The 144,179-nt window shown below is 43.2% G+C and overlaps 2 protein-coding genes across 2 annotated transcripts; both read right to left on the bottom strand.

Annotated features, from left to right (window-relative positions):
* Positions 1-36,843: 36,843 nt before the first annotated feature.
* LOC311044765 (butyrophilin-like protein 1) lies at positions 36,844-57,253 on the bottom strand. Its single transcript, XM_084056539.1, has 4 exons — positions 57,129-57,253; positions 47,578-47,919; positions 46,776-47,051; positions 36,844-37,036 (listed from the first exon to the last, which is right to left on the bottom strand). The coding sequence occupies exons 1-4, from the start codon at positions 57,244-57,246 to the stop codon at positions 36,900-36,902; spliced, it is 873 nt and encodes a 290-aa protein (XP_083912665.1). The 5' UTR covers positions 57,247-57,253; the 3' UTR covers positions 36,844-36,899.
* A 17,433-nt stretch (positions 57,254-74,686) lies between these two features.
* LOC311044753 (uncharacterized protein) lies at positions 74,687-140,804 on the bottom strand. The gene is made up of 11 exons (XM_084056526.1): positions 140,686-140,804; positions 109,755-110,096; positions 108,797-109,078; positions 90,492-90,596; positions 89,927-89,956; positions 88,606-88,635; positions 85,492-86,097; positions 79,168-79,193; positions 78,839-78,947; positions 77,502-78,012; positions 74,687-76,642 (listed from the first exon to the last, which is right to left on the bottom strand). Exons 1-11 carry the CDS (start codon positions 140,750-140,752, stop codon positions 76,489-76,491), a joined length of 2,262 nt encoding a protein of 753 aa, XP_083912652.1. The 5' UTR covers positions 140,753-140,804; the 3' UTR covers positions 74,687-76,488.
* Between the last annotated feature and the right edge of the window lie 3,375 nt (positions 140,805-144,179).

Here is a 144,179-nt window from a genome sequence, read left to right as displayed (position 1 = left end):
CATATTTCTGTCCTGTTGACATCTAAATGAAACCCTTCTGCGTTTCGAAACTCACACACATTGCACACATGCACACACACACATACACTGTGTGCACTTTCATGTTGCCGTGGCCGTGTATTCAACTGACCTGCATCAGACAACTTTATAAACTATTTCTGTTAACCTTGATATCCCTCATTGTGTTTATATGATTGTGTATAGCCTACTTTAAGTATTACTTTACTATACAATTAATTGTTTTGTTTTGTTCATTTGCATATTGTCTGCTCTGCATCTATTACATGTCTGTACAGTATGTCTGTCTGTCTGTCTGTAGTAGAACATCTTGTAAATTCTGAAATTTAAGATCAGGCACTGCAATCAGCACAATTTTATGATAGGCCCATTCAGGGATCCATCTCTGAACACAGGTGCAGTTAATGAAATTAATAATGTGTGTGTCAGATTTTTAGGTGTGTGAATGTGCTATGATTGACTACTGTATATCTGGACACCGCTATATCTAATACACCCATTATTAATGTGATTAGCTGCACCTGTGTTGCTTACTAGCCTGCCATGTTCTAATCTGCTGTAGTTTTTAACCTGAACTGGAAAACAAACTAGCCTACTACATCGGCCTAATGTCATATGCCCTTAAACGTGGGCCTTTGAGACTGTGCCAGTAATTAAACACTGCAAATACACTTGACTTAAATTATTAATGAATTCATAACTCATTTAGGTTTCATCTCAACTTGATTGATTTATAGATATCATTAAAATGGTACCATGGAATAAACACAAAAAAATCAATAAACCTGGTCTAGATTGTCACCCACAGCGGGAGAGCATTGTAAGGAAACATGTTAAACGTTTAAAACCTGAATGATTATGTTCAAAATAAACGGTTGCATTTGTTTGTAACTTAGGTCATCATACAATTCATTGTACATGTTTAAACATATAAGCTCTTTGTGGTTAGGGGGAGACATGCATTGTAACTGTCAACCAAAAAGAAAAAGAAAAAAACAAGAAATATTATACCAGCTTTTGCCAAGCTAAAAGTCCTGAAAAGTACAGTAATGCCATCTTACTAAACATTAAAAAAGAAAATCAAAATATTAAACTGAAGAGTTTGTGACTTTCACATCTAAAGTTGACTTAAAAGGTCCAGAGCTAGAACCATCCTATAATACATTTCTAAACCCAAAACCCCCAAAAAAAACCTGCCACTGTGTGGGACTAAACACAAAAACAACATATCAATGTCACTAACAAGACACGCCACAACGTGCAGAATTACTACGCGCAGTCTGTAGGCCACTTCATACTGCTCAGCACACATCTGCCCCCTCGCAGCATAATTAATTGCGGCCAACACAAACTCACAACATTACAGTCGGCCATGTTGTTCCTTAGCGTCATCGCCGACCACCGCCCAACGAGACCCAAGTGAGGTCAGACAACACACTCCATATGTGGGCATAGCTCCATTGGGAACATCACCTATTATGGCTTTATATATTATAGAGACCAACAAACACAAAGCACCGCGCAGCGGATAGGGGGGAGGGGCGCGCAGCGCCCCGACCCTCTAGTTTGTTAAATTATTAGATCATTAGAAACTATGCAGCCTCACAAAACACACAAACCACAAAGTGAAAATAATCCAATCACACACACACACACACACACACACACACACACACACACACACACACACACACACACACACACACACACACACACACACACACACACACACACACACACACACAAACAAACACGCACACAAACACGCATCACCCGCTTCTCACAGTATATTACATAGTGCACAACAGCCAGTCGCAACTCGCAACATTATATTCCAAATCTTAACAAGCAAGATAGCACCCCATATCATCCATAATCGAGGGGAACTTGAAGGGCGGACGCTGTTGTGGAGTTTGCCCCTCCACCCTCCAATTTCTTTTTGGAATACTATTTGGGTGGGCCCATAACAGAAATGGGTGGACCCAGGCCTACCCAGGCCCACTCATAGCTACGCAGATGGTCTACAAGCTCAAAATACGTTACAGATTCAACGTGTTGTGAGCTTATAGACTAAACTACATAACAATGGCCCTGTCACTGCACTGTGGCATTGGGAGAGTTTTTATTAGGACGCTATAATAGGCCAATGTGAAAAGGGTACCATTTATACTTAGGCCTTTCACGGCAATCGGACACTGCGTTCATCATTTAAGGCATTTTGTTCCAAAAATGTGTTTTGCTAAATTAAACCTGCTGGTCGCAGGCCAATGAGAAAGGGGTGGCATTTCTTTCTCGGCCTTGTGGGAATGTGTGTGTAAAATTTCACAGAAATTGCAAGCTGCGTGCATAATTTGCGCCATTTTGTTCAAAATGGACCAATCCTGCAAACTTTGGAAGCCAACCTTAGCCAAAGAGGATGGAATATGGGAAATCGGACAGATCCGTGTAATGGTCTATACTGTAAACATTAGTTACTGATTCCTTTATGAACGTCATTATGCAATGATTATGGATGGCATGAGAATGTCCACGTCACGTTGTTATGTGTAATGTATTGACAGGTGTTCAGTGGGATGGGGTGAATTAAGGGGGAGATAAAGGCCAGACTTAGAAGCAGTAGGAATGAATGAGGAGATCTCCATTCATTTCAAAATAATGTTTTTGGCTTCTCTCTGCCATAGGAGTTACGGTACATGGGTGTAGACATCTGCAAGTGTCTCAAGAGGACTTGTCCTAGCCATGGCCACAGTATGCTGCATCTCTTACATGTATTTGAAGAGCTTTACTCAAAGGATGCAAGATGTCAACAACATTGTTAGTAACTTTCAAAAAACGTGCTAGCCTTCCACTCCTTTATCGTTTGAAGGCTTTTATTGCTGTTGGGCTGGTCTGGCGCATACATAGAATTGAATTGAAGGTTGCTGCACTCCTTGTTCACAAGTGTCATGACTTCTTTAACTACAAGTCCACGCATGCCAGGCACTGCCATGATATTTCTTGGTATTGCACTGAAGCAGCCCTCCGGCAAATTCATAGCAAATATCTTTGAGTAGTCTCGTGTCATGGTCACAGCCTCTGTCCCTCCATTCCCTTCTCCTAATTCCCCTATTCTCTGCCAATCTTCTCTCTCCTCTCCCTGAAGCCTATGAATCATGTCCTGTGTGTCGTCACCTGTGAGGACCAGCTGAGCTGGTTGGGTGATGAGCTCCTATTAAAACTCTGTCTGTGTGTTTGTTCAGTGCTGGATCTTGTGCTGGTTCCCTGTGTATTAGCTCAGGGGTCTTCGATGTTTCTTAGGCTAAGGACCCCTTAGCTGAGAGAGAGAGAGAGAGAGAGAGAGAGAGAGAGAGAGATAGGTGAAGCAGGAACCCCCACTACATGTATAAAACTAGTTGCATATTAAACTTTTTCATAGATTTCATATATAGCTTCATAGTTTGACAGCACCATCATCAGTGTTTATGCAGATATTTAACCACTTAAACCCTCGATACTTGGTAAACTTGACCTCTGACCTTTGGCTCACACATCAGTGCCTCTACGGCAATGCCCCCCCTTACCTCAAAGAACTCCTCGCCCCAAAACCTGCCTTAATCCAGTACCTAGCCTGGAGACCTGTTCGCAATTTGGTGTTGGGGGAATTTCTCACTTGAACTCAGTTAGTGGGTCCCTAGACATGAAAAATCACCGAGGTGCTTGTCCGCCATAGTGCCACGAATGGTGCAATGGCCAAATCAAAAATGGCCGCCATCGGCTATGATGAATATCCAACCTTTTTTTTTCTGAGTGTATATACACATGAAATATCTCCATTTCAACTAATGTTGGTGTGTGGAATTCATTTCTGATATTGTTTTGACCATTTGAGGTGATTTTGACCTTGAAAGGTCAAGGTCAAGGTCATTTTGCTATTCCGAAGACCGTGGCCATAACGTGGCCATTTATAGGAGGAAAAACAGGTGCAATAAGTCTATTTGAACTATTTCTGACATTTAAAATTCATTTCTGATATTGTTTTGACCATTAAGGATCATCCTGTCATTGAAATATCAATGACAATGTCATTTTTCAATAACTCCATTATGATTTTGTTCTTTACTGTCTCTTTTATTGTATTTTTTCATAATGTTTTGTTTTATTTACATAAACTAAAGACTTGGACATGTGAAAAATAACAATTATAAACATCCCCCTTTAACTTTTATTTTTAATTGGGTAATTAAAAATATAAGTAATTAATTAGTGCGGCATATGTGCCGAGTGATTCTGAATTATAAGCCCATTGCACAAAAGGCTCTGTCCATCACAGGACGCTGTGGTGCATCAGCAGGAGACCCTCTGATATGGGCCGCTGTGCACACCCTTTTATCATCTGCTGTGGTGCCGATGATGCGTGTTGGCTTCCTCCCTGTCATACCAAGACCCATAACTGAGCGTGCTACAGTCAGGCATTGCCTCACCAACTTCCAAAGTGTTCGCAAACAACTAAATCAGACATCAATGGCGATATGGTGCGATGAAGGCGTGTTTGCCCCAGCTTTAGATATTTACCTGCATGAGACAGAACAGTTCAAGGATCTTTTCCTCTGCATGGGCCCTTACCATTGGACCCGTGTTCTGCTCAGATGCCAGGGAAAATTGCTTCGAGGTTCTGGCCCGGATGACGCACTGGTTGAGTGTGCCGTGTTTGGACCTGGTGTGATAGAGTCGGTGTTAAACGGCAGCCATTATGTCCGGGCTCTCACTGGGATGCTGATTGTGGAGGATGTGATCAGGTCGCTCCAGTGGGAGATGTTCTGGCACCACAAGGACAAAGATGCATATCCAGTGCTAGCACAGGTAGAGGCACTGCACACTACGCTAGCTGCAAATCAAAGTTGCCCAGAGCAGTTTGAGGCTCTGATTGGACAAGTGGAGAAGTTGAATCAGGACTTTCTGGAGTTTGAGAAGGAGTGCGAAGCTAAGTCAGAGCTCTGCCAATTCTTTGGAGTTTGGCTGCAGTTGGTGGCCGTCATCAAGAATGCTGTAGTTTCCGAAAGAGAAGGAAACTGGAATCTACATGCGGCTACTGTCGAGGACTCTATGCCAATCTTTGCAGCATGTGACTGCATAAACTACCTGCGTCATGGTTCATGGTATCTTGAACAAATCAAGGTTCTAGAGTTCACACATCCTGAGCTCTACCGGCTCTTCTCTATAGGCCAGTGGGTTGTTCAGGATTGCCCAGCCTGGTTCTGCGCTGTAGGAGGTGACATGAAGGTCGAGCAGACCATTCAGCAAGTGTCGAAGGGTCCAGGAGGTCACTATGTAGTAGGAGCCACACGCAATGCAAATGCTGTAGCAGAGTTTGAGCTCTTGTTCCACGAGATTGGGTCAATCACCAATGTTCTCAACCTTCTCACCAACAACCACACCATGAAACACACAGAATGCCATCTCCAGCATGCATTGAGCACCACTCGTCGCGTTACATTCAACCGGAATGTGGCGAAGCTGCTGGACTTCGTGCTAGAGCGTCAGAATCCATATTCAATGATGGTTAATGTGCCTGTGCCACTGCACAATCTGCTCACAAAGCAAGCTGTTGACCGAGGGGTCGCTCCACGCTTGCTCAACTGTCTCAAAAATGGGGAGCGTGTCTACTGCTCATATAGACAGGAGAGGTTTGTTGAGAAGACCAAGAAAATGAGCACCACCATACCAAAGCGGAAGCTACCTCATTTCAACGAGCAACCGAAGAAGACACCAACAACCATTCTGAAGGAGCAGAAGTTAGTGTCATCCAAAGACATGGCCGAGGCACATAGGAGTATGGACATTGCTAAGGAGCGGGGCATGAACATCCGACAGATACTTACCCATGATGTGCTCTCAGCATCTCCCCTGTTTGATGGTGACCTTCCAGCTCATGTCAACAAGTCAAAACTTGTCAGTGAGATTGAGCCTGAACTTGACCTCAGCCTATGGAGTGCAAAGTCTACTCTTGCCACTCATGTTGTGGTAGACTTCATGTCGAAAATACGGCAGATGCCATTAGCACGATTCCCTACTTTCGGTGCTGTCATCAATACCATCATCAGCTCAACATTATCCCTCTGCCAAGAGCCAGAGTTCATCCATTTAATACTTGATTCCTACATTGAGATGTCTCTAAAGGAAGGGGAGCGCATGCGGCGCACAGACTCAAGAACAGGGATCGACATCATAGGCATGAACAGAGACACACCCATCCCTCAGCAACTTGACAAGTTCTGGGCGTCTGAGGAGAACAAGCGGAATCTACAGCTGCTAGTTCGGGATATTGTGTGCAGTCGAGCCTGTGGCAATACCACCATCATTGCAGCTCTGTTGTCTGTGATGATGAGGTGCTCCCAGCAAAGGCGGCTGGTGGTGAAGAGATCCCAGACCTCTTGAACTGGATTGAGGAGGCTGACACCAGATTGGTGGTGCATGTGGAGTGGGCTGTTCGTGTGAAACAGAGCAAGAGAGTTGTAATAGTCTCAAATGATACAGACACCTTTGCATTACTGCTACATTACACCCCGTACTTCCAAGCACTGGGGATGAAGGAGATCTGGCAGCAGTATGGCACTGGTGAGAAGCGACGCATGCTTCCACTGCATCAAGCAGTCTCTAATCTTGGAGCACCACTAGCCAAGACGGTGATCAAGGCGCATATCCTGACTGGAGAAGACTGCATGAGCAAGGTGGGGACTAAACATACAGCTATGGCTTCTGACCCAGTACAACATTTAACACACTTTGGAGAGGCAGACACCTTGTCAGAACAAGACGCAGCATTGGCAGAGAAGTACTTGGTACGTGTCTGGGCAGGGGCCAGGTCAAGTACAACTGCTGAGACGTTTGATGACCTCAGGGTAGAAAGCTACACCAGTGCCAGTGCTGGAATTGATGCTCTCCCTCCCACAAGTAGCGTGATCAGAGGTCACATCCAACGGGGTGCTTTTCTGGTGCATAGGGCTTGCCACCTGCTTGCAACAGCCAAGCCAAGCAAGACTAGAGCCAATGGAACATGGATGGGAGGAGCACTTTGGTACACTCCTGCCATCGAAATGTCTGAAGCCCTTACCACCGACTCTGCTCACTGTATGCAAGTGTGCAGGCAAGTGTGACACTCGGCGATGTGGCTGCCGTGCTGCTGGAGTTCCGTGCATCATATTTTGCCATGGAAAACAGGAAAATCCTTCATGCAAAAACCCATCACACTAACCTGCATGCACACATATACAGTATGTGCACTGTAAGAGAAAATGTAAAAAAAAAAAAAAAAAAAAGAACTTTACTCCTAACACGGTCTTAATATAATAGCAAAATGACCTTAACCATGACATTTCAAGGTCAAAATCACCTCAAATGGTCAAAACAATATCAGAAATGAACTCCACACACCAACATTAGTTGAAATGGAGATATTTCATGTGTATATACACTCAGAAACAAAAAAGTTGGATTTTCATCATAGCCGATGGCGGCCATTTTTGATTTGGCCATTGCACCATTCGTGGCACTATGGCGGACAAGCACCTCGGTGATTTTTCATGTCTAGGGACCCACTAACTCAGTTCAAGTGAGAAATTCCCCCAACACCAAATTGCGAACAGGTCTCCAGGCTAGGTACTGGATTACCTCCCGAAGCCTTCGCTCTTCCAACACCAACCTTCTCCTTGTCCCCAACACCAAGCTCCGCACCATGGGCGACCAGCCTTCTGCTATACAGCCCCATATCTGTGGATTTCCCCCCCGAACACCTGAGAGCACCACAGTCCACTGATGCTTTTAAAAATGGACTAAACACCTACCTTTTTAACAAAGCGTTTTCTTATTTCTTCTTGGGCCTTTTTCTTTCAATTTGACCCTTTAGTTAGTTACATAGTTGGGTCATGTAATTGTTTGGTTGCCTGATGCTGTTTTTATGCCATGCATATAACCCCTGTAGCACTCTGAGATTCGCAAGAGTGTAAAGTGATTTATAGATAAAATGCATTATTATTATTATTATTATTATTATTATTATTACTTGGTCTGCTCTTTTTTACTTCAACACCAAATCTGTTCGCTGAAAATAGCCGATCTACAAACTAACAACACGTTGTGCTGCGAGACGTTGTGAGCTTGTAGATCAGCTATTTTCCGTGAGTGTTACCCCCTAATGGTTAATAGTAAAGAATGAAATAAAAAATAGGGAGATTATTCGTCTGCCCCTAACACATACATACAGACTCACATGTTTTTGAAACTTTGCAGTAATGTAGAGGGTCATTCCAAATATCACTGAAACCAATCTTACTCCAATTGGCCAAAGGGGGGCGCTATAGCAGTGTTTGAAAATACTAACTTCAAACAGGCAGAAGTCATGCCTCGTTTGGCCGACAGACATGAAACTTGCTTACACATGTGCCTTAGACTGCCCTAGTGTGTCTGATATCATGTCTGGGCGGGTTCAAAATCTGCAGAGAAAACTTCCGCCGGATCCTATTGGTTCCCGATCTGTCCGTAAGCTCCGCCCTTAGATTTTCCGCCATATTGAGCAGTTTGAAAAACACTTAAACCCAGGATTTCTGAGCAATTTGCGTGAAACTGTGTCATCTGTTTGAGCTCCTTTTTCACAAGTGCAGGTCAGTTGGTCCAATGGCTTCTCGCTACAGTATCTGCTTCTGAATCACAGGGTCGCCGGTTCAAGCCTCACCTTATGCAGACTTCATTTAAATTGCATTGCACACAACATGATTGTATAAATTAATGCATGGGCAACTGTTAAAGATAACATGAAATGCTTATTTGAGAGTAGATATTTTCAATGTATGACATACTTTATTGTGAAAATAGCCAATCTACAATCTCACAACTTTTCAGATAGCAACGCTTTGTGAGCTTGTCGATCGGCTACTTTCACTAGTTTCGGTTCCGAGGAGACATACAATTTCTCTATTGGTAAATGGTTTGTGAACGAGTGATCTAGAGTAGTTAGCGAAACAGAGGCTTGGTCCATCACGGACGGAAAGACTTATATATATCAACAGACACTGCCAGGGTGGCCATATATCTAGCTCAATGAGAAGAGACCCCTATCCCCGACGCCGTGTTGAGGTGATCATGATTTGGCATTCTTAGGTTTACGCATAGTGTTTCTTGAGGTTAGAGGTATAGGCATAGTTTTACTGAGGTTAGGGTTAGTGAGGGTTTAAAATGCTCATGTTGAGCCGTTGAGCAAAGCAAATTTCCTTCGGGATTAATAAAGTATATATCTATCTATCTATCTATTTGTTAATTGCATGGTCTCTCAAGTTCAGTCTTCTATGTTTCTATGGCTTATTGTGCATGTTACTTATAGTCTTTTCTTTCTTTTTTCTCTCTGCAATCCTTGGCCGCATGTTATCGCTGCTTGCAGCTTTATGTTGTATATGTATTCTGTGTGCGGTTGTGTTTATTGTTATTTGTAAAGTAAAGTAAAGTGTTACACTATGTGATCCTTGTCTCCTGCGTTTGATGTTTGAGTTTTTGAGTTTTGAGTTCATGTGGGTCCTACACCTTCTGTTCCTGCAATGTTGTCTTTATGTGCAGAGCCAGAGCCACGTTTCACAGTCACCTGATTAAACATGTCAAAGACAGGACAAGATTGCTTAATATGTGTTCAATTTTGTAGCAAATCGCACTTTCTGCGTTTGATGCAGCTAAGCTACAATCGCTAGACCCATTGAAAGGGTTCAAGAAGAGTGGAGAGAGTTGTAAGCACATTACTCATACCTGGTGTCTTTGATGGTTTTTTATTAACTATACAAACATTACAAACATAATCTAGTCTAGAACTTAGTTACCAGTTAGCAACGGTTAGCACTTTAGGCACCGGTAGTTAGTGGTTAGGTAATAAAACCTGAGAGAGAGAATAAGCACATAACACACAGAGTATTAAGGATATGACTTCACATCAGACGTACACATCACAAGTACAAAATTACAATGTTACTCACTATTGGTCTCTCACTCTCTTGTAGGATCTCGGTAAGTTACTTAAAACCCATATTTCAGGTAACCCACGGCACTGTTCCTTCTGAATCTAAAATCCTGTGCTCAGGCAGCCTATTATATCAACCACACATAAGGTCCGCCTTTAGGGCAGATCTTTAAGCAACAGGAAGTTCTGGTTACCCACAAGGCTTTGCGCTTGGTCCTGTCTCTTGTTACACATCACACAAGGGCCGGCTAGCTCTGGCCCTGCTCAGTCAACCAAAGGCTCTTATCTCACAACCTTCCCCCGCTTGGTATGCGAGGGGCCCTTTGAAGCAGCTACCTCACCAGGGGGTCTAATCTGGCCTGCTAGACTCAACTTAAAGGGACATGTATTCTCCCACAGGACAGATGACAAAGTACATTACTATATCATTAATAATAATCCACGATTATCTTTCATAATCATAGATTATTTCCACACCTGCCACCTGTGTGTCTGATCTAGGATCCAGGACACACACAAAACATTCCTCGTGAGCTTTTTGGCTCTTTAGATAACGGCTCGGTAAAACAATTATTTAGTATGGCTCTCTGTAAACTGCTTTGATCCCATACTCATACAGGTTACATTTTCAACACACATTGTCTCTCAGTGGCTACAAACCCATACACTGAAACAATTAACAGTTCAACTTAATGTTCAATTTGTTTGAAATACTTTTTGGACATTGTGGCTAATATTTGATCTCAAATTGACTTTACTTCACAGTAAATCATGACCAATTTAATTTAGCAACAATTCTTTTGCACTAGTTTATCCCTGAGATTTTTCCTAAATCCCAGGACAAATTAACTTTAATTGTAGTTATTATCTATATTCAAGCATGAACCCTCCAAGGCCCATTTGTTTGACACCCACGTCTTGTCTTTTTTCTCTCCTCCCACTAAGTCAATGTCCTATTTTAGGGCATTTTGCCATGGTAACTGACATTGCAATTTGGGCAAAAGGGTTAAAAGATTATTAAAATAGTTGATCTACAATTACACCTTAAGAAGCCTTAACTTAAACTTCAAGCACACATACAAAAATGCTTTTAGACAATCAACAAATAATAATTCAAACAGGTCTGATTGCTCATACCATGAGTCAAATATCAGTAGAGAATAATTGTTGTTGTGCGGAAGAACCTCCCAACTTATGTTGCATGTTGTGCGGAAGAACCTCCCAACTTATGTTGCATGTTGAACTTAGTGGCATAGTTTTGGAAGTTACAAGTAGCTTAATACATTTCATTATGCGCTAAGTTTTTCTTCTGTGGTATATGCAAACCTAGAAATGATACATTCATTTACAAAATATATTTCGAAATTCCTATGTAAACAGTCGCTCAAATAAGACATTTCGATTTTTTAGACACCGCGCTGGCATCTTTTCGCTTCTCGTCCTCACTGCCCCCTTACTCTGAGGGTGGCAGCGCAAGTGTCAGTTCGTTCGCCAGGCTTTTCTTGGCCGCTGCCAAGAAAGAGCGTGGGGCTTTGCTCCCCTCCGCAGAGGGTGACGAAGGCTGATCTTTTATCTTCACCTTCTTTTTTCTAATTATTCCAGCCCCACCAGGACGAAGCATTCTCTCTGCCTGGATCCTGGCGGTAAGAACTGAAAGGACCTGTACGCCAGGCCACACCCACTCAGACTTCCTTCTGAGTGGTTTTGGGGGTGCTGGGTTGGCGCCCAGCCCCCTATTTCGGACAGACTCTGGTCTGCCTTTGGCTTGTCGCCTGCTCCCAGGCCTGCCACCTTTGTGACACGCGGATTTGGGGCAAACGCCGCCCTTCTTGAACGCCACCAGTCTGCTTTTAGCTGGTCGCCTGCCACCTTTGTGACACGCAGGCTTCAAAGGACCTCCCGGCTGACTGGCAATGGCTCTCCGCCCTGGCGTAGTGGTGTGCTTCCCCTCCATCTTGAGTGGGCTGGTGTCGACGTCCGTCGTAGCGGCGCCCTCTGGACGGTCCTCCATGACAGCTGTTGTGGCTGACACCTCCGACGGTGCCTCTCCTGGTGCAGCTTCTCCAGTAGCGACATCCAGTGGCTGGCACCCCTCTGCAGTGAATGGTTCGGTGGCGACGTCCTCTGATGCTCTCGCCGGCGCCTCTCCTGCGGCCTCTGGTGGATGGTATCCCTCTGCGTTGAGTGGGTCCTCCTCCGTGGCTGTCACGATTGACGCCTCTGCCTCGACCACCACGTCACCCGTGGCCTTGTCTCCAGGAGCTGGTTCGACCTCCGATGGCACTCCCTCCTCGGCCGCCGACTCCTCTGCGACGTTGACTCCCTCTGGAACCTTCTCAGCGTCGTCTTCTGGAGCAGTAGCAGCTTCTGGTTCAGCCGCTTGCACAGTGGGAGTAACTTTCTCACCTCCCTCTGCAGCGTAGAGTGGGGTCTCTGCGTTCGCAGCTTTGTCTGCAGGAACAGCAACGCCTGGTTCGACCTCTGATGCCACTCCCCCCGGATGGCCCTCTGGACGGACTTCCTTCTCAGCGTGGTCCCCTCCCTCTCCAGCGTAGAGTGGGACCCCCGGGGAGGACTCTGCGTTCCCCCCTGGAGTGGTGCCATCTGGGTTAACTCTGAGGGCTGCTGGCCCAGCTGAACCATCTATGGGTGTGACATTCCAGCCCCCCTTTTCAGCGACCGGCTTATCTGTAAGAGTGACATTCTCACCTCCTCCAGCTGCTCTGTCCTTTACGACCGGCTCATCTGTAGGACTGGTGTTTCCAACCTCCTCTCCAGGTACAACCGGCTTTGCAGCTATCTCTGTGGGGGAGGTCATTTGCTCTTCCCTCACAGCAGGGGGGAGTTCACTCACTTTGGGCTGTGTGAAGCGTGACCTCACCGTTTCAACCCTCACCATTTCAAACCAGACCTGCCTCAAGGTCTCGTCATACTCTTCACAACAGGCATCCTGTATACTGCAGATCTCAGATGAATCCTCGCCAACATCTTCTAGTATGGCGATAGAACTAGTAGCAATCTCAAGGAATCTATCTAAATCGGCTTTTAGCTCCAATACTGCTGTACCTACCTCTTTTATTGATAGATAACTAACACTGTAGACTAGGTACTCTGCTGCCATCTCAAATTCTGACTGTGCTGCCCTCACCTTTTTCACTAATTCAGCTAACTCTGCCATTTCCCCTTTTTACCTTGCCTTTTTGGCCAATAGGACTTTTAGGTAGGCTTTTTCAGTTAGTCTTAATTCAATAGGCTGTGAAAGCAATCGTCAGTTCTTTTAGCAAGTAGAGTGTTGTTCAGCCTTTAGCTAATAACAACAATAATTAATTAACACTGTGTTTAACCTGTAATAGCACCCACCCTGTAGCATTCTATGCAAGAAGCCTGTTAATGGTCTATTCACAGTTATTTTGTTAATTAATACTGGCAGGATTTATTTAGCTCTACCAAAGTAAATAATAGCATTTAACCCACAATGATGACTTAATCCACTGCTATCGTAACTAATCATGTAGTTGCTCACAGTTTTAGTCTATCATGAAGTCTGGTTGAACATGGTATTACACTAGTGGTAGAAAACCTCCCCCACCCCTTATCAGTAAACAATGGCCTTTAACTCCCCATTATAAGATCCCCTCCTAATCACTGTCATTTAGTCTAATTTTTAGCTATATTGCAGTGTCTGGTCTCTCATAAAGCCTAGTTAAACCATGAATACTATTTTAAAGTTTGTCTAATCAGCTTAAAGCAAGCATCTATGATTAGATTATTAACCAAACCTAACTACTTCTCCTCTCAAGGCGTGTTAGAATTTGGCGGTTAGCTTAGCACTGTCTTGTAAGTGAACAAAGACAAAGCTAATTTTCTCCCCCACCACCCAACAGTGGTAGTGGCAGTTAGCTAGCAGCTAGCACTTTATGCTAGACAATAGATCTGTTAGCACTGTGAGCTAGCGACACTAAGAGTAGCTCTCAGGACTGTTAGCTTTCTAAACCCCCTTATTGGTACGCTAATCAAACTTTTAACGGTAGCCTAGCTACATAACCTGTGGTTAGCTTCTAGCTTCTCCCTCAGCTCCTTATTCTTAGCACGCAGCGTTTCACAATCTACAGTCTCTTTTCTCCACGGTCTTCGCAGAACTGTGGGGCTTTGTTCATAGCAACCTGATAGCGAGTCTCTTCCCGGTGGTTCCTCGGGCCCGTACGGTATTACTGCCTCGGTCCTAGCGTCGTGTAGGCCGCCGGCTCCGTGTATCTCCCTTCGCCTCCGTGGACAGATGACTTCCTTCAGTTTGTGTTAGTTGAGGCCCTTTGTCCCCTTTGTTCACACAACTAGCACTGGTTCATTAAGCCAGCGTTAGTTCTGTGAGCCTATTTAAACCTGTCCCATACCAGGCCTTATAATTATTTTGTTGCAACTAACTCCTCATCTTAAAGAGACAGTATAGTCATACGTTCCGCTTCAAGCGCCTAATAGGCTACCACGGCTTTATCTGTGTCATATCTTTACAACAACACAGCATCACTCTATTATATCATCCGCTTCCAGGGCCTAATACTTCATAGGCTACCACGGGTTTATAATTGTTTAATTACTCTGTAACATTTAAACTCTGTTTAATGACTATGTAACCAATACACACAACTAGTTGTCCCTCTCAGACACACTAGTGGTTTAATTACTGTGTAACACTTAAACTTTGTTTAATGACTATGTAATTAATCGTCAAACTAGTTGTCCCTCTCAGACAAACTAGTGTTTTAATTACTGTGTTGTACCCCTGTATAACACGGCTAATCCACTTAAACTCATAGATGTCTCTCTTTAAGAGGCTCTATAGCTTAATATCTGCGTACTTTAACGCTTAAACTTAAAGAAGTCCCCTCCGGGGACTGCTAGAGTTTAATAACTTGTAATTAAACTTAAAACTGATAGATGTCTCTTATATAAGAGACTCTAAAGTTTAATAACCGCATAATTCAATGCTTATAACAAATATGCCTCCTCCGGAGGCATCAATAGTTTTATTACTTTAGTAATACACAACTCTGAAGGCCTTATTAAAGGCCAGCACAGTTTAATACTGTGTTATACCCTCTGTATAACACGGTTAATCTGCTTAATACTCTAGGTTGTCCCCTCCGGGGACACCAGTAGTTTTATTACTTTAGTAATACACAACTCTGAAGGCCTTATTAAAGGCCAGCACAGTTTAATACTGTGTTATACCCTCTGTATAACACGGTTAATCTGCTTAATACTCTAGGTTGTCCCCTCCGGGGACACCAGTAGTTTTATTACTGTTCAATTTTGTAGCAAATCGCACTTTCTGCGTTTGATGCAGCTAAGCTACAATCGCTAGACCCATTGAAAGGGTTCAAGAAGAGTGGAGAGAGTTGTAAGCACATTACTCATACCTGGTGTCTTTGATGGTTTTTTATTAACTATACAAACATTACAAACATAATCTAGTCTAGAACTTAGTTACCAGTTAGCAACGGTTAGCACTTTAGGCACCGGTAGTTAGTGGTTAGGTAATAAAACCTGAGAGAGAGAATAAGCACATAACACACAGAGTATTAAGGATATGACTTCACATCAGACGTACACATCACAAGTACAAAATTACAATGTTACTCACTATTGGTCTCTCACTCTCTTGTAGGATCTCGGTAAGTTACTTAAAACCCATATTTCAGGTAACCCACGGCACTGTTCCTTCTGAATCTAAAATCCTGTGCTCAGGCAGCCTATTATATCAACCACACATAAGGTCCGCCTTTAGGGCAGATCTTTAAGCAACAGGAAGTTCTGGTTACCCACAAGGCTTTGCGCTTGGTCCTGTCTCTTGTTACACATCACACAAGGGCCGGCTAGCTCTGGCCCTGCTCAGTCAACCAAAGGCTCTTATCTCACAACCTTCCCCCGCTTGGTATGCGAGGGGCCCTTTGAAGCAGCTACCTCACCAGGGGGTCTAATCTGGCCTGCTAGACTCAACTTAAAGGGACATGTATTCTCCCACAGGACAGATGACAAAGTACATTACTATATCATTAATAATAATCCACGATTATCTTTCATAATCATAGATTATTTCCACAATATGTATTGTGCAACTACAGCAGAGAAATGTAACCTAACCTGAACTGTCCCAGGTGATAGAGGTCTGATTTAAATGCATGACAAGCAGCAGTTGAGCTACATGTAGCCTTGATGCACCAATACTCTAAGTGTAGGCGCACCCACACATACGTATACGCACACACAAGCGCACAACTTCAATTTATAATTGAGGAAGTGTGTTTTCAATGAGTCTAAGGATAATTCCTTTTAACAGGTCGTTCATGAAAGTCCTTGCGGTCTTGTTTCCAATGAGAACCTGTGAGCAATTAGGGGTTAAGAGTCTTGCTCAGGGACAAATTTCATTTCATCGACGCATATGCTGGGATGGCCTGGAATCGAACCTGGGGCAACCAGGGCCTCTGGCTCCCTAGGCGGGCTCACTAACCGCCCACCTATGGCCACCCCATTCATTAGAAGCCAGAAGGAGAGGAGCAATATCAGTCACCAGAAGCAGGGGTTGGTGCTGTGAGGTTGAGTTATAGTGTCACCACAGGGTTGGTGCTGTGAGGTAGAGCTCTGCACTGGTCCAAAAAAAAAAATGTCCTGAACCGAAATGGAAATGTGAAATCTGATCCAATTCCGGCCCATTCCGATTTTTTTTCAAATAACAAAACCAAACCCGAGTTGACCCGTGAGAGTTTCATCCGATTCCGACCCGTAACGACTTTTTTTCCCCTTAAGGACCCGGACCCTAATTGGACTGGCGAAATTTGTTCCGAACCCCGATTATTTCCAAGATTTTACAGACCCGACCCTTCAGACACCCCTTCAAAAAGCGCATATGAAACAATACAAAAATAAATAAATATGCGCAGAGGTATTAATGTAATATGTGTGACAAAAGGTTTTCTTTATAAATAAATGTGGACTTTATGAAATAATAGCAGGCCTACTGACCAATGACCATGTTATGATTAAAGCATTGCTTTCACCTCGTTCACTGAGGACAACGGTGTCAGAGGAATCCATGATTGCATGTCAGTGTTTTCAAATCAGCCTGGTAGCTGGCTTGCCTTGCAGTACGGTGCGGTGCTCACACTGCATCGTGTCGTTGCATGAGTACTTTCTACTTTCTACTACTCTAAGTACATTTTGATACCATGCATTGCATGCATTGCGTAGCTCAACTTTTTTAAGCTACCAGTCTAAAACATCGCGCAAGATGCACATTCACATCGCTGCTGCACTAAACCTGATCCCAGGTCTGTCTAAAACATCACACACAAGTTAAACAGCACTTCATTGCGTTTCTCTCCTGATTAGTGCAGACGTGCGCACACGCAGCAGGCATACTACGGGTCTTCTCGGATCCACTCGGGTATTACACATAATGATGGACAGACCCGAGTTCCGAGGTAATACTGACCGATTCCGACCTGCCCCTGAGTGATTATGATAAAACACGGATCAGACCCGTACGGGTCTCGGGTCCTCTCGGGTATTTTCGGAATCGGGGGCCCCGTGAAGAAATCTACTGTGAAGATCTGTTGAAAATCAGGTATTGTCGATTTTCCATAGCTTGCTCCTGTGGAGGTGTCCTCTGTGTAGGAAGCTGGTCTGCATCTGGAAAATCTTCTTCCCAAAAAAAAGAAAATCACAGCTTGTACTCAAGTTCTTTACGTGTGGCCCGGTCACAGACAGTTGTCTGAAAAAGAAAGACCAAACCAATAAGCACGTCTGCCTGAAAACGCCATTATGTAGTATATTGTACAAGTGTGAAACATAGTTGGAGCCTGAGCCAGTCATTAATTGTACATGTCACAATGTTCTAACCTGGCTGGAATGTACTTCATGGCCTGTATTGCTCCAGACAGTGTGTGTGTGTGTGTGTGTGTGTGTGTGTGTGTGTGTGTGTGTGTGTGTGTGTGTGTGTGTGTGTGTGTGTGTGTGTGTGTGTGTGTGTGTGTGTGTGTGTGTGTGTGTGTGTGTGTGTGTGTGCGCGCGTGCATGCGTGTGTGTGTGTGTGTGTGTGTGTGTGTGTGTGTGTGTGTGTGTGTGTGTGTGTGTGTGTGTGTGTGTGTACTATGATAATGTGTTGTCAGATACCACACGTGTTTTCAATGAGTCTAAAATGGTTAAAATGGAGTTTAAAGTTGAATGGGTTTATATCTGAAGGGGGTCTGATACAAATATTATCAAATATCAAAATATTGAATCAAGCAACTTAAAAACTTTATGAGGTGCACACAGAAGCTAGAGTAGATGTTAAAATGACCCCATAAGTGTTTTAAAGTGAAATACCCCTTTTACATTGAGTGTGATGTGTTTATTAAAGGTTTCATGACATTCAGTTTTACAACACATTAAAAGTATTTATCATGGTCCTTCAAACGTGTATTAAAGGTTTTAACTGAAAAACCCACTCCAGTGATCCATGGCAGGATTTTTTCTCTCTGATTTCTAAAGGAATGGATAGGGCAGAGGAGGGGCGGAGAGGAGAGGGGGCGGGATTAATGGAATGTGACATCATGGTCCAGGGGCCAATCACAGATTACTTTTCAGCCTAATTATTCAGAAAACCCCAGACCACAGTTTTTTCGGGTCTAATTGAGGTCAAAAAACATTAAAAAAATAAAAAAGTTAAAATGAATGTCATAGAACCTTTAAAACATTTAATGCACTACAAGTGATGCGATGTGTTTATTAAAACATTTAATACACTGCAAGTGCTGTGAGGTGTAGTTTGATGTTTCATGTGATGTGTTTCAGTGTCAATGATGTGTGTTTTGATGTGAGGTGTAATGTGTTTCTTTCAGATGAAAGGTTGCATCAAGGTCCTGAAGGAACAACCTCCAAACAGTGTGGAGGGTCTGCTCAACGCTCTCAGGTTCAAACATACATCTTTATGTTCAAACACACATCTTACTGTTGATGTGTGTACGTAATGACTATGGTTCGGGTTGGGGATAGGTGTAAGAAAGGGTTAAAAATGAGCTCCTGGGACATTAGTTGACCAGGGCAACAAGAAGAAATCAAAGCCCATCAATGTTGTGTCGTGACTTTCATTATTTATTAAATAGGGCTATGTCGTTAATTGTCTCCGCCAGGCCGTAGGCATGGGGAGACTATGTTTTGGACCCTGTCCGTCTGTCCGTCCGTCCGTCCGTCCGTCCGTCCGTCCGTCCGTCCGTCTGTCCGTCTGTAATAGCGCCACCAGGTGGACGTTTTTTCTATACACATTTTTTGACAGTACTCCTACAGATTTTGTCCAAACATCACGCAAATCGGTACACAGTATCTCTATAGTCATTAAACGAAACAGGTGTTTCAGAGTGTTCATATTCCATCCTGATTTGCTTCCAAAGTTTGCAGGAGTACTCTGTTTTGAACAAAATGCCTCAAATCATGAACGCAGTGTGTGATTTCTGTGAAATTTTGCACGCACATTCCCACTAGGCCAAGGAAGAAATGCCACTTGAAAATGTTCAAATCAGCCTCATGGTGGCGCTATAACAGGCCGATTCACGTTTTTACCTATAACTGCACCGATCCGTGTAAAACTAAGTATGCGCACTCCCTAGAGGCCATAGAAATACGTTTGCCCTGCATTTTGCACATCTGCCTTTTATAGCACCACCAGGCCGACTTAAGTAAAACACAGTTTTTGATATTACTCCTTCAGATTATATCCAAATTTCACGCAAATCGGTACACATGATCTCTATAGTGATCAAGACGACTGTTTGATTTTTCATATTCCATCCTGATTGGCTAAGATTGACATCTAAAGTTTGCAGGAGTGACCCGTTTTAAACAAAATGCAGCAAATCATGAATCCAGCGTCCGATTGCGGTGAAACTTTGCACGCTGATTCGCACTACGCTATTATAGCGCCACCAGGACGATTTTTGCCCCCAAAAAATTGTATATTACTTCACAGAAATTGTGTCCAAATATCACGCAAATCGGTACACATTATCTCTATTGTCAAGTTATCAAGACGGATCCGTCCGATTTTTCAGATTCCATCCTGATTGGTCAATTCTGAACATTGCTGGCCCACAATAACCTACCTGACCTGTCGGAGACCTTTTTCTAGTTCATAATATATTTTTGTACCAAATCTGTTGGGTCTGGAGCTTAAACGTTTGGTAACCCCTGCACTATAGATCATTGTTACGGCCCTATGCGGCCTCATTTTGTGTTTTTAACCCCCTGAGTGATTTCAGTGCCCTATTTGGTAATGGAGGGTGGAGTGGAGATTGGAGGAGTGGCATGGTGTCTGGAGACACACCTGGGCCTCATTCTTCAATCAGCCCAGCCAGCATAAAAGCCTGGGAGAAGCTCTTCATCACCCCTTTTTGCCATCCATGTGCTGCTGAACCCTTTTCTGTTAGTTAGCTGTGTTTACTTCTGTAGGCTGTGTGCCTTACCTTTTCATGCTTAGTGCATAAAGGTAACTTTATTTACTGTGTGTTTAAAGTACAGACATTGTAATATCAGCCAGTCTTAGACAGGAAACGTTACTTAATTATATTCCAAACCTTTTCCTGAGTGCATTTGAACAGGTAAGCTGGTAGGGGTGTGCCGCCATGTATTTTGTTCCCCTTTTCTCCCTGTTTTTCTTAGTTAAGGAGTTTAGATTGTACTTTTTGTTTCGGTGTAGATTAGGCTGTTTTCTTTTCAGGTAGGGTTATTCTGGCTTTGGCCACCCTGACGTTTGTGCTTTCCCTATTTGTTTATCCCTTGTGAATGTAAGTTGATCCTATTAATAAATTGTACACTTTTTTGGTTGACCCTGGTTTGGTTTGAAATATGTTACTCCTTTATAACCTCTAGACCTTTAAAAGGTTGTAACAATCATATTGTCGCTGCCAGGCAGAAACCTCCTATATCCATATTTTAACGTTTTGTTTTTTCAGTAATTAATGTCCTACTTCGTCGTAGAGTGTCACACATATGTAGCAGACATAGCTGATCTACCAGCTACAAAACACACATTTGAATATATGCTCATTTTAAAATTGTAGATCGGCTATTTTTGCTGCTTTGAATTGAATCCTGAAAAGTAACAGTTTTGGACACATGAGGTTTCCACCCGACAGCAACGATAAGTTACTATAGGTGTTAGTTAAAACTAAGAGTATTCAAAGTCCTGACATCCTGATGTCTTCCTGTTTACACCCTAATTCACCTCACAGTGGCATCACTTAATGATGACTCTACTATTAATGACATGTGTGTTATTGTAGCTGTCAGTTGAGTTCATATTGTAATGATCTGTTTGCTCATTCAAAGAATCAGCCATGATAACGACTTTATAAGAAAACTTTATTTTGGCAAAAAAAAGCACACACATACACATCAAGTCAAAAACCGCTACAGAACATGAACACAGATACGCACGCACGCACGCACGCACAAAATCTAAATATAATAAAATAAACGTTTTCTTAATATGCTAATGTTAAGTAATGAGTTAATTTTCATCTGTAATCCCTGGCCAGGTTGTTAAAATGGATGTAAAAAAGAAAAACAGTATATGAGGGGGGGGGGGGGGGGGGCCCTGGGGCAAATCTACTCCCCAGCAGGGGGGGCCCCACCCGCCCCTAGCGTTGATACAAACCTTTTTACAGTCTGATTAAAAATGTTGTTGACAAAATGTAGTTAATTAATGTTTTTAAATACAGAAAACCTTGAAATTGTGGTTAAAAACTAAATTAAATTGAATTGAAAAGATCGTAGGCCAAAATCCCGAATCCTGAATCTAGTTAGGTAGCACGTACATGGCAATGGATGATTCAAAATGAGTATGCGGAAATATCTCAGCCGTGCCCGAAAGCGGCTAGAATAGAAGAGAAAAAAACTAAATATAGCAGTCCCCGCACAGGATGCAGTTAATATGGAAATGAATGCCGGGGAGGTGGGGGTGGACACCGGGCATGAAGACGCGGGCGCACCAGGCTTTTAGTTATCCTACGAGGCAGTCTGAGTGTTTAGGGGAGCCTAAACACTGCTATCCATGTAGCAGCGCCAGCATGTAGCCTAGAGCAGCAATTCAAAATGAATAAGTAGGCTACCATGACTTTCTTTACAGACTGTCTTGTGTTATGTCTAGACAGAGCAAAGATGTCACACAAGTTTCCTCATCAAATGTAAATACGGGAGCTGCTCACATCCTACCACTGAAAGAGCGACAGCTTGTGCGTTTTCCAATGTTGACATTGCTCTCATGATGTACAGTATCTCTCCCCTGTCTCAGTATTCGGGAAAGATCATTCTCCCCAGTCTATTTATGATCAAATTATCATAAATAGACTGGGGACTGCATCGATTCATGATGACAGACTGAACCATCTAACTTGTCCATTGAATCACCTGTTGCATCAATTGGATTTTTCGGACCTTATATAAGTACTTCGCCTTAAAAGAATGCACTAATCATTGGTAAGTCAAATATACAACATGCAGCGGTTAGCGTTTATTTATATATACCCTGTATGCTATGTTTGGCATTCATGTAATGTATGGTCATTGGGCAGCGCCGACTGCAGCACTGCTTTCTGAGAGAATGTGACAGCTGATGGTGTGTGGTGCAGAGGGCTTGCAATGATGATTAGCACTTTCCCTGTGATGACCGGCTCTAATAATAATAGGTTAATTGCAAAGCACTATAATGTCTAATAAACAATGTTGTTGTCTATCGATCCATACGCGCATTACGCACATTACGCATGCTGTCTGCTGTTTTTTTTAGACACGCACGTACAGTCACAGACACACTTTCCTTAGGAGATTAGAGGAAAGTTTGTACCTCAGTTTGGAGAAAACATATGAGCTCATTGGGCTGTAAAATACAAAATGCATTTACCTCACCGCACCCAGCAGCACTTCCATTACCATTTGCATAAGGGCCCCCCCTCCTTGCACGGGGGGGGGGGGGGGGACTGCCAGGGGTCCTAGAAAGGGTCCCAGGGGGTCCTTAGCTAAATTGTTGATAGTTTGGAACCAAATGGACCTTTAGAGATCTATAACTCTGAGACTGTAGGCCTACGGGTCCATTTGGTTCCATTTGTACTCTCTCAGAGTTTTGGGGGTCTGTGGCCTAATCGTGTAGGCTATAACAAACTGGGGGTCCTTAACATTTAAAAAGTTTGAGAACCAGTGTTTAATTTAGAGGACTTGACATTGTACTGTTTACATAGAAGTATTCATCCACTAGAGAGATGACACATCATCTTGACAATACTGACAATATTTTGCTATGTGTATAGCTGCTTAGCAGGCCATAAAGCAGGGTTCATTTTCTTACACACTTAAGACCTACAGTAAACTTTGTTGCACAAAAAAAAGTGAAAATAGCAGATCTACAAGCTCACAGATCTATATTACATGTCAACTGTAACTTTTAAGCAATAAAAAAGAGAGAAAAGTTTCCACCAGGCCTGCAACATTTGGAAGGCAGTCATAGCCAAATATGAAACATCTGACTCGTACATCTTGATCACATGACTCCAGAGATAATGCACAACATTTGTAGTAGCATACATTTTGATATTTAATTATGTATATGTATCTTTAGGTCTCAGATATAAAAATGTTCATCAACATTTGACTTTATCCATGACTAGAGTGGGATCCGTTCACTCTACAGATACATAGTACATAGAAACCAGGCTTTCCACAGGTACTGCGGGAAGCTTGGTAACACCAGGTTAATCACTTAAAACCTATAGCTATATAAAATTGCTGATCTAGAAGCTCACATTGTGACGTGTTGTGAGTTTGTAGGTCCACTAATATTGAACATTGTGAAAATGCTTTCCAGGTTGAAAGTGGTTAACCAGAACCTTCCCACAGTTCAATCTGAATCAAAATTGAACAGCAGGTTCTTCTTCAGAGTGTTGTGGATGATATCAGGGATCTGCTGCCCGCCATCTGTTGCCCTCTGGCTGACCTCCTTGATGGCATTATTGAGAATGATCTGGATTTCATAACCCCTGTGGCGCACACACACACACACACACACACACACACACACACACACACACACACACACACACACACACACACACACACACACACACACACACACACACACACACACACACACACACACACACACACACACACACACACACACAGTGAATAGATTGAACAGTGATGATGTAAACATGTCATTAGGCCTACAAACTTTAAAGTGAACCACATGAACCCTACTGTCTTTATTCTGGAGCTGAACATTAGGCAAACATGGTAGATCTGCAAGGTCACAACACATCACAATGCGCTGTGAGCTTGTAGATCTGCTATTTTCACATTTTAGCATGACTATTGTATGACAAAGTATGAAATAAAGTGGTTAATCAGACTAATCAATTTAGTCGATTTTACATTTATAAATGAATAGTTGCAGATTTAACATGCAGCAATGGAGGCATTTAAGTGGTCAGATGTAACATTATTGTGGACTGAGTTTGATTTAACATTCCTGAATAATATATTCATATATATGTTAATGTTGTGTTTCATATTCTTAATTATGTTGAGAGTTACCTGATAAAGCCTTCAGCAGGCTGTTTGCCCAAAGACAGTGTGAATAAGCTTCCATTACCGTCAATATATGAAACATATTCCTCCTTGTTTGCTATGGCGACCAGGAAATCATCTTCCATGGGATGTTCTTCAGGCAGATCTTCCCCCTCCAGGGCGACCTCTAATAAGAACACTTTGGGTTTGTTCTCCAGGTCAGGACAATTCTCTACATTAAAAGGTTTAGTTATGTCTTCAATGGAGAGGGTCTCCCCATCGGTCCCTTCAACACCACCCTCGTATCCGTGACTATTAATGTAACAAAAAAAGGCATCTGTGTGCTGTAGAGGTTCCTCTACACGCAGGGCAATGAACTTCCTGTACCTTCTGGACCATTCCTGTACATTGAGCTGCTGTAGTTCATTGATGTTCTTCAATGAAGAGATGCATTCCAGTGTTTTCTTCATTTGGCTTACTGTTTGGTCTTTACACATCAACACCCTGAAGCCCAGATAGTTGAATATCACTCCCATTTTATCTAAAAGGGAGGAAAACAAATACACCTTCACTCATTAATCACTTTCAACCTGGTGTCCCCATGTTCTGCATATTATAGGAAATGAATAAATAAACATAACAAAATCTGAAAATGTTTAAAACATATTGATAAATAAATAAATAATATACTGAAAATAACAGATCTACAAGCACAATGGGCGACCGAGCCTTCTGCTTGGCAGCACTGCGCCTGTGGAACAGCCTTAGGCTACTAACAACATAAGGGCACGACAGAACCTGGACTAATTTAAGACAGGTCTAAAAACCTTTTATTCAGGAAGTTTTTTTCGTTTTAAATTGTACAGTATGTTATTGTCAGCAATGTTATTTATGCTTGACACCATTTTTAACTATGTTTTTAATCCTTTGTGTTCCTTTTGTTTGATTATATGTTTTACTCTGTAGCATTGAGATTCCCTGTGAATGAAAAGTGCTATACAAATTAAATGCATTTATTATTATTATTATTATTATTACTATTATTATTATTACCCTTACCCTTATTATTATTATTACAAGCTCACAATGCATACAATTTTCAAGCTCATAGATTGGCTATTTTTACCTTTTAACACTGAAGTACTATTATAGAATAGTGCTTGGGTGCTTACGCTTCAAACACCAAACATCCATTTACAACATATTGTTCAGTTACATTGTTATGTCAAGTTGACACACTTGTCAAGAGCAATTAATGTCAGAGATAGAGTGATCTTCAATTTATAGATACATAACATTATAAACAACCACCAGTAAAGAGTATGAGGGTATTTGTCACAGTATCCATACAACATTCATACCTGCATCCCTGGTTGCCATAACCTGGAAACTGTTATTCTCAAACTTCTCATTGGCAATGATCAAACAGAGACCTCTAGGTTTGCTGTTCAACTCATACTGCTCCTCCTAAAAACAGAGACACATTTAGAGTTACAGTATTACTATGAATTAAACTAACAACTTATTACTACTATGTGTATACTAGAGTAGTTTTCTATAGTACTGTCACTTTACAATATATTTTTGTGTTTCACTACTTTACTTACATGTACTTTTACCTCCTTCAGTAGGCCTGTATCAGGTGAAAAAGGCAATTAAGAAATTACATTCTTGATGCCGTTTTTATAAAAGGTTTATTTGTAAAATTAAACTAAAATGTATAGACCACTGGTTCCTAAACAATGGGTTGTAAAATATCCCTTTTGTTTCGTTTCCTACATATTGTTTTTAACTATTACTATTTTAAAAAGATTTTCAAAAATATCAACAAAAAAGATGAATATTTTTCAAAATAATTTCATACATAAATAAATCAATCAAAGAATCATGAATATAAAAACTAGTGAAAATAGCTGATCTATATGCTATTTTCACAAGTTTGGGTCCCGGGGAGATTTCTCTTTTGGGTCTCGAGCTAAAAGGTTTGGGAACCAATGGAATAGAATGTTTTTGTAGGTTAACAAAGGAGTTTCCTCCATCATGGGTTCCTATTTGTACCAAATATTTACAATGGACATTTAGTATTGAGTTTTGGACACATTTAGACAATAATCTCTGTAGCAAACAAACAGCGTTCCGGTAAAGGATTCGGTGCCGGAACGCCGTTCTGTTAAGAAGAAGTCGAAGGTATCTGTCAAAATCCCATATTAAATAATCTGCCACAGGCCCATGGCCATGTTCAAGAAGAAAACATAATCTACTAACATCAGATTAACATACACAAGTGTTATTAGTTAAGTTTTCGAATAAAGTGATTTTTAATTGTTCCACTGTGTGTTTGTGTCAGCTTAATCTGTGCTATTTTTACAGTGTTTATTTATTCTACGGAGCTTGGAAGTGGCTCGCCTTCTCCAGCGAGTCACGTCAATGTGCGCATGCGTGCGCAACAAACATGCGACTGGGAATGGGATCAATTCACTTTGCAGCTAAGAGATCCGGTATAGAACGGATACGGAAGTGGCCTTTGTCCGTGCCTATGTGTTTGTGTGCAAATTACCGGATAAAGCAGGCAGGCTCTACGACAACTTAAACGTTGTTTTGAACGTTAAACGTTCAAAACATGTTTCTGATTGGCTGACAGACTAGCATAGTTCTGATTGGTTCAACACGTATTTTCTGGAAAACAATAAAATAAAAAGAAACACGAGGGGAAATATACAGGGTTTTGATGAAGAATGCAATTTAAAAAATAAATGAAGCACAATGCAACGAAAACTAACTGAGATGTTTAAGAGAAAAGAAGAGAGAGTTGAAGAAGCTGACAATGTGGTTAAAAACAAAGTTTGTAGAACAACGCCCAGGTACAGTGGTGGAAAAAGTACTCAATTACTTAAGTAAAAGTATCAATACTACAATGTATGTATGTAAAGCACTCTGTTACAAGTAAAAGTCCGTAATTGAAAATTTACTTGAGTAAAAGTACAAAAGTATTAGTATCAAAATGTACTTAAAGTACCAAAAGTACTAAAATGTTTGAAAATAGCAGATCTACAAGCTTGTGAGCTTGTACATCGGCCATTTTCAAATAGCCTAGGTATAAAATAGGGCCAAAGTGGTTAATTTCATAATGTAATCATTTATATCTGCAAAGTAACTAGTAACTTAAGTTTTCAAATAATTGTAGTGGAGTAAAAGTACAATATTTGCCTCTTAGATGTAGTGGAGTAAAAGTATAGACAATTGGAACTCCAGTAAAATAAAAGTACCTGAACATTGTTAAGATAAAGAGATTATTCTGTGGTAGGCTACTCTACACACTCAATTTTGTGTAAATAAACTATTTTCTATGCATGAGATCATGTGCTTGTCATTTCTACACCATACCATGATTAAGAAATTGATCTTCAGGGATGCATGAATGAGGAAAAAAGATATGAGGAAATGGAGGTTGGGGTACAGTTCTGGCAAGAACTTCAAGCCTATAGTTATACTATAACTTATGCAGTTTTCTATGCATTTTGGGGACCCCCCGAAAGCAATTCGGCTGCGCAACCCCGGCAGTTCCGGCAAGACCTTGTAGCCACTTTCACCCCTGAATTGACCCGCAAGGTCATTTGTACACAGAGATAATTAACACATCCTCACATCTAATCCTCACCTCCTCGCTAAAAGGCTGGACTAAGGCATGAGTGGAGGACGCAAGGATGGATGTTTTGGAATTTGGCTAATAACAGCTCTCTATGACAAGACCCTCCCACCAGTTACTCCTCCAATGACAGCTCCATTATGGTGTAACCATTTTGTCTTAGTTCAGAACACTCTTAACCTCAGATCTAATGCTTGGCTGCACTATGTGATGCCTTCATCAAATTCTGATGCTGGTAAGAGAAGTCTGTCTTATGCTGGGCCTTAGTCGTGAAACGACCTGCAGACCAGACTATACTTGACTTCCCTGATTCCTCTAAGGTGTTTTAAAAGGAATACAATGGATGTACTTACCAGTAACTCTTGCTTTGATGTATAGACAATTTTAAAAGGTTTTAAGTTTCATACTGGTGTGATTCTTGATCTGTTCTTGTTATATTTTAATTATATTTTTCTTGGTTATTCTCTCTGAGCTCTCTAGGTAGTCAGTGTGTTGTACGGATGCTATATGGTTGTCATTTGTTCTGTTCTCTACTGTCCTGCATTTTGTCATTCTGGCAATATTGTGAAATATCTATGAATATCTATATCTAATATCTATGCCTCTTTGCCAGTTCACACTCTTTTAGGACTTTGGGCCCTATTTGGCGCTGCGTCTTATGCCTTATGGCTAATCTTATTATGCACGTTTTATTATTTTGAAAATCATTTTAAATTTGTAAAAATAGCCGATCTACAAGCTCAGAACACCCCAGTGTAGAGCGGCTATTTTCACTATTTTAAAATGATTTTCAAAATAATACAAAATGCAGAATAAGATTAGTCATAATCGGGCTCTTTGTCTCAATGTGGTTTTATCCTTATTAAATAAAGGCTAAATAAAATAATAAATATAGCTGCAAGCAGCAATGAGCGGTTTCGAGAAAACTGGCAGAGTGGCAGACTGGCAGACTGGCAGACTGTGACAGAGTGGCAGACTGGCAGACTGTGACAGAGTGGCAGACTGGCAGACTGGAAGACTGTGACAGAGTGGCAGACTGGCAGACTGGCAGACTGTGACAGACTGTGGCAGACTGGCAGACTGGCAGACAGACAGACTGTGGCAGACTGGCAGACTGGCAGACAGACAGACAGACAGACAGACAGACAGACAGACAGACAGACAGACAGACAGACAGTGACAGAGTGGCAGACTGGCAGACTGTGACAGACTGGCAGACTGGCAGACTGTGACAGAGTGGCAGACTGTGACAGAGTGGCAGACTGGCAGACTGGCAGACTGTGACAGAGTGGCAGACTGGCAGACTGTGACAGAGTGGCAGACTGGCAGACAGACAGACTGTGACAGAGTGGCAGACTGGCAGACTGGCAGACAGACAGACAGTGACAGAGTGGCAGACTGGCAGACTGGCAGACTGTGACAGAGTGGCAGACTGGCAGACTGGCAGACAGACAGACTGTGGCAGACTGGCAGACAGACAGACAGTGACAGAGTGGCAGACTGGCAGACTGTGACAGAGTGGCAGACTGGCAGACTGTGACAGAGTGGCAGACTGGCAGACTGGCAGACTGTGACAGAGTGGCAGACAGACAGACAGACAGACAGACAGACAGACAGACAGACAGACAGACAGACAGACAGACAGACAGACAGACAGACAGACAGACAGACAGACAGACTGTGACAGAGTGGCAGAGTGGCAGACTGGCAGACAGACAGACTGTGACAGAGTGGCAGACTGGCAGACTGGCAGACTGTGACAGAGTGGCAGACTGGCAGACTGGCAGACAGACAGACTGTGGCAGACTGGCAGACTGGCAGACAGACAGACAGTGACAGAGTGGCAGACTGGCAGACAGACAGACTGTGACAGAGTGGCAGACTGGCAGACAGACAGACAGTGACAGAGTGGCAGACTGGCAGACAGACAGACAGTGACAGAGTGGCAGACTGGCAGACAGACAGACTGTGACAGAGTGACAGAGTGGCAGACTGGCAGACAGACAGACAGACAGACAGACAGTGACAGAGTGGCAGACAGACAGACAGTGACAGAGTGGCAGACAGTGACAGAGTGGCAGACTGGCAGACTGGCAGACAGACAGACAGTGACATAGTGGCAGACTGGCAGACAGACAGACAGTGACAGAGTGGCAGACTGGCAGACTGGCAGACAGACAGACAGACAGTGACAGAGTGGCAGACTGGCAGACTGGCAGACAGTGACAGAGTGGCAGATTGGCAGACAGACAGTGACAGAGTGAGAGAGAGGCAGACAGAAAGAGAGACAGGCTACCAGGAGTATGTTTGTAACAAAGTAAGAATTCCAAAAATGATCACCTCGATGCATTGTTGGGGACAGGGATCAAACCAGCGACCTATGGATTCAAAGGCTGCCTCTCTTCTTATTGAACTAGAAATATAGCCTCCCTGATGGTGTCTGTTGATATCTATAGGTTTTTCAGTCCGTTATGAACCAAGCCTCTGTTTTGCTAACTACTCTAGATTACTGGTTGACAAATATTTAGCAATAAAGTTTTGTTTTGTGTTCTTGGAATGGAAAGTAGTGAAAATAGTTGATCTACAAGCTGACAATGTGTTGCTATCTGAAAAGTTGTGAGATTGTAGATTGGCTATTTTCACAAGAAAGTATGTTGTACATAAAAAAACAAGTAATCTCAAAAAAGCATTTCATGTTATTGTTTAAAAGTTGCACATGTCTGAATTAACAGGGTCATGTTTTGTACAATGCAATTTAAATGTAAACTGTAATCAGTGGGATTTGAACCAGTGACCTTCGGCACATGAGGCTCACACATTACTGGTGGAGCTATTGAATCCACAGGATCAGACAGTGAGACAGGAGAATCTAACAAAACAAAACAAAAGGGCGAATGAAGTACGTCATGCATTAAAAATAACTACTTTCAAGTATACATTTCTCGTTATTTTTAACAATTGCACATGCATTTATTGATACAGTCATGTTGTGTGCAATGCAATTATAAGTCTACATGAGGTGGGATTCGAACCGGCGACCCTGTGGTTTCAAGGCAGATGATTAAGCGATCAAGCTATTGAACCAACACACCTGAACCTGTGAAAAAGGGCCTCAAACATTTATTTGACACAGTTTCACGCAAATTGCTCAGAAATCCTTGGTTTAAATGTTTTTCAAACTGCTCAATACATTTCGGAATGGAAACTAGTGAAAATAGTCGATCTACAAGCTCACAACGCGTTGCTATCTAAAAAGGTGTGAGATTGTAGATCAGCTATTTTCACAAGAAAGTATGTCATACATAAAAAACAACTACTCTCAAAAGCAATTCATGGTATTGTTTAAAAATTGCACATGTCTGAATTAACAGGGTCATGTTTTGTATAATGCAATTTAAATGTAAACTGTGACGAGTGGGGTTTGAACCGTGGACCTTTGGCACATGAGACTAACACTGTATTGATCAAGCTATTCAATCCACATCTCACTTGGTCAGTGAGAACGGAGAATCCAACAAAACAAAACAAAACAAAAGAGGGAATGAAGTACATCATACATTGAAAACAACTACTCTCAATAAGCGTTTCATTTAACAATTGCATGTTTATTCATTGATACAGTCATGTTGTGTGCAATGCAATTGAGTTGAGGTCTGCATGAGGTGAGATTTGAACCGGCGACCCTGTGGTATCAAGGCAGATGATTAAGCCATTGGGCTAACAGACCGAACTGACGAAAAGGGAGTTCACACACATGACACACTTTCACGCAAATTGCTCAGAAATGCTGGATTTAAATGTTTTTCAAACTGCTCAAAATTGCAGATAATCTAAGGGCGGAGCTTACTGGTCAAAGTGATAGATATGTTCCTCATTGATACAGTCATGTTGTGTGCAATGCAATTATAATGAAGTCTACCTGAGGTGGGATTCGAACCAGCAACCCTGTGGTTTCAAGGCAGATGATTAAGCTATCAAGCTATTGAACCTACACACCTGAACTAGTGAAAAGGGAGTTCACACACATGACACACTTTCACGCAAATTGCTCAGAAATCCTGGATTTAAATGTTTTTCAAACTGCTCAAAATTGCAGACAATCTAAGGGCAGAGCTTACTGGTCAAAGTGATACATGTGTTCCTCATGAGTCAAGGCACATGTGTAAGCAGGTTTAACGGCTGTCGGCCAAACGAGGCATGACTTTTGCCTGTTTAAAGTTTGCATTTTCAAAAAATTGCTATAGCGCCCCCCTTTGACCAATTGTAGTAAGATTGGTTTCAGTGATACTTGGAATGACCTTCTACAATATTGCAAAGTGTCAAACAAATGCGAGTCTGCATGTATGTTTTAGGGGCAGATGAATAATTGTCATAAAACTGCAATTTTCATTGGCTTATAAAAGCTTAACGTTTTCACTTATGGAAAATCCGCTTGCTCACGTCTGTCGGCATTGGTCCAAAGTTCATGTGTATACAGTTTCGTACAGATTGCTCAATCTGTACGAAGGAAGAGTCTTTTTTACTGCTTTTCATAGAATTCGAAATGGTGGGAGATCTAAAGGTCAGAGGTCAAAAGTCAGAGTGTGAAAGTTGTTAGGCATGAGGAGACGCATATGTGCATCGAAGTTTCATGGCTGTGGGTCAAACAGGGCATGAGTTGTACCTGTTCAAAGTTGGCATATTTCAATTGAGTGCTACAGCGCCACCCTTTGGCCAATGTTTGTGAGTTTCGGGTTTTCGCCGTTTGGCATAGCCCTCTACCATATTGCCGAATTTCATAAAAAGTGACCACGCGGTTAGGCCAGAACTGGCAAAACCGGCAGAAGAATAATGAACTCTTACAGATGTAATAAGGCTTCGAGCCTATTGGCCTCGAAACCTTAATAAAAGCAAAAAGGAATGGCTTCTTTTACTCACCTTGTTTCTTTGCTTCTTGGAACATCTCGTTGGTGTAGTAGCTTCCACCGTTCTGCTCCACCATCTTGTTGATTTTCTCCAGCAGCTCAGTGACCTGAGAGGGATCTTCAGTTTTGTTGTTGAAGACATGATAAAGACCACTATATTTGCTGAGTAATTCTTGTAGTTTTGGAGATTCATTCAAAAAATCCTCAACTGAACCTTCAAGCTGGTCACCACGAGTGAAGAGAATCATGGTGTATTCATTTGACTTTTGTCCAAATGCTTCCTGAGTATTTTCCAAACTTCTTCCCTCCTCATCTGTGAATCTTCCCATTTGGATCAAAACCAGGAACGCATGGGGACCAGGAGCAGCACGAGAAATACACTTTCTGATCTCTGTAAGGTTTTTGTCTTCGCTGAACCCGGTGTCAAAAAAGCCTGGAGTGTCAATAACAGAAATCTTTCTACCATCCACTTTACGACTGACCTTCTTACACCTCTTTGTCTGAGATTCTGCTGAAAACCTGGATTCAAACACTTTATCACCCAGGATGGTGTTTCCACTGGCACTCTTTCCAGCTCCAGTTTTCCCAACCATCACAATCCGAATTTCATCATCATCATCTAAGAAAGAAAGAAAGAAAGAAAGAAAGAAAGAAAGAAAGAAAGAAAGAAAGACAGACAATCAATGACAGCCTCAGTAATGTATGAATTAAAATTTAAAGTGTGTTGATCATGTTAAAAACAAATCTCTAAGTTATAGAAGGCTATCACTCTCTTATCTAATTATTATTGTATTTTGTAGGCTAATAATTTTACATCACTAACTACTGGCGTGATAGTAAGTAAGTACATTTTATCTATATAGCACTTCTCACAGAGAGATCTCACAAAGTGCTTTACATACAGTGAGATTAAAAACAAAACAAGGTATTTAAGCAGAAAAGGGCTGTACAATTCATCTAAAACAGGACAACAACACAAGCATGGAAATAAAATCATGTAACATCAGCAAACGCTTGTTCAAATAGTACCGTTTTAAGGTTGTTCAAAATGTCCACAGAGGCTGCATCTCTCAAAACTTGTGGAAGAGTATTCCAAAGTTTAGGAGCTACAGCCTGAAAGGCTTTGTCACCTTTAGTTTTTAGTTTAGTGTTATAGGAACATCTATAACAGACCCTGTTCAGACCTTATGGCCCTGCTGGGCACATAACGTGGGAGCAGGTCAGTTAAGCATCCCGGGGCCTGACCATACAGAGCTCTTTAAGTGAGCACCAGCGTCTCCATGTAACCTGAGTCACATGTTTGATCTTTGTCCTAAACTCAATACATTGGAGTGACTACTTCAATATTTTGTCAAACGTTTTGGGATTACATACAGACAAACCCCTTAATAGCGATATTTGGGGTCTCAAGCGGCTGTGCTCAGATAAACTCTTCACAATCAGATATACTAGCTTTCATATCCCTCTTGGCTAGACGTTGCATTATTTTTTTATGGAAATCCTCTAAGGTTCCATCTACCTCTATGTGGCTCAGGGATGTAATGTCTTATCTTAAATTAGAAAAGGGTAAGGCTGCAATCTTTTTTTATATTATATGGAATCCCTTTATAACATACCTTCACTCCCCCTCCTATCCTTCCCCTCTCATCCTCATCCTACTCTTTTTTCCTTCCTCTTCTCCCTTTTCCTTTTCCCCCTTTCCTCCTTTTTTTCAGTCACATTTTTAGTTATCCCAATTTCGAATCTGTTTTCACTTTCTTTATTTTTGACGGTGTGGACAATCCCCCTCAATTCTGCATTTTATACACATCTACCTGTGAGTACCCCCATATATAGCACAATTGGAATCTGCTACTCGAATATTACTTACTACACTGTTGTTGCTGTTGCCGTTTCTTTAGTTTTATTACAATTTTTAAAAACTATTTAAACTATTTTTATTTTAACATTTGTTGTTTGTCTTGTTTTACTTCCATGCATACAGACTACAGAGACTTTGGGGGGGGGGTATTGATAGGATATTTTGTGGCAAAGAAATGCATTATTTTTTTTTACAACATTATTTTACATAGACTAGAAAACGCTCCTGACTCTTAAATTTAATTTTAATTTTACTTAAAAAAATTGTTGTCTTATTTTGTTAATTTTTAGGAAATTGTGTGACCCTGCAAGTCAGACAATCAACCAATAAAGTCACACATCATTTGCATGTGAAAACATATAAACAATTAAGTTGGTTCTAAGTCGATTTGAATATCAGTTCATCCATAAAACAAAGGACCCACCTGTCAATGGTATCCTCTCTGAAACACAAGAGAGACATTTAATGTTTTATCAGGGACACATCATGACAAAAGCATTTGAGGTAAATCATTGTTAACAACTTCAGCTCTTTATACTTAAGTGTACGATGAATAACCGATATATAAGCTCACAACATGCTGCATTGTGAACTTGTTATTATTATTTTTCGCTATTTTAAATTATTAGTATTTTTAAATAATTTGATTTTTTATTTGTGGGGGGGTTGAACAATTTGAAAATGGTGTTCTATAATGACACGACCAATATAGGGATGCTAGTGTAGTGGAACGCAGTGAGCTGGGATTGAACCCGAGGCTCCCACTCGCCAGTCCGACGTGTTACCAGTCATGCCAATAGTGCTGAGCCCGATTGGCAGGTCTGTTGCACGCCCGTACTTGGCTAATTTGACTGTGGGGGCTACAATCACCCCCCCGATCTTTGGAGCGCGTCCTCGCGCTTCACGCCGCGGACCACCGTACACAACGTTCCTCATGTCCCTCACGCGAGGATATTACGCTCCTTGTCCTGCCGACTACGCCAGATTGTAGTGGAACGCAGTGAGCTGGGATTGAACCCGAGGCTCCCACGCGCCAGTCCGACGTGTTACCAGTCATGCCAATAGGGCTGAGCCCGATTGGCAGGTCTGTTGCACGCCGGTTCTTGGCTAATTTGACTGTGAGGGCTACACTAGGTTGAAAGTGGTTAAGGGATAGGGCAAAAAAAACGTTATAAAAATAATAATAACAATAACAATAATTATTCTTATTGTCATTATACTTCTGTTTTCATTATCTACTTTTATTTAACCTTAATTTAGCCAGAGCAAAATGACTGATGCAGAGCAGCACTTCATTGCAGGAACTCTGTATACATCTAGAACAGGGTCTTGCAACCTGCGGCTCTGGAGCCACATGTGGCTCTTTAACCCTTCCTTTGTGGCTCCCTGTAGAAAACATTATTGGAATTTAACAATGTTCTTCTTTTTTTTCACATGTAAAATTGTATTTATCGTTGCTATAATATGAGACATAGATTCTTACGTGCTCCAATACTGTAAAGATCTGTAGAATAAATAATACGTTTCAACATTTCTGTCAAATTTGCGTCAAAGCCTGAAACACATTTATTGGCGTGGCACCGGCATTAGTGGGCTAAAATAAGTTTTACGGCTCCAGACAGATTTTGTATTTATTTTTTGGTCCAAAATGGCTCTTTTGACTTTAAAGGCTGCAGACCCCTGATCTAGAACATCATTGATTGTATACATACACCACACTCACTCACTCACTCACTCACTCACTCACTCACTCACTCTCTCTCTCTCTCTCTCTCTCTCTCTCTCTCTCTCTCACCTAAATCGTTGATGTGTTTGCCTGGTTGTGTAACAATAAAGATGTGAGACAGAGGTTGGTCAGTGTGGGGACATTAATCATTGTTATCATTATAGATACATAGATGATAGTTAAACAGTTAAAGACTTACCAGTTTGTTTCTGATTTTTCCAGTAGAAATATCCCAGTATTGGTGCCAGCAAGATGATGATAATCACTGTAATCACAATCCCTGCCTTCCCTCCTGCAGTTAGTCCTCTCTCCTTCACTGTGTGAATAATTATATTACTATGATTAATTATAGTCATAACCTCTTAAACACAGTGAGTAATGACACTACTGTTGTCAACATTATACAATCAAATCAATCAAATCAACAGTAGTGTTCAAATGTATTAGTGTTAACATTAATACATGTTCATAAATGTACAGTTAATACATGAATAAAGGAACATGTATTCATGAATTAGTACATGTACAGAGTCCAGAGTAGAGGCAGCTTCACACATGGAGGAAGACTAGACTTTATGAACTACCTGATGTAGTCGCTGACATTGTAAGTTGTTTGTGATCTACAAGGTGTTCATAAGATAGATGAGTATAATAACATTATTTATGTTAGTGCAAGACAAAATAATGCAGATCCAATGTGATAATAAGGTACTGTATATACTGTAACTGCACTACTACTATAGTAAACAGAAGGGCTGGCAGATGTAAATGATATACTGTAGCTATCTCTGACACCATGGATGTATTGCACATGGCTCCTGTTATAAATACACACAGTAAAACGTGCCACAATTAAAACCATTGCATAGATTGTAACAATAATGAATAACGATACACCAGTGTTTACACTATATGCATGTAACAGTGGCGGGACGCTGTTAAGGTTTGATACCGCCGCTCCTTAATGTTTATGTAAATTATGTATCCATTCATTCATTTATTTATTAATTAACAAATATAAAACGGTTAAGCACCCGCTAAGCCAAATTGGTTTGGTATAGAGCGCACGCCTGCAATGGATGTCTGGAGTCGGCCAGGGCACACACAATGGCACAACATTCAACGTCTCACTCTCTCCTACTTCTCAACAAATCTCTGTGATTCTAATTTTCCTATAATCAGCAGAAGAGAGAGTGTCAATTCCGTGTGTCAATTGTGTTTATATAAGATGATAGTCTATTCAAAGAAGACAATGTGTGCGGCAAATGTTACAAACATATAACATTTTCTCTAATCAGTAACATATAGGTGATACGTATGTCTATCAAATGTGGTTATATTGAAAGGCAATCAAAGGCTAGAGCCTCTAAAGTAAACGTCGGGCATATGTGTCCAATGTAAAATCCCCTCAGTGCGGCTGCAGCGAGAGGAGGAGTGTTGCCAGAATTTGCATGAGGAATAAGCAACCAGCTCTATGAAAACAAGCCCAAAAAAAGCGACTATAATGGTCCACATGAGCTCTTCAAACCTATATATGTCGACCATTAAACAATGTGCATATTTATTTTGGCTATTTGAAAAGCTCACAACCAGAACTACCATTAATTACAAGCAACTTTACATAAAAACAAGCCCAACGTGGTTTATAATAAGCAGACCTAGCAACACTGGCAGAGGGAGAGAGGAGAGCAAAGATTGCATTGGGGATAATGGTTTGTGCAGTCTTCTCTTAAAGGCAATGGCATCTGGCACGGTGATTGGTTTTATCATTGCCAACGCCCAAACCACACCTATGCATAATGTAACGGGTAGCGCAGGTGTTTTAGGGATAAGGAAGGTGTCCCAAAATAGCAATTTTTGCACGGGAACGCCCCTTGCACACTCCTAAATCCTCAAATAGTGGGTTTAGCCAGTATTGGCGATTATAGGGCTCTCTGTGTATTCACCACTGAGAAACTCAATGGTGTTACTGGAATAGAAGTGAGAGTATTGTGATACTAGTTTGACAAAAGTTAGCATATCTAGTTCAATGCAGCATATTCGTCTTTTTTGTTGTTTATTTTCTCTGAAGTATTTAAAGTATGTATATTAAAGAAATAAGCCCCAGGAGGCTGTAGTGTACAGTTATCTTAGAAGAGATAAGACATGTTATTAGGAACAACATGGATCAGAGTGCCTAAACCCACTTAGATGGTCTAAAATAACCCAGGGCCTTGTGTGGCTTATTGCTTTTGTAAAATGTTTAAATCCCAGTTTAAACTTTTTAATAATTTCACTACAAGAATAATTTAAATGCCGGACTGCCTGAACAGAATGTTATAGGTATCCTATAACTGCATGGAGGATTCCCAAAATTGTAAACAAACTTTTAAACTAGACTTTTCATTGTGAAATGAATCAATATTGAGCAAATGCATGGCCAATCTTTTGCCTAACATTGTAGATTTGTTTTTGTAAATCTAATTTCAGAATAAAACCTGACCTTTGTTTGGTGCTGTAATACTGATGTAATGCAGTCACATGTGTGTGTGTGTTTACAGAGGTCTACACCGGCTTTGAACGCAGCTCAAGTCAATCTGGCTGGAACTATTCTTAAAATATACATCTTGAATACTGTCTTACGATATGACGGGGGAGTCTCTCAGGTCCCGCGGGACCTGGTGAGAAACTTGCAGGAGCAGCCAATTTGAAACACCTGCAAAATAACGCACCTGAAGCATGTCTGGGAGTGCTTTAGATTAGCTTGATAAACACTTTTATGGTTAAATTCAAAGAAATATTATGGTTAAAGCCAAAGAAGAAGGTAACATTGTTCCCGACAGATAGCCTATATATGTAAATAATGCATCTAGCGTGCATCATAAGAAAGTAATCGCATTTGCATCACTTCTAGCTCTCCGTCTTGTCTTTGTAAATTGAAAAGCGATAAAGCCCCCATCCTTTAAGCAGTGGATCAGTGAAGTGATGACTTAATTAAAGTTATAAAAAAACAGATACTCTGTGTCCAGAGCGGGAGAAGTTCTGCACAACCTGGTCTCCCTTCATAAGTTACGTAGAGACTCTGGCCCTCATTTATCAATGGAGCGTAAAAAACGGTGTATTTTTTTTTGCCTTAAATCTGTCCGTAAGCCAACGTCCAAGTGGCATTTATCACAGGATCCTATACAGCCAATCCTAGCGTAGCCTACATTTGGTCGGAGCTTTGATAAATATGACGGCTGAAACCGAGCGTCATTTAAATAACACACCCTTAAATATTCTCGAAACGCCCCGATTTTACGTCATGAAGAACCGGAATACGACCAAAAGATTTGCATGGAGAAGAGTTTCGGCCCGCCTCACTGCCTGTCAAGTCACACACATCACACACGCGCACGCACGCACGCACGCACGCACGCACGCACGCACGCACGCACGCACGCACGCACGCACACACACACACACACTTAGGCTACTTGCAAACCCAACTGTGTCTTTCGTGTCTTTCGTGTATTCCGTAACGGTACAATCTTTGTCAAGTTGGCAAGTAGCCTATACATGAATGACAGATTATGACATCTCATCGCCATCAATGGAATACGTTTGTATATTAAATTATTTAACCCATACCGAGCAGTGTTACACAAACACAATTGCATGAGGGAAGACAACAAGAACAACCAAAATAAATGATCACTATAGCTGCCTCAATTCTGTGAATATAGCAAAATGTGCTTTAAAAAAAAGGTTTTTGTTTTCTTTCTTTTTTAGGACAACGGATTTATGGAGTGTACAGTATGTGGTGTGGTCAGACAATGAAACAATCAAAGTCAACGGCATGCGGGGGACCACAGTGAAAAAATGGTGCAGGGAAAGAGCAAAAACAGAAGACATGCCATCTGTTCAGATTAGGGCTCATCACCATGCAAGCTTGTAATGGACATTTCCATCAATATAACATTTTTGCCACAGACATGCAAAACGAGTTATCAGTAATATTACCAGAATCACATAATAGGCCTAACCCTAAATATATAGTTATAGTGCCATAGACCAATTAATTGTTTACTAACATTGAGACTGGATGCGCAGGTGATTGTTTCACGCAATCAATTTCCAACCTGTTGTTTCGGGGTGCGCTAGTTTCAGCACATCCCAACCCCCTCTTGTGTGTTGGCTAGTGAGGCGCGTCCTACCGAGACCTGATAGAATGGGTTTCATTTAGCGCATACTGGTTGCACGCATACTGGTTCTTATCAGTGTGACGTCGTCTGTTAAGGGGTCTATAGTGTCAACTCTATTCCACAACGCTACACATTTTAAAACGAGCCACTTAAAACATTATTTATCAAATAAATAATGTTTTAAGTATTTGGTTGGGAAAGCCGATCTACAAGCTCACAACACATCACATGTTGTGCTTGTAGATCAGCAATTTTCTTTTCTTTTTATCCTATTGGGATATGCCCAAAATTGAAAATGGGGATGTCAGGGTTAAAGCGGTTAGCTATACTTTCGCAAACCTGCAGCTGGAGACTGGGAAGTTATCCACTGCACGTATAGACGAATCCTATAGAGCGCTGGCACTGCGCTGCCATAGCTGCGGTGTCGCTGAGCGGCAGCCGCTTGACACCGCAGTTATGAATGCCGTTCTGTGGATTCGTCTGTACTGGCATGAGGCAGTCCAGTGGCATGGTCCAAGAGTATATATTCCATGTTTGGGATTTCAATAATTGGGTCTTATCAGTTGTATCAGACAGTGCTTCCATCTTACATTGCAGGAGCTAAAGGGCCTTACTTGATTGATTGATTGATTGATTGAATACTTTATCAGAAGTTTGCAGAAAAAAGCACATGAAAGTACAGTTTAATACAAGGTCAGCTAATAGAATTTAAAACCCAAGAAAGCCTATGGCTTGTTTCCATTGGGGTCCTTTGTACTCAATTCATAGAGACAATTAAATGACAGACAGATATACACTACTCTGCAGAACATCATAAAAACTGTTTAAAAATACGGAAAACAAAAAATATGTATAAACAGTTCAGGGGGGAGGGGTCTATGGCTTTGACTTTTACAGGGGCCATTTTCAAATTGTGACTCCGTGAGCTAGAAGACGTATAGAGAGCAAACCAGAGGAGACACAAAAACACATGAGGTGATGAGTCTCCTGACCAGAGTCTCCATGAGCAAAAATAACTTAGCAAACAAGTCTATAGGGGTTCCCAACCTTTTCTGGATGAGAGCCCACAAGAACATCTCCGAAAGTGTTTGCGGCACCGCCCACCCATCTCACCACTTAACACGGCAGCCATTCTGCTGCTGTGTTAACCCATTAAGACCTGAGGCCGATTCTACAAAATGTCAGTTTTCTGAAAAACCTTATGTTGTTTCTATGAGTGGTTCTCAAACCTTTTCATGTCAAGGACCCCCAAAATGATATGTATTTGGCCCAGCGGACCCCCATTTAAAAATATTTTGTTCCAGTACAGGCTAAACAAATGTTATGGTCTGCATGTTATTAAAAAAAAGAAACATACAACTACGTTAATCAACTCGTTTCATCGGGTTGTTTGTGAACAGTAAGTTGTGAGATGATGATACTGTTGTAAAACCATACTACTTGCACTTTGACCTTGATGTTTCCTATTCCTCTTACAGTAAATGTTCCTATTCAATCAATAAATACATTTTAGTTATACAGTGCCAACAAGTTGTGTAAAGACCTTGCCTTTTCAAACCTTTATTTATTTAATGGTTGTGTATTTTGTCATTTGATACAGTATGTGATATGGACCTTGAGTCTGAAATAAAGACTGAATTCCATCTGGAACAATGTTTCCCAACCTTGGGTTGGCTAGCTTTCATCCACTGTCTGCCTGTTTGTCAATGAGACTTTTCATATAGCATTTATTTATTTTTGTGGTCATTTTCGAAAAAGATTAAAAAAATTGCGGAAATTATCGAACTACCTGCTCACAACGCATCGCAATGCCACACTTTTCCCCCGCTATACGTCGTATACGAGAAGTATGGCTTAAGTGGTGAGAAAAATACAAACGTGTGTGCCATCGTACGATCGTGCGTGCATGCCCCCGCGCACGTGTGGGGGGGTCTCAGTTTTTGTCAGAAGGGGGGGAGCTCTAAGAAAGAAAACCACTGATCTGGATGGTATCAAAACGGGGACATTGTGATTACGTGGTCAATGCACTAGCTGGTCAGCAAAGACCCTCCTGCAAACCTTTTGTAGAAGCACCTCAAATAAATTCACCAAACAATATGTCTCATCTTTGCTTAAAAGCATCACATCTTTGCTTGAAAGCGTCACATCTTTGCCTCTCTCCTTCAAACAAGTTGAATTATTGTACAATCTGCATTTAAAAGTGAAAGGCATGCGATTCAGACGGCCTGCTGTATGAGCCGTGTTCAAGAAAGGGGAACACACATCAGAGGAGATCAAGGAGATGACAAGACATGACAGAGGAGAAGTGATCAGAATGCACGGAGAAGCAGTGTAAGGTAAGTACAGTAAAATTTCAAGGTACAAGTACTTTTCTTTACTTGAGTATTTCCAATTCTTGATACTTTATACTAATACAAATAGTGTACTTTTTATTTAATTTATAATGATTTGACAGCGTTAGTTAGTTTGCAGATTAAGATTTTTACTCTACAATTATTTGACAGCTTTAGTTAGTTTGCAGATTTAGATTATTAATACAAAACATTCAGTATCCACTATTCAAAAATAGCCAATCGTTTTGAAAAAGTTTGGACATTTTTGGAAAATGTGAGTACTTTTACTCAAGTCCTTTAAACACAAGAGTTTTACTTGTAAGAGGGTGTTTCTATATTGCGGCATTACTTTTACTTAAGTAGTAGTAGTGGTAGTAGTAGAGTGGTTCTGTTGAAAGGTCTGAACAGTGATTCTGTGCTTAGACACGGCGGCCTGCTCAGCCAAAGACTGAATTATAAAATATTGCGAGATCAGAGCGTGAAATTGGTTTCTCTTACTCTTTCAGTCCCCCCCCTCTCTCTCTTTGTGGTTTACGCTTCCAATCTGTTTTTCTCTTTGCGAGTGTGGGCTCTTTTCACGCTTGGCTCCTAACATAAATGCCACGCATTCCTGTTTACACTGATCACGTCCTTGCACTGATCTAGGACAGTGCCCCCCCCCCCCCCCAATTCCGGGGGGGAATAGCAGATCTACAAGATTTTTTTTCTCTCTATTCTGTTAAAGTAGATGAATCAGAATCAGAATCAATTTCATTGTCACATCACAGCATTGTTACAGGTGTAAAGAAGTGAGTGAAAATTGTTTTTGTGCAAGTGCCATCATTCGTTGCTTTCAGGAAAGAAACAAAATGGGGGGGGGGGGGGGGGGGGGGGGGGGCAGAGAGAGGGAAAGCAAGGAGAAAACAGAAAAGAACCATGTCAAAGAAAGATATCTACAGTACATACGTACACGTAGCATAAACAAGCCTAAATTGCAGCAGGTATGTAGGCCTACATACGGTTAGACTTGGTGCCATCTGTTCAGATTAGGGCTCATCACCATGCAAGCTTGTAATGGACATTTCCATCAATATAACATTTTTGCCACAGACATGCAAAACGAGTTATCAGTAATATTACCAGAATCACATAATAGGCCTAGCCCTAAATATATAGTTATAGTGCCATAGACCAATTAATTGTTTACCAACATTGAGACTGGATGCGCAGGTGATTGTTTCACGCAATCAATTTCCAACCTGTTGTTTTGGGGTGCGCTAGTTTCAGCACATCCCAACCCCCTCTTGTGTGTTGGCTAGTGAGGCGCGTCCTAGCGAGACCTGATAGAATGGGTTTCATTTAGCGCATACTGGTTGCACGCATACTGGTTCTTATCAGTGTGACGTCGTCTGTTAAGGGGTCTATAGTGTCAACTCTATTCCACAACGCTACACATTTTAAAACGAGCCACTTAAAACATTATTTATCAAATAAATAATGTTTTAAGTATTTGGTTGGGAAAGCCGATCTACAAGCTCACAACACATCACATGTTGTGCTTGTAGATCAGCAATTTTCTTTTCTTTTTATCCTATTGGGATATGCCCAAAATTGAAAATGGGGATGTCAGGGTTAAAGTGGTTAACTATACTTTCGCAAACCTGCAGCTGGAGACTGGGAAGTTATCCACTGCACGTATAGACGAATCCTATAGAGCGCTGGCACTGCGCTGCCATAGCTGCGGTGTCGCTGAGCGGCAGCCGCTTGACACCGCAGTTATGAATGCCGTTCTGTGGATTCGTCTGTACTGGCATGAGGCAGTCCTGAGACAGGCATTAAATGTGGCATGGTCCAAGAGTATATTCCATGTTTGGGATTTCAATAATTGGGTCTTATCAGTTGTATCAGACAGTGCTTCCATCTTACATTGCAGGAGCTAAAGGGCCTTACTTGATTGATTGATTGATTGAATACTTTATCAGAAGTTTGCAGAGAAAAAGCACATGAAAGTACAGTTTAATACAAGGTCAGCTAATAGAATTTAAAACCCAAGAAAGCCTATGGCTTGTTTCCATTGGGGTCCTTTGTACTCAATTCATAGAGACAATTAAATGACAGACAGATATACACTACTCTGCAGAACATCATAAAAACTGTTTAAAAATATGGAAAACAAAAAATATGTATAAACAGTTCAGGGTGGAGGGGTCTATGGCTTTGACTTTTACAGGGGCCATTTTCAAATTGCAGCCACCTGTAGATACTCTTTTAGGGCGGTTTTAAAGGAGAGCAGGGTTTTACACTCCTTCGCGGCTTTTGGTAGGGCGTTCCACATTTTAGTGGCATAGCAGGAGAACAAATTCAACCCCTTGTCTGTGCCAAGTCTGGGTCACTTGAGGACAGGAAGAGATTAAGTTCTGCCAGCTAAACCATTTTTTTGTTAGTCAACTTGAAGTGGGGGTCTGGTTTCCATTAAGGTGAGGTTGATGAGAAAGTCTATATGCCGAATGGAACAATAGAAAATGACTTGAGAGTCAAAACAGGTAATTACAGTATGTACAGTACATGATGAGTGATTCATGAAGGGCATGGCAGGATTGAAAGGAATGCAGTGTCACAATAGTTTGATGCAAAGGCACCTAACTGTGATCAGAGGTGAGGAGGAGGTCTGATGGTGAGGCTGTGGGTCAAGGGTTTCCATGGATTATGATTGTGGAGTGTTATTATGGTTATTATTGGTATTACTGGACACTTTGAAACACTTTCTCTCAACTGACATCAAACAACATTACGTTTTGGCATTTTCAGGTAATCTTGTTGTCTTGTTGTCCTCATATGATGCATCATGTCCCGTACATGATTGCATCACAACATACAATCCCACAAATCTCCTGCAACTTAATGAGCATGTCATCCCGACACTTTATGAGTCACCAAAATAATTCAAACTCATGTTTTAAGATTCAATTGTGTATTTTAGAATATGTTTTTACATTATAATGAATAAGTATAGGCAAATTCTTACTTAAAAAAAACAAAAGAAAAACAAAAGAGCCATGGACATAGACAAGTCTTGCCATGGACGTTTGTCCATGTACGGACATGTTGATGACCCCTGCAGAAAGAGCTATTTGCTATCAGGGCAAAGGAGGGCAGAACTGGACAAGTGAAACTAGTTGTCGTACGTTGAGAGACAGTGTTTCAAAGTGTCCAATAATGACAATAACAACTATAATATCACTGCACAATCATAATCCATGGTAACTCTCCATCCACAGCCTGGGATCTTCTCCAACCTAAAAGTTAGCTCACGTCTGATCACAGTTAGGTGCCTTTGCATTAAACTATTGTGACACTGCATTCAATTAAAATACTGGCATGCCCTTCATTAATCACTCATCATGTATCATGTTTTTTTTTGTTTTTCTCTCTGTCTATGCTGTACGCCTTCTGTAATGCGAACATGGTGCTTAATAAACACAGCTATAAAAAAATATATCCAACGGGAGCGGCCAGGGAGCAGGATTAAGAAATCAGCGGGGGCTCTACTTCATTAAAGAGCAATGGAAACATTCATTACCTGGGATGTCATAGCGTGTCTCAACAGTGTGGTTGAAGCGTGGTAGATGAACTCTGCAGGTCACATGTCCTGCTCCTCTCACTGTCACATTGCTCTGGACAGCATAACAGTGTTGAGAAGGTCTGTCTGTCACTGAGGATTCAGCAGGGAGGTTGTTTCCCTCACTGTCCAGCCAAGACACCTCAGGTTGTGGAAACCAGCACCCAGAATCACATGTCAAAGACAAGTCATCGTCTTTTGAATCAATTACTGAGATCACTGGCTGAGACACAGACCCTGCAACAACAAATACATATGATTGATTATCTATCTATCTATCTATCTATCTATCTATCTATCTATCTATCTATCTATCTATCTATCTGTCTGTCTGTCTGTCTGTCTGTCTGTCTGTCTGTCTGTCTGTCTGTCTGTCGAGGAGGGTGGGGACTGGGGACTGTTGGATATGTTTGATATTTATGTTTGATCGTATCACACCTTGGCATCCCTATTTTGGGCAAATCTTCAAACATTTGCAAAATATATCCTTTTAAATTGCGAAAATAGCTGATCTACAAGCTCACAACGAGTCACGATGCATCACGTTGAGAACTTGTTTTTTACTATTCATTGTACACTGAAGTATAAGGTTTACTTTTGTTTGTTGTACAAATGGAACCCTGGCTACTGTAGCAGTTCAACAGTTCAACAGTTGAATTTGAAAAGTCTTGCTCAACAATCAGTTTTTACGTTTTTTAAAGCTATTGAGTCCTGTTCTTTCCTTCCTTGTTGTTTTAAATCCATATATTGACCATAATCTTACCAACAAGTAGCTGGATCAAACTGTAGCTGCGCAGGGTCGGACAAAAACACTTGAACTTCCCCTCGTCTGAGAGCTGCACCCTGGACAGCTTCAGTGAGATGTTTCCAGCAGAAAGCTCCCCATGGAACAGCGACGTCCTCTTTTTGTACAGCGGGTTCAGAACATCAGGTTGCACAACTCCATGTTGGAACATGTGCACATATTCTGGCTTCAGGTCAGGTCTGGTCCACTCCACTGTCCCCTTGGCCACATTGAAAGATGGTTCAATGTGACAAGGAAGGATCACATCATCTCCCAGTATGGCCAGCACAGGCTGAGAGGACCCGATCACCTGAGAGTCTCCTTAAAGAAAACAAAATGGTTTTTAGTTTAGTGATAGTGTGAGGTCTCCTTAAAATAAAACACATATGGTTTTAGTACTGTAATCAGGGGTCTTCACCTTTCCATCTTGTGGTGGGCATTTTCTCAAAATTAGATTTTTGCCAAGGACATACAAAATAAGTGGTCAACTAGAAAGATTGCTAAATTAGACCTGCTGTTGGCGCTATACCAGGCCAATGTGAAAACGGGGGCATTTCTTCCTCGGCCTAGTCGGTCAGTTTTGAACAAAATGCCTCAAAACATGAACGCAGTGTGCGATTTCCGTGAAATTTTGCATGCAGATCCCGAGATCTGCATGCAAAATTTCACGGAAATCGCAAACTGCGTTCATGTTTTGAGGCATTTTGTTCAAAACTGACCAATCCTGCAAACTTTGGAAGCCACTGTAAGCCAAATAGGATGGAATATGAAATATCGGACAGATCTGCAGAATCACATGACTATGGAGATACTTTGTACCAATTTGCGTGTTTTTAGGACAGAATTTGGAGGAATAATCTCCAAAAATGTATTTTACATTAGTCGGCCTCCTGGTGGCGCTGTAAAAAGCTAATGTAAAAAATGCAGTGCAGATGTTTTTCCTTGGCCTCTAGGGAGTGTGCATGCAAAGTTTCACGCAGATCGGTGCAGTTATAGTTTAAAATGCAAATCGGCCTGTTATAGCGCCACCATGAGGCTGATTTCAAGTGGCATTTCTTCCTCGGTGTAGTGGGAATGTGCGTGTGCAATTTCATGGAAATGGCAAGCTGCGTTCATGATTTGAGGCAGTTTGTTCAAAACGGACCAATCCTGCAAACTTTGGAAGCCAACCTTAGGCAATGTGGAAATGGGACAGATCCGGGTTGATCACATGACTATAGAGAAACTGGCCCTCATTTATCAACACAGCGTATAAACCGGCGCATATTTTTCCATATATTCGGCCGTACACCAACGTCGAAGTCACATTTATCAACGCATCCTACACAGCTGATCCGAGCGTACACTTGGTCCCAGCGTTGATAAATGTCATGGCTGAAACCGAGCGTCATTTAAATAACACGCCCTTAAATTTTCCAAAAAACGCCCCGATTTTACGACATGAAGACGAACCAGAATACGACCAAAGACATGAAAAGCCAATAAGAAATAGTTTCGCCTCGCCACACACGCACACGCACACGCCCCCCCCCCCTCTCTCGCTCTCTCTCGCTCTCTCTCGCTCTCTCGCTCTCTCTCTCTCTCTCTCTCTCTCACACACACACACACATGCGCCCGACCAACTTCGTCTTTCCGTAGCGTAGCGGTACATGAGACTCGGGCGTAATGCAGTGATTCCGTGCCGCCACGTTAATATTGGAGCGTCGGGTTTATATCCTTAACCCAGCCAGGTTGTGTAGCCTAACTCTCTATGACATAACTCCATAACATAGGACAAGCTACTGTAAGTTTGTAGACCTCACTGTCCATGAAAAGGTGCCGTCCCGACCGCGGGACTCCCGGCGCAAAAGCGCTCGTATATTTTTGAAAATAGCAGATCTACAAGCTCACAACGCCGCCGCGTCGCGATGCAACGCTGGCTTGTGAGCTTGTAGATCTGCTATTTTCAATACAGACAGATCTACAATCTTATCTGAATGACTGTTAAAGCAGTTTGTTTAAATTACTTTACAAAATGATATATTTTCACAGCGATTATTTATTAGTGTAGATATACACATTTAGGAGTGGATTATGTGTCTAGATGCCTGTCAGACAGTCAGACAATGCTGCTCCGCAGGTCTAGGATGGAATAAACGGGTGCAGCCAACGTCAACGACTGGTCTCGACCAGACGTGAGATCTCAGCGTACGGTAGGATGAAGCCCACGTCAGGATATATTGATAAATGCCGAAAGGTGCGGTGATTACGCCGTACGCTCATTATTTGGGCTGCACTGCGTTGATAAATGAGGGCCACTATGTACCGATTTGCATGACGCTTGGATAAAAGTTGTAGGAGTAATGGAAAAAACTGGGTTTTGCACAAATCGGCCTCCTGGTGGCGCTATGACAGGCCCATGTGAAAAACGTGGGCCAGAGGTTCTGAATTGGCATCCAGGGAGTGGGTGTGCACAGTTTCGCAGCGACCGGGCCAACGGTGACGGATATTAGCTGCTAACGGACACACACACACACCGGACGGACGGACAGGGGGCAAAACATACTCTCTCGCCATGCCTTTCAGCCTGGCGGAGACAATAATATTACCAGAAACCATAGGCAGAAGAGAATGGGGAAGGCTTATTTATCTATTTGGATACAGGATAGGTGGGCACTAGGGACATCTGGGCACCTGCATGTAAAATTGGTTATTTTGTCCAAAATGTTAAATAAAATATATATTTGGAAAATTTTGTTATGTAAAGTAAACATGATGTCAACCCATTGTCAAAAAAAGGAAAAACAGCGCCCTCTGCTTAGCACAGCTCTGAATCTGTTCTTGAGAGATTAACATGATGTGAACATGCACGGTACATCATTATCAGACTTAATTGTATTTTTATTTATTTTATTTAACCTTTATTTAACCAGTAAAATCACATTGAGACCAATGTCTCTTTTACGAGTGCGCACTGGCCAAGAGAAGAGGCAAATAAATGTTACACAGCTCTGCCAGTAACAACATAACAAGACATAACAAAGACAAACATGTCATCCATAATACCGAAAATCTACTACCAAAAGCACCAAATACAGACTAATTATTAAAAGGCTAATAACAACAATACATCTTAAAACTATTAAACTAATACAAAACTAAGATCACAGCATTTCCCAGCATATCCTTCAACTTATTCTTTATGCCCCAAAATGACTGGATATGAGGTCTTGTAACAATTTATAGCAATTGCAGAAAATGTTACCTTAATTGTCGAATGTTTAAGCATGTTCTAATCATGTACACTTTACTTAAAAACTTAAAAATAGCCAATTTAACAACGAGGTGCCCACTCTTCCTTGGTGCCCACCTATCCTGTTACCGTCTATTCCAGGGGTTTACCTGATTGTGGACCAGGGACCAACACCCTGACTAAGACTCAACCTGGGGACCACTGTTGTGTTGGGAGGGGATATAGTCTAAGACACTAACACTATGCATCCAGGTCTATAATATATTATGATCAGCTTATAACTCTGTATGATTAGAGTTCTAAGAACTAAATTACTCATAACCCTTTATAACACTGTTTCTCAACCACTTGTCCATGGACACATGTTCTTAAATAATGACTGTTAAGGGCTTGATATAATTCATTGCACAATACTACATGCAACACATTTAATCAAGCCCTTAATTAACTGTAAATGATTTAACTGACATATAATGCTATGTTTTCATCCAGCCTTCTATTAAACTCATGTTAACTAATGAGTGAGCGAGTGATTTCCTAATAATGATGACCTGCAGGCCACAATTCCACTTTTTGAGATTCCAGTTCCCTTTTCTGTGGAAGTTCCAGTAACTGCTGTCAACAACATTGACGTGTCATCTTAGGTCACCAGGCCACTGGGTGAACTGTTTCTCAACTAGTGGTCCATGGACCACTAGTGGTCCATGACATAATCACAGGTGGTCCATGTTTGTCTCTTCTTGGCTATTAGGAGTCTCATTTCTCATGTCATTTTCTGTCTCGAACCTTAACCTGTACATATTCTTCAGGTATGCCAGCATAAAAATATTACTGTCACAGAGATATGTACTGTAGTTACAAAAGGTCAAATACATTTTATTTTACTGCAAGCTCTGGGAATTGTGCCTGACAATTCATCCAGAACTTCACAAGGGACTGTGTTTCATACATGTGCCTCTTGACAGAGTCTGAGGGGACATGGCAATGAACTGATCCTCTTTAGTTAAGCTTTAGTTAAGTACTTTTGGAATTGAAGCATAAGCCTCCTCAAAGGACGATGATGATAATGATAATGTCTTTAATTCCTCTGTCCTCAAATACAAAGTTTCTCCAATATAAAAAAAATATGAAAATAATAACTAGAAAAAGTGCTCCTCGGAGCACAGGTCTCCGCCAGGTCAGGTGGGTTATTGTGGCCTCCTGGTGGCGCTATAATAGGCCAATGTTTAAAGGGTGCCATTTGTTCTTAGGCCTTGCACGGCAATCGGACACTGCATTCATGGTTTGAGGCATTTTGCGCAAAAAAATACGTTTTGCTAAATTAGACCTGCTGGTGGCGCTATAACAGGCCAATGTTAAAAGGGTGGCATTTGTTCCTCAACATAGTGTGAATGTGGGTGCAAAAAAAACAAAAAAAAACAAGCACTACTGCAAACTTTAGATGTCAATCTTAGCCAATGAGGATGGAATATGAGAAATCAAACACATCCGTCTTTATCACATGACTATGGAGATCATGTGTACCGATTTGCGGGAAATTTGGATAAAATTGGAAGGAGTAATATAAAGAAATGTGTTTTACATAAGTCGGCCTCCTGGTGGCGCTATGAAAGGCAGATGTAAAAAAATGCAGGGCAAAGGTTTTTTGGCATCCAGCAGGGAGTGTGTGTGCACAGTTTCGCTGTGATCAAGCCAACGGTGCCGGAGATTACCTGTCCCAGACAGATTGACACACGGACAGAAGGACGGATGGACAGGGTGCAAAACATACTCTCTCGCCATGCCTTTTGGCCTGGCGGAGACAATAAATGAAGACACTTAACACAGGACCACAGGCTTTTTGTGTAATCCTTTTAGCACCATTTGTATAATCGTGCACTGTACCATTTTGCTAATGATTAATGAAGACCGTCTAGTCTGGACGCCGAGATGAGAAGTCGCATGAAGACGCGCTCTCCGCGCTCCCGCATGGAGACGCGCTCTCATGGCAACATATTTGCCAGTTTTTCACTGGATATACTCTTCATTTTCATCCTTTTGTGGACGACGGATTCATTCCTTCAATATCCACAAAATCTACACCTGATGGAGACAGAAAAGGGTAATCCACGGGAAATGAAAAACGAAAAACACTCGGACTTCTACCTACTCGACGACACTACAGAAACAAAGCATCTGGGGTTCGCGGCTGGAGCTCTCCATATGCTCCTAGCCATGGACTCGACTAGAAAGTACGCGCCCCCGACAGGACGCATGGACTGAAGATTTTTAGTCATCCTTTTTCTTCTCCTGTCGGGTGATATCCACGTTAATCCAGGCCCAGTCACCACCAGACAAACTTCTGCCCTTCTGGCGAGAGAGGCAAACTTGGCCAACGAAGCTAGCGCTGCTAACGTTGCTATCGTTGCCAGCGACAACGTCGCACAACAACAACAACCCCACGCCGCTAGCTCTCGGTCCCAACAAGCCAACGCACCCTCGGACTACATCAACACCACAGCTGTACTCGCCGCACCACGACGCGTGACGGAGAGACGCTGCGCAACCGAAGGAACCTATCCACGGACACATCTGGCGGTTCCAGGCAGCACAAGGACAAGGATGGACCCCCGTGGACACAGACGAAGGCCCCCCTCAACCCCCCATCCCCCCATCCCCCAAGCCCCACAGCTGGTTGCTTACCACCAAGAACCAGACGATACCCAACCCCCCACCCCCCCCCCCAACCCCCACAGATGGCCGCGTACAGCGAAACAGAGGCTTTGATGGACGCTAACACCTCAACACCCACCCCCCCCCCCCCGATACTGCTCCTCTCTGTGGACTATCAGTGGACAAACATCTTTTCATTGAACAAATGAAAAAATCGTTTGGCGTTGGCCTTCACATGATACACCTCAATATGAATTCCCTTGTAGGAGACAAGCTAACACAAATCAAGCAGATGTTTTATGATGGTAAGGTTGACATTTTAACTTTCTCTGAAACTAAACTTGATCATACGATAGATGATACTGATATTGAGATTGAAAACTACAAACTTTTCAGAAAAGATAGGAACAGAAACGGGGGCGGCGTATGCATGTATGTACATAAAGACAATGTCTGCATCCTTCGAGAAGACCTGAATGATGCAGACATTGAAGCTGTGTGGGTCGAGATAATTTTTGAAAATGCTAAACCTGTGCTAGTCGGTACCATATACAGACCTCCTAACCAGACTGATTTCTATGATAGACTTGATGAATGTTTAGCTAAAGTGGACAATGAGGAGACAGTACTTCTTGGTGACTTTAACACTGACATGCTCCGTAAGGAAGCGTCAGTGTTTAAGTCATTCAGGGGGTTTTGTAATCGGCACTCACTCCACCAGCTGATCACTCAGCCCACAAGACTGTGTGTTTCCACTCAAACTATCATAGATCTCATTCTAACAACGGACAAGGACAAAATCCTCAATAGTGGTGTTTCTACCTGTGGCATATCTGATCATAACATGATCTTCTGCACCAGAAAGAAACGTAAACCTAAGACCGGTTACCACCAAACAGTCACGATCAGAGACCTCAAAAACTACAAGAGTGAGGACTTGGATCACAGACTAGATAAACAGGATTGGTCCGACGTACTAAACAGCACACAGGTAGACGAATCTTGGCTTGGTTTCAAAACCAAATTCATTCAAATTTTGGACAGTGTGGCTCCCATGAAAACCATCAGGGTCAAAACCCGCTCGGTTCCATGGATGAATTCGGATATCCTTACTACCATGAAAGTCAGAGACAAAAAGTGTTCTGACTATCATAAAAGTAGGATCAAACTTGCCAAAAGCTTCAACAAAGGTCTCGAATCCCACGTAGCGAAACTCAAAAAAGAGAAAAACATGCTAAGAAACAAGGTTAATGGCATGCTGTTGCTAGCAGAAAAAAGCTACCTCGATGGCAAAATTGAGGAAAATCAAAACAAACCACGTGAGCTCTGGAAGCTATTCAACAACCTACTAGGCTGCAGCAAGAAATTTAAAACCAGGTTTACAAACATAAACCTCAAGGTGAATGACACTCTCATTTCATCCAAACGGGAAGTGAGTAAAATCCTCAACATATTCTTCACGACCGTGGCCTCAGAGTTAGTTGAAAAACTACCCCCTCACTCTGGGAGTCATGGTGGAGAGTATGTTGATTCATTTTACGACAAACAGGGTGTACGCAAAGATGATTTTAAACTCTCCCCTGTGTCAACAGATGAGGTGTTTAAAAAATTGAGTGCACTCCAACAACACAGAGCCACAGGTCCCGACAACATCCCCGCTAAATTTCTAAAAGACTCAGCCACCTCCATTGCTCCAATCATTACCCACATAATAAACCTCTCCATCATACAGGGACGGGTCCCTAACGACTTCAAAAAAGCAAGAGTGACCCCTCTGTACAAAAAAGGAAACCAATTAGACCCTGGCAACTACCGCCCTATTTCTATTCTTAGCTCCATCTCGAAAGTCATGGAAAAAATAGTCTACGAACAGGTTGATAAGTACCTTGCCGAAAAAAATCTAATTTACGAATTCCAATCTGGTTTCAGAACAAACCACCCCACTGACACATGCCTTCTCTATTTGAACGACTCTATCAAACAAGATGTCGACAAGGGCAAATATTGCGGCATGGTCATGCTGGACCTCCAGAAGGCTTTTGACACTGTTAATCACCCAATTATGATCAATAAACTCAAAGCAATAGGCTTTGATGACACGTCGGTGAAATGGATGAGATCCTACCTGGAAGGGAGGGAGCAAGTGGTGGAAGTAAACGGCACCCAGTCCCCTCCCCTCCCAGTGACTTGTGGTGTTCCTCAAGGAAGCATACTAGGACCACTACTGTTCCTGATATATGTGAATGATATGTCTTCAGCTTGCGACTGCAAACTGTTCCTGTTCGCAGATGACTCGGCTCTGCTGGTCTCGGACAGGGACAGGCTGCAGGTTGAGAAAACTCTCAGCACTGAACTCAACAAGATCTGCATCTGGCTCTCCGACCACAAGCTCTCATTACACCTGGGTAAAACTGAATCCATCCTCTTTGGGTCCAACCCTAACCTTAGAAAGGCTGAGAGTTTCACGATCAAAGTGGGTGATAATGTTATCACAAGAAAGGAGGAAATTACCTACCTGGGTTCCATCTTGGAGGCAAACCTCTCAGGTGACAAAAACGCTGAAAAGACGATCAAAAAGGTCCACAAAATAACACAGAGGATGTGGAGGCTTGTTCGTAAAGTCAGTAAAAATACTCTGAAGATTCTTGTAGGGGCCCTCATACAAGGTCATTATGATTATGCATGCACTTCATGGTATCACAACACCTCCAAGGCCCTAAAAACAAGGCTCCAAACAACCCAAAACAAACTTGTAAGGCTACTTCTTGGCCTCAATTACAAAACCCATCTAACCCCTGATCATTTTGCTAGGATTGGATGGCTTAGGGTTGAGGACAGAGTACAGCAACTTGCTATGGGCCTGGTCTTCAAGATACACCACAACATTGGGATCCCCCTGTATTTGTCAAAATACTTCCAAAATGTTAATCAAGTCCATGATCATAACACCAGAGGCAGCTCCACAAACCATGTTCAACCCAGATTTGGCACAACAAAGGGAATGAACTCTTTCTCATGCTATTCATCTAAAATGTGGAATGCCCTACCAAAAGGAGTAAAGGAGTGTAAAACCCTACTCACTTTCAAAAATGCCCTAAAGATACACCTTCAGGAGGCTGCAATTCAAAAATGGCCCCTGTCCAAGTCCTAACCTACCCCATGTCCTAACCTAACCTACCCCCCCCCCCCCCCCCCCCCCCCTCTCTCTTTCTTTTTTTTTTTGTTGTACATATTTTTCACTCTTCATACCAGTAACCTGTAAACTGATTGTATGACATTCTGTATAGTAGTGTGTATATCTGTCTGTCTCTTATATGTCATCATGATTTGTGTGCGTGGGGATCTCATCTTAAACAAGCTACGTGCTTAACTGAGCTATCCAGTTTAGTAGACCTTGTATTGCGAATTTGTACTTCCATGTACTGTTATGTACTGTCATGTACTGTTCTCATGTCTTACTAAATAAAGTACATCAATCAATCAATCAAAGTATTCAATCAATCAAAGACTATTGGTTAAATAAAATATTTAAACAGATATCTTCCGTTCACTCCCTGTAGGCCTGCACAACACATGCTGCAGCTGCTCGCTTCCTCCCTAAACTCAGTTGTAACTTTTACAAGTTGTAGGTTACTATATAACTTACCTGTGACAGATGTGTTGTAACAGCTGGTCCATAATAGCAAGACAATGTGGAGATAAATCCACATCCATGAATTCACAGCACTGATACTGACTAGGAAGGAAAAAGACGAGGTCGCCATGATGACCTTCTCCTTTGTCGTATTGAGGAACGCAATGATTTGATCAAACTGGTTTACTGTGTGCCTTGCATGGTTTCCTATGTCGTGTGTGTGTGTGTGTGTGTGTGTGTGTGTGTGTGTGTGTGTGTGTGTGTGTGTGTGTGTGTGTGTGTGTGTGTGTGTGTGTGTGTGTGTGTGTGTGTGTGTGTGCGCGTGCGCGTGTGCGTGTGTGTGCGTGCGTGCGTGTGGCTGAGCATCTTACCCAACAGGAAGTGGACACTCTACGAACCAGCAGCAGAGGGTCTGTCAATGTGTCAAACAATGCCATTCACTCAGTGAGTTTCTATCAGTCAGTTTGTCAGGATGATATCCTGTGAGTACTTGAATTCATTTATTTGAGTTTTCTTAAACTTGATTACTGCTAAAAGGTTTAGCTCTTACTTGTCTTTTCAATTCTGTAGTATAAAATGAGGTTTAAGTATTACTTATATCCAGTATTATCATGTTGTTATATTGTTGTTACTGTCTGTGGAACATGAAACACCAACATTTAACTGCTTGTACTTGCATGAACCCTCGTTGTTATGACCATTTGTCTAGGAGGGTAAAAGGTTGATATAATAACTTAAAGTACAAAGGAATTTAAAATGGAACATATATATATTACAAAACAAAAAGTAAAAAAGACGTGGTTTGGGCTGCCAACCCTCTCCACCCGGGGTCGCCGTCTCTCCGGCCGTCCTCTGTCTCTCCAGATGAGAGATTTAGACAAAGACCAGACCCTCAATGTGGGACCCACATTTAGGGTAGACCGGATGCTGCGTTCATGATTTTTGCCATTTATTTGTACAATAGCCCCCTCCTGCAAACTTTGGAAGCCAATCATAATTAAGCAAAATGGAAAAATGAAAAACCTGAATGATTCATGTTTATCACATGACCCCAGAGATAATGTGTGAGTTGTGTTCACTTTGGACAAAACCTGTAGGAGTTGTAGCAAAAGCGAGAGATATGAAGAGTTGCATCATGATCCAGGGGAATTTTTTATTGTTTGATCTACACGCATCCTGGTATAGTGCTACCATGAGACCGATTTAGAAACATTGGGGTGGAGATTCTTCCTTGGCCTACTGGGAGTGTGCAATGTTTGATGGCTTTAGGTTTAGGGATTGGGGTTGGAGTTATTTGTCAAATTGTGAGCTTGTATATCAGCTATTTTTGGCTTTACGGTTAAGGTTAAAATTGGCAAAATAAATGTTTTAACGTCAAGTCATAAAATCGGCGTCCTGATGTACTGTAGTGCCTTGTGATGTCTAGTAAGTCCTCATAAGTATAGTATAACGGAAATGCATGTGTGTGTGTGTGTGTGTGTGTGTGTGTGTGTGTGTGTGTGTGTGTGTGTGTGTGTGTGTGTGTGTGTGTGTGTGTGTGTGTGTGTGTGTGTGTGTGTGTGTGTGTGTGTGTGTGAGTGTGTGTGTGTGTTGTGTTTTGTAGACAGATCCGGGTATATTGTCCATAAAGCTGGTTGTCTGGTAGATGTAGTTGCGATGATGAGTGTGCTGCTTCAGGCGTTGATGCTGTGGAAGTGTTTGCCAGTACAACTGCTGTTTGCCAGTGCATGTGAGGTGTTTTGTATGTCTGGGATATCAGGCGGTACTTGATCCTCCTACAGGTTTTAATGACACAACGTCTGGGATCCGTTAGGATTTTAACAATTCCGATTAGCGGTCCGATTCCTTAACGGTTCCCTTTAATGACTACAGGGGTTCCAAATGGACCCTTACAGGTCTGTAACTCTGAGAGTGCACAAATGGAACCAAATGGACCCTTACAGATCTGTAACTCAGAGAGGGTGCAAATGAAACCAAATGGACCCGTAAGGGTCCATTTGGTTTCATTTGCACCCTCTCAGAGTTATGGTGGTCCTTGAAATTAAAACCTTTGAGAACCACTGGTATAACAAACGGTTCCGGGAACGGTTCCAAATGTTATGGAAACGATTCCGGCTCTGCAATGTTTTTTTTTTTTTCCTTCTCATCTGTATGCCATGTCTAATTACGGGGCCAGAGCTCAGCTCTGGACCTGTTTTGTTATTGGCAGTATTCTGTTTTTTCTGCCACTTTTCGCAGTTCTGGCTGAACCGTGCAGTCGCTTTTTACGAAACTCGGCCATATGGTAGATGGTCATGAAAAACGATCAAGAAATAATTCCCACAATCTTTCGTCCAAAGGTGGCGCTATAGCACTCAATTGAAAATGGCAACTTTGAACAGGTACAACTCATGCCCTGTTTGACCTACAGCCATGAAACTTGGATACACATATGCGTCTCCTCATGCTGAACAACTATCACCCTCTGACTTTTGACCTCTGACCTTTAGATCTCCCACCATTTTGAATTATATGAAAAACAGTCATTGGCTCCTAACTTCTGCATTTTTTCACTTATGGAAAATCCGTTGGAAATTTTTGTAGGCAGTGGTCCAAAGTTCAAGTGTTAAACGTTTCGTGCAGATTGCTCAAAAATCCCAGGAGGAGATAGATTTTAACTATTACAGTTTTATGAAAATTATTCATCTGTGCCTAAAACATACATGCAGACTCACATTTCTTTAAAACTTTGCAGAAATGTACAGGGTCATTCCAAATATCACTGAAACCAATCTTACTCCAATTGGCCAAAAGGGGGCGCTATAGCAATTTTTTGAAAAGGCAGACTTTAAACAGGCAGAAGTCATGCCTCGTTTGGCCGAAAGTCGTGAAACTTGCTTACACATGTGCCTTGACTCATGAGGAACACACGTATCGATTTGACCATTAAGCTCCGCCCTTAGATTTTCCGCAATTTTGAGCAGTTTGAAAAATACTTGTTTTTGCCAGTTCTGGCTTAACCGTGCATACGCTTTTTACGAAACTCGGCCATATGGTAGATGCTCATGAAAAACTACCAAGAAATAATTCTCACACTCATTCGTCAAAGGGTGGCGCTATAGCACTCAATTGAAAGTGCCAACTTTGAACAGGTACAACTCATGCCCTGTTTGACCTACAACCATGAAACTTCGATACACACATGCGTCTCTTCATGCCCGACAACTTTTGTGATCTGACTTTTGACCTCTGACCTTTAGATCGCCCACCATTTTGAATTATATGTAAAACAGTCATTGGCTCCTAACTTCTGCATTTTTTCACTTATTTAAAATCCGTTGGAAATTTTTGTAGGCAGTGGTCCAAAGTTCAAGTGTTGCCTTGACTCATGAGGAACACACGTATCAATTTGACCATTAAGCTCCGCCCTTAGATTGTCCGCAATTTTGAGCAGTTTGAAAAACACTTAAACCCAGGATTTTTCAGCTATTTGCGTGAAACTGTATCATCTGTGTGATCTCCTTTTTCACAGTTACTTGTCTGTTGGGCCAATGGCGTCTCCCTTACAATCTCAAGGTCACCAGTTCAAGCCTCACTTGATGCAGACTTAATTTAAGTTGAATTGCAAACAACATGACTGTATCAATGAATACATGTGCAAATGGTAAAGATAACCTGAAATGCTTATTTGAGAGTACGTTTTTTCAACGTATGACATACTTTATCTGAAAATAGTTGATCTACAATCTCACAACTTTTCATGGTTTGTGAGCTTGTAGATCGGCTACTTTCACTAGTTTTGGTTCTGAGGAGATGTACAATTTCTTCATTGGTAAATGGTTTGTGAACGAGTGATCTTAGTGTTAGTGAAACAGGGGCTTGGTTCATGAAAGAAGGCAAGAGTTTATGATCATCAACAGACAATATCAGCCTGGACAAAGCTATAGCACTATAGGTAGTGTTGCAGCCTATTAGTCTGAAGGTTGAGAGTTCGAATCCTGTTAATGGCAGTAGGTTGAGATGTCCAATCAAACCATTATGTTTCCATCTCTCTCTCTCATCAATCTATTGTTTCCATGTCACTCTCTCTCTCTTCGATCTATTCCGTTTCCATGTCTCTCTCTCTCTCTATTCACTGGCCCCGTATTATCGCTGCTTGCAGCTATATTGTCTATTAATGTTTGATTTGTAATATATGTGCATATTCCACATTGATATAATTTTATCCTACAATGAATGTACAAAAAGTCCCGGAGAATGACACTTCTAAAGCCCCTGGGGGGTTTTTAGGCATTCTCCTTCACATGTTTTACTGATTCTTTGAGTATCATTTTTAAATTCTGTTGAAAGTGAAAATAATGGTAGTGCAGTTCCCATCATCAGTGATGCAACCACCCGACACTACAAATGAGTAGATCAAAAAACAGCAGATCTACAAGTTCACAACATTGAACTGGTTGCTCCACTGTACAGTCATGTCCTCACAGTCATGTGACGTGTACGTGCAGAGCTGTAAGAAGCATTTCTGCTTTTCAGTCTGCTGCGTGTGGCTGTTTGCATTTAAGACCGGGAACGCATGTATGTCATTTTTTGATTTCTTTGGCTAGAAATTAGGAATGCTAGCAACGACCTCACAAGTATAATTAAACCTTTCTGGTAACACTGGATGGTATACATTTTATATTGCATCAGACACTATGTCAACAATACGGTCATGGCAAGCAACAGTGGCGTTTGGTGGATTCTAACGTTGACCGGGCCAGAACCGCCTACACAGGGGCAAGCTGGGTCTACAGACCGGGCCATGGCCTTGTTGGCCCCAATGACGATACGCGCCTGGCAAGCAATGGACAAGTTTTTACTACATCAGTTTTTGTAATGGATTCTAGATGTTGCTCAGACTCAATGGTTTTAACAGAGCGGACTATGGACGTTAGGATAGCAGATTGACACATTGTACTTTGTTGGTAATACTTGCAGTCTTACTTTGATGGTGAATTTGAAAACATCCTCACCAATAGCAGAATGTTTGTACAGTACATGGAATGTGAAAGAGAGTGATCAGCAAAATCAACACAGGCCAACTTTCCCTGCAATGGAAGTCCTCACCAATGGTGTTTGGCCTCAGTCTGTGTCATAGCAAGAACCAAGAGCAAGAACCCATCTAGCTGTGTCTTTCTGTAGTCTAATGTCCCGTCCTGCTGGATGAGAGAAGCCTCTACAGACTCCTGTCTAGTGGCAGAGGTCATTGAGATGACACACACGGCCGGAAGCGGAAGGCCTACAAATTCACACCCACTTTTGAGATAGCGCCGCTACTTGAGGTCCGTTAGAACGACGAACTGCAGCTCTCAATGCATTCCCTATGAGAGGATATGAGAATTAGCCTACTTTTAAAATGATCCTGCATTAACTGGAGACGATATTGATTTAAATAAAAATATGTTTCCAAATGTATGGAGTGTCTTTGTCAACATATCTTCTTGTTTTCTTAATAGTTGATGTGTTTCACATTTAATTTGCCACTTTAACGAGTTACCCATAATGTTAACACAGCAGAGGGTAGACGGCAGACAGACAAGTTGTCGCATTTCAGTGACATCACTGTCTTTACGAGCTCCGAGCGCCGACCAGTGGTGTCGCCTGCCCAACTAAGATCTCGCCTCCCCTAAAAAAAAAAAAAAGAACCCGAAAATGTGTCATTGCGTGCTTAATGTCCTCAAAGTCACGCATCCAACAAGTTTTGAACTGAGCAGATTGGACCTTCTGTTCCAGAGATAATGACCAAAACATATTGAAAACGTCCACTTTCGCCAGTTTTCTGGGTATTGAAAACCTCAAGGGATGCGTCCGTGACGTATATTGTTCAATTTTCTAGCAAATCGCACTTTCTGCGTTTGATGCAGCTAAGCTACAATCGCTAGACCCATTGAAAGGGTTCGAGAGAGGTTGGTGTTCTAAGCTAATCACTCAAATCAGTTGTCTTTTAGATATTTATTCACTAAATCACACATAATACATAAATCGAATACATAAGTTACATGGTCAGTTACAGATAGACCTGGCGCTGGTTCATTAAGTCAGCGTCAGGCTAAGGTATAAACGGACGTTAGTTACATCACTTAGACAGACCGGTTAGTTAGGTTATTAAACCTGTAAGAAAACAAAACACAGGGAACAACAATATTAAATGACGTGAATCCTCATCCCATTATGAACACATCAGAGTTATAATCGTTACATAGTTAATTCTCACTTACTTTAGTCCATCCATTCTCTCGCCAAGTTGTTAGCAAAACTGTACCAGGTTCCATTCCCCTGGCACAGCAATCGAATCTAAAGGTCTAGTACCCAGACAGCCCATTATATCAACTTCACACATAAGGTCCGCCTTTAGGGCAGGCAGATCTTCTCCCATGAGGCATTGCTCTTGGTACTGTACTGTTCCTTGCCACACAAAGCCCTTTGTCCCTTATCTTCAACCTTCCCCCGCTTGGTATGCAAGGGGCTCTTTGAAGCTGCTACCTCAGGGGTCTACTGTGAGCTTGCTAGACTCACTTAAATGGGACATTGTCTTCTCCAACAGGACAGTTGAAACTAAGTACATTACTATATCATTAATAATAATCCACAATTATCTTTCATAATCATAGATTATTCCACACCTGCCACCTGTGTGTCTGATCTAGATCCAGGACACACACAGAACATTCCTCGTGAGCTTATGGCTCTCTGTAAACTGCTCTGATCTCATACTCATACAGATTACATTTCAACACACATTTCATAAGTGGCTCTAAACCCATATACTGAAACAATTAACAGTTCAACGTAATGTTCTCAATTTGTTTGAAATATTTTTTGGACATTGTGGCTAATATTTGATCTCAAATTGACTTTACTTCATAGTAAATCATGACCAATTTAATTTAGCAACAATTCTTTTCCACTAGTTTATCCCTGAGATTTTTCCTAAATCCCAGGACAAATTAACTTTAATTGTAGTTATTATCTATATTCAAGCATGAACCCTCCAAGGCCCATTTGTTTGACACCCAAAGATTATCAAAATAGTTGATCTACAATTTCACCTTAAGAAATTTTAACTTTAACCTCAAGCACACATTTTAAAATGCTTTTTAGACAATCAACAAATAATAATTCAAACAGGTCTGATGATTGCTCATACCATGAGTCAAACATCAGTAGAGAATAATTGTTGTTGTGCGGAAGAACCTCCCAACTTATGTTGCATTTTGAACTTAGTGGCATAGTTTTGGAAGTTACAAGTAGCTTAATACATTTCTTTATGCGTTAAGTTTTTCTTCTGTGGTATATTGCAAACCTAGAAATGATACATTCATTTACAAAATATATTTCGAAATTCCTATGTAAACAGTCGCTCAAATAAGACATTTCGATTTTTTAGACACCGCGCTGGCATCTTTTCGCTTCTCGTCCGCACTGCTCCCTTACTTTGAGGGTGGCAGCGCAAGTGTCAGTTCGTTCGCCAGTGTCACGTTGCTGGCACCACCAACCGCCAGTGGGACTGCTTTTCCAGCAGCACCCAGCTGCGGGCTTTTCTTGGCCGCTGCCAAGAAAGAGCGTGGGGCTTTGCCCCCCTCCGCAGAGGGTGAAGAAGGCTGATCTTTTATCTTCACCTTCTTTTTTCTAATTATTCCAGCCCCACCAGGACGAAGCATTCTCTTTGCCTGGATCCTGGCGGTAAGAACTGAAATGACCTGACGTAGCACCCCGCCCCTCTCTTTCCGAGCGGGCACTCGCATGTCAGGCCACACCCACTCAGACTTCCTTCTGAGTGGTTTTGGGGGTGCTGGGTTGGCACCCAGCCCCCGATCTCGGACAGACTCTGGTCTGCCTTTGGCTTGTCGCCTGCTCCCAGGCCTGCCACCTTTGTGACACGCGGATTTGGCTTGTCGCCTGCTCCCAGGCCTGCCGGGCTTGGGGTAAACGCCGCCCTTCTCGAACGCCACCAGTCTGCTTTTAGCTGCTCGCCTGCCACCTTTGTGACACGCAGGCTTGGGGCGAACGCCGCCCTTCTCGGATGCCACCAGGACGCTTTTAGCTGGTCGCCTGCCACCTTTGTTAGCCGCAGGCTCCAAAGGACCTCCCGGCTGACTGGCCATGGCTCTCCGCCCTGGCGTAGTGGTGTGCTTCCCCTCCATCTTGAGTGGGCTGGTGTCGACGTCCGTCGTAGCGGCGCCCTCTGGACGGTCCTCCATGACAGCTGTTGTGGCTGACACCTCCGACGGTGCCTCTCCTGGTGCAGCTTCTCCAGTAGCGACATCCAGTGGCTGGCACCCCTCTGCATTGAATGGTTCGGTGGCGACGTCCTCTGACGCCCTCGCCGGCGCCTCTCCTGCGGCCTCTGGTGGATGGTATCCCTCTGCGTTGAGTGGGTCCTCCTCCGTGGCTGTCACGATTGACGCCTCTGCCTCGACCGCCACGTCACCCGTGGCCTTGTCCCCAGGAGCAGTACCAACTGCGATCGCCAGTGGCACCTTCTCAGCGTGGTCCCCTGGAGCTGGTTCGACCTCCGATGGCACTCCCTCCGGATGGCCCTCTGGATGGTCTTCCTTCTCAACGTGGTCCCCTGGAGCTGGTTCGACCTCCGATGGCACTCCCTCCGCCGCGTTGTCCATCGAGACTGCTCTGCTGGCCGCCTGCTCATCTGCGATGTCGGCTCCTAGCACGGTTCCCCCCGGAACCTTCTCAGCGTCGTCTCCTGGTGCAGTAGTGGAAGCATCTCCCTCTGCAGCGTAGAATGGGACCCCCGGGCAGGACCCTGCGTTCCCCCCTGGAGTGGTGCCATCTGGGTTGGCTCTGAGGACTGCTGGCCCAGTTGATCCAGCTGTAGGTGTGACATTCCGACTCCCCTTTGCAGCGACCGGCTTATCTGTAGGACTGGTGACCTCGTCACCTCCTCCAGCTGCTCTGTCCTTTACGACCGGCTCATCTGTAGGACTGGTGATTCCAACCCCCTCTCCAGGTACAACCGGCTTTGCTGCTATCTCTGTGGGGGAGGTCATTTGCTCTTCCCTCACAGCAGGGGGGAGTTCACTCACTTTGGGCTGTGTGAAGCGTGACCTCACCGTTTCAACCCTCACCATTTCAAACCAGACCTGCCTCAAGGTCTCGTCATACTCTTCACAACAGGCATCCTGTATACTGCAGATCTCAGATGAATCCTCGCCAACATCTTCTAGTATGGCGATAGAACTAGTAGCAATCTCAAGGAATCTATCTAAATCGGCTTTTAGCACCAATACTTCTGTACCTACCTCTTTTATTGATAGATAACTAACACTGTAGACTAGGTACTCTGCTGCTATCTCAAATTCTGACTGTGCTGCCCTCACCTTTTTCACTAATTTAGCTAACTCTGCCATTTCCCCTTTTTACCTTGCCTTTTTGGCCAATAGGACTTTTAGGTAGGCTTTTTCAGTTAGTCTTAATAGGCTGTGAAAGCAATCGTCAGTTCTTTTAGCAAGTAGAGTGTTGTTCAGCCTTTAGCTAATAACAACAATAATTAATTAACACTGTGTGTAACCTGTAATAGCACCCACCCTCTAGCATTCTATGCAAGAAGCCTGTTAATGGTTCACTCACGTCCAGTTAATGTAGTTAATTAATTCTGGTAGGATTTATTTTGCTCTACCAAAGTAAACAATAGCATTTAACCCACAATGATGACTTAATCCACTGCTATTGGAACTAACCATCTAGTTGCTCACAGTTTTAGTCTATCATAAAGTCTGGTTAACCATGGTATTACACTAGTGGTAGAAAACCTCCCCCACCCCTTATCAGTAAACAATGGCCTTTTACTCCCAATTATAAGATCACCTCATAATCTGTCTCTTAGTCTAATTTTTAGCTATATTGCAGTGTCTGGTCTCTCATAAAGCCTAGTTAAACCATGAATACTATTTTAAAGTTTGTCTAATCAGCTTAAAGCAAGCATCTATGATTAGATTATTAACCAAACCTAACTACTTCTCCTCTCAAGGCGTGTTAGAATTTGGCGGTTAGCTTAGCACTGTCTTGTAAGTGAACAAAGACAATGCTAATTTTCTCCCCCACCACTCAACAGTGGCAGTGGCAGTTAGCTAGCAGCTAGCACTTTATGCTAGACAATAGATCTGTTAGCACTGTGAGCTAGCGACACTAAGAGTAGCTCTCAGGACTGTTAGCTTTCTAAACCCCCTTCTTGGTACGCTAATCAAACTTTTAACGGTAGCCTAGCTACATAACCTGTGGTTAGCTTCTAGCTTCTCCCTCAGCTCCTTATTCTTAGCACGCAGCGTTTCACAATCTACAGTCTCTTTTCTCCACGGTTTTCACAAACTGTGGGGCTTTGTTTCATTCATAGCAACCTGATAGTGATAGTCTCTCTCCCGGAGGTTCCTCGTAGGCACGTACGGTCTCAATGCCTCGGTCCTCTTTGTAGGCCGCAAGCTGCTCCGTTTGTCCCCTTCGCCTCCGTGGATCTGACGACTCCCTTCAGTTGCTGATTTTCACTCTACCACTAGTTCATTACTCCAGTGTTAGTGCTATTAACCTATTTTAACCTGTCCCATAACCAGGCTAATAAGTATTTTATTATTACAACTCACGTCTCATCTTAAAGAGACCGTGCGTCTTCATTCCTATGGCTATAGGAGTTTGTTATTCTTTATATAACATGCATAACATCCGCTTCCAAGGCCTCTCTCTTTCCTAGAATTACAGAAGCTACCACGGGACCTTTTCTCAAGGTTCATCCGCTTCTATGGCCAAATACTTTCTTAGAGTTTACCAAGGCTACCACGGGTTTATAATTGTTTAATTACTCTGTAACATTTAATCTCTGTTTAATGACTATGTAACCAATACACACAACTAGTTGTCCCTCTCAGACACACTAGTGGTTGATTACTGTGTAACACTTAAACTTTGTTAATGACTTTGTAATTATACTTATACCTAGTTGTCCCTCTCAGACAAACTAGTACTGTGTTATACCTCTGTATAACACAAAGGCCTTATTAAAGGCCGCTTAAACTTAGTAGAAAAGTCCCCTCCGGAGACTACTAAAGTTTAATAACTTGTAATTAAACTTAAAACTGATAGATGTCTCTTATATAAGAGACTCTAAAGTTTAATAACTGTTCAATTTTCTAGCAAATCGCACTTTCTGCGTTTGATGCAGCTAAGCTACAATCGCTAGACCCATTGAAAGGGTTCGAGAGAGGTTGGTGTTCTAAGCTAATCACTCAAATCAGTTGTCTTTTAGATATTTATTCACTAAATCACACATAATACATAAATCGAATACATAAGTTACATGGTCAGTTACAGATAGACCTGGCGCTGGTTCATTAAGTCAGCGTCAGGCTAAGGTATAAACGGACGTTAGTTACATCACTTAGACAGACCGGTTAGTTAGGTTATTAAACCTGTAAGAAAACAAAACACAGGGAACAACAATATTAAATGACGTGAATCCTCATCCCATTATGAACACATCAGAGTTATAATCGTTACATAGTTAATTCTCACTTACTTTAGTCCATCCATTCTCTCGCCAAGTTGTTAGCAAAACTGTACCAGGTTCCATTCCCCTGGCACAGCAATCGAATCTAAAGGTCTAGTACCCAGACAGCCCATTATATCAACTTCACACATAAGGTCCGCCTTTAGGGCAGGCAGATCTTCTCCCATGAGGCATTGCTCTTGGTACTGTACTGTTCCTTGCCACACAAAGCCCTTTGTCCCTTATCTTCAACCTTCCCCCGCTTGGTATGCAAGGGGCTCTTTGAAGCTGCTACCTCACCAGGGGTCTACTGTGAGCTTGCTAGACTCACTTAAATGGGACATTGTCTTCTCCAACAGGACAGTTGAAACTAAGTACATTACTATATCATTAATAATAATCCACAATTATCTTTCATAATCATAGATTATTCCACATATATACCATGCGACCACTTAAAGTCTAGATCTCCGATGCTAGCGGTTTTGACATACTGATGGAGTATATTATAGTATATTGTGGGTAGTATATCGAGATGACAGATATGGGACATTAAAAAGGACAAATCAAACAAATGGGACACTTTATTAGAACACCAAAAAAGTCGCTACAGCCTCAGTAGTTAACTAGAAAAAGTGCTCCTCGGAGCACAGGTCTCCGCCAGGTCAGGTAGGTTATTGTGGCCTCCTGGTGGCGCTATAGTAGGCCAATGTGAAAAGGGTGGCATTTCTTCTTAGGCCTTTCAATGGGATGACACTGCATTCATGATTTGAGGCATTTTGTTCCAAAAATGTGTTTTGCTAAATTAGACCTGCTGGCAGAGATGCTCGTAGGCCTGCGTCCTGCGTCGCTGACGCACCATATTGCGAAAGGACGCATTCATGACAACTCTAGTGCGTCCATGGGACGCAGCTCCGATTAGCTCCGATAATATATAATATTTGTCAGCTGTGATCTACATGGACTCTCTCGGTTAGGCACCGTTGGTGGAGAAGTATAACTCTCCGGTTAGACACCGTTGTACTGGAGAAGTATAACTCGGTTAAACGGCGTTGTGTGGCAGAAGCAGCAGCACAGCCCCTCGCTGTTAGTCTACGCTACTCACACACAGAGAGAGAGAGAGACGGCATGAGGACCTGCTCTTAAACGTGTTAAAACGTCTTGGATAGACCACTGTCTGGAATAATAACTGATCATCATACATACAGGTCTACTACTAATCTCTGTTGCTGTTGTCATCTTAAATTGACCAGCCAAAGTAAAATCCCCGATTTTAGAGTGTTCTCCCACTTGCTTGGAGATCAGAGTGATGTATGTGGTGGATTAATGCATGTTGCCAATCAGCTGTGTAACATTAGCAGGTTAACGATGGCTCGTTGATCCTATGCATTTGACCCTGATTTGACCACAAAGGCAAACAAAAGCACTAATTAATGGCAGCTGTAAGTAACCGGTTGTCTATCGTCTGTGTCTTGTGTATGTTTAATAGGCAACTGGATGTTTTCTGTAGCTTAGAGATATCATAACAATTAATTCCCTGAAGAGGGTAGACCTTCTCCCTCATGCTAAACTTAAAGTGACTTATAAGGTTCCACTTCTCCTCAAAAAGACAACTTTATTTTCCTTTCTCAATGACAAGCCTAATAGTATTATTGCATGTTGACTATGTGCAATAACTGCAAGCCAATGTTCATAGGCATTGTCAGTATTTGTCTTCATTATTTCTTGAATTCCTATTTCTTTATTTGCCAATACTTCCACTGTAAGCCAGTGTTTTCAGTCTACACAATAAATAGTAAAAATAAATTCTACATTCATAAATAATACAAAATAAAATAATAATAATGATTAAAAGGTTCTATGATTAAATGTATTCTATTGGTCAAAGGTATGTTAAATCCACCTGTTGCCCACTACTAGTATTTCTTACCATAAGGTGTGCTAATACTACAGAATCATATACATTTGAAAAAATATATTTATGATTTTTTAATATATGTATATATATCGGTATCGGTCTTGAAAAGCAGGAACGGGTCGCACTGATCTAGATCTGCTATTTTCACAATATGTATCTGTGGAACTGAATCAAACTAAATTAAGTGCCTCAACTCCTAATTCCTCAGGGTGGGGGGTCCCCAGTTAAAATATGATTATTTTGGGGGGTCGCTGCCTGAAAAGGTTGAGATCCACTGCATCAGGATATAATGTACACAGTCACACACGCATAGAAGATATGGAGATTGGAGATCAAAGAAAACGATAGGGGGGGGGACGTGTAATTGGGGACCCATAAAATGTCCCTGGGACCCATCTAAAAGACCACCCTTGCATCCCAGGACCCATTACATTGAAAACCTAGCAACGCTGGTGGCGCTATAAAGGCCAATGTGAATGTGAAAAGGGGGGCATTTCTTCCTCGGCCAAGTGGGAATCTGCATGCAAACTTTCACGGAAATTGCACACTGCATTCATGTTTTGAGGCATTTTGTTTAAAACTGACCAATCCTGCAAACTTTGGAAGCCACTGTAAGCCAAATAGGATGGAATATGAAATATCGGACAGATCCATCAGAATCACATGACTATGGAGATGCAGTGTACCAATTTGCGTGTTTTTTGGACATAATCTGAAGGAATAATCTCCAAAAATGTATTTTACATAAATCGGCCTCCTGGTGGCGCTGTAAAAAGCAGATGTGAAAAATGCAGTCCAATGTTTTTCCTTGGCCTCTAGGGAGTGTGCGTGCAAAGTTTCACGCAGATCGGTGCAGTTATAGTTAAAAATGCAAATCGGACAGTTATAGCGCCACCATGAGGCTGATTTGAAAATGTTCAAGTGGCATTTCTTCCTCGGCCTAGTGGGAATGTGCGTGTGCAATTTTATGGAAATGGCAAGCTGCGTTCATGATTGGAGGCAGTTTGTTCAAAACGGACCAATCCTGCAAACTTTGGAAGCCAACCTTAGCCAATGAGGATGCAATATGGGAAATCAGACAGATCCGGGTTGATCACATGAATATAGAGATACTGTGTACCGATTTGCATGACGTTTGGTTAAAAGCTGTAGGTGTAATGAGAAAAAATGGGTTTTGCACAAATCGGCCTCCTGGTGGCGCTATAACAGGCCCATGTGAAAAATGTGGGGCAGAGGTTCTGAATTGGCATCCAGGGAGTGGGTGTGCACAGTTTCGCAGCGACCGGGCTAACGGTGCCGGAGATTAGCTGTTAACACACAGACAGGACACACACACACACACACACACGGACGGACGGACGGACGGAGGGTAAAACATACTCTCTCGCCATGCCTTTCGGCCTGGCGGAGACAACCAGTGAAATGACGGTATTTTACAATGCCTGTCATAACAACCCGATTGCCAGAGGAAACGTTCTCATTGAACGTTTTTCAACGTTTCTCAAAATCCGTGCATAGACTACTGGAAAACCACAAATTCCGTGCAAAGCCGCCTCGCATCTCCCCCATTGTGACTAAACCATTTCGGAGCCGCGCAGTCTCAAGGGAATTGTCGCCGTGTGAAGGACCACCGAGCGCGCTAAAGCGCGCAAGTTGCTGTCCTGAACATTGCGACATTCCCTTGAGCCTACTCAGCGGCGTTTGAGTTACGTACCGATAGGCACAGAATCGTACATTTTGTTGTGGGGACTGCTCTACTTCCTGGTTTTTCCGGGTTGCGACTGGTTACGCCCACCGTGGGAATCCCCGTACATATGCACAGAATTTGGGGTTTTCTAGGCGACCATGCACGGAATGACGTGCACAAATCCGTGCAATGTATACTAATTCTCTGGCGATCAGGCTGGTCATAAAGATTGCATTGAGAGCTGCAGTTCATCTTTCTAACGGACCCCGAGTAGCAGCGCTGTCTCAAAAGTGGGCGTGAATTTGTAGGCCTTCCGTTTCCGCCCATGTGTCTCTATGTGGCCAATCAACAACACATGCACGCATGTGTGCACACACACACACACACACACGCACACACACACACACACACACACACACACACACACACACACACACACACGTATGCACGCACGCGTGTGCACACACGGAAGATACAGAGAGAGGCACAGAGGGACACAGACACAGAGAGAAACAGTAGATAGAGACAGACAGACAGACAGACAGTGTGACATAACAAGCTCACAACACGTTGCTACTGTATATCATGCAGCATGTTGTGAGCTTGTAGATTTACCAATAGCGGAATAAGTGGTTAGATGGGTGGGCCGCGAAGGCTTTTTGAGATTTTCAAGTGGGCCCTGATCCAGAAAAGGTTGGGAACAGCTGATCTTGTACATGTATTCACATGAGAGGAAAGGAATCAATGAGTGTGTTGCATATGATATTGGTGTTACAGAACGTAACAGTGGCCACCATGTTTTTCACCAGACCTCTGTGAAGTTGGCATCCCATATGGCACAAATTAGAGCAGAAGAAGCACAAAAGAATGAGACCACTTTGGATCGATTTGGAGTAACTAAATGTGGGGTGCAAAGCTCAGCAAAGCTCATAAACATATAACTTAAAATATCTCAAAAATGATACCAGCACAACTTATAACATTTATGGCACAACGTAACACAAATCCATCACTAAAGAATGACACCATTTTTATTCATGTTTTTATCATATTTGGTGCTAACTTCACAGAGGTTTTCACCAGCGCTGATGTAGGAAGTAAAAATACCATTTATTTATCCATAGATGTTTCAGAAAACCCTTTTATAAAGAGTTTTAAGCTTGGAATGAAGCCAACCAGAGATGTGATGATTCATGGCCATAAAACATTTCATTCTGTTTATAAAAATAATCGGAAAACACAAAAAGGCAAAGATAGGCAAGACTGTGTACATACTGTATTAAGACTGAAGGAACTACTTCTCCCACAAACCATTGGGCATGTGTTTCCATTTCTTCAACCAAAATCATTGTTTAGCTCGCTTTTTTCAACTTTAATGGTCTTTATTATAGTATTTATAATGTTATTAGTGTTGTAAAATATAGTAGTTGATTGGTAGCAGTGCATGTCATTTCTGGGGGAGAGGGGGAAGCTTTGTATGACATCAGTCTAGAGTCACAAGGTGAAACACAGCACTGCCACATCTTGAGATGGCCTACCTGTTGTTTTACAGTAAGGTTCATTTAAAAGTGCTACAAATCACTAAAATTAATGAAATGTTATAACAAAAAAGAAAAGGTGCCCAATTAGTCTAAAGTAAGTATCTGCTAAGAGTGGCACTGAACCAGTTCATCTACTATCAGTTTTCCTCTTTAAACTCTGAAAACAAAACATGAAGCCAAGACATCAGTCATACAAGGCATAAAGATTCACAAACGTTCACATTTTCTTACACATATAATAAATAATGTAAATAGCTGATCTACAAGCTCACAAAACGTTGCATCACAACTTTCACTATTTTTTATCAAATAGGGCTTATGTGGTTAATTCATAATATTTGTGTAAGTTTGGGTACAGATATTGTACTGTATCTGTTGGGGGTGGAGCTAACAGTTTGGTAACCTCTGTACTATATCATATTGTCTCTGCCGGGCAGAAACATCTTATGTCCATGTTTTAACTTTTTTTTTCCAGAAATTAATGCCCTACATAGTAGTGTCACACACATGTTAGCAAAATAGCTGATCTACAATCTCAAAACGCGCCGCGATATTTGAATTCATTCATTTGAAATCGTAGATCTGCTATTTTTGCTGCTTTGAATTGAATCCTGAAAAGTAACAGTTTTGGACATATGAGGTTTCCACCCGACAGGAACGATATGTTAATATAGCTGTTAGTGATAGAGTAGGATATTACACTATTAAAACTAAGAGTATTTAAAGTCCTGACATCCTGATATCTTCCTGTTTACACCCTAATTACACCTCACTGTGACATCACTTAATGATGACTCACTATTAATGACATGTGTGTTATTATAGCTGTCAGTTCATATTGTAATGATCTGTTTGTTCATTCAAAGAATCAGCCATGACAACCACTTTATAAGACTTTATTTCGGCAAAAAAAAGCACACACATACACACCAAGTCACAACCACTACAGAACATGAATTAACATGAATACATACACATATAAATGAATAGATGAATGAAACTACATTTATCCACATAATACAATCCTACTGTGTGTGTGCAGGGCCGTGTTTAAGCACAGGCAATCTAGGCACATGCCTATGTCTTGTCGGGGGGGCGGGGGCGAAAAATGCACGAATAAAACAAATTTAAAACGTTTTTTTTGTTTGTTTTTCTAAATTAAATAACATAAGCCTAACCTAACCCTAACCCTAAAACCGAAATAAAGTAACAAAGAAACGCCCAAAAACGGCCACAATCCGCGAAATAACCGCAAAACTTTGCGCGCGCATTGGTCGCGCACATGCACGCGCACATGCACGCGCGTGCATGTGCGCTTGGGTGGGGGGGGCCCGAAAATTGTCCGTTGCCTATTGCGCATTTTGACATTAACACGGCCCTGTGTGTGTGTGTGTGTGTGTGTGTGTGTGTGTGTGTGTGCGCGCGCACGCACGCAACATAAAACCAAGGGTTGCAAAGGGAATTAATACGATAAGTACATACAAATATAATCAAATGCGTAAAATAAAGGTTTTCTTAATATGCTGACATTAAGTAATGAGTTAATTTTCATCTGTAATCCCTTGCGAGGTTGTTGGATGGATGTAAAAATGGATGTAAAAAAGAAAAACAATTATATATACAGTATATGGGGTGGAAAAAGTACCCTGGGTCAAATCTACTCCATCCTCTAAAAGCCCGGGACGCTACGGGTACTAAGAATACTTTTACTCCAAGGAAATAAGAAAAGCTTTTAGAGTAGTGGTTCTCAAATTCCGGGGACCCCCAGGGGTCCTGGAAAGGGTTCCAGGGGGTCCTCAGCTAAATTGTTGATCGTTTGGAACCGAATGGACCTTTAGAGATCTGTAAGATCTCTGAGTGTACTGAGAGTGTACAAATGGAACCAAATGGACCAGTAAGGGTCCATTTGGTTCGATTTGTACACTCATTGCTATGGGGAATTTGTGGCCTAATCATGTATAAGAAACTGGGGGTCCTTGAAATACATTTTGAAAGTGTACTGTTTACATAGAAGTAACATTCATCCACTAGAGAGATGACACTAATAATACCTTTATACTTAAACATAAAGCAGGGTTCCATTTTCTTACACACTTAAGCCCAAGCCTAAAGTATACTTTGTTGTACCAAAAAAAAGCAAGATCTACAAGCAGATCTACAAGCTCAGAGATCTATATTACGTGTTAACTGTAACTTTTAAGCAATACAAAAATAAAGAAAAGTGCGCCCCTCAGAGCACAAGTCTCCACCAGGCCTGCAAGATCTGGAAGGCAGTCGTAGCCAAATGTACATGTACATGACTCCAGAGATAATACATTTTGATATTAAATGTATCTTTAGGTCTGAGATATAAAAATGTTCATCAACATTTAACTTTATCCATGACTAGAGTGGATCCGTTCACTCTACAGGTGTGTCTGTGTGTGTGTGTGTGTGTGTGTGTCTGTGTGTGTGTGTGTGCGTGTGTGTGCGTGTGTGTGCGTGTGCGTGTGCGCGCGTGTGTGTGTATGAATGACTGGATCTGAACAGTAAATAGAAACCAGGCTTTCCACAGGTACTGAGGGAAGCTTGGTAACAACAGGTTTAATCATATACGTAGTTCATCACAACGAAGAGCGAAAATAGCTGTAACCAGAACATTCAATATGACCCTATAATGCTTTGTGTGTTGAGTGTGAATGCAGTCAGTGTGTTGAGTTTTTTTGAATCAATCAGGAATGAGTTGGAATATTAAATCTGAACACCAGGTTCTTCTTCAGAGTGTTGATGATGACATCAGGGATCTGTGGCTCCTGGTGCTCTGGCATACACCTCTGGCTGACCTCTTTGATGACATTATTGAGAATGTTCTGGATTTCATCACCCCTGTAACACACGCACGCACGCACGCACGCACGCACGCACGCACGCACGCACGCACGCACGCACGCACGCACGCACGCACGCACGCACGCACGCACGCACGCACGCACGCACGCACACACACACACACACACACACACACACACACACACACACACACACACACACACACACACACACACACACACACACACACACACACACACACACACACAGTGAATAGATTGAACAGTGGTGATGTAAACATGGCATCAGGCCTACATACAGTAGGAGTGCAGAGTGAACCACATGAACCCTACTGTCTCTATTCTGGAGCTGAACATTAGGCAAAAATAACAGATCTACAAGCTCATTGTGAACTTCCACATCCTTTGAGCAGCTATTTTCAGCAAAAAGATTTGGTGTAGAGGGAGAAAAGGAGCAGACCTCGGGAACCCCGGTCAACAAAGTATATATATATGGTTTCCATTTAATTGTTTATGACAAATATATCGATTTTAATCAAATAATACATTTTCAAAAGTAGTGAAAATAGCAGATCTACAAGCTCACAATACACCACAATGCGCTGTGAACTTGATTTTTCACTATTTTAGCGTGACACCATTGTGTGACAAAGTATAAAATAATGTTTGAGTGATTGATCAGACTAATCAATTAAGTTGATTATAAATATCAATTGGAATGTTTCATGTTGATTTGAATGGATAGTTACAGATCTAACATGCAGCAATGGAGGCATGTAAGTGTCAGATGTAAACATATTGTTCACCAAGTTTGCCTTAGCATTCCTTAATAACATATTCATATATTAGTTTATATTTATGTTTTGTTTCATATTCTTAATTATGTTGAGAGTTACCTGTAACAGCCTTCAGGCAGCTCTCTGCACACAGACTGTGTGAAAAAGCCTCCATTACGGTCTGCATATGTATCATAACGCTCCTTGTTTGCTATGGCGACCAGGAAATCTTCTTCCATGGAATGTTCTTCAGGCAGATCTTCCTCCTCCAGGCCAACCTCTAATAAGAACACTTTGGGTTTGTTCTCCAGGTCAGGACAGTTCTCTACATTAAAAGGTGTAGTTATGTCTTTAATGGAGAGGATCTCCTCATCAGTCCCTTTAACACCACCCTTGGCTCCAGAACTATGAATGTAGCAAACAAAGGCATCTGTGTGCTGTAGAGGTTCCTCTACATGAAGGTCAGTGAACTTCTGGTCCTTGCTGGACCATTCCTGTACATTGAGCTCCTGTAGTTCAGTGATGTTCTTCAAAGAGATGCATTCGAGTGTTTTCTTCATTTGACTTCCTGTTTGGTTTTTACACATCAACACCCTGAAGCCCCGCCAGCTGAATAAACATCCCACTTTCTCTGCAGGAGGAAAACAAACACACCTTCACTCATTAATCACTTTCAACTTGGTGTCCCTGTTTTCTACATGATATTATAGGCAATTAATGAATAAATAAACATTTAACCCATTAAAAACAGGATAGCATCTGTTTCATTTTCGATTTTTGCGTTGGCTATTCAAAAATAGCAGATCTACAAGCTCAGTGCCGCGCCGTGAGCTTGTAGATCTGCTATTTTTCCGTGGCCATATACATACAGGTACATATCAATTTGGGGGTCCATGGCATGAAAACGTTTGAGAACTACTGATTTAGAAGGCATTTGTAGAATGGGCCTGAATGGGTTAAGACAGGCCTAAAAACCTTTTTATTCAGGAAGGCTGTTATTGTCAGCAATATTCTTTATGATTGACACCATTTTTGACCCTGTTTTTAATCCTTTGTGTTCCTTTTGTTTGATTATATATTTAACTCTGTAGCACTCTGAGATTCCCTGTGAATTCAAATTGCTACAAATAAAATGCGTTTATTATTTTTATTATTATAAGCTCACAATACATCATGATGCAAAGCTTTTCGAGCTCATAGATTGGACATTTTTACCATTCGACACTGAAGTACTAATTATAAAATAGTGCTTAAGCTTCAAACACCAAACATACATTTACAGCAGTGTTTAATTTTCATGTTTACATTGATATGTCAAGTTGACACTCTCCTCAAGAGCATTTAATGACAGAGATAGAGTGATCTTCAATTTATAGATAAACAACATTATAAACGACCAACAGTAGAGAGAGAGGGTATTTGTCATAGTATCCACACAATATTCATACGAATCATACCAGTATCTTTGAATCTCCAAAGTCGTATACTTTCTTCCTCCCTTGAGTTCTCATTGAAAATGATCAAACAGAGACCTCCAGATTCGCTGTTCAGTTCGTACTGCTCCTCCTTAAAACATGAGAAACACATTTAGAGTTTGAAACAAATACACAATAATACACTACAATGTCTGCTGCTCAACTAATCACAACACACTGCATGTAGCCTACAATATTACTCTGAGCTGTTATAGAAACTAACAACGTTCTACTCTCTATGAAGCAGGAGTTTTTTATTGTACTGTTACAATTCAAAATATTTTTGTGAATGTTTCACTACTTTTACTTACATGTACATATACCTCCTTCAGTAGGCCTGTATCGGGTGAAAAGGGTGATAAAGAAAATGACATTCTTGATGACATTAATAAAAGGTTTATTTGTCAAATGTGTTTTAAAACTAAAATGTATGGAATAGAGCACTGGTTCCCAAACAATGGGTTGGGACCCATTTATGGGCCGCAGACCCATTTTTATGGGTCATAAGTAAAATATCCCCTTTGTTTCGTTTCCTACATTTAGTTTTTAACTATTATTATTTTAAAAGGATTTTAAAACATTTCAACCAAAAACGTCAACATTATTCAGGAAAAATAAATCTAATATTTAAAAAAGAAATCATACATGAATAAATAAATCAAAGAAATTCAGTGATTTTAAAAACAACTTTTAAAAAGTAGTGAAGGAGTTACCTCCATCATGGGTTCTATTTGTAGGCTACCAAAGATTTCCAATGGACATTTTGCAAATGTGTTCCTCATGAGTAGAGGCGTATGTGTGCCAAATGAGTGTGTTATTTAGCATGACCATGTCTCATTACCAGCCTCTTCTCTCTCTGAAGAGAAAAGCCTGGTAACAACCTAATGCAGAGTGTGTCTAATAGACTTACATTGTATGTACTTCCCCTGGTCTATTGTGGGTTTCTTGACTTAGATATATATAATTTAAGCTTTGCCATTCATTGGGTAATGCAGTGTGACACACCTCCAACTGTACAGCAAAATCATCAGTGTTCATTTATCCATTTGTAACTGTTTAGAGCGTACACATAAACAAATGGACCTGCAAGGTTATTTGTACACTCTCAGAGTTTTTTAATACTTCCTTGAATCTAATCCTCACCGCCTCGCTAAAATGCTGGACCAAGGCACGAATGGAGGACGTGAGTGGAGGACGTGAGCGGCGCACGCAAGGATGCATGTTCAAGTATTGGAATTTGGCTATTAACAGCTCCCTATGACAAGATGACAAGACCTTCCCACCAGTTACTCCTCCAATGACTGCTCCGTTAATGGTGTAACCATTTTAACCTCAGATCCAATGCTTGGCTGCGCTAGCCGCTATGTTGTGTCTTCATCAAAATCTAAGGCTGGTAGGAGAAGTCTTTCTTATGTTGGGCCTTGGTCAGGAAACAATCTGCAGACCAGACTAAAGTTGACTTCCCTGATTCCTCTAAGGAGTTTTAAAAGGAATACCATGGATGTACTTGTTTTGATGTGTAGCCAATTTTAAAACATGTTTTTAGTTTCATGCTGGTGTCTGTGTTCTGTTCTTGTTATATTTGTCTCTGCCAGGCCGAAAGGCATGTCGAGAGAGTATGTTTTGCATCCTTTCCGTCCGTCCGTCCGTCTGTCCGTCCGTCTGTGTGTCCGTCCGTCCGTGTGTCCTTCTGTCTGTGGACAGCTAATCTCTGACCCCGTTGGCTTGATCACAGTGAAACTGTGCACACACACACTCCCTGGATGCCAATTCAGAACCTCTGCCCCAATTCTTTTACATGGGCCAGGCCTGTCATAGTGCCACCAGGAGGCCGCTTTTTGCAAAACAAATCTTTTGACAGTACTCCTACAGATTTTCCCACAGTATCTCTATAGTCCTTAACGAAACAGGTCTTTCAGATTTTTCATATTCCATCGTGATTGGCAATGAATAGCTTCCAAATTTTGCAGGAGTGCTCCGTTTTGAACAAAATGCCTCAAATCATGAACACAGCGTGACATTTCCATAGCATTTTGCATGCACATTCTCACTATAGGCAGAGGAAGAAATGCCACTTGAAATTTCTCAAATCAGCCTCATGGTGGCGCTCTAACAGGCCGATCAAGTTTTTACCTATAACTACACCGATCTGAGTAAAACTTTGTATGTGCACTCCCTAGAGGCCAAGGAAAAACCTATGCCCTGCATTTTTCACATCTGCCTTTTATAGCGCCACCAGGAGGCAGACTTAACACATTTTTGGATATTACTCCTTCAGATTTCATCCAAATTTCACACAAATCGGTACACATGATTTTTCATATTCCATCCTGATTGGCTAAGATTGACATCTAAAGTTTGCATGAGTGGTCCCTTTTGAACAAAATGCCGCAAATCATGAACGCAGCGTCCGATTGCGGTGAAACTTTACACGCACTTTCGCACTACGTTGAGGAACACATGCCACCCTTTTAACATTGCCCTATTAAAGCGCCACCAGGAGGCCGATTTTTGCAAGCAGGGGTCAAAACTATGGCAGCTTGTGATGGACATTTTAATTGTGATGGTCATTTTTGCCACGGACATGCAAAATAATCATCTTACCAAAAACACAGTGGACTAGCCCTAAATGTATACTACTGGACTCCTAATGTGTCATAGGGTCTATTCCAATGTGCTGCACATTTTAAAACAATAGTAGTCTGCATTACTGAGCCAATAAACGACCAAAAGATGAAATCCCAATTATTTTGGATAATAATAATTGAGTCTCTTCAGTATACTGTCGCCCGGAGGGCAGTTGTTTGCATGAATCGAGATCCGCGGCTGACAGAAGCCGAACAAGTAGCTTATGTGGTACCGACACCTCAGGGGCCTTCAGATGGCGCTATGCCCCATAACAGTGAAGGAGGGCCCAGCTCAGCGGCTCAGGGGCCCTCAGAAGGCGCTATGCCCCGTAACAGAGCAAGGCCAACTCTGCAGCTCAGGGGCCTTCAGAAATGACCCTAAGAGATGAGGAGATATTAGGAAATGTGTTGGCCACCATAAATGGTGGACTAGCAATCGCCTCTCATAATGCGGAAAGAGCAAATGTAGAGAGAAATATCGAGGAACTAGGAGAAACAATGAGAGAGAGAGAGAGCGTCAGAGGGTAGTGATAGAAATCAGCGATGATGAAGACAGGATGGAAGCAGACGCTAGGAACAGAGATGCTGTGATCGTGTTAAGCAGTGATGAGGAGAGTGACATAGAGGAGTTGCAGCGGGGGAGTGAGGAGCACAGGGAGGTGGAGTTAGAACAGGGTCCAGAGGCGACAACCCAACAGCAGCAGCTGATAAGGTTGATGACCACACGACCACAATCACCAGGCCGCATCATCACCAGGTTGCATCATTCCCTGGTCTACGTGCCTTCCACTCCAGGAAGGGGGAATTCACCTACCCCTCCATCATCACCGGACAGTCCATAAGAGAATCAGTGGCGATGAGGGAGATCAGAGCGATCCTCCACCATATTGTTTCATAATTCATTGTATGGATGCCTTATGCCTAAACTGTGTTAATTTGATGAACTGAGTACTGAGGAGGGTACTTAAATTATTTTTCTGTTTCAAGCTTGAATGCAAGGGGTTAAAATTAAGATGTGAGAAAAGACAGGGCCATTACAGTGTGTGTGAGAATGACGAAATAGGTTAGTGGTAAGAAACAGCTAGAAAAGAGGAACTTCTAGTGGAGGACAGGAAACCATGAAAGCTGGGCGAGGAGCCAAAAAGCAGAGAGAGTGTGACTTTGAGAAGAAAGAGTAGAAATACTCTACTATTTTTACTCTACTCTCTATAAGAATAAAAATACTTAAAGACAGTAAAAGGTAAATTAAATAAGAAGAGATGGAGTAACACAATAATGATGAAGTGTGGTAATGCTTACTATATTCTTAAAGATTGTGTTAATCACTAGAAGAAGTGGTAAGGATGAAGTAATCACTGAAAGAAGTGTTAGGGAGGAAAGTATAAAGATAGAAGGTAACATAGTATTACAGGGGGGGAGGAAAGGCCTTACTAGACAGACTGGGTGTAGCACAGTAATACACTGATTAGGCGATAGTGGGGTGAAGAGTTATTGCTTTATACTTAAATAAGAGTTTATTTGGGTTAGTTAGCTGACGATAAGTAAACTGAGATAAATAGTATAGATAGGAAAACAATGGTCACGACTAGTGTATAGGGTAATAGTTACTGAGACTATGGAAACATAATTTCACTAAGGGTATTGCATATGGTGAAATAGTGTGTAAGAATAGGGAAGAGGTGATTATGTCCCAGACATAGATTAAAAGGGTCATGACGCATCAAGCAGTCACGCTGACCATGGGGTAATAAACGGGATATGGTCAAGAGAGCGTGGGTGGTAGGAAAAATAGGATGGGCCAAAATGCCCGTGCGCACACACACACACACGCACACACACACGCACACGCACACGCACACACACACACACACACACACACACACACACACACACACACACAGCAGAGGAGAAGTGATAAAGAGTTGTGGCTGTAGAATATAGGCGATAGTCAATGTATGTGTGTTGGACTTCATAGACCTGTTTGTCGAAAAGCCTGGCAGCCAAACAGATCTAAAAAACGACGGGACGATATGAACCGGGACTATTTGGTTTCATACATGGACCGCGGACCTGTGTGGATCATGGAATGTATGTTGTAGTCAGACTACCTTAAATGGGGGTGCGGATGGTTGGACGAACTCAAGACGACAGCCAACAGGTAGGAAACTCCCATTAAATCTACTGCAGCTGATGCTTAAATCCAAACCAAACAGGGCTGTTACTGTGAAAGCGGTTTATTTGACTGACCACTTGTGTTAATGTGGACATGAAGTATTATGAGGAGTCTCTCGCGAATGTGTCTGTTGAAAAGCAACTGAAATCTGTCTCTGTCTGTCTCTGTCTCTCTCTCTCTTTCTCTCTGTCTGTCTGTCTCTCTCTCTTTCTCTCTCTCTCTCTCTCTCTCTCTCTCTCTCTATGTCTCTCGCTCCGTGTCTCTCTCTCTCTCGGAGGCGAAGGAGAGAGCATAGTTGAGTGACCATCTGTTTGTATTGAGAGAGAGAGAGCATGAGGAGGCGTATGTGAGTAGACGGTACAGGCACGGTTTTCCAACGTGGAGTAGTGTTACCTCGTCCGCATGTTGTAAGCGATTTGTACGCGACTTTGAGCGAGCAGGAACGGAGGCAAATGTGTCGTCCGGAGGGAAATTCACAGAGCCGATTGCGTGTTTCTCTCGCGCGAAACCTGGCAATCCTGACTGAGAGGCGAATCGGTCGTCGTAGAGGCTGCGTTTAGACGCTGGCGTGGGTAGTAATGTTTTGTTTTGGATGTGAATGGGCCGAAAATGAGGGACATATTAGCGTGAGTGTGGTGTGATTAGGGACATTACCTAAGTGAAAGCAATAGTGGGGGTCGAAGGGCTCGTCACTTGTTTTTGTTATGGAGATGGAGACATTTCAATGGCCGCCGCTTCGTTTTCGCTCGGCTGCAATCGCCTCGGGACCCGACACATGAACGGCACAGACACACGAACGGTGCTAAAGGGTCTCCCCTTCCGGTGTGTCGACAAATTTAATTATGGTCCGAGGAGGCAAATGTGTGTTGCGCAATGAAAAGTGGACGAAACAATGCGTAAATGAATTGCACACGTTGTGGCTAGTGTTGTAGTGACATGTGCTGTTGTCATTGTTTCGCTGAAACAAAACCAGTATACAGTGGATAACTTCCCAGTCTCCAGGTTTTAGAGAGCGGCTAACCACTTTAACCCTGACATCCCAATTTTGAGCATGTCATTATATAGGCTAAAAAGATAATGAAAACATGCTGTGATGTGTTTTGAGCTTGTAGATGGTCTTTACCCCCAAAATGAATAATTGTTTTATTTATTTGATAAGTGGCTTGTTTTAAAATGTGTAGCGCTGTGGCATAGAATAGACAATATGGCACATGAGGAGTCCATTATTATATATTTAGAGCTAGGCCTATGTGATTCTGGTAATATTACCTTTTTTAAAGCACATTTTGCTATTTTCACAGCCTGATTGGCGAATTCCAAACATTGATGGTCCACACCTGACCTGGCGGAGACCTGTGCTCCGAGGAGCACTTATTCTAGTTTAATAATATTTTTCTCCTTTTATTCACTCTGAGCTGTGCGTTGTACGGATGATACTGTATATGGTCGTCATTTGTCCTGTACTGTCCTGTATTTTGTCATTCTGCCAATGTTGAGAAATATCTATGGTTCTTGGCCAGTTCACACTTTTTTAGGACTTTGGGCCCCGATTTTGCATGGCGTCTTATGCCTATTATGACTATTCTTATAAGGGATGTTTTATTATTTTGAGAAACATTTTAAAATTGTAAAAAAAAATAGACGATATACAAGCTCTCAATGCGTCGCTGTAGATCGGCTATTTTCACTATTTTAAAATGATTTTCAAAATTAAAAAAATGCCCAATAAGATTAGTCATAATCGGGCCCTGTGTCTCAATGTGGTTTTATCCTGGTTAAATAAAGGCTACATAAAATAATAATCAAAGCAAAGAGGAATGGCTTCTTTCTCTCACCTTGTTTCTTTGCTTTTTGGAACATCTCGTTGGTGTAGTAGCTTCCACCGTTCTTCTCCACCATCTTGTTGATTTTCTCCAGCAGCTCAGTGACCTGAGAGGGATCTTCAGTTTTGTTGTTAAAGACATGATAAAAACCACTATACTTTCTGATTAATTCTTGTAGTTCTGGAGATTCATTCACATAATCCTCAACTGAAACATCAAGGTCGTCACCACGAGTGAAGAGAATCATGGTATATTCATCTGACATTCGTCCAAATGCTTCCTGAGTACTTTTCAAACTTTTCTCCTCCTCATCTGTGAATCTCCCGATCTGGATCACAGCCAGGAATGCATGGGGACCGGGAGCCGCACAAAAAATACAGTGTCTGATCTTTTTCATGGTCTCATGCTCGCTGAGGCCAGTGTCAAAAAAGCCTGGAGTGTCAAAAACAGAAATCTTTCTACCATCTACTTTAACACTTTCCTTCTTACAGCGCTTTGTCTGAGATTGAGTTGAACACTTTGTTACAAACACTTTAGAACCCAGGATGGTGTTTCCACTGGCACTCTTTCCAGCTCCAGTCTTCCCAACCATCACAATCCGAATTTCATCATCATCAGCTATGAATGAAGAAAGAAAGACAGACAGACAGACAGACAGACAGACAGATAGACATCAATGTCAGCATCCATAATGTATGAATTCATAATTTGAAGTATGCTGATCATGTTAAGGTAGCTCTCCATCGTCATCGCACCGACGTCGGCGGCGCTAAGCGTTGGAAAGCGTCTGTTGCCAAAAATCTGCCTTGGATGGTGGGTACTGGGTACACTGTCACGTCGGAAGTTGGAGGGAAGCGTTGAAAGTGTGGATAACTGTTAGGTATCAGTCATGTCTGTTGTGGAAGGATGAGTGTGTGTGTGTGTGTGTGTGTGTGCGTGTGTGTGTGTGTGTGTGTGTGTGTGTGTGTGTGTGTGTGTGTGTGTGTGTGTGTGTGTGTGTGTGTGTGTGTGTGTGTGCGTGCGTGCATAAAAAGTAAATGCCGGAGGAACTCTGAGCAGCTCAGTGGAGAAGAGAGAGAGTTACTTAAAAGGAAATAGGCAGCTTCTCAATCATCAGGTGATGCAAGTGGGCTGAAGACCTGCCTCACTCATCACAAAATCACTGCACTCACGTCTATAGAATGGGCCACCCTGCTACAAAACTGTAAAGTAGGCCTATGTAGTATAAAGGATGGAAGTTCTGCACGCTTGCATCAATGCTAGTTTCGTTAATCCTGGCTTATTTGGATAAATCTGGTAAATAAGTGAGAGACCTGGTCCATTACTGTGGCTTATTGCAATGGTTCTCAAACTTTTGGACTCCCAAATTGACATGTATTTGGTCGCGGACCCCCCATCTGAAAATGTTTTGCCAGGGACCCCCAGCAGAGAAGATTAATGTTAAAGAATATATCAAACGTATTCATAATTTTCTATATTTTTCAAAGATTTTCAAACAGAACAGACGTACAAGCTCAGACTTTACAGGAAAAAAATCAGGAAAACTTGAGAGAAGTGTTAAGATGTCAGATGTCATGTCTGTATGCTTTGTTGATAAAGTCCAACATGTCCTGGTTGGTCTGTCTGGTATGGGAAGGTCATGGAAGACAGGAGCTATCAGGCTATCCTCCTCTTCGGTTGCAGGAGGATTACTTGTCTCTTCCTATTGAATCAAGTGGGACACTTTGACTGTATCAGACACAGTGGTGTAATGGTGATTTATTTTCCCCAGGGGAACAGTATTTTAATGACATCACATGCACGCGCGTGCACGCTCACCGCCACCGGTAAACCTGTTAAGCAAAGTAGCCATTTGGGTACTTGGCTCGTGAATCTAGGGGGGTGAAAACTTTCCAGTGGAACGCTGTGGTGTTCTGTGTAGCGACCAAAACACCACTGATGAGACAACTGACAGTTTGTGACAGTTCCTCTCAGTAATGACTTGTACACACTGTACGACTTCGAAAGTGAAAAGATCGCTAAGTAGTTCACACACTACACAACTCTGTTATTTGAAATCGGCTGTCCTAAATCATGGTTTCCACGCTGTATGACTGCACAAATACAGGGGATCACACACTGCATGATTTCACCAGGATGTGATATACAGACGCAATATACAAACCTGAAATATAGCCTTATTGTTTTTTTTTATCATATAGGCCTATTTATTGCTTATTGTCTTTCATGTTTGTTTTACTTGTTGACGGCAACTTTCATTTCCCTCTGGGATAAATACATTAGGCCTATTTCTATTCTCTCCGCATCTCCAATGTCACGAAAACACTTAAGATTAGAAATGATGTGATATCATGCATGTGTGAGACAGGACACTACAGATGTTTTTCTTAATTTATAATGAATAATTCTCTCTCTCTCTCTCTCTCTCTCTCTGTGCTGATTGGCTGTAGCACGTCTCTGCTCTCAGTGCTGGTCACAACCCAGTTCATACTATATGATTTCCTGTCTGCAACAGCGTCAGATATGAAACTGGACAGATATCTAGAAACGGTCGGGGAGGCTTTGAACTGTTCATACACAACGAGGAAAACCTCCGGGAGTACATTTCAGTCCATTCACCAATCGACCTTTACAATAAATGTGTTTACATTATTAAAAGTCGAGCATGTACAATTTTTGCAGGCGTTTTTTGCTGGAAATAAAATAAATAGTCAATACTATTCCACTAATCTCTTTAATTCTGAAATAAAACATGTTTCACTCTTGACTCTTATCATTTTCAGTTCAGTCAATCATTATTTTATGTTTCCTATATTTTACTTCTTTGATTGATTGATTGATTGATTGATTGATTGATTGATTGATGTACTTTATTTAGTAAGACATGAGAACAGTACATGACAGTACATAACAGTACTAATATATACAAATATAAAAAAATATGTCTTGGCAATCTTCTTTTACTTATTTGTCTTATTTTGTTATTTTTAGGAAATAGTGTGACCTTACAAGTCAGACAATCAACCAATAAAGTCACACATCATTTGCATGTGAAAACATGTAAAACAAATAAGTTGGTTCTAAATCAATTTGAATATCAGTTCATCCATAAAACAAAGGACCCACCTGGAGAGACTGGATTCAATGGCATCTCCTCTGAAACACAAGAGAGACATTTAATGTTTAGGGACTTCATTATCAAAGCATTTAAGTAAATCATTGCTTTAACAACTTCAGCTCTTTATACTTAATTGTACGATGATTAGGCGATCTATAAGCTCACAACATGTTGCGTTGTGAACTTATTATTATTATTTTTCGCTATTAGTATTATTATTACTAGACCATACCCGGTCGGCGCAGCGCATCCGTGGGGGGATATGCGCACATGATCTGGCAACCCGGAAGGCAGTTCGTCCCATAGCTGGGCAGCCCCGTAACCATGGCGACAGTGTTTGACACAGAAACGCTAATAAGAAGCTGAGATTTGATGAAATTGAAAAACGGGCTTCACAGTTGCGTTCAGATGGTAATGGTCAATGGCTGTGTGCAAAATCAGAGCATTTGGTCCAGCCAGTGAGGAGAACCGGGTATCTTCACTCACGTACTCACATACTCACCTACTCACCACTACAGACGGACAGAGGTTACTAGAATTATAGTAGGATTTTTTTAATTATTTGATTTTTGTTCGTGGAGGGGGGGGGGGGGGGGGGGGGGGGTTAATTGGACAATTTGAAAATGGTGTTCTATAGACCAATTATTTGTTTACTAACATTGAGCCTGGACGCACAGGTGATTGTTTCACGCAATCAATTCCCAACCTGTTTCGGGGTGCACTGGTTTCAGCACACCCCAACCCCCTCTTGTGTGTGTTGGCTAGTGAGACGCGTCCTAACGAGACCTGATATAATGGGTTTCGTTGCGCGCATACTGGCTGCACGCAGCCAGTATGACGTCGTCTATTAAGGGGTCTATAATGACACGACCAATAAAGGGATGCTAGGTTGAAAGTGGTTAAGGGACAGGGCAAAAAAACAATAACAATAACAATAACAACAACAACAACAACAACAACAATAACAATAATTATTCTCATTATACTTCTGCTTTCATTATCTACTTTTATTTAACTTTAATTTAACCAGAGCAAAATGACTGATGCAGAGCAGCACTTCATTACAGGGGAACTCTCTTGACTCTTGACTCTTATCATTTTCAGTTCAGTCAATCATTATTTTATGTTTCCTATATTTTACTTCTTTGTCTTGGAAATCTTCTTTTACTTATTTGTCTTATTTTGTTATTTTTAGGAAATAGTGTGACCTTACAAGTCAGACAATCAACCATTAAAGTCACACATCATTTGCATGTGAAAACATGTAAACAAATATGTTGGTTCTAAATCAATTTGAATATCAGTTCATCCATAAAACAAAGGACCCACCTGGAGAGACTGGATTCAATGGTGTCCCCTCTGAAACACAAGAGAGACATTTAATGTTTACTTGAGGGACTTCTTTATCAAAGCATATAAGTAAATCATTGCTTTAACAACTTCAGCTCTTTATACTTAATTGTACGATGATTAGGCAATCTATAAGCTCACAACATGTTGCGTTGTGAACTTATTATTATTATTTTTCCCTATTAGTATTATTTTCTTTTTTTTAATTATTCGATTTTTGTTCGTGGAGGGGGGGGTTAATTGGACAATTTGAAAATGGTGTTCTATAATGACACGACCAATAAAGGGATGCTAGGTTGAAAGTGGTTAAGGGACAGGGCAAAAAAACAATAACAGTAACAATAACAATAACAATAACAATAACAACAATAACAATAATTATTCTCATTATACTTCTGCTTTCATTCTCTCTCTCTCTCTCTCTCTCTCTCTTTGCCTGGTTGTGTAACAATAAAGATGTGAGACAGAGGTTGGTCAGTGTGGAGACATTAATCATTGTTATCATTATAGATACATAGATGATATTAAACATTTATAGACTTACGTTTCTGTTTTTCCCAGTAGAAATATCCCAGTATTGATGCCAGCAAGATGATAATCACTGTAATCACAATCCCTGCCGTCCCTCCTGCAGTTAGTCCTCTCTTCACTGTGTGAATAATAATATTACTATGATTAATTATAGTCATAACCTCTTAAACACAGTGAGTAATGACACAACTGTTGTCCGCATTCTACAATCAAATCAACAGTAGTGTTAAAATGTATTAGTGTTAACATTGTAGTATATTGAAACACACTTAAGGACTTATAGAGCCCAATTTGAACACACACACAGGGACTTAAGTTTGGATACTGAGTGGTCTACAGCACATTCCAGAGAACACTAGATGTCCAGTTCAAAGGATGCTTCCCAGAGGGCATCTGACCTTAGCTGACCTCTAGCATCTTGGGGTGTTGTTCTTCTGCACAATAGACACACACACACACACACAAACAAGAGGATGTAGCACACACACCTAGCTCCGTGCACATCCAATGTATGCAAGTACATACACACACATGTGAAGTCTGCCTATAAATACTGTGAGGACAAAGAAACCGTCCCTTCTGGTCCCTTCCCTTCTTGCCCCTTGCCCCCTTGCCTTGGCCCTTGCCTTCGCCTTCTTCTTCTTGCTCTGTTCTGTTCCGGCCACACCATGTAGCAGCAAGGCTGACATGTGCTCTGGTGCTCTGTACTCTGTTTTGTCCAATAAATCGACTTGAGGAACATTACTGGTCTGGACCTTTCTACTTCCTACTAAATACTACATTTGGCGAGCTAGCCAGGAGGTGTAAAATGGTTTGGTCTACTTCAGACTACAGTGCTGGACACTGAGTGTCTGTGACCGTTCCACACGAGAAGAACTGGAGAAGTTGAGTACAAGCTGTGATTTTCTTTTTGGGAGGAAGATTTTTTGAAAGCTCATCCGGACCGGATGCAGACCATCTTCCTACACAGATGCAGATCCACCAGAGGAGCAGGCTATGGAAAATTGACAAGACCTGATTTTCAACAGATCTACGATGGAACCTCACCGCACCAACCCTGTGATGACACTAGAACTCAGCCTCACAGCATCAAACCCTGTGACGACATGAAAGAAAAAGAAGAGGGGAAAAAGAAGTAAAAAGAGGGTTACAGGAAAACTTCAGAGTAGTATGGACAGAGGACAGCAGCAAGGATGCAACCATGGAACAGCACTCAGCACTGAGGGGCACAGATGGCCCCCACCCATTCTTTGCCTATGCCACAGGATCCATCTCTCCTCCGTGTGACTGGACTTTGAGTTTGTGGACACGATGGAAGGTTTAACATGTTTCAATGTTTGTCTGTCTTTTCAACAGATTGTTTGTTGATGTTATATGTTTGTTGATATTTAGCTGACTAAATTAACATGAGGAGTATTAGAGGAAAGTTGACATGTGGAATAAAAAGAGTCAACGAGGTATTTGCCACGAATGTGAAGATTATTTGTTTTTATGGCCTAACCTCTGGCATTTTAACATTTCAATTGAGCGGGTCCGACAGAGGTTCGGAACCTCTTGGCCTTGGAAAACAGAGATTTAAAGTACAAACAGATGTATTATCTTACATATCCTAAATTTGAAGATTGGGGAGAGTTTTTACACACAAACCAGCAGATCTACTATTCTGTAAGTGAGTGACGACGAAGCTGTATCAACTAGTGTTTTGTTGAATGTATGTTGGTTATATGTTTGTGATAATGGTGATTTAAACTGCGGAGTGTTTGGCTGCCGTTTTATTGCAGTGTTGTAAAGGATTATGTTTCACTCTCTGGTCTCTTGTATCAAATGTGGAGTTTTTTATTTTCGTTGTTGAGTTGAGAGTACATATGGACATGGTGACTAGAGAGGGTAGAAAGTCCCTAGAGAGCACATGGTTCATTGTGATGTTGTGAATATGTTTAACATTTTTTCCTAGAGTTTAAGGAACAGAGAGACCTGCACACTGATTGGAAGGGGAATGCATTTTGATGCGACGTGAGCATCCTATGTATTTTCTGTGAATACGATTTTCTGAGTTGTTTTATTTTTAAGCTTGTTTTATTGGGAAATAAGTTCCAGTGTTGCCGGTTATCGTCAGACGAGCGTCATGTGATCCATGGCTACGCAGTGATCGTAAGCCGACACGTTTCTAAATACTGATATTCTTGCATGATTTGTGGAACAGTTTGTCTATTTTTATTTTGAAATTGAATGTGAATCACCTTATGACAATACTGTGTAATCTTAATGCCTGTTTTATGTTGGTCTGATTGTGTCCCTGTACTTTGTCTATCAAGGGGGGCAAATGAGATGTTGTGGTGTGATGAGTTCTGTCTTTTGAGGTGTATGTTTTTGAATTATGGTTTTCTTACTTGTGTTTGATTTTCTTCATTGTACCCTTGTTTACGAAGGACCAATAGGGCCCTCCGTAGGGGGGAATGTAGTATACTGAAACACACTTAAGGACTTATAGAGCCCAATTTGAACACGCACACAGGGACTTAAGTTTGGATACTGAGTGGTCTACAGCACATTCCAGAGAACACTAGATGTCCAGTTCAAAGGATGCTTCCCAGAGGGCATCTGACCTTAGCTGACCTCTAGCATCTTGGGGTGTTGTTCTTCTGCACAATGGACACACACACACACAAACAAGAGGATGTAGCACACACACCTAGCTCCGTGCACATCCAATGTATGCAAGTACATACACACACACATGTGAAGTCTGCCTATAAATACTGTGAGGACAAAGAAACCGTCCCTTCTGGTCCCTTCCCTTCTTGCCCCTTGCCCCCTTGCCTTGGCCCTTGCCTTCGCCTTCTTCTTCTTGCTCTGTTCTGTTCCGGCCACACCATGTAGCAGCAAGGCTGACATGTGCTCTGTACTCTGTTTTGTCCAATAAATCGACTTGAGGAACATTACTGGTCTGGACCTTTCTACTTCCTACTAAATACTACAACATTAATACATGTTCATGTATATTACTAATGGATTTATAAATGTACAGTTGTTATTTCGTATCTCTCAGTGAGATACTCACTATGGGATATCATCGCCCTCTAGCGATGCTACAGAGCAAACACAGAACTCCCGGATTCCAATTCTCATTGGAGTAGGGTTAGTGTGACGTAAAACACCGGCGCCCGGTGGTGGTATAAATACCACTGCGTCACCTAAGCTCGACCTCTTCTTCCACCTGCATTCGCGACTGCGCACGGAGCTGAACTACAACACGGAGAAACTTAACAAAATCCAACACAACCCAAAGCTTGGGCACTCACTGTGTTCCTCCACGGGTGCTTTCGTAGAAATAAGTTTCAGTTTTCTAAAACTCTCCCGAGTTTCCACAACTTTATTACTTTCTTTCCTGTCCTCTCCGTTTTCTCGCCACGAGGCGCAGAGCTGAGCTAGCTAACGAGCTAACGCTAGCAGCGCGGTTACGGCTAGGCTAACTAGCCCTTTGTCTACACCTCGTGTTCGACGGAGAAACAAGATGGAGGCGCCTCGTGCCTGCGGGATGGAGGGATGCGAATTCCTCATCGTCGCGGACGACGACCACAGCCTCTGTCTGTCCTGCCTGGGGCTCGCCCACGCCTGGGTCGCCCAAAACCGAGTCGGCGCGGACCAAGGGTCAGTGGAGCTATCTCCAAGATCCGGAATGAGGAGGCCTTGAGGGCCGCATCCGCATCTCCGGACCTGGACGTTGCTGCCGAGGCCATCGGGCCGTCCCAAGACAGCGACGACCTCCTCGTCTTCTCGCCCACCACCTCCATCGTCGCCTGGGGAGACACCGCCCTTCCGGAGGGCAGTGATTTCGACGGCGACATCGAGGAGGACGACGTCCTCATCCTGAGGGCCGAGGACGAGGAGTCACAGGAGGTAACGATGACCAGTCCGGGTCCTTCTGTACCGGACCCAGAGCCGGTGGTCTCCCCGGAGGTGCCCAGCCAGGCACGGGCGCCCGAGGAGGCCGTCTCCGCGGTACTCAAACGGGCTGTGGCCAGATGCGGCCTGGCACAGCCCATGGAGCCTGCGAAGACATCAGTGGGGGTCCCCATACCGGGGTTCCAGGGTTTGGCAACCGTCCCCCCTCGAGTGATCGAGTCCAAGATGCTGCCAGAGGCCTGCGGCGTCAGGGACGCGGTGCAGTACTCGTGGGCGGTCAGGAGAGAGCCGGCTTCGTCTCCGACATCTTGACGGGGGTCGACCTGGGGGTCGCGGGCCTCCCGCCGATGGACGTGGACCTCGCCACCGCCATAGAGAAGGCCAAGTCGGGGTCGGTGAGGTTAAGCCAAACCAGCGGCCCCATCTTCACCAACCATGGCAAGAAAACCGCCACCGCAGCACACGCCGCTCTCTCGTCGCTGTAGGCCACAGCGACGGCTGTCAAGGCCTTGAACGTGAGCTCGCTGCTCCAGGGCTCGGCCGCGGTTAAGCTTAAGGAGCAACTAGCCCGGCCGCTACTGGAGACGTACACGGCCGAGTTCCTGCACTCCACTTCGATCGACGATGCGGTGGAGTTAGCGAGGCTGGTCCAGCTCGCGATCTTGTGCACCTGCAACGCACTGATGTGGTCGGTCCGAGCCATGGCTCTAACGGCGGACCTTGAGAGGCTTCAGTGGCTCGACCTGGCTTCGGAGTCAAAGGCCATCCTGACCAAGGGTCTCAGAGGCCTTCCACTCAGGGCCGACAACTTGTTTCCAACCGCAGCCGACCTGATCACCAGGACCCAGGCGGCGGAGAAACAACTGGAGGAGACAGCCGCAGGCCTCCTCTCACCACCCACCGCCCCCACTACGACTAGGTCGACACAGCAAGGGGCTGCGGGTGGCAAGCGCACGTCCGGACGCAAACGAGGAGCGTCCAGGGCGTCCAGCACCAGAGCCAGCTCCTGGGAGTGTCCTCAAGGCTCCTTCGGTGCTCAGGACGTCAGGCACAAGGACGAGAAGCGCGCTCAACCTCCTCCCCCACCTTCGCCCAAACCCCAGCGCAAGGACAGCAGCGGGTCGGCTCGCAGAGGGAGGCAGGCGAAATGACATGCGTCGCCCGTCATTGCCGGGCGTTCAGCTGGTTCCCCGTCTCGGACGGGATCAGCTTCCCCAAAAAATAACTGCCGCTTTCCTTGCCCAAACGGACAGAGTCAAGGACCAGTCCACCGGTGCAAAGAGACTAAGAAAGACGTTAAAAATGATAATGAATACGGTTCAGAGTCGTGTGTGTCCTTTTTCAAAATCGATGCCTGTGCAAAATGTGCTGCCTGTGTGTGGAATAAATCTATTGCCAAAAACACAAATGCCCATTTTTTCCCATGCCATGATAAATCGAGGCAGCATGTTTCCCGGTGGGAAACACTGTCCTCAACAAAATGTCATGAGCCCTCAGTGTTCGCCATGCCACCTGAAAGGTCAGGGCGGCATTCCAAACATTGTAGGGACAAATACTGTGCATGCTGCAAACATGATGAATCAAACGCAGGTAGAGAAACCTTTGCTAATGTTTCAAATGTCTCAAATGCTTTGTGTAGAACAGGGGTTCAATGTAGACAAAACTGTATTTCCAGCTGCGCCATTGCGGTACCTTCTTCCGTCCGGCAGAGGCCGGCAAAACGCCTCTGGGGATCGGAAGAAGCACGAAATGGCCGCCTCTCACTGTCGCCTCAAGATGGCGGAGGAGAGGCGGAAGTTTATGTCTCAGAGAACCCCGGTGTTACACCAGCGAAGTTCCCCAGGGGGAACAAGAACTCACACACCACACAGATGTCCGTTACCCTCGACTTTTCCAACATGGCGGACAAAGTGAGACGGAACTCGCCTCAACAAACCCCGGTGCTACTCCATCAACGCTCCCCGAGGGGTGCCGCGATTCGGGTAGGTTCCGCTGCCTCGTCACGCAGAGCGACAGCGTCGCGCGCTCCCATGGAGACGGACGCTCGCTCTATGACGAAACCAACATTAGCCCAGCTAGCACTAGCAAGCAAAGCTACGAGGCGGATGTCGACGGTGAGGGGGATTCCCCGTCTACGTCACGGGATTCCCCCACCATCGAGCGGTCGGAACCCGACGGGGCAGATGACGTCAGAAGCCCCCACCTTCCCCGTGAATCCTCTCGCTCAATGCTTTTCCAAATGGAAAGCTTGCAAACCGACACCTTGGGTGCTGCGCACCGTGTTACAAGGATACAGGTTGCAATTCTCGAGCACACCTCCACTCACCCAAAGTAGTGTTCTCCCGAGGGGGGGGGGGGGGGGGGGGTGTGAGACCTATTCTGAACCCCAAGGGTCTGAACAGGTATCTGAAAACTTTCAAATTTCGAATGCTGACAACGGCAACGTTATTGCAAACGATACGCCAAGGGGATTGGTGGACGAGTATAGATCTCAAAGATGCTTACTTTCACGTCCCAATCTACCCACCGCACCGCAAGTTCCTGCGCTTTGGCTACGAGGGCAAAGTGTACGAATACACGGTGCTCCCGTTTGGCATGTCACTGAGCCCCAGGGCTCTAGCGCACGTTTGGCCGAGCGGTCTACTGTACGCCTTTCCGCCCCTGGAGCTGATCCGTCCAACAGTGGAGAGGATCAGGACCCAGGGGGGGAGGGTACTGCTGGTAGTACCAGCATGGGGCACGTGGAGGTCGGAGATAACTCCTCTCCTCTACGACGAGCCGTGGCCTATCCCCCTGCTCAGAGGCCTTCTGAGGCAAGGTGGGAACGAGATTTTCCACGAGAACCCCGAAGACCTAGACCTAGTTTACCCCGTGAAAGGTTGAGTCTGAGCTCACAGGGCCTGCACCCTGCAGTGGTAGCCACTATCCAGGGGGCCAGGGCGGATTCTACCAGACATCAGTACGACGTCCGGTGGAATATGTTCGAGACTTGGTGTCTGGAGCAATCACCTCAGGTGGAAGCTTCCCAGGCCTCGGTAGTCAGCATTCTGACCTACCTGCAGGACAGGTTGGATCAGGGTTTGGCTTTTCCTACCATTAAGGTGTACCTGGCAGCCATATCCGCCTGCCATCACGGGTTTGATGGCGAGTCGGTGGGCATGCACTCACTGGTGCGACGGTTTATGACCGGCGCTAAACGTGCCAGGCCAGTGAACAGACCTTTGTTTCCAAGGTGGGACTTGACCTTTGAGCCCCTCGAAACTTCCAGTCTGAAGATTGTGAGTTTCAAGACGGTGCTCCTGCTGGCCCTTTGCACAGCAAAACCAGCAGAGCCTTGAAGCTTTATTGCCAGATGACGGCGGCTGGCCGTGAGTCACCTCAGCTTTTCGTCTCCTTTGGCCGAGGCCAGAGGAAGGAGGTAGCTAAACCGACTCTATCCAGATGGATCGTGGAGGCGATTCGGTTGGCCTATGTGAGTAGGGGTGCCACTGTCCCTGAGGGACTGAGGGCCCACTCTACTCGGGGTGTAGCTGAATCTTAGGCCCTTTACAAAGGGGTGTCTATGCAGGACATATGCTCTGCGGCTAACTGGTCGTCTCCCTTGACATTTGTGGCCTTCTACAGCCTGGACGTGGCGGCATCAGAAATGGCGCACACGGTCCTGGGCGTGGTGGCTGGCTCCAGTTAGGTTGTATTAGAGTGCCTGGAAGGCATGTAATTCTTCCTACACTGGAGTAGCAGTCAGTTTCAGGTCAAGAGGTGCGTGACTTGCCTGGGGGCATGTTCTTTCTCTTTGCCTGGCTGGCCGTCCAAAGCCCTCTCAGGACTTGCTAGGCAATGTCTAGAGAGGAGGAGGCCTTGGTGTCCCTGTCATGGACCGGGAACTTATGTCTGTCAGGGTCGTACCATACTTCCTTTTGCCTGAAGGCCATGGTCATGCCGGGGGCATGACCTATGACCTTGGCTGGCATTTGGGTGGGGTTGGTTAAATATGGGCTCCCCCGGGGGACGTGTATGTGTCCCATAGTGAGTATCTCACTGAGAGATACGAAATAACAACCCTAGGTTACGAATGTAACCCAGGTTTTATTAGTATCGAAAGTGAGATACTCACGTTTTTAACCCCCTCTGTGCGCAGTGCAGCGTGCAGAGTGGAAGGTTTCCGAGGTCGAGCTTAGGTGACGCAGTGGTATTTATACCACCACCGGGCGCCGGGGTTTTGCGTCACACTAACCCTACTCCAATGAGAATTGAAATCCGGGAGTTCTGTGTTTGCTCTGTAGCATCGCTAGAGGACGATGATATCCCATAGTGAGTATCTCACTTTCGATACTAATAAAACCTGGGTTACATTCGTAACCTAGGGTTGTTAATACATGAATAAATACACATGTATTCATACATTAGTACATGTACAGAGAGAGTCCAGAGTAGAGGCATCTTCACACATGGAGGAAGACTAGACTTTATGAACTTACCTGATGTAGTCGCTGACATTGTAAGTTGTTTGTGATCTACAATGTATTGGTAAGATAGCTACATAGCTTAGGACCGAGGTCCAATGTACAACGTTTTGGTAAATGCTTTATTAGTTGATATTTGTGAGTATAATAATATTATTTCTGTTAGTGCAAGACAAAATAATACAGAACCAAAAATAATAAGGTACTGTATTTAACTGCACTACCACTAAAGTAACCAAAAGGGCTGGCAGATGTAAATTATATATACTGTAGCTATCTCTGACCCAATGGATGTATTGCACATGGCTCCTGTTATAAATACACACAGTAAAACATGCCACAATTAAAACCATTGATTATAACAGTAATGAATAACAATACACAGTGTTTACCCTATATGCATGTAACAGTGGCGGGCCGCTGCTACAAGGTGTGATACCGCCGCTCCTTATTTTTTTTGTAAATTATTCATTCATTCATTCATTTATTTATTATTTAACCCCGGCTCGGGGTCTGTCTATTTCCAGAAAGCCATATCGCTTCATATTCAGGTCAATTCACTTTGCGTTTACCAGATCATCTCAGCATATTAAATCAAGTTACAAGAGGCATCGGGTAGAAGTCAACTTTGAAGCAAACCAATGTTGATCAGGAGGATTATGATTTACTGAATAAAAAAGAAAAACTTAACTCCATTACATAAAGTGCTGACTGCATCACCTCCCAAAAATAACAGATTTGGAAGTCATCGCGTCACAATGCAAGGTGTGTGGATACCTTGTACTGTACATTTCTTTGTTTTGTTAAGAAAGCAACACCGTTGCACATGGAGTATAAATTGAGCTTAACATTACAACAAACATAATTATTTGATTGGAATGTGCATGGAAACATCTGTGAAATAAACATTTGAAGATCATCTTAATAATGGGCAAAAAAGTGTTGGCCACGTGTGAGAGATTAATATTCAGCGCCACAGTTACAACTTCATCCTAAGGGAAACACTATACACTGATAATCACAGTGAACATCCTGAAGCATTAAATAACTACCAACAACTACAAACAATACATAATGTCTAAAAATACTAATATTGTGCTTCATTAAAGTCGACATACTTCCTGTTGTCAGACAGTGTTACTGACACTGTGTGTGTGTGTGTGTGTGTGTGTGTGTGTGTGTGTGTGTGTGTGTGTGTGTGTGTGTGTGTGTGTGTGTGTGTGTGTGTGTGTATTCACCACTGAGAAACTCAATGGTGTTATTGGAGAAGAAGAGAGAATATTATGATACTAGTTAGACAAAAGTTAGTATACTGTATCTACTTTAATGCAGGATAGTAGTCTTGTTTGTTGTTTATTTTCTCTGTATTTAAAATATGTATATTAAAGAAGCCCCAGGAGGCAGTGGTTTGCAGTTATCTTAGATGAGCTAAGAGGTGTTATTAGGAACAACACAAATCAGAGTGCCTAAAACCCATTTAGGGTCTAAAATAAACCAGGGCCTCGTGTGGCTTATTACTTTGGTAACAATGTTTATATCCCAGTTAAAACATTTTAATAACAATTTCACTACAAGAATAATTTAAACTTAGAACCCGACTGCCAGAACAAACAGAATGTTATAGGTATCCTATAACTGCATGGAGGATCCCCAATATTGTAAACAAACTTTTAAACTAGCCCTTTTCAATGTAAAATGAATCAATATTGATCAAATGCATGGCTAATTTTTTCCTAACATTGTAGAAATTGCTTTATCTAAATTCTGAATAAAACCTGACATTTTGAGACAATTTGATGGGTGCTGTAATACGGCAGTCATAGGTGTGTGTTCATAGAGGTCTGCGCTTTACCATGGCTTTGAACGCAGCTCAGCCAATCTTATTGAATGGCTGGAGCTATTCTTGAAATATATATATCTTGAATATAGTCTGACAATATGACGGAGGAGTCTCGCAGGTCCTGCAGGACCAGACGCAAAACTTGCGGGAGCAGCTAGTTTTTAAACACCTGTAGGCTTCTGCAATCTTCTGTACCTGAGGCATGCCTGGGAGTGCTTTAGATTAGCTTGATTAACACTTTTATATTATGGTTAAATTCAAAGAAGAACGTAAATTCAAAACATTGTTCCCTAATCCCTACAGGTACATTATGTACATAATGCATCTATGAATAAGGTACAGTCAACAGTGTTGGGAAGTAACTAAAGTAATATGTAACTTAAAGTAATATTATTACCTTTTCCCAGTAACTAGTAACGTAACTAATTACTTTCACGTTTTGAGTAATAATATTACCTTTACTTTTTTTCAAAAAGTAACTTATTACTTTTTTTCACGAGCCTCGGTGGTACTCTGGGTTTGAATGTGTTTATTTGATCCTGTGTTGTTTTTGGTCCATTGATATAATGGTAGACTAGTTGGGATCGAGTTGCTATGCAGGCTGCTTGCTGATCCGGTCTAGAGCGGATACGGAAACGTTGCACACTTGTCTGTGTGAATTATTATCAGCTGCGGAAGGGCGGGCCGCCCTTAAACCGGATCAAACAGTGTTGCCATGTCTGCTTATTATAAGCGACTTGTTAACCGATGAAGACGCGCCGTAAGCTTGTAGGTCGGCTATTTTCTATATATATCCTACTATAATTCTAGTAACCTCTGTGCGTTTGTAGTGGTGGTGGTGGTGGTGAAGCTACCCGGTTCTCCCCACTGGCTGGACCAATTGCTCTGATTTTGCACACAGCCATTGACCATTACCATCTGAACTTAACTGTGAAGCCCGTTTTTCAATTTCATCAAATCTCAGCTTCTTATTAGCGTTTTTGTGTCAAAGAATGTCGTCCCATAGCTGCGGCTGCCCAGCTATGGGACAAACTGCCTCCCGGGTTGCCAGATCATGTGCGCATATCCCCCCACGGATGCGCTGCGCCGACCGGGTATGGTCTAGTATATATAATATAGGTCACTGACTGTGGCATGTAAATATATATACACACACACACACACACACACACACACACACACACACAGTATATATATATATATTGTGGAGTATCGCCACAATGCCGCCTGTCAGGTAAGCACCACACCAGGGAGAGGCCATGGGACAGAGACAGAGGGAGACCTCGCAGGGAGCGCACCAGCCTGGGCAGCGTCATAGAAGGGCGTTACCTGCCACTCACCATCATGAATCAGCCCCAACTGAGCGCAGCTGCGACGACAGGTTAGGTGTGGCACCAATCTACAAAAGTGGCTACTCTGTCTCAGTCTGGCATTGGCTCTCCTGGTGAATGGACGGGTGCTACAGGCGGTAAGGCAATTCTCCACTATTCCTGCACATTACTGAATGTTTATGAATTGTAGTGTTAAAGGACGCTCTCTGTTTACTCCTAGGCAACCTGTGGGAGTTAATCACACATACCTGAGCACAATGCATGGATACTGAGCGATGACACTGTGGCGCACGGATCCAAACAAAGAGACATTGTGATGCATGAAAATACCCCGACCCGGGGTGAATTTTGAGTTGGACTTTATTATTTGAAGTTACATGAAAAGTAATACCAAGGGCCTGCGGGTCATATATCTGAAAAGGTGTCAAATAAATACCCTTAAGTGGGCTTGTACCCTGCATTTTGTGTTTGGCTTTGATCAGTTCCCCACATTTGGTGGAGAATACGGGTAATCTGATCCACGCCAAACCCCAAAAAAAAAAAAACATGGAGCAGGCCAACGCACTTACGGCCCTGTTGAGGAGCCAAACAGATTTGCAGACAGCGGTACAAAAATTAATTGACAGAATTAGCCGTGATGTGGCTAGCACACGCGCCCCTAGAGAAGTACTCACTAAATTGACACCAGAAGATGATATTGAAGCGTACCTGGAGGTGTTTGAGCGCACCGCAGCCCGAGAGAGGTGGCCAGTCGGAGACTGGGCCTCACTCTTGGCCCCATTCCTCACCGGCGAGGCCCAGCGTGTGTGCCGGGACTTAACCCTCGCCGATGCCAGAGATTACAGGAAACTGAAGGACGCCATCCTCGCCACCCAGGGCTACAGCCTCCCAGCTCGAGCGCAGCGCTACCACAGCTGGGCCTACAACTTGGCCTTTCCACCCCGACCGCAGGTGGCGGCTCTACTGCGCAGCGCCCATAGCTGGCTTACCACCGGGGGAGATCCACCTATCATCGACCGCTTAGTGATCGACCGATGCATACGTTCGTTGCCGCCTGACGCCCGCAGATACGCCTCCCAAGTGAGTCCGAGTTCACTGGAGGCACTCGTGGCCCTCTTGGAGAACCACCAAGTGAGCGTGGACATGATGAGGACCACGCGCACCGAAGCCGCCAAGGGCCCTGGAGAGGAGAAGCCCGGCCGCGACCGTCGAAGATCGACGCCACCGAACCCACCTGCCGCCCGGACCGAGGCCGCGGTGGCCGAAGGGCCCACCCGAGGCCCACATCAACGCCGCTGCTATGTATGTGGACAGGCGGACCACATATCCTGGTCGTGTCCCGAGAGAGAGCGCGACGTTTCCATGGGGACAGCAGCCAGCTCCGACAGCGCGCGGCCCTGTCTGCACACCGGTACCAGCCCTCACCGCCAGACGCGCCTGCCCGTGAAGATAGGCCGAACCGACACGCACGCCCTGCTCGATTCCGGCAGCGCGGTGACTCTCGTACGAGCAGACCTGGCCGGAAAGCTCAGCTCCACCACCGTTCCAGTAACCTGTGTCCATGGCGATGTGCGTCACTATCCGGTGACACAGCTCCGCGTCCAGACGCCCCGGGGGGACGCAGTGGTGCCAGCCGGGGTCGTGCCCAACCTGCCCGTGCCACTGCTGATCGGCGCCGACTGCGTCCTCTTCGCCCGGTACTGGGACCCCGGCCTACTACGCGGCACAGCCCGCCACCGTCGCCGACGCGCCCCGCGCCCGGCGCCTCCAGGCGCGCTCCACGCCTGCCCCGCGTTCCGCGCCGCCACGCCGGCCGGCCTGAGTGACAGCTCCCCGGCAGGGGATGGGGGAGACGAGAGAGACGCGAGAGATGAGAGAGACGAGAGAGGTGAGAGAGACGAGAGAGATGAGAGGAGAGGAAAAGACCAGAGACGGGAGGTGGAGGGCACACAGGCCACGTCAAGCCAGGGGGCCGCGGGCCCCGCTGATGTTGCGGACCCCTTCGCCGAATTCCCCGGCGTCGAAGCTCTCGAACCACCCCGGGCTGGGGGGTTCGCCACGGCGCAGTGGACCGACCCGAATCTGGACATGGCGCGCCGGAACGTGGCCGCCATCGACGGAAAGAAATGTGAGGGGGTGAGTGCATTGAATCCCCCATTCTTCCTTGTAAAAAAAGACTTGTTATATCGGGGTGTGTTGGACAAGGGGGGGGACCTAGTCGAGCAACTACTGGTACCAAGAGAATATGTGTCACGGGTGTTATATTTAGGACACACGCACCAACTAGGAGCGCACTTAGGAATACAGAAGACATACGAGCGCATATTGGCCCGCTTCTACTGGCCCGGGGTTAAGCGGGCAGTAGAAGACTTTTGCAAGGGTTGCCCTGAATGTCAAAAGACCGCTCCACGGCCCACGTTTCATAATCCTCTGGTACCAATGCCGATAATCGAAGTGCCATTTTCACGCCTTGCCATGGACATTGTGGGCCCATTGCCAAAATCCAGTCGCGGTCACCGCTATATCTTAGTGATACTAGACTATGCCACTCGATATCCCGAGGCCATTCCCCTGCGGGCGGCCTCGGCTAAAGCGGTGGCCCACGAGTTGTTGATGCTATTTAGTCGGGTGGGCATAGCAGAGGAAGTACTAACGGATCAAGGCACCTGTTTCATGTCCCGAGTAATGTCACAACTGTATAAATGGCTGAAAGTGAAGCGCATTCGCACCTCCGTCTACCACCCACAGACGGACGGTTTAGTCGAGAGGTTTAATCAAACTTTAAAAAAAATGCTGAAAAAACTAACTGATGTGGACGGGAAAGACTGGGACCAGTTGATTCCGTATGTGCTTTTTGCCATCAGAGAGGTACCACAATCGTCCACGGGGTTCTCACCATTTGAGCTGGTGTATGGCCGGAGGCCCCGTGGCCTATTGGACATCGCCAAGGAAGCCTGGGAGCGCCAGCCTTCTCCCCACCGCAGTGTGGTGGAACACGTGGAGCGTCTCCAGGCCCGGGCGAAGACCATATGGCCCCTGGTACGAGAGCATATGGAAAAAGCGCAACGGGACCAGGCTCGCATATACAATCGAGGCGCCACGCTCCGCGAGTTCCAGGTGGGAGAGAAGGTCCTGGTGTTGGTCCCCAGCTCGGAGTGCAAATTCCTGGCGAAGTGGCAGGGACCATACGAGGTCGTGGAGAAGATGGGGCCCGTGGACTATCGGGTGAGCCAGCCCGGCAGACGAAAAGGCTACCAAATCTACCATGTCAACATCTTGAAGAAGTGGATCTCAGCCCCCCGACTACCGCTGCCCGCGCTGATGACCACCGTGCCCGCGCAGACGTTGCCCCCGGTGCCCATAGGAGAAGACCTCGTCCCAGCCCAGACACAGGACATCAAGGACCTGCTGGGGCGGAACCGGGACATCTTCTCCGAACTCCCCGGCCGAACCACGCTCATCAGGCACGATATACGCACGGACCCTGGGAAAATAGTGCGCCAGCGGCCGTATCGAATCCCTGAAGCCAGACGAATTGCCATTAAAGAAGAGGTGGCCAAGATGTTAGAGTTGGGAGTTATCGAGGAGTCCTACAGTCCATGGTCCAGCCCGATCGTGATAGTGCCGAAGCCAGACGGGACGCTGCGCTTCTGTAATGACTTTCGAAAATTGAATGAAGTCTCCGCCTTTGACGCATACCCGATGCCCCGAGTGGATGAACTGATCGAGCGCCTGGGCCCGGCCCGGTTCGTCAGCACGCTGGACCTGACCAAGGGCTACTGGCAGGTGCCGCTGACGGACCGGGCCAAGGCGAAGACAGCGTTCTCCACGCCCGACGGGCTGTTCCAATACACGGTGCTGCCGTTCGGAGTCCATGGCGCGCCCGCCACTTTCCAACGGCTGATGGACCGTGTACTCCGCCCCCACCGAGACTACGCTGCCGCTTACCTGGACGACATCGTGATCCACAGCCCGAGCTGGAGCCTCCATCTGCAGCACCTCCACGCCATCCTCGGGGCGCTCAGACGAGCCGGGCTGACGGCCAACGCCAAAAAGTGCCGCATCGGCCTGACGGAGACCGACTACTTGGGTTTCACGATCGGACGAGGGTGTGTGCGGCCCCAGACGCGTAAAGTGGAGCGGATTCGGGAATGGCCCCAGCCCAGGACAAAAAAGCAAGTAAAATCATTCCTTGGCCTCATGGCTTATTATCAAAAATTTGTAAAAAACTACTCTACTATTGCAGCCCCACTGTATGATCTGACATGTCAAAAGCGCCCCAACCACATTGTCTGGACGGCCGAGACGGAGGCCGCGTTCCAGACCTTGAAGAGCGCGCTCTGTGAGGAGCCAGTGTTAAAAGCCCCCGACTTCAGCCGGCCCTTCGTCCTCCACACAGACGCGTCGGGCACCGGGTTGGGGGCGGTCCTCGCACAGGTATTTGATGGCGAGGAGCATCCAATTACCTACGTGAGCAGAAAGTTACTAGACCATGAGAAAAATTATGCAACAGTAGAAAAAGAGTGTTTAGCGGTGAAATGGGCTATTCACCACCTACGTTATTACCTGTGGGGCCGTACCTTTACCCTCATTACAGATCATGCACCCCTAAAATGGATGGCCACCAACAAGGACCGGAACGCCAGAGTGACGCGGTGGTTTCTGGAGCTACAAGACTATTGTTTCAAGGTGGAGCACCGGCCCGGGAAGGACATTCCACACGCAGACGCCCTGTCCCGCATGTATGAAGTAGAGGAGCTGGAAGCCCCCGGACCAAGCGGCGGGCTTAGGGGGGGGATATGTGGAGTATCGCCACAATGCCGCCTGTCAGGTAAGCACCACACCAGGGAGAGGCCATGGGACAGAGACAGAGGGAGACCTCGCAGGGAGCGCACCAGCCTGGGCAGCGTCATAGAAGGGCGTTACCTGCCACTCACCATCATGAATCAGCCCCAACTGAGCGCAGCTGCGACGACAGGTTAGGTGTGGCACCAATCTACAAAAGTGGCTACTCTGTCTCAGTCTGGCATTGGCTCTCCTGGTGAATGGACGGGTGCTACAGGCGGTAAGGCAATTCTCCACTATTCCTGCACATTACTGAATGTTTATGAATTGTAGTGTTAAAGGACGCTCTCTGTTTACTCCTAGGCCACCTGTGGGAGTTAATCACACATACCTGAGCACAATGCATGGATACTGAGCGATGACACTGTGGCGCACGGATCCAAACAAAGAGACATTGTGATGCATGAAAATACCCCGACCCGGGGTGAATTTTGAGTTGGACTTTATTATTTGAAGTTACATGAAAAGTAATACCAAGGGCCTGCGGGTCATATATCTGAAAAGGTGTCAAATAAATACCCTTAAGTGGGCTTGTACCCTGCATTTTGTGTTTGGCTTTGATCAGTTCCCCACAATATATATATATATATAGGTCACTGTGGCCTGTGTCTCATGATAAGTCATTATCTGTTTGAGCCCAGGTGTTTGAACTTGAATATTTTATTAGGCAAAAAATACATTAAAGGGCAAGACCACTTTGTTAGAGGTTTGGGTTGTGTAGTTACCTTGCCATTATGTAACTCCAAAGGTGGACAAGAAATCAAAAATAATTGCTCCATTGATTAGAAATTGAACATTCAAAATATGCTCCTCATTGACTCACATTGTACGCTGAAACAGCTCTCAAAGTCACTCTTTTAGCACGTAAACGGACGCAAACAAAGTTGATTCAGACAATATAGAACATCACCAAACCCAGTACTGTTTTTTTTTTTAATAAAAATGTTAACTTCCTGTTGATTTTGCTATTTTTATTTAGAAGAAAACACGGACTGGATCTGCGGATCCGGATCCAGTTCTTCAAATAGTAAAATCAACAGGAATTTGACATTTTTATTTAAAAAAAAAAATCAGTAGTGGGTTTGGTGATGTTCTATATGCTCTGAATCAGCTTTGTTTTTGTGTTTGTTTATGTGCTAAAAGAGTGACTTTGAGAGCTGTTTCACCGTACAATGTAAGTCAATGAGGAGCATATTTTGAATTATCAATTTCTAATCAATGGAGCAATTATTTTTGATTTGTTGTCCACCTTTGGAGTTACACCATGGCAAGGTAAATACACAACCCAAACCTCTACCAAAGTGGTCTTGCCCTTTAATCCATTGAGGTCCTCAAATCGTCAAATGGTTTTCATTTAGTCTGTAAGTTATGAATTCATACACAGTAAAAGTCTTAGTGTTAATATAATTCAAATGAGTGTACAATGAGGATTTTACAATGTAGGCTGCAGAAAAGAGAAAAAAAAACAACTACTAATGTTGAAAATACAAAGACTGACTTTTGGGGAGAAAGGATGCAATTACTGGGGGCGAGAAAAAAAAGTAACTAAAGTAATAAGTAACTAAGTACTTTTGGCAGGGAGTAATAAGTAAAGTAACTACATTACTTTTTAAACAAGTAATATGTAATAAGTAATATATTACTATGTTTTAGTAACTATCCCAACACTGACAGTCAAGCAGTGAGTCCAACCCAGCCCACTGTGTCTCTGTGGTGCTGTAATGGCTGTAGCTAGTTCTGTCTCTCTTGTATAAACTTGATTATTAGCCTACCTGTTAGCCTACCCCTGCAAGTTGCCCACTGTTATTACGTGTATGGCGCGAGCATCACGCACGACTGCACATACAATGCTCCAGCAGTTCCTTTGATTGATCTAAGTAATCGGCGGGGGCTCTACTTCAGGGCATTAAAGAGCAATGGAAACATTCATTACCTTTTATGTCATAGTCATAGCGTGTCTCAACAGTGTGGTTGAAGCGTGGTAGATGAACTCTGCAGGTCACACGTCCTGTTCCTCTCACTGTCACATCAGTCCGGACAGCATAACAGTGATGAGAAGGTGTGTTTGTCACTGGGGATTCAGCAGGGAGGTCGTTTCCCTCACTGTCCAGCCAAGACACCTCAGGTTGTGGATACCAGCACCCAGAATCACATGTCAAAGACAAGTCATCGTCTTTTGATCCAATTACAGAGATCACTGGCTGAGACACAGCCCCTGTAACAACAAATAAACATGATTGATTATCTATCTGTCTGTCTGTCTGTCTGTCTGTCTGTCTGTCTGTCTGTCTGTCTGGTGAGGAGGGTGGGGGGTGGGACTGTCGTATATGTTTGATATTTATGTTTGATCATATCATAATTTAACAATTACATTTAAAACGTATGTTAACCACATTGACCCTGGCATCCATATTTATGTTATATATGTTTATTTATTTGATATATATATATATATATATATATATATATATATATTAGTGCTGTCAAACGATAAATAAATGAAAAATAAAAATCGCGATTAATCACATGCTTTGTCATAGTTCGCAAATAAGTCATCAGTTTTTTATCTGTTCATGAGCTATCTCCAGTTTAAAATTGCAAAAATAGCTGATCTACAAGCTCAGTAATGTGTCACGATGCATCACGTTGTGAGCTTGTATATTGGCTATTTTTGCTATTCATTGTACACTGAATATATAAGGCTTAAGTTATTAAGAAAGTGTTGTTTTCATGTATTATTATTTTTTACAACCCTGGCTACTGTAGCAGTTCAGCAGTTCAGGAGTTGAATTTGAAAAGTCTTGCTCAACAATCAGTTTTTAATTAAAGCTATTCTGTCCTGCTCTTTCCTTCCTTGTTGTTTTACATCCATGTTTTGAACATAATCTTACCAACAAGTAGCTGGATCAAACTGCTGTTGCGCAGGGTTTGAACAAAACACTTGAACTTTCCCTCGTCTGAGAGCTGCACCCTGGACAGCTTCAGTGAGATGTTTCCATCCCGAAGCTCGTCGTGGAACAGGGACGTCCTCTTTTTATACAGCGGGTTCAGAACATCAGGTTGCACAACTCCATTTTGGAGTACGTGCACAAATTCTGGATTCAGGTCAGGTCTGGACCACTCCACTGTCCCCTTGGCCACATTGACAGAAGGTTCAGTGTGACAAGGAAGGATCACATCATCTCCCACTATGGCCAGCACAGGCAGAGAGGACCCGATCACCTGAGGTTGTCCTTAAAACAAAACACAATGTTTTAGTTTAGTGATAGTGCGAGGTCTCCTTAAAACAAAACACATGTTTTAGTATAGTGATAGTGTGAGTGAGAGGTATCATTAAAACAACACCTGATTCGGATGCTATCAATGCATTGAATGGGAGATTATCACGTTTTATCAGACCATTGAATGGGCGAAGTAGGCGACCTACTTACCTACCCGCGACTTATCAGACCATTCATTGGGTGTTATCAAGACATACTGACCTACCGACGGAGATGACTGAAATAGTTCAGTTTCGGTTTTGGTTTTGGTTGTTTTGGTTTCGGACCATGACGGAGGCGCGCAGTCTCAGGCGAGCTGGAGCCCCACGGAAGGACCACCGAGGGAGCTAAAGCGACCGAGTTGCCGTCCTGAGCGGTGCGACGCTCGCCTGAGCCTACTCAGCGCCGTTGGAGTTATGTACCGATAGGCACAGAATCGTAAATATTGTTGTGGGGACTGCTCCGCCTCCAAAGTAGGTCAGTAACTCCTGATTACGCCCAATGAATGGTCTGACAAATCGCGGTAGGTCCGTGTATCGCCTACTCCTCACCTACTCGCCCCATTCAATGGTCTGATAAAACGTGATAATCTCCCATTCAGTGCGTTGATAGCATTCGAAGCCGGTGTAAAACAATACAACATGGTTTTAGTATAGTGATAGTGTGAGATCCCCTTAAATTAAAGGGGTATGGGGGGTGTGGGGGGGGTGATGAGGGTGGGTGGGGGGGTGATGAGGGTGGGTGGGTGGCTGGGATGGGGGGTATAGAGTGGGGTGGACATATGGTGGTGCATTTTATGGTGTGGGTATGGGTCTGTTCAAGTTAGATTGTAATTTTCAGGCCTGTTGAAAACTCTCAAGGTTCTCAAACATTTTCAAGAACCCCCTATGTAGGCTATTTGGCTGCGAACATTTTCACATTTCTGAATTATTCCACATTTTCAAGATGTATCCAAAATAAATGTTTTGAAAATAGCCGATCTACAAGCTTAGAGCTTGTAGATATGCTATTTTTGAATAGCCAAAGTATAAAACCACTGCACCTGAAGTCTTAGGATTCATGTCCACAGAAAGTGTTTTGCTTGTGATAAAGACGGTATTTGTTTTATTTCATCTTAATAGATTTTTTTACTTTGGCAGTTGTTGGAGAGCTGTTATTTACGACCTGCACATTTGATGCACATATTTGACAATTACATATTTACATATCATGACCTTTCAATCATATATTTAATATATATTTTTTTTCTGTTCCCTTCTGATTTCCTCTTGTATTTATGTAGCCTACCTAACCCTATTTATTTATTTATTCATGTATTTATGTACACTTATTCATTCATGTATTTATTGTGTTTTCTTAGTAATGAATTAGCCAAAACATCATGACTGTAAGGTTAATTTATTAGACGTCAGATCATTTGTCATCATTAGCCCATAGCCTATCGTAAACCAGGGGTGCCTACACCTTTTTGACTTGAGAACTAGGCTACTTTTAAAATGACCAACTCAACAAGATCTACCAACCCAAAAACGTATTATCCCATTGCTGAAAATACTTTGAAAATGTACCTGAGGAATAGCAGTGCTGGCGTTACATATAAGACAAACACACTTGGAATGGGATATAGAGGGGTACATTTTGAATTGGTAGGTTTTTTTAAATGTAACTTTGTAATGCTACTGACGTTTGCACTAACACACCCGAAAACAAAGTATTACATTGTGGGTTGGCCTGCTATAGAGCCGTGAAGTGAGCTGACAGGCCCTCCTTGATGTCAATCAAGTCAGTCACCTTAATTCATGTGGCAGATGGCAAAAATAGTTTTTCAATATTAGATTGTTTTTATTTTTAGGGTCATGTGGTCTACCTGCACAGCTTTTGTGATCTACTGGTCTACCTTTTGGGCTCCCCTGTGTAAACCAGGGTTTCTCAAAGTGGGTACACATTCAATTTAATAAAATGGGGGGAAAAAAACACGTAAAAATGATTGGTTAAATATCTTCAGTTCTTAGGGCAACTGTCCCTTGAAATAAGGAATCATCCCTTATTTGGAAACTAAAAGATGTGTCCCTTATTGAACTGAAAAGGGAGACACTTTGTTCAGTGGCGGAACAACTCAAAGCCGGGCCAGGAGGCACAGCACAGTGATCAGGCCCCCCCTGCGCATGCACGTGCGCGCAGCGTGATTTTGGGCGGATTCGGTCACTTTTTGGGAGGCTTTTTGTCACTTTATTTCGGTTTTAGGGTTAGGGTAAGGTTAGGGTCATGTTGTTTAATTCTTATTTTTGCTATTCATGCTATTGTAGATCTGCTATTTTTGGCAAAGAGGTATATAGGTGTAGAGGGGAAAAAGAGCAGACCAAGTAAAAATGTCATACAATATAGAAGGGGGTCCCTGTTTCATCTCTCAGCTCACCTTATGTCACTGTTTTGGCTTGTTTTAACCTCTGACTAAAAATGTTACACTACTCTTTGTTAAACTTTCGGACGAGTCTTAACGAGCTTTAATAGGCTACAGCTGGATAGATGCGAAGACGTCTGTATCGGCACATGAATTAAACCAGTGGACCAGCGGATCACAACGTCTTTTAGAGTTGTTGTCGGAAGCTGTTTACAGCATTAAGGACTTTTCAGATGGCGCCTAGTAATTTATTTGGAATAAGAGGCAACCCTACAGGCGGAATGAGCTGCTACTGTCTGTGTGAGAGAAGTGCGCGCACACGTATCGCATCGCGCGCACACACACACACACACACACACACACACACACACACACACACACTCTCACCTCCCGTCCATGCCAAAGTTGTCTTTTCAACAGCATAATTATGCAACGAGAGTCAAGGGGTGATTTTTCTTTGCAACTGAGATGTGGGTCCATGTATCCGCTCGGTCATGTCTCCCTGCTGCAGATGAAAACTGACATCGGCACTGTTTCACCTCCTTAATTATGTCTGCAAACGTTTTAGTAGTCAATCGAATTATTTTAGGAGGTGGTTTGCACGGGCAGACGACAGACACTGTACACAGGTCCATGGCTGGAGGAGGACGTGCATGTGCTGTTGTTGTGCGCCGCCGTCTCTTCGCGATGACGCAATGACGCATGAATAGTAAATCGTCGGATTTTGACTTCATTTTATTTATTTATTTATTTTCACTCCAATTGCCAATAAAATCATCTGGGTCGCACGTATTTAATAGGGTCGGTCGCCAACCGGAAACCAACATATTTTTTTGTTAGGCCTTAAGTGAAGGTGAGTGCCGCATGTGGCCCCCGGGCTGCCAGTTGCCCATGTATGGAGTCACTCGTAACGTTGCCAAAGACATGTGCTGAATTGATATGTCATGAAAGCTGTGAAGAAGCTGTGAAGAACACCCTGCTCTACTTCACCATTTTGAGGTTCACACGGAACAGTGTTCTCACGCATGTTGAAGTACTATGTATCTAGTCAGGAGTTTTTACTTCTCCAAAACTGCACAGAGCTGGCTGACCATTTCAATGACGATGTCTGGGTTGTGAGCTGAACAGAATTTTAAAGTTCTATGCAAGGCCACAATGCACACGCCATTCACGTTTCTGTATGACAGAATGGAAAGCATTCTAAAAAATCTTCATCTTCATCTCTCTATCAGCTAGGGGGTCCTTGACCTGAAAAACGTTGAAGACCCATCTACATAAAAGCGGAAATACGTCATCCAGGCGCACAAACCTACCCAACTATACCCCCAACCCTGTGAGACTGTGTTGGTGTTAAGGACAGTAGCAATTTAGGCAACATAAGTTAAACCATTCTTGCAAAAGTGTACATACTTCATATAATTACAAATATGAACGATAATGATTCATAGATAAGCCCTAATAAAAAGTCCGTCAACATAACCTATACTGTAGCAAGTTCACACTTTTGAGTGTTACTTGCATAGTCTAAATGTAAACCACACTTAAAGGGGCTACACCATGAATTTCATTTTTTTTTTAGGTTTTTAGTATTTTTTGGGCTCCCCAGTGTCTCTTGTACCCAAAAAAATATTTTTTTTTAACATTCAGTCATTCATGCTCATTTCATGGATTTCCTGAATGGGCGTGTCTGAACAGGCCATTTCAGAATGGCTGTGCAAGTGATGTCACTTGCACGGATTTTGCATTGACGATGGCTAGACAGAATTGCTCAGTAGCTCCCCCCTGCCCAATAGGACGTTTTGGTATTGCAGCTGAAAAAGCTTGGAATGACAGACAGTCAGATTGTGAGAAAAAATATCTGGATGTTTTTTAGGCTTACAACCTGTTTAAAACGTATTAGGGGGCAATATTTATATATAATATATTTTTTTTTAATTCATGGTGTAGCCCCTTTAACGCCCACATTATGTCTGAGAAATGTTTACATTTCCTTCTTCTGCTGCATGTTTTTAAAAGTGTTGCATAGCGAGTGCTGACGACTTTATTTGCTATTTCCGTGCCTTTTATACTTGGAGACTGCCATGCTCAACTAAAACGTTTTCAGTGTTTTCAAACAAAGCGACCTAACCTACATTGTATTGAATGAGAGCAGGGTGGAGAGCAACTGCAGGTTCAGCAAGACCGATATTTAAACACACACAAAGTTAACTACACAGGTTACAGGTTAAACTGTGTGCTACACAGGTTACATGTTAAACTGCATGGTACACAGGTCACGTTAAAATGTATGCTACACAGGTTACATGTTAAACTGCATGCTACACAGGTCACGTTAAACTGTATGCTACACAGGTTACAGGTTAAACTGTATGCTACACAGGTTAAAGGTTAAACTGTATGCTACACTGGTTACATGTTAAACTGCATGCTACTAGGTTACAGGTTAAAATGTATGCTACACAGGTAATCTGTAAGCTTGATGCTCATAACATGACAACATCACTTGGCAACCAACTTTCCTATACACCATGTACCTTCCACATGGAAGCAAACATGCCGTGTTAGCTTGTGCTACGACAATCCAGAGCTATCCACATAAGCAAGGCATGCTGAGTTAGCTTGTGCTAGCTTTAGGGGTGACAGTGGCTTAGGGGTATAGTGGCCGGGTAGAGTGAACTACAAACCGCAAGGTTCCCAGTTCGATCCCGGGCTGGGGCACTCCCCCAGGGTTAGTGTCGAAGTTTCCTTGAGCAAGATGCTGAACCCCTAATTGCTCCCGATGAGCAGGTTGGTGCCTTGCATGGTTTCTTCTGCCATCGGTGTATGAATGTGTGTGTGAATGGGTGAATGGCACGATCAATGTAAAGCGCTTCGGATAAAAGCGCTATATAAATGCACCATTTACCATAGCTTTACACATGGAAAGCCAAACATGCTGTGTTTAACTTGTGCTACCAACAATCCAAGCTTCCACACAAGAAGCAAAAACATGCTGAATTAGCTTGTGCTACGACAATCCAAGCTTCCACATAAGAAGTAAAACCTGCTGTGATAGCTTGTGCTACAACAAGACAAGTTTCCACGTAAGAAGAAAATCACACCCTGTGTGAAGGAAGTGGTGCCTTTGATGAGTTTATTTGGGCTATGAAGTAGGATGTCTGTGGGACCACCCACCAAGTTTGAGACCTACAGTATAGCACGCATTATGGCAGTTTAAATCCCAGCCAATAAGAAGATGGAGGGGCGGGGCTTCAACCACTTCCTGGTAAAACCAGAAATGGTCATTTTTGATGAAGTAGGATGTCTGTGGGACCACCCACCAAGTTTGAGACCTATAGCACGCTGCAAACTGGCATTATGGCAGTTTAAATCCCAGCCAATAAGAAGATGGAGGGGCGGGGCTTAAGTAAGACAGCTCGTCCCTATTGGTGGTCTAGGTCCACAAACCAAATTTGGACTTGGTGGCATGCTGCTAACTGGAGTTATGGCTGTTTATAGCCCAGCCAATAGGAAGACAGAGGGGGTGGGGCTTAATACATTTCAGTTCATCCCTATTGGTGGTCTGAGTCCACGTACCAAATTTGTACTTGGTAACATACTGCAAACTGGAATAATGGCTGTTTAAAGCCCAGCCAATGGGAAGACAGAGGGGGCGGGGCTTACATAATTACAGTTCGTCCCTATTGGTGGTTTTAGTCCATGTACAAAATTTGTACTCAGTAGCATGCTGCGAACTGGAGTTATGGCTGTTTAAAGCCGTGCTCAAACATACGGACATAACATACGGATGGACAGACACACAGACACGGTCAAATGCAGTTCGTCCCTATTGGTGGTTTTAGTCCATGTACAAAATTTGTACTCAGTAGCATGCAGCGAACTGGAGTTATGGCTGTTTAAAGCCGTGCTCAAACATACGGACGGATATAACATACGGACGGATGGACGGACACACGGACACGGTCAAATGTAGAGCGGCTGGCACCGCTAAAAACATGCTGTGATAGCTTGTGCTAACAATTCGGCCTCCACATAGGCAAAACATGCTGTGCTAGCCTGTGCTACAAACAAGGGGCAAGGCTGAGATATTTACTATGAGGCCAACCCGGATGTTTAGTAAATGTCCAGCGAGAGGCGCTGTTTCACCCGTGCCGACCTGTGAGTTCAGAAAGAATTTATTTTAACGCAAGCCGATGGGTTTTTACCAACTTTCAGACTCGATTTTCTTACTGTAATAAAAATTGTCATAAATTCTATATGCTTCCAGTCGCTAGTTTAAAGTCTCCTTTCAATCATCAGGATATGCGTTTTGCTAAATTATGGTTCTATTTATTATAAAATTGACGATAAAGTAGGCTATTCTCTAGGAGGGGCGGGATGATTTGATTGACACGCTACACAACCAATAGCATTCATTCCCCGCCCCCCGCTCTTGATTGACAAGTTACCCAACCAATAATGGTCTGAACTCATTCTGACGCGTAGTGAAAGATGGCGGAGCCACAGTCTGCAGCAAAGGATTCATTTTCGGTCTGTAGAAAGCAGCGGAGGGGGTTTGTCCATCTCATTTATACAGTCTATGGCTACAAACAATCTAAAGCTTCCACATAAGAAGCAAACATGCTGACTAGCCTGTGCTACAACAATCTAAAGTTTCCATACAAGAAGCAAACATGCCGTGCTAGCCTGTGCTACAACAATCTAAAGCTTCCACAAAGAAGCAAACGTAGTACTGTGTTAGCCTGTGCTACAACATCTCTACCATCTCTTATCTAAGAGTATGCAGCAAAGTGAGAACCACCTTTAGCTCATCCTGATCCTTAACAAGTGTAATTTAGCATTACAAGAGCATAAGCAACAGTAGAATGCAACCAATAACATCTAATCAGCACTGCAAGTTCATTGTTTATTTCATCATAATATAAAACGGCCTACTTTAACTCCACCACATATTAGAGCAATTAAACTGCTACAATAATTTGACAAACCTCTGATGCCATTTAGCCTACTCTGCAATTAGATACCAGACATACTGTAGCTACACAAGAGGTAAATAACTATAGCCACCATCAGCACGTGGAGATAAATCTACCCCTACCATCTGTCCATAAATAAATTACACGATATAATGCCAGTCTGCACTACAGACTGCTTTAAGCAAAGAATGATCCTATGCACATCCTTACAACATACTCGCATAAATGATGATTGGAATCCGAACGGACCCGTAGCCTATAATATTTAACACCAACTAGACGTGCACATTTATTAATCCTACGCTGTGATACTTGCATGCATTATTGCTGCTTACTCACATTTGCAAGTCACAAGCAAGTTCATAGCATATAATAATAATATCACCTGACAGGGGAGAGTTTCCCTGGTTGGACGTAGAGCGTGGAAGGGACACATTATTCCAACCAGTTCCTTTCCCCTCCAGCAGGTGCCCCGGCTGGCCCTACTGGCCAGGGGGACGCAGTATAGTGATCAGGATTACTGCATGTTTTTGTGAGGGTACCTACCCTAGGAGACACGGGGAGAACATGCAAACTCCACACAGAGAGGCCCTTTCACCAACCCCACCTAGGGTATGGGCACTGATGACGTGGAGGAGAGAACACGCCCCCAGTGCCCACAGCGTCCCCTGCGGGAATCGAACCCAGGAACTTCTAGCTGTGAGGCGACAGCGCTACCGACTGCGCAACCAACATATAATAATCTAATCAAATATAATACTTTAATTGCTGTAGCTTACTGTGATTACTTACCATCTTATGCCATTCAGCCTGATTGAAATTTATTTTACCACAGCAGACTACATAAAATGATAAATGTAGCTTATGCCACGATCAGCACGTGAATAAAATATCTCTGCCTGTGCCAGAAACGCCGGATGCTTGAGCAGAGACTTCAATTCCCAGGTTTCACCAGAAACAAAGCTTACCCCTTTATCCCATAACGTAATAGTTCATTCATTCCAGCCCAGCGCCATAACAGAACATCCTATAGATTAATGGTAAATCATTTTTAATGAGTTCTAGCAGTGGAGCATTAACACTTAAGCTGCAGCGCAAAAAAATATTCTTGAACACGACTCACAAGTTAGCTTCTCATCCGCCTGGGTAGAGAGGTGTTCGGTCATCAAATATAAGCCGCAAAACAACATCCGGTGGACAAGGCGGTACTCAGAATAAGAGTACCGCCTAAAGAAGCCACTGAACTATCCATGAATATATTAAACTATAAATTAAGCAAGATGCAGCCAACTGAGCATATCCGTGTTTTAACCAGTACATAAGATATTAATCTGAACATAAGCCAGAACAAGCAAAGAAACTCACAAAAGTGACGCCATGCCCTCTCTATATCCCTCCCTCTCTCTCTCTCTCTCCCTCCCTGCACCGCGAACGCCTTATTCCATGCAGTTGGGAAGCCCAACCATGGCAGTAGCACGTAACAGCCATATCAGCGCGCATCCATTTCTCTGTGAACGACAGATCGGTGATGCCATCTCTTGAGAGAGAAGCAAGCAGCCAGGTCTAGAAACCCAAATCTTGAGATAAAGTGAACTATTTTGAACAAATACACGCTAAACTGAGGACCATAACAGAACCCCAAGCTCATCGTTGTTTACGATAAGGAAACATAGCAACCCTTAAGCAACAATGTTGGTGAACTACCGTCAACCCATTGCCATAAAGAGAGTTCTGACACTAGCGTCAACTCCCATTGTAAGAATGGAATGCGGAAGTGCTCTGTCTATCTCAATGAAGCAGTCCCAATGTTTGGAACTATAGCCCAAGGAGCCCTTTTGCGACGAGATCAAGCGTGTCGTTACTCTATTTCTACACTCTCTAGTCGACCATACTGAGATCGATCAATGACGAACGCTACTGCTTTTGAGCTGAGCAAAGTGATTTTGCCATAATTTAATTAATGTTTTTACTAAGTAAATATAGTAATATCACATTTAGAACCAGTAGCACAGTAGCTGAGTAGCTACGATTAGTGCAGCACGGACAGCAACGCAGCAACGCAAATAACCATCAACCAAGGAACAACAACGCCGTATGACCACCTACATGAACAATATGAGACTATTCATGGTTAGTAGCATACGCAGGCAAGCGAAGGCAGCAGATACAGCAGGATCTCAGCAGCAGCGTCGGCACGTCAGCGCAGCGGGACAGCGCAACCAGAATGAACAGGTAGGCAGAGCAGTACTTATAACCCACCGACCAGGAGAAGAGTGCATGTGACTAGTCACCTGATCGGTTGGCACAATCCCTTGAGTTGACTGGCCTGAACTAGCTCCGTAAACTGCGCCTCATTTAGAATGATAAAAGAAAAAAAACAACATTATCACAAAGTGTCATGCGGGATTCGATGCGACTCCGCGGTGGACCAAAACATCCATGGTGTGGCGCTCAACCTGTCTCGCTATGAGACGTTAATGACTGATGTAGGAAATAATGTATTTGATCTTGTCAGGAACTGGTGTTAGGACCCAAGTGCAGGAACTCAAACTCAGAACTCAAACAAAGGCAGGAGATGAAGATCACATAAACTTAACTTTGTGAAAGACACAGGATAACAGTACTGTGCATACATGGAACATAAAACCTGACACTAACTTAAGATCCAGCACTGAACAAACACACAGACAGAGTCTAAATAGTCACTGGAGCTAATCACCCAACCAGGCTCAGCTGGTCCTCACAGGTGACTGCACTCAGGCCAATCAGAGTCTTTGCCTCAGGTAGAAGGGAGAGTAGGAGATTGGCTATAGGGAAATAGGAGCAGGGCAAGGAAAGACTGGTGATGCGAGGTTAGGAAGGGGCAGAGGCACACCCAGTGGCTAAACAGTCACATGATGGACACAATAGGGGCCGTGATCGTGACAGTACCTCCCCTCCACGGGACGGCTACCAGACGTTCCTCCAGTCCAATCAGGACAGGCTTCAGAATGACGGGGGTGGGATGCGGAGACCCTCGGACAGGCAGGGTAGGGTAGACACAAGCGGCAAGGCAGGGAAAGGGGCTGAAACCCCCCGGAGCGTTCTTCCACTGCCGGCCATGGGACATAGAAACAGGAGTCCAAATGGCAGGGGAAAGGGGCTAAAACCCCCCGGAGCTTTCTTCCACTGCCAATGGGAGACGGGAGCCGAAGGACAGGGAAAAAGTGGCCAGCAAGGGCTCTGGCACGGGTCATCATGGCGGCGCTCAAAGTGGGGCAGAGGGCACATGCTGGTCGGTCAGGGCAGGAGGGTAGGGCAGGGTCTCCAGGTCAGAGGAAGGCAGGAAGGACAACGTATGATGCTGGACAGCGATGACACGGACGTCACTTAGGGAGCATGGGGAGAAAATGGCCAAAGTGTGCTCTGTTCAGCGCTGGGAGTTCCGCTGGGCCCAATGATGGCTGGATCTTACTGTCAGGAACTGGTGTTAGGACCCAAGTGCAGGAACTCAAACTCAGAACTCAAACAAAGGCAGGAGATGAAGATCACATAAACTTAACTTTGTGAAAGACACAGGATAACAGTACTGTGCATACATGGAACATAAAACCTGACACTAACTTAAGATCCAGCACTGAACAAACACACAGACAGAGTCTAAATAGTCACTGGAGCTAATCACCCAACCAGGCTCAGCTGGTCCTCACAGGTGACTGCACTCAGGCCAATCAGAGTCTTTGCCTCAGGTAGAAGGGAGAGTAGGAGATTGGCTCAGGGGAAATAGACTGGTGATGCGAGGTTAGGAAGGGGCAGAGGCACACCCAGTGGCTAAACAGTCACATGATGGACACAATAGGGGCTGTGATCGTGATCGTCCAGGTGTGAACGTGGGATACAATATGACACAGACATGACTGGATCAACTGGTGACCTGTGGTTTTATAACAAATAATAATCAGACAAGGCAACACTGCAGACAGGGATAAAGGAGTGCGTAAGATTGGATTGGGGATAATGGCTAGCGCAGTCTTCTCTTAACACTTCCGTGACTAAGCAATCAATGGGACCGATTTTGAGAATTGAAAGTGGCTTAACTTCTCTCAGGAAGCTCTGAGAAAGTTCCCCTTTCATGACTTTTCCTAAATATATGTGTCAAACCATCTCCGTTTTTTTTTTTTTTTTTAAACTCATTATAAATATGAAATACATACCATGTATCCCATCCCAGCCGTTTTATTTCGGCTAAATTGATCGCTCTCCCCCTCTCTCCCCCTCCCTAGAGCACTTTACACCTCGAGACCCCCCACAGAGAAGCCCGCCGAGCGGCTGTAGAGAGCAGACTCTGCTGCGCTGCAAGTCGTATGTTGACATGTCTGCTTATTATAAGCGACTTTGGGCTTGTTTTTCCACGTCTTTCTATTATTATTATTATTATTATAATTATATATATAATTACATCATAATGGTAATAATGTTCTACTCCACTACAGCTCAGAAGCAAATCTTGTACTTACTCCAATACAATTATTTGAAAACTTTAGTTACTAGTTACTTTGCAGATATAAATATATTTCATACTTGAGATTAGAGCTTCATGCATGTCCTTTTGTAAATTATTTTTTATTAGGTAAATATTTATATGGAAAGGTCTAACCAGGGACTGGGGTTGCAAATTGGCCTCGGCTATAAACCCCATTATAAACCCCATTTATGATCCTGTACCTTGCCTGTAGACCTGTTCGCAATTTGGTGTTGGGGGAATTTCTCACCTGAACTGAGTCAGTGGGTCCCTAGACATGAAAAATCACGGAGGTGCTTGTCCGCCAGAGTGGCAGGAATGGCGCAATGGCCAAATCAAAAATGGCCGCCATCGACTATGATGAAAATCCAACTTTTTTGTTTCTGAATGTATTTACAAATGTAATACCTCCATTTAGACTAATTGTGGTGTGTGGAATTCATTTCTGATATTGTTATGACCATTCTGGGTGATTTTGACCTTGAAAGGTCATGGTCAAGGTAATTTTGTTATTCTGAAGACCTTGGCCATAACCTGGCCATTGTTAGGAGTAAAAACAGGTGCAATAAGGCTTATCCAACTAATTCTGACATTTAGAATTCCTTTATGGTATTGTTTTGACCATTAAGGATCATCTTGTCATTGAAATATCAATATCAATATCATTATTCAATAACAAATTTTTTTTTTAAAACACTTTTATTGTACTTTTTCCTTTTTTTTCTGTTTTTTTTTTTTTAACAAAAGACATGAACATGAAAAATGTTCCAATTCTAAATATCCCCCTTGGACTTTTATTTGATTTGGGTGCTTTAATTAGAAAATAAGACATGGAAATAAAAGTGATATACAAATAAAATCATAAGACAACATTTTTTTTTCTTTCTTTTTTCTCTTACAGTGCAGCATATATCTGTGCATGCAGGTTAGTGTGATGGGTTTTTACATGAAGGTTTTTCCTGTTTTCCATGGCAGAATATAATGCACGGAACTCCAGCAGCACGGCAGCCACATCGCCGAGTGTCACACTTGCATACTGTGAGCAGACTCGGTGGTAAGGGCTTCAGACATTTGGATGGCAGGAGTGTACCAAAGTGCTCCTCCCATCCATGTTTCATTGCCTCTAGTCTTGCCTCAGGTTCCTTGGCCGTCACAAGCAGGTGGCAAGCCCTATGCACCAGAAAAGCACCTCGTTTGATGTGACCTCTGATCACACTACTTGTGGGAGGGAGAGCATCAATTCCAGCACTGGCACTGGTATAGCTTTCTACCCTGAGGTCATCAAACGTCTCAGCAGTTGTACTTGACCTAGCCCCTGCCCAGACACGTACCAAGTACTTCTCTGCCAATGCTGTGTCTTGTTCTGTCAAGGTGTCTGCCTCTCCAAAGTTTGTTAAATATTGTACTGGGTCACACGTCATAGCTGCATGTTTGGTCCCCACCTTGCTCATGCAGTCTTCTCTAGTAGGATATGTGCCTTGATCACTGTCTTGGCTAGTGGTGCTCCAAGATGAGAGACTGCTTGATGCAGTGGAAGCATGCGCCGCTTCTCACCAGTGCCATACTGTTGCCAGATCTCCTTCATCCCCAGTGCTTGGAAGTATGGGATGTAGTACAGCAGTAATGCGAAGGTGTCTGTATCATTGAAGACTATGATAACTCTCTTGCTCTGTTTCACACGAACAGCCCAGTCCACATGCACCACCAATCTGGTATCAGCCTCCTCAATCCAGTTCAAGAGGTCTGGGATCTCTTCACCACCAGCTGTCTTTGCTGGGAGCACCTCATCTTCAGAGACAACAGAGCTGACAATGATGGTAGTATTGCCACAGGCTCGACTGCACACCATATCCCGAACTAGCAGCTGGACATTCCACTTGTTCTCCTCAGATGCCCAGAACTTGTCAAGTTGCTGAGGGATAGGTGTGTCTCTGTTCATGCCAATGATGTCGATTCCTGTTCTTGAGTCTGTGCGCCGCATGCGCTCCCCTTCCTTTAGAGACATCTCAATGTAGGAATCAAGTATGAGATGGATGAACGCTGGCTCTTCGCAGAGGGATAATGTTGAGCTGATGATGGTGTTGATGACAGCACCGAAAGTAGGGAATCGTGCTAGTGGCATCTGCCGTATTTTCGACATGAAGTCTACCACAACATGAGTGGCAAGAGTAGACTTTGGACTCCATTGGGTGAGGTCAAGTTCAGGCTCAATTTCACTGACAAGTTTTGACTTGTTGACATGAGCTGGAAGGTCACCTTCAAACAGGGGAGATGCTGAGAGCACATCATGACACCTGCCGGATGTTCATGCCCCGCTCCTTAGCAATGTCCATACTCCTATGTGCCTCGGCCATGTCTTTGGATGAGGCTAACTTCTGCTCCTTCAGAATGGTTGTTGGTGTCTTCTTCGGTTGCTCGTTGAACTGCGGTAGCTTCCGCTTTGGTATGGTTGTGCTCATTTTCTTGGTCTTCTCAACTAACCTTTCCTGTCTGTATGAGCTGTAGACACGCTCCCCATTTGTGAGACAGTTGAGCAAGCGTGGAGCGACCCCTCGGTCAACAGCTTGCTTTGTGAGCAGATTGTGCAGTGGCACAGGCACACTGACCATTATTGAGTATGGATTCTGACGCTCTAGCACAAAGTCCAGCAGCTTCGACACATTCCGGTTGAATTTAAGGCGCCGAGTGGTACTCAATGCATGCTGGAGATGGCTTTCTGTGTGTTTCATGGTGTTGTTGTTGGTGAGAAGGTTGAGGACATTGGTGATTGACCCAATCTCGTGGAACAAGAGCTCGAACTCTGCCACAGAATTGGCATTGTGTGTGGCTCCTACTACATAGTGACCTCCTGGACCCTTCGACACTCGCTGAATGGTCTGCTCAACCTTGATGTCACCTCCTACAGCGCAGAACCAGCCTGGTCGATCCTGAACAACCCACTGGCCTAGAGAGAAGCGCCGGTAGAGCTCAGGATGTGTGAACTCTAGCACTTTGATTTGTTCAAGATACCATGAGCCATGACGCAGGTAGTTTATGCAGTCACATTCTGCAAAGATTGGCATGGAGTCCTCGACAGTAGCCGCATGTAGATCCCAGTTTCCTTCTCTTTCAGAGACTACAGCAGAGACGTGCAGAGAGATTTGGAGAGGCAGGGGCTGGAATTTCAAAAGGGCATGTGTCCCGAAATTTTGCGGATATTCGTCGGATTCGGGTACTTTTTTACCCGTTTTTTGTTACTTTATTTCGGTTTTAGGGTTAGGTTATAGATATATTTTAAAAAAAAATTAAAACAACTTTTTTTTATAATTTTTTTATTGGTGGCTTTGGATAAAACATTGGTGGCTATAGCCACCGAAGCCCCCGCCTAACGACGCCACTTATTCTTCTGTATAATGAGTACTTTTACTTAAGTAAATAAATTGAGTACTTTTCCCACCACTGCTGCTGACACCGAGAGAGAGAGAGAGAGAGAGAGAGAGAGAGAGAGAGAGAGAGAGAGAGAGAGATATAGGCTCCTGCTTGACAAGTAATTTAACAGCTATATATATATATTTTTGGTCCATACATACCTAATCTGTCTCAAACAATTGGTCCGTGTTCTGCGTGCATTCACTGCGTTCAGTTGTGGCCTCAGTTAGGTTTCGATTGTGTATAATATACTTCGTTTGCCGGGCGGTATCGCGCACCCAAAAAATAGCCGATCCACAAGCTCACAATGCCTGGCGTTGCGACGCGTTGTGAGCTTGTAAATCAACTATAATTCTGCGCGAGCACTGCACGGCACGGGTCTCAATTAAGTAAGCTTTACTGCAGGTGCGCGCAGGGGTTTCTACAGTTTACAGTCAGAGGAGACAAGGGCACTTTTTACCGACAGACAAAAGGGCAGGGGCTCAAGCCCCCTTTGATGTCTATGTGTGCACGTGCATGGACTACAGCATTCTTGATGACGGCCACCAACTCTAGCCAAACTCCAAAGAATTGGCAGAGCTCTGACTTGGCTTCGCACTCCTTCTCAAACTCCAGAAAGTCCTGATTCAACTTCTCCAATTGTCCAATCAGGGCCTCAAACTGCTCTGGGCAACTTTGATTTGCAGCTAGCGTAGTGTGCAGTGCCTGTACCTGTGCTATCACTGGATATGCAGCTTTGTCCTTGTGGTGCCACAGGTGTAAAGTAAAACTCCAAATAAGAAAAAAGGAATACACAATACTTCAAAATCAAAGGAACACAAGAAAAAAGTAAAACATTATCTAAAACTACTAACAAATAACACTAGAAACACAACAGGAATACAGAACAGACACAGATCATGACATTAATTCCTACATAGTCTTATTTGCTAAATTCAACACCCAATTAGAATAAAAGTTAAAAGGTGATGTTTAGAATTACTTTTCTCATGTATGTCTTTTGCTGTAAATAAAACAAATTATTATGAAAAGCAATACAATAAAAGGCACAGTAAAGTACAAAATCGTAATTTAATTATTGAAAAATGACATTGACATTGATATTTCAATGACAAGATGATCCTTAATGGTCAAAACAATATCAGAAATGAATTCTAAATGTCAGAATTAGTTGGATAAGACTCATTGCACCTGTTTTTACTCCTAACAATGGCCAAGTTATGGCCAAGGTCTTCAGAATAACAAAATGACCTTGACCATGACCTTTCAAGGTCAAAATCACCCAGAATGGTCATAACAATATCAGAAATGAATTCCACACACCACAATTAGTCTAAATGGAGGTATTACATTTGTAAATACATTCAGAAACAAAAAAGTTGGATTTTCATCATAGTCGATGGCGGCCATTTTTGATTTGGCCATTGCGCCATTCCTGCCACTCTGGCGGACAAGCACCTCCGTGATTTTTCATGTCTAGGGACCCACTGACTCAGTTCAGGTGAGAAATTCCCCCAACACCAAATTGCGAACAGGTCTACAGGCAAGGTACAGGATCAAGGTTTCATGCCTCACTGTTTTGTCAGGGCACAACGCATGCAGTAACATTTTCATAGACCTGACTGCTTATTTCTCTCGCAAAATTTGGCAGCCCAATGCTGCGCCAACAGTTCTGATCTACAAGCAGAGGTCAGGCAGCGACTGTTTTATGTTTGTAGATCAGATATTTAGCGCAGGAATGAGCACATTTGCAGAGATGCTCATAGGCCTGCGTCCTGCGTCTCTGACGCACCATATTGAAAAAGGACGCATTCACGGCACCCTCGTTGCGTCCATGGGACGCACTACAATTTAGCGGAAATTACCGCGGATTTGAAGGCCATCCGTGGATTTCAAAGCCGTCCGCGGATTACAAGGCATAGTGCAGGAAACAAGAAAAATCTCGGTAAAACACCGCCGTATGGAGAAGTATTCTCACTCTGTCTCAGGGCATTGCGAGCTGCTGCTAGAGGGAGAGAGTGAAAGTGCTGCGCAACAGCCCAACTTCAAAGCAAGTTAACGATGGCTCGTTGACCCCAATTTGACCACTAGGCAATCAACACTGAACAGCACTAATTAATGGCAGCTGTGATTCTTGTGTCTGTCCGTGCAGCCAGATATCAAATAATTCCCTGTAGAGCAGGGGTCTTCAGTGTTTTCAGGCCAAGGACCCCCTAGTTGAGAGAGAGATGAAGCAGGGACCCCCTCTATATTGTATAAAATTGTGTTTCAGATAAACTTTTGCTGCTCTTTTTCCCCTCTACACACCTATAACTCCAAAAATAGCAGATCTACAAGCTCACAAGTGTGAGCTTGTAGATCTGCTATTTTTGGCTAAAGTTCTCCTCAGAAAAGGGATACTAGGATTCAAGTGGTTAATGTAAAAAAAAAAAATCAAGTACTACAAGTACTACAAGTACTAGTTGTCGGATTTGGAATTGTGTACTTTTCTTTCAGATACATGTTCTACATGAATATAACCATATAAGATGAAACACGAGTTAAACGCTGTGCATTTTTGTGGGACCCATAAAATGTCCCTGGGACCCATCTAAAAGACCACCCTTGCATCCCAGGACCCATTGCATTGAAAACCTAGCAACATCACTGCATTTGTGGAACATAGCGATGTGTTCTCTTGTTGCGCTGACATGGGGAGGAGAGGGACAGAGAGAGACGGGACAGAGAGAGACAGGACAGGAGACGCTTCTGTCAGCGTGGACAGCTGATAGAAGCGGCGGAAAAAGATCAAATCTACAAGCATACAGCTTGTCACGCAGCAACTGTGTTGTGCTTGTAGATCAGATATTTTGCGCAGGATTGGACACATGTGGAAACATACCAACGTGTTGCGCTGTTGTCAGAAAGTGATGATAGAAGGAGACGCTTTTACACTTAGGCATAATAGGCAAATAATGTGAATAGTATTATTATGAATAATACTAATATTGGTTTGTCAAGAGATATCCAGTGTTTTGGACAATGGAGATAGTCACGTAATTAGGCAGTGGCTTCAGCGTTTATATAGGCTCCATGTTTCCCTCAAGAGTTTAATGTGACGCTACAGATTGCACTATTTTATACGCTTTTTTTTATATAAAGATTTTACATACAGAATCTGCAGTTACCATTACAACTAAATTACTATGTTATAATGTTTCTGCCTGCCATAATATGTGAGTGAGCTAACTGACTGAGCAGAGTGCAATTGAATGGCTATTTAAAAGACAATGGAACCCCCCACTGTGTGGGTGAGAAGGTGTCAGCTAGTCTGGAGCACAGAGGTGAGACAGGAACCAATAGGGGAGCTTGATTTCTTGATCAAAAAGACCGTTTTGCAGGCTGTGTGTTGGATAATGAAACCCCAGTCATGCCAGTGCTAAAGCTAATGGCATCTGGCAAGGTTTTATCATTGTAACGCCCAAACCACACCTATGCATAATGTAACGGGTAGTGCAGGTGTCCCAGAATAGCAACTTTTGCGGGGTAACGCCCCTTGTCTAGTCCTAAATCCTATATTGGTGGCTTTAGCCACTTCGGCCCGGAATAGGGCCCATAGAGCAAAGTGGAATTGTTCGTTGCTGCATAACGATGTGCAGAGCATAAAACAGCACCACCTGCTGTAGGTCCTACAGTGTGTTAAGCACCACCAGATCAAATGGTGTCCTCACTGTTTATTACTGCAGTTACCTATGCAATGTTGTGCATTTCTAAAGTTCTGATCATTACTTGCTTATTTGTTTGGAACACCATCAATTTATGTGTGAGCACATGAGACAAAAGCAATTTATGGACCTATCTGATATAGACAGTTCAGTTGCTGTTCTGTTTTTATTAGGCTATTGTGCATTTGTCAGACTTCATACAAGAGTTTGTGTTTCATGGTGTGACTATACCAACATCATTGACTTGTTTCTACAGCTATTAAATGATCAGTTTATTTATATTTGTTATAAAACCACGGGTCACCAGTTGATGCAGTCATGTCTGTGTCATGTTGTATCCCACGTTCACACCTGGACAGATATGCGATCAAATACATTATTTCCTGCATGTCTTGACTGTTTCATATAAGTAAGATTCCACAAACAGTGGGATGGATATGTAATGGTATATTATTGATATAACAACATTAAGCATTGAAAAAGTGAGCCCCGTTCCTGAAACAACATCGATCCTTGGAGGTGTGGGTTGGGAGTGTAATGATTAACAAGGCAAGCCACTGAGGCTGGTGCTAAGATGGGCTATTCGGGCTGTATTAGAATGTGACAACGCCCCCCGCCCCAACTCTTCTAATGTAGAGCAAAAGAAGCCAAGCCCAGTCGGGGCCCTACAGGACGAGGCCACTACGATCTAGTGGCAAAAGCTGGTGCGCGGCGACGTCGGGGACGGTTACGCCCCGCTGCTCCGACAGCCCGCTGCTCCGACAGCCGGAATCCGGGCTCAAAAAGGCTGGAAAAAGAGCAGATCCACAAGCCTGTAAAAGCCTGTTGTCGTGGGGCGCAATACCGCCCTCCCCGGTCCATGGTCCCCATCAGGGGTCCATGGACCACCTCCGTGCCCAGGGACGGTGGCTCCCGGGGCGGGTAGAGCGGGCGAGTGTGCACCCGGCAGTGTGCCGTGAGGCCTTGGGCTCCCTGGCCCTTCCCCTGTGTGAAGGGGGAAGTCAAGAGAAAAGCCGACTGGTGCCATAGGATAGCTAGGGACCATGCCCAGGAAGAGGCGTCTTCCCTGGGTAGTGGTGGGGGCCGCGGGCCCCCGAAATCATGGTTCTTTGAAAAAAAATTAAACATTTTCCCAGTGTCCACATGGGCTCCAGAGGTCCCCGGGGACCCCCTGGAGGACCCCCGGCCGAAAATCTCAACTTTTTTTGGCTTGTCGATCTGCTCTTTTTCGGGCCAAAAGGGCCGGTACCTCCCGGTCCGTGGGTCGCCCGAGGCCGGCGGAGGGCTCGTGGCCCCCAGCGGCCACTGGTGCCAGAGGGTAGCCAGGGACCGTGCCAGGGACCGTGCCCGGGCGCGAGGCACCATCCTGGGGGCGTCCCCGTGCCACACAGGGCCATGGTTCCTGGAGGTTTCGGAAAAAAGTCTAGATTTTTCCAGTCCAGAGGTCCCTCGGTGCCGTGGGCACCCAGCCTCTCCCCTGCGTGAAATCTCGCTCGGGGGGGCAATCGGCCACTGGTGCCAGAGGATAGCTAGGGCTGGCCCCCGCCTCCCTCCTGTGAAAAAGTCTCCCGGTCGGGATGCCCACTTGCTCCAGAACGTAGCTATGGAGCTTGGCCGTGGCGATACCCGAGGCGAGGCTCTGTCTGGGGCAGCGGCGCGGGCCGCCTTGCCCAGGATCTCCGCATCGTACCTCCCTGTCCCCTCCCCATGGCCCAGGAGGGGTCCGGCTCGTCCCTGCCTCCCTCCTGTGAAAAAGTCTCCCGGTCGAGACGCCCACTCGCTCCAGAGCGTAGCTATGGAGCTTGGCCGCGGCGAAGCCCGGCACGAGGCTCCGTCTCGGGGCTGCCCGGGTGGGCCGAGCGGCGATGGCCATGGGTCCCTTTCCCCCCTCCCCGACAGGTGGGAAAGAACCATGAATTTGGAGGCCACGGTGGCCATCGGGCTTATGGGAAGACAAGAGGCCTACGCTCGGGCACGGCCGGGCTGACGGGCACCCTGGAGGTCCTCGGCGAGCCTGGGAAGACCTGGGCTCTGCCGTGGCCCCCTCCTTTGAAAATCTCTCCCGGGCCAACGGGCAACTTGCCCCAGCCTGGATATATGGAACCGGCGTGCGGACGCCAGAGGGCGGCAGGCGAGGGAGAGGCCTCCGCTCGGGCATGGCCGGGCGGACGGGCACCCTGGAGGTCCTCGACGAGCCTGGGAAGACCTGGGCTCTGTCATGGCCCCCTCCTTTGAAAATCTTTCCTGGGCCAACGAGCAACTTGTCCCAGCCCGGATATATGGAACCGGCGTGCGGACGCCAGAGGCACCGCTTTGGTGACTCTGGATAAACTCGGGCCGATTCGCCCGCCCTCCGCGGCGGCAACGTGTCATTCGAGTGTCTGCCCTATCAACTTTCGATGATACGCAACGTGCTTACCATGGTGACCACGGGTAACGGGGAATCAGGGTTCGATCCCGGAGAGGGAGCCTGAGAAACAGCTACCACATCCAAGGAAGGCAGCAGGCGCGCAAATTACCCACTCCCGGCACGGTGAGGTAGTGACGAAAAATAGCATTCCAGGACTCTTTGGAGGCCCTCTAATAAGAATGAGTGGACTTTAAATCCTTTGACGAGGAGCCATTGGAGGGCGAGTCTGGTGCCAGCAGCCGCGGTAATTTCAGCTCCAAAAGCGTATCTCAAAGTTGCTGCAGTTAAAAAGCTCCTAGTTGGATCTCGGGATCGAGCTGACGGTCCGACGCCAGTCGAGCCACCGTCCGTCCCTGTCCGGAGCGTTTACTTTACTTAGACGGAACGATATCTGGGCGCCGAGGACTCTCGGCTGGCCTCGCGTAGCCCGGGCCTCGTGCCCGGTGCGGAGGGCCGTTCGTGACTGGGCCAGGGGGTCGCCGAAAGATGGCGGCCCCCCTCCGCACGCTCACTTCATGTTTGTAAACAACATGGTGCCAAATGACTTAGCCAAATGACAAGTAACAAGCTGAGCGCGGCCCTTTACTTAACAGAATAAAGAACGATGCATTGAATTAAATAGAAGGTATCCAAATTAATGGAACAGTAGCCAAGGTGTCCACGTACGACATACGGACGACGTAACTGCCTTCATAAAAAAACAAAATGAACTTGAATTTGTTAGAGAACACTTTCGCCTCTATGAGCAAGCCGTGGGGGATAAGTTAGATGAGGCGAAAACGGAGGCTGTATGGATAGGAGAGGAGAATGAGAAGCCAGACTTGCTCATGGATGTGAAAGAGGAAATGAAAATCCTTGGAATATTTTTTTAGCAACAACTGTGTACAGAAAAACTGTGACAGAAAAGAAACGGAGATTCAAGAAGAAATAGATAAATGGAAAGTTAGGGACACAACCTATAAGTCAAGAATAGGGATAGTGAAAACATTTGCTTTGTCTAAATTGGTGTTTCTGGCTACAATATTTCCCCCACCTGAGACATGTATAAAAAGAATAAATAAGATGTGTGTACGTTTGATATGGGGCAACAACCGTGAGGTGACGAAACGAGCCCTCATGTACAAGAGCACTTTAGAGGGAGGACTTGGCGCACTGGATGTTGGCAACAAATTGTTAATTGCATTGTTTTTAAATGTGGCTAGGGGCATTCTGTGTGGAGCAACCTGGGTGGGAGACCCCCAAAAGTGGGAGAAGCATAGGGGCAGGGGCAGATTGTTGCTGCCATACTATAAATTGACCTACGGGGATTTCACGACTAAACACAACACTTTGAATATTAACTGCTGCACCTAGTCAAATAAAATAATCTATAATTTAATAAGCGATGCCTTATATAGAGGACTTGTGAATATTAAAGATTAGATTGCTCACAGGAACACAGTAAACGCCTGGTAAGTGCTTGAATAGCGGCCTTGTAGTGACTTTGAACGGGCCTTACGGGGGCAATGCAAGATGATGTGGCTAACAGTACATGGAAGACTCCCTGTGAGAGGAGTAGTTAATTAAATGAGTTGCTTCGTGAGAACCACGGAATGCCCTATGCCAGACAGAGTACACATACAGTATAGAGACAATAGAGGTCTTCAATAGGGGGTCCGCGCTGGACCCGAAGCCCCCCCCCCCCCCTTGGCGTCCCTGCGCGGAGGTACTGCAGGGGGTCCGCGAAATTGTTGTTGATTAAAAAAAACATTTTTTTTTTTAATGTCAATTTGTCTTTAAACATAACATGACATATTTCAATAGATTTACATTTACAACCAGCACATCTATATAAACTTTCAGATTTCAAATATAAAGTGCTTCCCCCCCGGCCACGGATGTTACAAGTTAAAATGTACAGGTCTAAGTAGCCTACCTGTATCCTCCGTATTGTTAAATTAAAAGTTTTTTAATCCGATCGCCGGCCATTTTCTCCAAATCTTCTCCATATGCTTCCAAATATGTGCCCCTATCGGTTGGGAGGTGTATTGCACCCTGATACATTACTAAAAAAGAAAAAGGAAATGGCCGGTGATCGGATTAATTGTATTTTATTGAACAATACGGAAGATACGGGTACTTAGACATGTGAGCTATCCGTGGCCGTGGGGTCAGCACTTTATATTTGAAATCTGAATGTTTATGTAGACGTACTGGTTGTAAATGTAACATTTTCAAAAAAAAGGAACAAGTATCACGATGACCCAATTGTGACAGACGAGCGTCATGTGAACCATGGCTACTACTGGGACAACCTGTGCGTATAGGAGCAGGCAACAATTTCTTTCATGTTTATACATATAAAACACCATTTTACATAAATATACAATATATGTGGTAACCCCCCCTACCCTATGAGGTAGGGGGTCCCTGCTCCATCACCCCATCAGTTTGGGGGTCCCTGGCCTGAAAAGGTTGAAGACCCCTGCAATAGGACATTTACTAATAGACTGCAACCGGTCTAAACAGAGTAAAATGTATGACATGGGGGTCAAGGTGCCATGCAACAGAAATATTTTGTATGCCAAAAGGAGGAGAGCTGTCGACCTAAAAAGAACGCACCCAAAATGTTATTGGCCCGAGATCACACTGGTCACTTAATAAAGTCTATATGAAATATACTATGTAAAGCCTTATGAAATATATAAATATTATATTTCCAGGTAATGTTTTGAGGGGTTTATGAAATGTATGATGTTGATATTGCCATGATGTTTATGAAATGTGAGATCGTTATTACCTTGTCATGTATTGGTAGCACTTTACAATAACGACCTGTTATAAATCATCTATTAACATTTATAAGCAGTTTGTAAATGATTAATAAACATGAACAAACTGTTTATTGACATTTGTAAGTGTGTAACTAAACATTTACAAACTGTTTAAACATCATTTATATGTTATTATTAAGACATTAGCAAATAGTAAACTAATCATGAATAAACCATTTATATACGTTTGTAAAGGATTAATAAATCATTTGTAACTAAAATTATACACTATTTATATGCTATTTGTAGATAAGTTACTAATCATTTACAAGCTATCTATATGCCTTTGTAAATTATTCTAAAATGTATAATAACATTGTAGAATCTTTAAACATGAACATTTGTAAATGTTTACTACATAATGTATAACCAACGCTAAAAATCTTTTATACACTATTAGTAATTAGTTAACTATTGATGAGTAAGCCATGTGTAAATTATTATTTAAACATTTATAACTAAATGTATATAACATGTATAAGCAATCTGTAGATAAAGAAGTAATCATAGACAAGCTGTTTGTAGAACATTTATAAATCATCTTATCATTATTTAATCTTGATTTTAGCTATCACAAAATAAGGTTTAGGAATGTATTTATAAATGTCTGTTAATGTGACCGAAGTGTTTGTTCATGTTTAACATATGCTTTGCAAAACATTCCTTAAATATCTATAAAGCATTAGTAGATGTTATTAAGAGCCCTAATGTAAAGTGATGACTATTCATTATTTACAAATGTTTGTTAAATATGAACAAACATGGAGGCGACATTAACAAATGCTTGTAAATAATGAATAGTCATCACTTTACATTAGGGCTCTTAATAACATCTACAAATGGTTAATAGATATTTAAGGAATGTTTTGTAAAGCATATGATAACCATAAACAAACATTGAGGTCACCTTAACTGACAGTTACTCACTGGACGGTCCGCCACACTTTTTTCTACACCTCTCCCGTTTAGCGGAGAGTGTGGCGGTGTAGAAGGGGTCTCCCCGAACGTGTGCGTATGTCACAAGTGTTGGCATCCCCAGCCGTCTCCGGTCCAGTGTCCACTATTGTCTGAAAACAGCACTTTTCTGACCTCTGATCTCACTGGACGGTCCGCCACACTTTTTTCTACACCTCTCCCACATAGCGGAGAGTGTGGCGGTGTAGAGGGGGTCTCCCCGAATGCGTGCGTATGTCACAAGTGTTGGCATCCCCAGCCGTCTCCGGTCCAGTGTCCAATTTCTATAGGCTATGCACTCCTTTGAACAGCATTTATCCATTTAGATACATTTTGAATGTTTAAAAAAACATTTTTGTTACACAGAAACATAATATGTGTTGTATAGTTTCGTTTAAATGCTTAATTCATGGTTTTAATGTGCAAATGAACCGTTTTTCAATGGTTTTCAATGGCTTCTTTTTACTCTAGACTAGAGGATACTCTTATGAAGAGATCATCAACCGGAAGTCTTATTTCTGATAAGTTATTTCTGCTCACGGAACACAGCTACACCAGAGCAGATCACTGAGCAGTAATACATTACAGCAAAACACTCCTGGAAAGGGTGCGTTTGGTTTATTATTCCTGTAAGCTCGATTGTTTTGAGGTGCACTAGCATAGGTTGATTAAAATCCACCAACATTCTAAAAAAAAATGTAGTTGACAGACACATTATTAGGATAGTTTGTTTGAGGATGAACTATAGTCTTGTTTAATTACATTTCAAACAAAAGTATGTGATATTGAGATTTTGTGGTAAAAAAAACATCTGTGGAACATACATCATGCATTTGGTTTTATTTTGCTATAAATTATATCAACTGCTTTAATTTAAAAGAAAAGTAACTGTTGAGGACAGGTTGATATTGATTTTCTTTTATTTTTTTGCATATTTGTAATATATAATGTAATTTAAAAAAAAGTAGCCTAATTGTTGAGTTTGAAACTGATATTGAAGTTTTGACGTTAACACATTATTACCATTTGATTTAAATAAATCATTTTCTATGCATGATATCATGTGCTTGTAATTTCTACACCATACTGTACAGGCATAACTAAATTGAATGCATGTGTTCAGGGATGCATGAATGAGGAAAACTGATGAGATGAAGGTTGGGGTTCCGGCAAGAACTTTAAGCCACTTTCACCCCAGGTGAGCTATCAAATTAATGTAATGTAAATCTGGCCCTGTGGGGCGGAGTTTGAGGTGGGGGCTCGTCATTTCTCCCAGGGGCTCGATCGAGGAAGCACTCACAGGATCGGCGCCTTTGATAGTCTTGATACAAGGCTAATAAAAGCTAGCATCTACCATCATCAAACTGAAGCCTCTCAAGAGATTCTCAGTGCCCCTCTTTAAAAGGGGTCGACCTCCCATTATTCCGACGTCCCAACTGTCCGACAAACTTTATGTAGCCCCCACAGTCAAAATAGCCAGTAGCGCCGTGCAACAGACCTGCCAATCGGGCTCAGCCCTATTGGCATGACTGGTAACACCCCATCCGCACTGCCAGCGATGCGATGCGACGCGACGCGAGCGATGAAATCTCATTAAAATGCATGTTTTTCAATGAGACCGTCATGACCTACCGCGAGCGACAACGAACCGTGCAGCGACGTCGTCCACCCCTCCTATTTTCGCTCGCAGGGTCTCTATTTGAGCGAGGTTTCGCGGATGTGCCCCGGCCCCAAACACTTTTTATTGTTTTTTATTTATTAATTAAATGCTTTATTAACAGATTTGTAAACAGTAGCCTACAGAGGTAGGATTTTACAATGGTTGTTAAAAGGATAACACAAAAAAACCTAAAGGAACTTGTTTCCATTGTGGACCTGGTTGAGATCTGCACACTGCTTTGTCATAGAGTGAAAAAAATAAGTGCTTTGTGCCTGTTCGATATACATCTATAGTATAGGCTATTCTTTTTTATTGTCAGATGTTTTATAAAGAGTAGGAACTTGGATTTTCAAATACCTAGTGGACGGACAACACATCAGCTACTGCACATCACTTTGTTCTTCATATTTGAGGATTGTTCTAAACACAGTAGGCTAGTGAGACCCTCATTACTTCATATTTTATTTATAGCCTATAAAGTTCAACAACCACCATCAAACATTATAGGCTACAGTGAGTGAAAAAAGCTCCACTATTCAGTGGTGGAAGAAGTAGTCAGATATCATAACATATCATTTACTAAACAATGTGAAGAAATAGGCTACTCTGTTACAACAAGTAAAAGGCCAATGTTCAGTAAAAGTACAAAAGTATTGGCATCAAAATATACTTAAAGTACCTAAAGTAAAAGAAAGTACTAAAATGTTTGAAAATAGGTTGCAGGCCAGATCTACAAGCTCACAATGCATGGTGATACATTGTGAGCTTATAGATCGGCTATTTTCAAATAGCCTATGTATAAAATTGGGCTAAAGTGGTTAATGTATGTTTTAACTAAAGTTTTCAAATAATTGTGTAGTGGAGTATAAGTAGGAATATTTGCCTCTGAGAGTAGTGGAGAAGTAAAAGTATTGAAACTTGGAAATACTCCAGTAAAGTAAAAATAACTCAAAATTGTATTTGAAGGACAACTTTGTTTTTTTACAACCAAGGTTTATATTTTAGCTTGTAATTAAAGTAAATAAAAGATGAGTGTTATTTTCTTTTTCTATAGTTTTAGCAATTTTCGCATTCTGTCCGGTGGCTATAAATATGCCTTTTTTACACAATAAAAAAGGTCCGGTCTTTGATGGCCAGATGTGAGTTATTGGGGGCTAGAAGAGCTACTGTAAATAATAATAAAGAAAATGCAGGGTTATTGTGTAAAAAAATACATATAGCCACCGGACAGAATGCCCCCGCCCACTGTAAAAAAGATCGCGAAAATTGCTTTTATTTACTTTAATTACAATCTAAAACATAAACCTTGGTTGTAAAAAAACAAAGTTGTCCTTTAAGTAGGCCTGCCCTATAGTACTTGAGTACATGTAGGCTACTAGTTACTTTCCACTTCCACCACAGCCGCATTTATTTATTGCTTCTTCGGGAATTGTCCTGAAAATGTGGGATACATAGGCTACGTTTCCTAATGAAAATGTAAAATTCCTGATGAACTTCTAACTGATCGAAACGTTGACAGCAATACATAAATAGCGGAGAAAATAAATAGCTTTTTCTATGAGTGTGCGCTTATTTTTTACAGTTCATCAAATAGATGAACTGTTGTTTGTCCTGCACCTGCGGCCTGCGGGACTCTTTTCATACAGTGAGTGAGACCCTCACTTCATTTAGGCCACGTTTATTTCAGTCAAACAGGCAAACATAGTGATAGAGGTTGTTTAAGAAGAATTTAAGTGTTGTGTTTGTGCATGATGCTAGGCTACTTGCGTAGACTATCATGTGCAGCATGTGGAGAAAAGAATATCTGAAGGAGACCGTGTGTGTGTGTGTGTGTGTGTGTGTGTGTGTGTGTGTGTGTGTGTGTGTGTGTGTGTGTGTGTGTGCGCACGCGCCGCACTGTAGCTTATTCCTTTCCACAAGTCCGCTCCTATTATTTATTCATTTAATAGCAGTGGTGGAAAGTAACATATACTCAAGTACAATTATGAGGTATTTGCACTTTACATGAGTATTTACAATTTCCAATACTTTTACTTCTACTCCACTACATCTCAGAGTCAGAGGCAAATATTGTAGCCTATTTTGCTCCACTACAATTATTTGAAAACTTTAGTTACTAGTTACTTTGTAGATTTTGATTATCATTACAAAACATACATTAACCACTTCAGCCCTACATACATTTTAGCTATTTGAAAATAGCAGATAAAGTGATGCAAGGCATTGTGAGCTTGTTGATCTGCTATTATTTATAGATTTAGTATAATATTTTTATACATTGAGTAACTTGAAATGGGATATTCTGCACCATGAGTAGCTACTTTCTACTTTTGGTAGCCTACTTTAACCTACATTTTGATACCAATACTTTTGTACTTTTACTCAAGTACATTTTTTATTCCGGACTTTTGCTTGTAAGGGCGCGCTCCCACCGCACTTTTATTTTACCTCTGGGGCAGAATCTGCCAATGCTTTGTCAATGCAAATGCGTGGATTCACGCAAGAGCAGATTTTTCCGCTTGTCGCGCAGACCTTGCGTTTATCCGCTCTGCACGAAGAAGCATAAATCTGCTGGAGGCAGGAGCTGATTTTCCCCCTCTGTCCAATCGGGTGAGTCGAAGGTGGACCGTCCCAAGACTCAGGAAGCAATGGTGCTCTCAGTGGACCAACTGGTTGTAGCTGTTGCATCTCACCCAGTACTTTATGATTTGTGCACTTGGGGTTCGTACATCTACATACACATTCAGATTTAAAATATAAAGTGCTTACCCTATGGCCACGGATTTTACAATCATGTACGGGTCCTCAGAAGTACCCGTATCTTCCGTATTGTTCAATAAAAAGCATTTTAATCCTATTGGTGGCCATTTCCCCATAGAGTTATAATGTACTAACAGTGCAATACACCTCTCAACCGCTAGGGTCGCGCAGTTGAAAGCATACGGAGAAAATGACCACTGATTGGATTAAAATGCTTTTTATTGATATACATTTAATACGGAAGATACGGATACTTATGAGGGCCCGTACATGATTGTAACATCCGTGGCCATGGGGTAAGTACTTTATATTTGAAATCTGAATGTGTATGTAGATGTACGAACCCCAAGTGTGAAAGTGCAAAGACATTTTTTGTCTAGTGGCTAGTGTCTAGTGGCGGTGCGAGCTACTGGGACGGTCTTGAATGTGAGTGACAGGTGCGTCACAGCGTTTTTTTAGAATCCGCTGGCTGCAAAAAAATGTGGCCGCGCACACCCTGCGTTTAACAGCGGCCAGCCAACTTTTGGTGAGAGCGCGCCCTAACAGAGTATTTCTACATCGCAGTATTGATACTTTTACTCAAGTCCAAAAATATAGTACTTTTCCCACCATTAATATGATTGGTTAATGCTACGTCGCAACGCGATGGATCATGGCCGACGCTCCATATCGCCCCAAATGAGGACGGTTTATCGCGCGACGTCGCCGTCAGAACGCTCGCTCGCTGGCAGTGCGGATGAGGTGTCACACGTCGGACTGGGGAGTGGGATCCACGGGTTCAATCCCAGCTCACTGCGTTCCACTACATTTAGGTTGAGAGTGAGGAGGGGTTGCGTAGGTTAGGTTTAGAGAGATAGGGTTAGTTAAACATCCTAGAACTCCATGTTGCCACTCCCTTCCCTGTCCGGAGCTCAAGTTCAAGAATAACACACTTTTATAGCCTAAGTTGTATATTACTGTATAACTTAACCTTACCTGGGACGTTGCCTGTGTTGTAGCAGCTGCTCCATAGCACTAGAAAAATATGGAAATAAATCCGCATATTGAGTTCACACTAAAGCCAATGGCCTTAAGACACTAGAAGGACAAAGAAGATGTATTACTTCTGTACCGTAGTCTACTTTCGTTTTCATATATAACATTTACATCTTGTCCCAGCTACAGCTAGAGGTCACTGTGGCTTGATCTATTATTGTGTTTTATGTCTGTTTTACTCATGCATTTCTAACTAAACTGCGTACAAGATATGTTATTTTCATGTGATGTACAGTGGTGTTGTCTGAAGTGCTCTGTGTGAGCAACCCACTTCAAATGTATCACATTTAGCACAAAAAAAAATCTGATTATGAATAGCTTGTTGCCTAGTAATTAATAGCTACTGGTTATTTTTGTTCTTTTATACTTGTTCACGTTTGAGAAAAGCTGAGGAGGAGGATTCAGATTCAGATTCCTTTATTAGCCATTGTGTAATACACATAGGAATTTGCTTTGGCAATTACATTGTTGTGTTTCTCTTTTTTCACATATAACATAAATGTCAACAAACACAAAACAACACCGTGCAAGAAAATAGATAAATATAAAGTGCCATAGTGTTCAGTAGTGCAATGTCATTGCCAGTGTCAAGTTTCAGTGACCCTTGGGGGCGGGGGAGGAGGGAAGCCAGACTCATTGAGCAGCCTGGCAGCTGAGGGAAAGAAGCTGAGTCTGTGGCGTGCTGTGGTGGCCTTCAGCAGCCGCATCCTTCTCCCAGAGCAGTGGCGGACGCAGGATCTCTTTATGAGTAAGGCCAGGCAAATACGTGGTAGGCCGGGGGGGGGTCGCCGCAGATAGACAGCTGGAGAGTTGAATAACCTCCTCTTCAAATAACCAGATTTATTTACCAAAGTATGTAGGAGACCTACATGTTTATGTTTTAGCTTAGACACGGGTAGCCTACAAGTTGGTAGATGATTGGTAAATTATTAACCATGACAAAGACTTTTATTTTGTACTTTCTTGAACCACAAGCATATCGCTGCACCAGTCAGATGTAGGCTACATGAGAGAGAAAAGGGGGGGGAACCACTTGATACACAAAACAAAGCTGGCAATGTATTGCTAATATCCAGGGATGCTTTGTTTGGCTACAGAGTGCAAAGCACTACATTTAGCCAGTGAGAATTGCAGTGTATATAGTGCGCTCGGAAAGGTTTCTTTTAGGAGCGCTTTGTGATGCACCGTGCAGTCAAATCCGCGGTGTCAATAAATTCCACTGCCCGCTCTTTGATGAGTCCTCCATCCTCCATGAATCGAATACAAACTGCAACTAGTTCCCGTTTGGAAAGCGGGAAATCTTTATACGCGAGTAAGCCTATTGCAAAATATTGTCCAATGTCCACTGAGTTCAGCCTTTATTTTACCAAGCAGGACTGATGCTGCAGCCTCAAGCAGCTTGTCCTGAAAGTGGTTTAGGCGGTCGCGGTGGCTACCGTTCGTTTAGGCGTCCTCGCGTCGATGAGTTTGCTCTGGACAAACCTTTTTTTACGCTGGTGCCATTGCTGCCTCTCTGCTGTCTCAAGAATCAAAAATGAAGAGAACGAGGCCAGGACATGTGTGTGGTGTTTATATTGTGCGCTTATGTCATGACGTAGAAAGCCGGTTCTGTGAATGAGGGACACAGACAGACACATTTCACACTCGAGTGTGAAATGGGTTTCTGAGAATACACATTGGCTCAATTGCTCAAAAGACCCAACGATATTCATAGTAAATACACAAAAAGCTGTCTGGCGGAGGGAAGGCACAGTGTATTCTAGGTAAGGCACGGGCCTGACTTGGCCTACAGTGCGTCCGCCCCTGTCCCAGAGGGGAGCAGGGTGAGGAGGCCGTGGCCAGGGTGGGAGGGGTCAGCCATGATCTTTCTTGCCCTCCTCAGCACCCTGGAGTCATGTAGGGACTTGAGGGAGGGCAGGGGACGGCCGATCACCCTCTCAGCGGAACGAATCACCCGCTGCAGCTTGACGAGATCTTTTGCAGCTGCAGCGGGGAACCAGGTGATGATGGAGTGGGTGAGGATGGACTCGATGATGGCCGTATAAAAACGGGTTATCATAGCCCTTGACAGTCTGTACTTCCTCAGCTGCCGGAGGAAGAACAGTCTCTGCTGTGCCTTTTTCAGTAGGGCCATGATGTTCAGTTCCCACTTCAGGTCCTGGGAGATGGTAATGCCCAGGAATAACAGGCCCACGTCATTGATTTAAAATGTAGTTTAAACGACGTCAGTGACAAGTTGACAACGACAAAACATCTAGCCTTATGTTCCTGTTTAACATTTCACCGCTAGAGGTCACTGTGGAATCACACTTAGATACCTGAGTCACCCACAAAAATGAAGAAGTTTATTTGTCACTCATACATAATAGGTAATAGGCTACTGGTTGACAGGTGGGATTTCTCAAAAATGTGAATGTAAAAGTTGGAAACCTGACTATTCAACATAATTCAAGGGTGCTGAATCTGAGGTTCCCAAGCAAAATCTTTAGTTTTTAACCTTCTAGTTTGCACAACAAAATGGCTACCAATTTTGAACAATTTTTTCAATAATTCTATAACAAGGCAAGTCAAGGCAAGTCAGTTCTGACTCATAAAGTGTCCTCATCTTTCTTAGGGTCAGAATGGGTTGAATGGTAACAGCCCAACTCACTCCAAAACCAACTCACTCCAAATCGAGCTCAACTCACTCCAGATGTGACGGTGGCCAGGCTGTCACATGTAACTTTGCCACTTCTTTTCAGAATGCTGACCTTTTCCAATAAGTAATTTATCATCCACATTTAAGCTCACAACAATAAAATATAGAGTGCACAATAAAGTGCGGGGTGCGTAATTATTGTGAGGATAATAATGGTGATTCTACTGCAAGACTACGCCACCCTTTTATTTAAGAGGTAGGGTCCTCTATAACAATGTCTTAGGCTATTCACAGGTTCAGTTTTGCCCAGGTAAGAACAACACTTTACAACATCCCACAAGAGAATTGGACGGACACAGGTTTGTATAAAAAGGTAACGGATTTTATTAAGCTAAAACATTGGCATCTATAAGCCTTAAAACTGAAAAACATAAACACAATATAACACTACACTAAAACCCTCAACCTCCTAATGCGCCCACTAACTAACTAAAATACAGGAATACAGACAATCACAAAATACTTAAAACAAACAGGGCTTGTGCAACCTATAGCAAATAAATAATGAATTTAGCGTTAAAGTGCCAACTATTACTGAAGCAGTAAAGTGCCAAGTGCCAATTCAAATGCTATATCATATACTCATCACGGTTCAATGCAAAAGGTGGGAATGTCCTTGTATGGGGTTTAACTGGAGCGGGGGTTTAGGCCAAGAATCACTGTCTCTTCTTGTCTTCGTGCGTATTGCCTGCAATCATAGAAACTAGAACCAGTTCATCTGTTCAGGTATATTTCA

This window comes from Gymnoscopelus microlampas (genome assembly GCF_963454915.1).
Source record: "Gymnoscopelus microlampas genome assembly, chromosome: 5".
NCBI classification, from domain to species: Eukaryota; Metazoa; Chordata; class Actinopteri; order Myctophiformes; family Myctophidae; genus Gymnoscopelus; species Gymnoscopelus microlampas.
The sequence above is the reverse complement of the archived record's forward strand: the minus strand, read 5'-3'. Positions and strand labels throughout refer to the sequence as shown.

Coding starts and splice junctions, on each gene's coding strand:
- LOC311044765 (XM_084056539.1), bottom strand. CDS start 57,246: ATGGCGACCTCGTCTTTTTCCTTCCTAGTCAGTATCAGTGCTGTGAAT. Junction 47,920..57,128: donor TTACAACACATCTGTCACAG/GTAAGTTATATA, acceptor GTTTTCTTTAAG/GAGACTCTCAGGTGATCGGG. Junction 47,052..47,577: donor TTTGATCCAGCTACTTGTTG/GTAAGATTATGG, acceptor TTGTTGTTGCAG/GGTCTGTGTCTCAGCCAGTG.
- LOC311044753 (XM_084056526.1), bottom strand. CDS start 140,752: ATGCGGATTTATTTCCATATTTTTCTAGTGCTATGGAGCAGCTGCTAC. Junction 88,636..89,926: donor ATTGAATCCAGTCTCTCCAG/GTGGGTCCTTTG, acceptor CTTGTGTTTCAG/AGGAGATGCCATTGAATCCA. Junction 78,948..79,167: donor TGAAGGAGGTATATGTACAT/GTAAGTAAAAGT, acceptor TCATGTTTTAAG/GAGGAGCAGTACGAACTGAA.